Genomic DNA, 132,240 nt, shown 5'->3' with positions numbered 1-132,240 from the left:
CACATCCCCACCCCCCAGGACCTCCCCCACAGGAAGCCTTCTATCGTAGCCAGCAAGCTGGCAGGCTGAGACCCTAACCCTACCCCTACCCCTTACCCTACCTCTACCCCTCCCCTACCCTACCTCTACCCCTACCCCAACTCTTACCCTAACCCTAACCCCACAGGAAGCCTTCTATCGTAGCCAGCAAGCTGGCCGGCTGAGACCCTAACCCTACCCCTACCCCTTACCCCTACCCCTTACCCTAACCCTACCCCTACCCCTAAACCCTATCCCTACCCTTACCCTAACCCTACCCCTAAACCCTATCCCTACTCTTACCCTAACCCTACCCCAACTCTTACCCTAACCCTACCCCTACCCCAACCCTCCCCCACAGCCCCCCATCGTGGCCAGCAAGCTGGCCGGCTGAGAGGCGACCGCGTATTTCCTGGTGAACCTGAGCGCAACGGTGGGGGCCGATGGGCAAGGAGGGTCGCGAGCTTATGAGAAACAACTAAAATAAGACCTTAAAACCTGGCGAAAACAGTTGCGTGCATTAGCACAAGATGACGATAAAGGAAATCATTAAATGGAAAACATTCAATCAACTTCTGAAAAGCCTACTAGTTCTTAAAACCTGGCGAAAACAGTTGTGTGCATTAGCGCAAGATTAGATGAGGATAATGGAAAACATTAAATTAACTTCTGAAAAGGCTTCTAAGCCTACACTAGCCTACTAGTAGCCTAAAACGAGTGGAACCGCGATCTTGCCACACGTGAATAATTGTGGTTGTAAACAATAACAGACAATATAAATCCTTAGTCTAGTAGTGGGAAGAAGAGGTTATCATCATGGCCCCAAATAACTTTTAAATATCTTGCAATTGGCGACGAGTATCTTAAGAAATCGGCAAGAGTGCCTCTCATTCTCCATACATAAAGGCTAAGCTATACAGTATAACCTCTCCATCATAGGCAATAGTCAGTGGTGTGTGTTCCCCACACTCCCAAGCCCCCACCGTTGCGCTCAGGTTCACCGGGAAAACTGCGGTCGCTGCTGAGAGGGACCGCGCAGAGACCACCGAGACCACGCCTCCAACACCGCTTTAGTCCCGCCCCGCCAGACCGGCCACTCCCACACTCTGTCTGTCTGTCTGTCTGTCTGTCTGTCTGTCTGTCATACAGTCTGGAGCAATGTTTCTCAAGGTTTCCCCTCAATCTGACAGATCTAATGGTATGTACAATCTACAAATGGAACCAAATGGACTTGATGGCTCCTTTGAGAAGCCCTGGTCTGGAGAAGGAACTTCTTCCTCCACGTGTCCCTTTTGGTTTGAAGCTTCCTCCGTGCGTCCCTTTGGTTTGAAGCTTCCTCCGTGCGTCCCTTTGGTTTGAAGCTTCCTCCGTGCGTCCCTTTGGTTTTCTACAGTCGCTCACATTTCCCCTGATAGCATATATTATATTTACTGTATATATTGCTGCTTATCACAAATTATATTTTAAAGTGATATTTTCGCGAACGGAAATGCCAGCTTCCATTAGCTTGGATTCCGGGAGGTGTCTGTATTAATAGCTTCTGTTAGGGTTAGGGTTAGGGAGGTGTCTGTATTATTAGCTTCTGGAGATTGTGGAATAGTTGTCTGGCTATGCCAGACTAATACCGGTTCGATACCGCTTTGATACCGCTTTGATACCGGTTCACAGCAAGCCGGCCGGTCCGTATGGTGGCACAAGCAAAAAGGATGTTAGGGTTTTGGGCTGTAACAGTTATTATAGGGGTAATAGGTTATGTAACGTTATTATATAATACATATATATATATATATATATATATATATATATATATATATATATATATATATATATATATATATATGTTATTATAGGGGTAAAAGGTTATGTAACGTTATTATATATATATATATATATATATGTTATTATAGGGGTAATAGGTTATGTAACGTTATTATATATATATATATATATATATATATATATATATATATATATATATATATATGTATATATATATATATGTATATATATATATATATATATATATATGTGTTATTATAGGGGTAAAAGGTTATGTAGGGTTAGGGTTAGTAATAGGTTATGTAACGTCACCTTGTGTTTACATAACAAAACAATCCATTAACGGGGGACGTTTCTGAGTCCTCTACCAAAACAAAGAGTGAAAACTCTTTGGGGTTTAAAATGTATTTATTTGTTTGATGTAAACACCGGGCAAAGTTACATAGTATGCCTTTAATCGAACCAATCGATTATAAACAATCAAATGATTTTTCTTTTAATTTAGTAAAATAATCAACCCCCGTTTTGGGCATGCCGGTATATATGTACATATATGGGCATGATGTTATTATGCGAAGATTGTAAAAAACTCGTTCACACGTTTTCACCAATGATTTGCATGACTGTCAAAATATGCCTTAAAATAGTTCATATTTATTTTTTCTTGATTACTCTATTATTAATCAAAAAGTAATCGATTACAAATAATGGCTTAAAGGAAACAAATAATGGATATCTTGTTGCAACCCTAAGAAGTTCTCTTGGGTTTACAACTCTTTTGTTGCTGTTAAATTCATTTGTTCGTTCGTTCGTTCGTTCGTTCGTTCGTTCGTTCGTTCGTTCGTTCATTAATTCCAGCTGAATCTGTTGGATTCTGTTGCTTTATTTCACTCTCTGTTTTATTGTTTGTCAACAAAAAGAAAAGAACAAATAATGAATCAAAGCTGAATGCTGTAAAATAGTTATGTAAATGTATACATATAGTTATGTATGTATACATTTACGTATACAACTATACATACATACATTTACATGTAAAATATTTATGGCAGAAATAGTTTAGTTTTTACTGATAGTGAATCTTTGCGGCATTCAGACGTTCTCCCTGCGTTTTCATTGGCTGAATGCAAGACCGGAGAAAACATGGACACGACATTACTTACTGTCACTCAAAGTTACTCTGGCCAATCACAGCGCGTCTTTTCCGGGACTTGCCTGAACGCCGCTATCATTCACTGCTGGGTCACCTGACCTCGTGGAGGTCTCTCATTGGATGCCTTGGAACAGTGATGTCATTGTGTGATACTTTAGGCCAGCATTTTCAATGTGTTTACGTTTGGTCCAAAACAAAGATCTACAAGCCCTCAACGTGTCACTCAGGGGTTAAAGTTCTCAGTCCTGGGAACTGATTTGAGTCTTGAGGTCTGTGAGATCAGTGCAGATCTATAGATCCATATGTTTTATAGATCAGTGCAGATCTATAGATCCATATGTTTTATATTATATATTAGGATTCCATGGGGGATGTTTGTGAGATCAGTGCAGATCCACAGAAAGATGGCCGCGGTGTGAATGATAAAGTCATCAAAACGCTTCAAGTTGATCTCCAAACTAAAAAGCCGTTCTAATCTCATTTGAATTGAATTATAATAATATACTAATATAGTCCAGACTAGCATAGAATACAACAGAACGTCTATAAAATGAATTGTCCAGACTAGCATAGAATACAACAGAACGTCTATAAAATGAATTGTCCAGACTAGCATAGAATACAACAGAACGTCTATAAAATTAAGCACACACACACACACACACACACACACGCGCACGCACGCACATGCGCACGCACGCACGCACGCACACACACACACACACATTCGGTGAAGACAGTTCAGACCTTCAGGGAAACACCCCAGATATTAACCCCTGTGCACTGTGTGAGCTTGTAGATCTGCTATATTAGATCTGTTTAAATGGCTTGTCAGATCTGAAGCATTGCTTTGTAGTTCAGGAACCACAGGGTTTCAATAGACTTTTATTGGCGTTGGGTTTGTACATCTGTCCATGCTTTAAAGAATGTTTTGTTCTGTCAATGGTTTAACCCGTTTTATACTTTAACTACTGAAAAATAGCAGATATACAAGCTCACAGGTGCCATGCTGCGAGCTTTTAGATTTGCTATGTTTGAAAAGTTTTGAAAATGTGTGCAAATCTTTGAATATATGTATTTTTAGACCAAACTTTGCTTCTGGGGGTCCCTGCCTCCTGGAAGTCAATATTTTGAGATGGGTGTCCCTGCCTCCTGGGGGTCCGTGGGCAAATACATGTCATGTTGGAGGTCCGTGACATCACTGACATAGACACAGCTTAAAAAAAAAAACATTAGAATACATTTATAGAATCGGGTCAAAATATTGAAAGACTTGCACAGATTTTCAAGATTTTTCAAAAATAGTAGATCTACAATCCCGCAGCGCGCTGTGAGCTTGTAGATCTGCTATTTTTAATAGTTAAAGCATAACATAATGTGTAATAATGCGTTCCCGGTATAAATGGTTTCAAGAATGTTTTTTTTCTTTTCTGTCCATGGTTTAATGAATGGCCTTAAACAGTAAACGCACCACTGTTTGTCTTGAGCAATATTTGCTTTAAAAACTCAGTGAGAATCTGTTCTGAAAGAGGGTTAGTTAGGGCTCAAGTTCACCCCCAAAACCTCCTGTTTTTCTGTTCTGAAAGAGATTCAAATTCACCCCCAAAACCACCTGTTTTTCTGATCTGAAAAAGACTCTTAATTCACCCCCAAAACCAACTGTTTTTCTGTTCTGAAAAAGACTCAAGTTCACCCCCAAAACCACCTGTTTTTCTGTTCTGAAAAAGACTCTTAATTCACCCCCAAAACCAACTGTTTTTCTGTTCTGAAAGAGACTCTTAATTCACCCCCAAAACCACCTGTTTTTCTGATCTGAAAAAGACTCTTAATTCACCCCCAAAACCACCTGTTTTTCTGATCTGAAAAAGACTCTTAATTCACCCCCAAAACCAACTGTTTTTCTGTTCTGAAAAAGACTCTTAATTCACCCCCAAAACCAACTGTTTTTCTGTTCTGAAAAAGACTCTTAATTCACCCCCAAAACCAACTGTTTTTCTGTTCTGAAAGAGACTCAAATTCACCCCCAAAACCACCTGTTTTTCTGTTCTGAAAGAGACTCAAATTCACCCCCAAAACCAACTGTTTTTCTGTTCTGAAAAATACTCAAATTCACCCCCAAAACCACCTGTTTTTCTGTTCTGAAAGAGACTCAAATTCACCCCCAAAACCAACTGTTTTTCTGTTCTGAAAGAGACTCTAATTCACCCCCAAAACCACCTGTTTTTCTGTTCTGAAAGAGACTCTAATTCACCCCCAAAACCACCTGTTTTTCTGTTCTAAAAGAGACTCAAATTCACCCCCAAAACCACCTGTTTTTCTGATCTGAAAGAGACTCAAATTCACCCCCAAAATCACCTGTTTTTCTGATCTGAAAGAGACTCAAATTCACCCCCAAAATCACCTGTTTTTCTGTTCTGAAAGAGACTCAAATTCACCCCCAAAACCACCTGTTTTTCTGATCTGAAAGAGACTCAAATTCACCCCCAAAATCACCTGTTTTTCTGATCTGAAAGAGACTCAAATTCACCCCCAAAATCACCTGTTTTTCTGTTCTGAAAGAGACTCAAATTCACCCCCAAAACCAACTGTTTTTCTGTTCTGAAAGACTCAAATTCACCCCCAAAACCAACTGTTTTTCTGTTCTGAAAGAGACTCAAATTCACCCCCAAAATCACCTGTTTTTCTGATCTGAAAGAGACTCAAATTCACCCCCAAAACCTCCTGTTTTTTTCCTCCTATGGATTAAAACAGAATAATAGACCATATGAAAATGAAACGTCTCGATTGTTGTGGGCAAAAAGATTGCAATTAAGGATAATTTGTGCCTTTTTGTTTTGGTCAAAGTTGATCCCCTGCCAAAGCGCCAGCCCAGCAGTCTGCTGTCACCCAGGAGGATGCGTGCACGCGCCCACGTGCACGCGCCCACGTGCACGACACCTGTGAAGGAAGTAAGACATTGTCTCTTTCCAATATGACCGCTGTGTATTTTTAACAGTGAATAGACATGATATTAAATGTCTTTTTAACAGTGAAATCAAGTCTTTTTGGTGGTGAACTTGAACGAGCCCTGGATAAAATAATGTCTGCTGTCTTGTTTTGATGGTCTGGATGTGCATGGATTATTCTTACTCAACGCAGCGTCGCAGCCACATGCAGGGTTAGGGTTAGCCTAACCCTAACCCTAAGCCACATTGTGCCATTTGTTTTGTAAATAAAATAGTTTTGCATAATGTGTGCTCCTGTCAATCAATGTGTCCATTTATTTGTCATAAGACCATATATGGTAGAATTATGTCCAAGACTCTTACTGTTCAGGATTCAAAAGTAGCAGATCCAAGTTAGGGCTTGTAGATCTGCTGCTGTAGTGTGGAGCTGGTAGTATAAAGTTAGGGCTTGTAGATCTGCTGCTGTAGTGTGGAGCTGGTAGTATAAAGTTAGGTCTTGTAGATCTGCTGCTGTAGTGTGGAGCTGGTAGTATAAAGTTAGGTCTTGTAGATCTGCTGCTGTAGTTTGGAGCTGGTAGTATAAAGTTAGGGCTTGTAGATCTGCTGCTGTAGTGTGGAGCTGGTAGTATAAAGTTAGGTCTTGTAGATCTGCTGCTGTAGTGTGAAGCTGGTAGTATAAAGTTAAGGCTTGTAGATCTGCTGCTGTAGTGTGGAGCTGGTAGTATAACGTTAGGTCTTGTAGATCTGCTGCTGTAGTTTGGAGCTGGTAGTATAAAGTTAGGGCTTGTAGATCTGCTGCTGTAGTGTGGAGCTGGTAGTATAAAGTATTGTTAAAAGCAGCTTATAAAAAGCAAACATGGCAACACTAGCAGAGGGAGAGTTGAAGACACTGCAGTAACAAAATGTAGGGGATTCAACACTAGAGGGAGCCAAACCCTCATGACCCAAATGACAGCCCTGTGTCTCTGACTCACTGCTTCTTCAAGGACCACTGCTTTGGTTTGGTTTGGTGTCAATAGACCGTTTGTCAGCCTTCTGATTGGTCCCTGAGACTCCCTGACTGGCCAACCAGAAAAAACATTCACTTTTTGCTATCGGGGGTGGAGTTTGTGCAGTGGAGAATGTTGCTTCAGCCTTTCAAAAACTGTCCGCACTGCGCGACACGGCAATCGCCCGGTACGGCCGCGGTAGGTGATAGCGATCACGCTCATCATAATGAATAAGCTTCAACAAACTAGTTCACATGGACCTTATCAATGGTCTAACTAGTTACGATTGGGTACATATATTTTAAATGGGCAGAATTACGATTATGTGAGGAGAACAGATTATAGTTCTCCTCTTCCTACCCAAGATGCAATGCGCTTTCTATTTCTATACTATTCTCTCTCTGATCCAGAGGATTAAACTAATTAAAACATATATTTTCGGGGGGAAACTACTGTTTTGCTATGTAATTACTGTACCCTTTTCTTCCCTTTTTATTAATATCACGTAGATGTGTTTTTTTTGGTACTTTATATAGCTGTAATGAGGCTATGAACAAAAAAAAATCCCATCCACTTCCACTATAAAAGAATCTGCAATAGTGATTCTGTCCCACTGGGATTAAACAAATTAAAACATATATTTTCGGGGAAATCCCCTGTTTTGCAATGTAACTACTGTACCTTTGTCTTCCCTTTTTATTAATATCACCTAGATGTTTTTCCTTTGGTACTTTATATAGCTGTAATGAGGCTATGAAAACATAAAAAAATCCCATTCACTGCCACTATAAAAACAATCTGCCCAGGGAAAATGTCCCATCATAGTAACAGGGCAGAATGGGGCGGGATTTGCAAACTAGTCTATTAAGGCCACGGACCCCTATGGACCCCCACCCCACCATACCCTATGGACCCCCACCCCACCATACCCTATGGACCCCCACCCCACCATACCCTATGGACCCCCACCCCACCATACCTATGGACCCCCACCCCACCATACCGCACAAAATCCTCACTGTTGATTTAACTCTGAGAGAACAGGTCCGAGTTACAGAGCTGTAAGGGTCCATTTGGTTCCATTTGTACACTCTCAGAGTTACAGAGCTGTAAGGGTCCATTTGGTTCCATTTGTACACTCTCAGAGTTACAGAGCTGTAAGGGTCCATTTGGTTCCATTTGTACACTCTCAGAGTTACAGAGCTGTAAGGGTCCATTTGGTTCCATTTGTACACTCTCAGAGTTACAGAGCTGTAAGGGTCCATTTGGTTCCATTTGTACACTCTCAGAGTTACAGAGCTGTGAGGGTCCATTTGGTTCCATTTGTACACTCTCAGAGTTACAGAGCTGTGAGGGTCCATTTGGTTCCATTTGTACACTCTCAGAGTTACAGAGCTGTGAGGGTCCATTTGGTTCCATTTGTACACTCTCAGAGTTACAGAGCTGTAAGGGTCCATTTGGTTCCATTTGTACACTCTCAGAGTCACAGAGCTGTAAGGGTCCATTTGGTTCCATTTGTACACTCTCAGAGTCACAGAGCTGTAAGGGTCCATTTGGTTCCATTTGTACACTCTCAGAGTCACAGAGCTGTAAGGGTCCATTTGGTTCCATTTGTACACTCTCAGAGTCACAGAGCTGTAAGGGTCCATTTGGTTCCATTTGTACACTCTCAGAGTCACAGAGCTGTGAGGGTCCATTTGGTTCCATTTGTACACTCTCAGAGTTACAGAGCTGTGAGGGTCCGTTTGGGAGAACTACCCTACGCTCTGGTGCCTTACAATGAATTAAAAAGGAAATAAACCCACCCTATGCACACTCTCATGTGCCTTACAATAAACCATAAGGACAATAAAAGTACCTTTATGCACATGCTTAGGTGTCTTACAATAAAATAAAGGGGCAAAAAAATACCTTAAACACACTCTTAGATTACTTAAAATAAAACAAAAATGGTAATGCAATTGACCAGTCGCTATGCCCCTCCTAAAGCCGTCCTTGCCCAATGCCACGTTAGCGACAGGTTACTAAGGCGGGTGCCTTGGCAAGCTGCCATGGCGGCGTGCAGAGGAGGAGAAGCCAGCTGTCAAAATCCCATGTTAAACCTGCCACAAACGCACGTCCAGGAAGAAAACAATAGCCTATACTAAAGTCAGATTAACACACAGTACACAAGTGTTACCAGTTATATTTTCTCATGAAGTGCTCCTAAATTATTCCCGTGGGTTTGTGTAGGTCAGTTTAATCCGTTCTGTTTTTGTTTCAGTGTTTGTGACACGGAAGCGAGTGGGTGGGACGTTCGCGAACGAATCGAGTCTTTTGAACGGCTCTTTGAAACGAACGGTATGATTCGGTTCACAGTAGGGAGCCGTTCCTTTCTAATGAACAGTGGTGGGAAAAGTACTACATTTCTTTACTTAGGTAAAAATATCAATACTGCAATCAAGTTTGGAATGTTATTAGTGTACTTGAGTAAAAGTAAAATAGTATTGGTATCAAAATGTACTTAAAGTAGCAAAATCAGAACGTACTCATTATGCAGAATGTCCTGTTTCACAGGTTTTCCAATGAGTAAAATGTAGAAAAATCATTTGCAAATATCTACAAGCTCACAATGCATCGCAACGTGACACATTGTGAGCTTGTAGATCACCTATTTTCAAATGCCAGAAATGTATCCAATGGCCAAAATGTATAGGCCTATTTGGGTGGAAGTGATTTGCAATCATAATCAAAATCTACAAAGTAACCAGTAACTAAAATGAGCCAGTCTTTTGAACGGCTCTTTGAAAGGAACGGATCTCAGAGATCCGGCTCACTTCAAAGAACCATAAATCCCATCTCTATCTAGCAGCCAGACTCGCGGTACACCGATGTGCGCCGCCATGGCAGCTTGCCAAGTCAGCTGCGTTAGTAACCTGTTGCTAACTTGGCATTGGACAAGGACGGCTTTAGGAGGGGCATAGCGACTGGTCAATTATACCTGAGACAAACTCTTAGGTGCCTTACAATAAATTAAACAGGCAATACATGTAACGTATACACACTCTTAGGTGCCTTAAAATGAAATAGGCCTAAAGGGTACTAAAAGTACCTTATACAAACACTTAGGTGTCTTACACTACCCTAACAGGGTAATACAAGTACCCTATGCCCCACAGGAGGGAGTGACAGACAGAAGGTTCTGTGCTTTAGTTACTTTTATTAAGTGTTTTAGTAACAGTAATTGTAAACTCCTAGGTGTCTTACGCTAAGCCAGCAGGGTAATAAAAGTACCTTATACAAACACTTAGGTGTCTTACGCTAAGCCAGCAGGGTAATAAAAGTACCCTATGCTGTAAGAGGGAGTGACAGGCAGAAAGTTCTGTGCTCTAGTTACTTTTATTTATTAAGTGTCTTTAGTAACAGTAAACTCTCAGGTGTCTTACACTTACACTACCCTAACAGGGTAATAAAAGTACCCTATGCTGTAAGAGGGAGTGACAGACAGACAGACAGACAGACAGACAGACAGACAGACAGACAGACATGCAGTTCTGTTTAGTTACTTTTATTTATTAAGTGTCTTTAGTAACGGTAAACTCTCAGGTGTCTTACACTACCCTAACAGGGTAATAAAAGTACCCTATGCTGTAAGAGGGAGTGACAGTTCACATCAGAAGGATCGTAAAGTTCACAACTTTCTGCGTTCTGACAGGCAGCGACACAAACATGAAACATGCTGCTCTGGAGAGTTTGATTTAAATTCTTAAAACATCAACATGGCAGCCTCGGAGCTCTATGTGAAGGTAGGAGCATTCATTCATTTATAGATCGGTTTATTCATTCATTCATTCATTCATTTAGAGATCTGTTTATTCATTCATTCATTCATTCATTCATTTATAGATCTGTTTCATTCATTCATTCATTCTGCTGATTGACAACAGTTTATCAACTGTCATTGAAGAGTTGCTACAGTGTATCTGTGGAGAAGTGTCCGTTTGACACTTTGATCTAAAGTATATCAGAATACATAAACAAGACAGAGGAGAAACTATGACTTCTGGTTCGCTTTGTGTTTCACAAACCTGTAAAAACATTTAAAGTCTTGTTAAAGCCACTGATCAGAACGTTTTATAAGAGTTATTTTATAGTGAATCATTAAAGAGCACAACAAGTCTTCTTTAAGAGTTTTAGTCTTCATGTTGGAGAATAAAGTCCTGAATGAATAACAGCAGCATAATTTATAGCTGACAGATTAAATGTACATGTGGAGGATTGAAGTGTTGAATAGTGGTGAATAAACAGGCAGCTGAACAGGAAGAATATCTTTGCAACATTTAGTTTATGTTGTTCTTCTTTGAATTGAATTGGCTTGAGTTTAAGTCTTATATAACTTATATATTACTGTTTATATTATATAAGATAAGACATAAAGCTGTCTTATAGATAAAACTGCATATATTATATTATATTATATTATATAAGATAAGATAAGGCTGTCCTTTGGTTTGAGTACAAAGTGTTTTATTTCACTCTATGACGTCATGATGGGTTTGTAGATCAGATTAAAACTGGATCGATTTGATGCACAGCTGGAGATAATCACTTTAATGATGGGTGTGTACACACACACACACACACACACACACACACACACACACACACACACACACACAGTATTATTAAAATGGTCTTCAAAGTAATTAGATTGTAATTAAGAAAACACACACATATATATATATATATATATATATATATATATATATATATATATATATATATATATATATATATATACCAGTAAGACTCCCTAATCGGGAGATAAGCGACCGTAGGTGGCTTATCTCCACAAATAGGGCAAAAATGTGTTTTTCCAAAATCTTCCTGATCCATGTTGATGACATGAGTGTAGACATGCTGTGTAGTGATATTTGTGATTTTAGGGCCAAAACTGTAGGAGCAGTGTCCAAAAATGTGTTTTAAAAATCGGCCTGAAGGTGGCGCTAGAATAGGGCCATGTGAGAAATGAGGGGTGGGGTCTCCGCGTTGCCTTGGCGGACGAATAGGAACCGGGCCCGGCTCTCCCGGACGCTCCTAGCCCGAGTTACGGCATTTTATGTGCGCTGCAGTGGCAGGGGGTCCTCCACTGGGGGCGCCACCACTTTTGCATCCGTTCTGGAGCACCAGGAGTCGGTGGTCCCCGGGAATTCCCCGTTGGGCTGGTCATTTGGTCATTTTTGCACATTTGGTCATTTTTTACATCTGGGGGTCCCCCAGGGACCTGGGGCTCCGGGGGTCCTTGGAGTTTGTAGTTTGGCAGGCAAGGAGTGTGTGTGTAAAATCTGGCATGGATCGGGTCAACGGGTGCAGAGATATAAGCAGGGAAAAAGTGTGACGTGTGAGCACATTTGGTCATTTTTTACATCTGGGGGTCCCCCAGGGACCTGGGGGTCCCTGGGGCTCCGGGGGTCCTTGGAGGTTGTAGTTTGGCAGTCAAGGAGTGTGTGTGCAAAATCTGGCATGGATATATATATATATATATATATATATATATAATCTATAGTCATCATGCAGATGGACAGACAGACAGTACCAGTAAGACTCCCTAATCGGGAGATAAGCGACCGTAGGTCACTTATCTCCACAAATAGAGCAAAAATGTGTTTTTCCAAAATCTTCCTGAGCATGTTGATGACATGAGTGTAGACATACTGTGTAGTGATTTTCGTGATTTTAGGGCAAAATCTGAATCGGCCTCATGGTGGCGCTAGAGGGCCATGTGAGAAATGAGGGGTGGGGTCTCCGCGCCGCCAAGGCGGACGAATAGGTACCGGCCCCGGCTCTCCCGGTCGCTCCTAGCCCGAGTTACGGCATTTTATGTGAGCTGCAGTGGCAGGGGGTCCTCCACTGGGGGCGCCACCACTTTTGCATCCGTTCTGGAGCACCAGGAGTGGGTGGTCCCCGGGAATGCCCCGTGAGCAGCCCCGTTGGGGTGGTCATTTGGTAATTTTTGCACATGTGCTCATTTTTTACACTTGGGGGTCCCCGAGGGAGCTGGGGGTCCCTGGAGCTCCGGGGGTCCTTGGAGGTTGTAGTTTGGCAGGTAAGGAGTGTGTGTGCAAAATCTGGCATGGATCGGGGCAACGGTTGCGGAGATATGAGCAGGGCAAAAGTGTGACGTGTGACGTGTGTGACGGACGGACGGGCGGACGGACGGACAGACGGACACCTCGAGCAGCTTTCTGTAGTAAGTGCGACCTACGGTCGCAATCAGTGATGTCATCATGCAGATGGACAGACAGACAGTATCAGTGATGTCATCATGCAGATGGACAGACAGTATCAGTGATGTCATCATGCAGATGGACAGACAGTATCAGTGATGTCATCATGCAGATGGACAGACAGACAGTATCAGTGATGTCATCATGCAGATGGACAGACAGACAGACAGTATCCTTCCAAGCTGTACCTCATTGTAAAGGTCAAAGGTCAACGATAGTCATTTAAAACAGTGGTTCTCAATATGTGGGTTGGGACCCCCAGGGGGTCTTCAGATGATTAACTTAATGTGAAACATTGTTTTCTCTCTCAACAGTAAACAAACCAACATAAAGTTTAAGTGTATAGAGGGTATCTGCACATTTATAAAGTGACAATTTAAGGACTTTTTAATACCTCTAAAATGGCAAATTAAACATTGGTCAAATTGTCAGAATTTGGCAGAAATTGTGAAAATAGCAGATCTACAAAACGCAGCTTGTTCTGCTTTATTGATATGATTTTCATTATCATCATATATTATATATTATATTATATCATATATTATCATCATATATTTATTGATATGATTATCATTATCATCATATTGGTGATTTATTTTCCCAGAATGCCCGGGTGTGGCTTCCCCACCACCAGGATGTCTGGCAGCCTGCAGAGCTGAGCGGGAACTATGCTGTAGGAGATACCTGTATGAGTGTCCTTCTGGAGGATGGGACGGTAAGAACACACTACACTGTAGGAGCACAAGCGTAATTTGGACGGGTTTTTGGGTTTTATAAACCCAAGGGCCCCCCCTAGTGTCAAAATAAAATTTGTTTTCAATAGACGCCCAATGCGCTCCATATTATATAGTCCTACATATAATAAATTCATAGGCTATTGTCATTTCCGATATATTAGGAGTCTCTACTCTCCTAATCTGTGGGCCCCCTCATAAAAGTACAAAAGCTTTTATTTTCGCATTATCGTGAGGAAGCGCCAATCATAAACATCCGGTAATGTGCTATTCAAACTTGTCAGCCAACTTGTCAACAAGTGAAAGCTGGGGAAGGGAAACAAACGCTCATGTTCGCGGGAGAAAACGTGGAAGTCAAGATACTGGGTGCACGTCCAAAGGATATAAAATAACAAATGGAAAGACCACAAAATCGTATATTTTGTTGGTGTGGATGTTTGCTTTGCTTTTTGGAGGAGACTCTGGACCTAAAGCAAAGGTAGGTCTATCTGAATTTATCTTGCTGTAATCAGTGTAATCCACTGATGTGCAGCCAATGGGCCATTAAGCTGTCTGTCTTTTTGTGTAACAACGTGACCGCGTGCCTGCGTGTGTTTGTTTTGATTGTGTTGGTGGTGGTGTTCCAGTGTTCGCGTGTGTTTGCGCTTGCACTTCATTTCGGTGCTTCGGTTGTCGCGTGTATGTTTGATTCGTGGTGTCGGTGCCTGGGTGCGTGGCACAGTGGCACTGCACATGAAAGAGAGGGAGACAAGGAGTGTGTGTGTGTGTGTGTGTGTGTGTGTGTGTGTGTGTGTGTGTGTGTGTGTGTGTGTGTGTGTGTGTGTGTGTGTGTGTGTGTGTGTGTGTGTGTGTGTGTGTGTGTGTGTGTGTGTGTGTGTGTGTGTGAGTGTGTGTGAGAGAGAGAGAGAGAGAGAGAGAGAGAGAGAGAGAGAGAGAGAGAGGAGTCACTTTAAAGCAGTGATATGGAAAGGGAGAGAGATGGAGAGATTATTTTATTTTGTATCATACTGTATGTAATGCTTTGGCAATATAAGAATGCTTGTCATGCCAATCACTCATGGTTGATTCTTCTGCTTCACCTTTTTGGCTTGTTGGCTCCTTCTATTGTCTAAAATTAAATAATATAGACGAATGCACAGAACTCTGCCATGTAGTTGTTCATTAGGCTATTCACAGCAGTTATTGTTAGCCTATGATTTCCACTCTGAATTAATCATTGTAGTGTATGGCTGTCAATCTGTGCTAGACAAGACCCGACAATTGTGGGTCTTAGCCGTCGGACTGACCCGCTCACATTGGTCCCTGGGCCCCTGAGCCCAGGGCCCCTTTGATCTGAAAACCCATGGGGAATAAGGTCTAATTTCGCCACTGTGTAGGAGATACCTGTATGAGTGTCCTTCTGGAGGATGGGACGGTAAGAACACACTACACTGTAGGAGATAACTGTATGAGTGTCCTTCTGGAGGATGGGACGGTAAGAACACACTACACTGTAGGAGATAACTGTATGAGTGTCCTTCTGGAGGATGGGACGGTAAGAACACACTACACTGTAGGAGATAACTGTATGAGTGTCCTTCTGGAGGATGGGACGGTAAGAACACACTACACTGTAGGAGATAACTGTATGAGTGTCCTGTTGGAGGATGGGACGGTAAGAACACACTACACTGTAGGAGATACCTGTATGAGTGTCCTGTTGGAGGATGGGACGGTAAGAACACACTACACTGTAGGAGATAACTGTATGAGTGTCCTGTTGGAGGATGGGACGGTAAGAACACACTACACTGTAGGAGATAACTGTATGAGTGTCCTTCTGGAGGATGGGACGGTAAGAACACACACACACACACACACACACACACACACTACGCTGTAGGAGATACCTGTATGAGTGTCCTGCTGGAGGATGGGACGGTAAGAACACACTACACTGTAGGAGATAACTGTATGAGTGTCCTGTTGGAGGATGGGACGGTAAGAACACACACACACACACACACACACACACTACGCTGTAGGAGATACCTGTATGAGTGTCCTGTTGGAGGATGGGACGGTAAGAACACACTACACTGTAGGAGATAACTGTATGAGTGTCCTGTTGGAGGATGGGACGGTAAGAACACACTACGCTGTAGGAGATAACTGTATGAGTGTCCTGTTGGAGGATGGGACGGTAAGAACACACACACACACACTATAGGAGATACCCATAGACATAGAAAGGTAGACGCCTCCTTGGACTCTGATGCATGTGCATCGAGGGACTAAGGGAATCACGTGTGCATTGCTTCCACGTGCGTCACACATAGGGAAGTTGTTAGGCCAATCAGATGTAGGTGGGGGCGGGTCTTTACGTACGCAGCCTGTAAGAACAGCTGAGCCGCGCAACATCGGAACTGGCTCTGTTGAATTGAATTGTAGTCCTTGGATAAGTCCCGGAAAAGTCGCGCTGTGATTGGCCAGTAGTCATTTTGACTGACAGCGTTCCCTTAGTTTTTCCAGGATGTCCGGACTACAACTGTTGCACGTCGCTCCAATGAACTGCAGAGGCGAACGAGGCATCTAGCTCTTTATATCTGTGGAGATACCTCTATGAGTCTTGTGGTGGAATTCAGATCAATCAATAATTATGAGAAAATGAGGAGACGAGGAGACAAGACAATTATATTAGGTGGTGTGTGGTCAAGTTTATATAACATGATATCATGGACAGAAGTACAATTAACACTCTGGGCAGTGGTAAAAGAGTTCTGCCTAGAAGAATGGTCAGACACTAGAGTTATACTGTGTGGCTTCAAGGCCTCTGGAACGATCTGTACCATAACAAGATAGGCTTTACCAAAACAATAGCCTCGACTCCTAACTATCAAGTATTAGTATCATCATACAGACCTAGATATTAATATAATCAATGAATACATGATCTACTCTATAACGTCATACATAATCAATCATGATAAACTCTAATCTACTGCAGTGTCCTGCTGGGGTATGGGACGGTATGTACACACACATGGACTAATAGGGGCCTTTTCCATTGGCAAAGAACCGGTTCCGGTTCTTTCTCCTGCCTATGGGATGAACCAGAGGTGTGCTTTTCCACCGAGAACCGGAGTTGGTTCTGAACCGTAAAAGTTGGTTCGGAACGGGAACCACAAAATCCTTGGTTCCTCTGGTTCAATCTGGTTCAATCTGGTTCAATCTGGTGGAAACACAAGCCGGTTCGCAAGAACGAACCAAGGTTCCAAGAAAGTTGAACCGGCACTGGTTCTGGAACCGGTTCTTTGGTTCTGGAACCGGTTCTTTCACTGGTTCTGGAACCGGTTCTTTGGTACTGGAACCGGTTCTTTCACTGGTTCTGGAACCGGTTCTTTGGTACTGGAAGCGGTTCTTTGGTTCTGGAACCGGTTCTTTCACTGGTTCTGGAACCGGTTCTTTGGTACTGGAAGCGGTTCTTTGGTTCTGGAACCGCTTCTTTCACTGGTTCTGGAAGCGGTTCTTTGGTTCTGGAACCGCTTCTTTCACTGGTTCTGGAAGCGGTTCTTTGGTTCTGGAACCGGTTCTTTCACTGGTTCTGGAACTGGTTCTTTGGTTCTTTTACTGGTTCTGGAACCGGTTCTTTCACTGGTTCTGGAATCGGTTCTTTGCCGGTGGAAAAGGCCCCATAGTGAATGCCCAGTCATATGGTCTGTCAGGTGCAAACCTCAGTCCAAAAACTGTAACTTTTCAGGATTCCAAAGCAACAGATCTACAAGGCGTTTCAGGCTTGTAGATCTGTTAGTTTTGATGCTGTGGTGTAGAATGTGGAGATGATCCATGAAGGTCACAGGATAAAGTGTTCTTTCAACAGAGGAATGTGTGTCTGATGTGTGTATGTGTGTATGTGTGTCTGATGTGTATGTGTGTATGTGCGTATGTGTGTATGTGTGTATGTGTGTCTGATGTGTATGTGTGTATGTGTGTATGTGTGTCTGATGTGTATGTGTGTATGTGTGTATGTGTGTCTGATGTGTATGTGTGTATGTGCGTATGTGTGTATGTGTGTCTGATGTGTATGTGTGTATGTGTGTATGTGTGTCTGATGTGTATGTGCGTATGTGTGTATGTGTGTCTGATGTGTATGTGTGTATGTGTGTATGTGTGTCTGATGTGTGTATGTGTGTCTGATGTGTATGTGTGTATGTGTGTATGTGTGTCTGATGTGTATGTGTGTATGTGTGTATGTGTGTCTGATGTGTATGTGTGTCTGATGTGTATGTGTGTATGTGTGTATGTGTGTCTGATGTGTATGTGTGTATGTGTGTATGTGTGTATGTGTGTATGTGTGTCTGATGTGTATGTGTGTCTGATGTGTATGTGTGTATGTGTGTCTGATGTGTATGTGTGTATGTGTGTATGTGTGTATGTGTGTCTGATGTGTGTGTGTGTGTGTGTGTGTGTGTGTGTATGTGTGTATGTGTGTATGTGTGTATGTGTGTATGTTTGTATGTGTGTATGTGTGTATGTGTGTATGTGTGTCTGATGTGTATGTGTGTATGTGTGTATGTGTGTATGTGTGTATGTGTGTCTGATGTGTGTCTGATGTGTATGTGTGTATGTGTGTATGTGTGTATGTGTGTATGTGTGTATGTATGTGTGTATGTATGTGTGTATGTGTGTATGTGTGTATGTGTGTCTGATGTGTATGTGTGTATGTGTGTATGTGTGTCTGATGTGTATGTGTGTATGTGTGTCTGATGTGTATGTGTGTATGTGTGTATGTGTGTCTGATGTGTATGTGTGTATGTGTGTATGTGTGTATGTGTGTATGTGTGTCTGATGTGTATGTGTGTATGTGTGTCTGATGTGTATGTGTGTATGTGTGTATGTGTGTGTGTATGTGTGTATGTGTGTCTGATGTGTATGTGTGTATGTGTGTGTGTGTGTGTGTGTGTGTGTGTGTGTGTGTGTGTGTGTGTGTGTGTGTGTATGTGTGTATGTGTGTATGTGTGTATGTTTGTATGTGTGTATGTGTGTATGTGTGTATGTGTGTCTGATGTGTATGTGTGTATGTGTGTATGTGTGTCTGATGTGTGTCTGATGTGTATGTGTGTATGTGTGTATGTGTGTATGTGTGTGTGTATGTGTGTATGTGTGTATGTATGTGTGTATGTATGTGTGTATGTGTGTATGTGTGTATGTGTGTATGTATGTGTGTATGTGTGTATGTATGTGTGTATGTGTGTATGTGTGTATGTGTGTCTGATGTGTGTATGTGTCTGATGTGTGTCTGATGTGTGTCTGATGTGTGACTGATGTGTGACTGATGCTGTTTAGGGTTAGGGTTAGGGTTTAACTTTAACTCTGATGCTGTTTAGGGTTTAACTTTAACTCTGCAACCAAACCGTGTCTTCGGAACGACTGAGCTTCTTTCACTGCCTCTTGAACACTCGCATATAAAAACACAAAAAGAAAGGAAACTTGACTCCAGTCCATTTTATCTCCCATTTGAATCATTTTTACCGTTGATTCGTCACCTTTACAAGGAGGTACAGTTTGTAAGCATCGGGCATTCGAGGCATGAGCTACACAGCCAAACGTGTGGGTAGCGCCGACCAAAATGTTGCCAAAATGGCTTGCAATTCTGTTCTGTTGGCATTTACTGTCGTTTTGGGCTTCCCTGACACTGAGCTTAACATTAACAAAGTGTAAAAATGGCCAATATGTGTCGTTTTTTTATTGTTCTTATTACTCTGGGAGAGTGCAATCATTCATTGCACCAAGCAACAAAGGTGAACACCAACAGAACACTATTGCAGGCCTGCCAGGCCATTTTGACCATTTTTGGAGGGGCAGTAACCGTTTGGCTGTGTTGCTCATTCCACGAATGCCTGATTCTTACAATCTGTACCTCGTTGTAAAGGTGACAAATCAATGATAAAAATGATATAAAACACAATGCCAATTGGTATTATTAAAGGAGATTTAATTATATAATATATTATAGTGGACCCAAGTGTGATATTAGATCTATAGAACATGTGCCCAGGGGTGTGATAGCAGATCTATAGAACATGTGCCCGGGGGTGTGATAGCAGATCTATAGAACATGTGTGGGGGTGTGATAGTAGATCTATAGAACATGTGTGGGGGTGTGATAGTAGATCTATAGAACATGTGTGGGGGTGTGATAGTAGATCTATAGAACATGTGTGGGTGTGTGATAGCAGATCTATAGAACATGTGTGGGGGTGTGATAGTAGATCTATAGAACATGTGTGGGGGTGTGATAGTAGATCTATAGAACATGTGTGGGGGTGTGATAGTAGATCTATAGAACATGTGTGGGGGTGTGATAGTAGATCTATAGAACATGTGTGGGGGTGTGATAGCAGATCTATAGAACATGTGTGGGGGTGTGATAGTAGATCTATAGAACATGTGTGGGGGTGTGATAGTAGATCTATAGAACATGTGTGGGGGTGTGATAGTAGATCTATAGAACATGTGTGGGGGTGTGATAGTAGATCTATAGAACATGTGTGGGGGTGTGATAGTAGATCTATAGAACATGTGTGGGGGTGTGATAGTAGATCTATAGAACATGTGTGGGTGTGTGATAGTAGATCTATAGAACATGTGCCCGGGTGTGTGATAGTAGATCTATAGAACATGTGTGGGGGTGTGATAGTAGATCTATAGAACATGTGTGGGGGTGTGATAGTAGATCTATAGAACATGTGTGGGTGTGTGATAGCAGATCTATAGAACATGTGTGGGGGTGTGATAGTAGATCTATAGAACATGTGTGGGGGTGTGATAGTAGATCTATAGAACATGTGTGGGGGTGTGATAGTAGATCTATAGAACATGTGTGGGTGTGTGATAGCAGATCTATAGAACATGTGTGGGGGTGTGATAGTAGATCTATAGAACATGTGTGGGGGTGTGATAGTAGATCTATAGAACATGTGTGGGTGTGTGATAGTAGATCTATAGAACATGTGTGGGTGTGTGATAGTAGATCTATAGAACATGTGTGGGGGTGTGATAGTAGATCTATAGAACATGTGTGGGGTGTGATAGTAGATCTATAGAACATGTGTGGGGGTGTGATAGTAGATCTATAGAACATGTGTGGGGGTGTGATAGTAGATCTATAGAACATGTGCCCGGGTGTGTGATAGCAGATCTATAGAACATGTGCTCGGGGGTGTGATAGTAGATCTATAGAACATGTGTGGGGTGTGATAGTAGATCTATAGAACATGTGTGGGGTGTGATAACAGATCTATAGAACATGTGTGGGGGTGTGATAACAGATCTATAGAACATGTGTGGGGGTGTGATAACAGATCTATAGAACATGTGTGGGGGTGTGATAACAGATCTATAGAACATGTGTGGGGTGTGATAGTAGATCTATAGAACATGTGCCCGGGTGTGTGATAGTAGATCTATAGAACATGTGCCCGGGTGTGTGATAGTAGATCTATAGAACATGTGCCCGGGGGTGTGATAGTAGATCTATAGAACATGTGCCCGTTGGGCAGAACAGTCACCATCCATGTCCAGTTGTATCTGTCTTTCTGGATGGCTCTCTTTTATGCCCATGATGTTCCGTGTCCAAATGTGGGCACTGTAGTGATGTCAGTTGGACGTGCTGTAAATACTTCCCGCGGGCTTGCACACAGTGCACAGAGCTGGGATGGGGCAGATCTTTTCAGACCGAGAGACGTGAGCACTGCTGTGACTCGCTGCACACGCATCCCGACCCAGAGCCGGTGGCGACGCACCACCGATGAGAAAGTGCGCCCGGCGGGGGCACAGAGCAAACGGGCCCCCCGAGGGGCGTCCCCAAGCCGAGGAGGCTGGCCCGCCACCGGGTTGAGTCCTCCGGGCAGACTGCATCCTGCAGCGTCGCAGATGCGAGCTGCTGTGAGCTTGTAGATCGGCCACTTTTGGCACGCGCAACAGGGTGTGATGACGAAAGGGTCACTTTGTGTGTAACAACCCGTTTGTTTTGTGGGTTAATGGACCAGAACGTCATCATTTATTCGCATTTATTGTCTGACCTGTTTCCATTCACAAATGCGCATTTAGTTTATTCGATAAAGCCTCAAAATCCACCTCCTCCAAACGGATAATTTTTTTGCGGATAATGAAAGTTTATTCGCATTTTGAAGTGTTTCCATAAAAAAGATTTGCGAATAAGCCTTAAATGCGCATTAAGAGGCTTTATGGAAACGCCACTATAGACACACAGCTCTGCAGTAGTGTTAGTTCTGCAGAGAGGCTGAGCTGGCAGACAGCAATAGATAGATCTAACCCTAACCCTAGATCTAACATACAGTGTTGCTCTACAGTAGTGTGATGGTTAGTGTTATAGACACACAGTAGTGTAGTGCAGTAGTGTTAGTTCTGCAGAGAGGCTGAGCTGGCAGACAGCAGATGTATGATAGATCTAACATACAGTGTTGCTCTGCAGTAGTGTGATGGTTAGTGTTATAGACACACAGTAGTGTAGTACAGTAGTGTTAGTTCTGCAGAGAGGCTGAGCTGGCAGACAGCAGGTTGGAACATGTTATGGAAATGAGGCCACAGTGTGAACAGGATAACAGCCACAGGCAGTTTAAAGGAGCAGTTCACCCTATCCATTACTCACCCTATGGAGACTTGAGTTCAATATTTTTTTTGTTGTTGTTTTTGTCACATTCCTAAGCCAATGATTGTATTAGTTTAAATGTACCCCAATCATTTCAGGATGGGTCTCCTCCCGAAATGATGGGCCTCCAAAGAGGCTTAGGAATGTGACAAAACCAAAACAAATGATTGAACTCAAGTCTCCATGGGGAGGGTCTGTTCATTTCCACCATCTGTTCCCTCACCACCAAGTAAGAGTGCGTCCATCTCACTGCTGTGCTGTCAAGACCCAGAGCGGAACTAATGTGTTTTTATTTATTTCTCATCCAGAAGGTGCAGGTCAAGCTGGACTCTAAGAACCCCAGCCTGCCTCCTCTGAGGAACCCCAACATCCTGGTAGGAGAGAACGACCTCACAGCTCTGAGCTATCTGCACGAACCTGCTGTCCTCCACAACCTGAGTGTGAGGTTTCTGCACTCCAAGATGATCTACACTTACTGTGGTACGTCTGATACTAACCCTATGGTCCTTATACTAACCCTACATTAACCCTATGGTCCTTACATTAACCCTATGGTCCTTACACTAACCCTACACTAACCCTATGGTCCTTACACTAACCCTACACTAACCCTATGGTCCTTATACTAACCCTACACTAACCCTATGGTCCTTACATTAACCCTATGGTCCTTACACTAACCCTACACTAACCCTATGGTCCTTACACTAACCCTATGGTCCTTACACTAACCCTACACTAACCCTATGGTCCTTACACTAACCCTATGGTCCTTACACTAACCCTATGGTCCTTACACTAACCCTATGGTCCTTACACTAACCCTATGGTCCTTACACTAACCCTATGGTCCTTATACTAACCCTACACTAACCCTATGGTCCTTATACTAACCCTATGGTCCTTACACTAACCCTACACTAACCCTATGGTCCTTACATTAACCCTACACTAACCCTATGGTCCTTACATTAACCCTATGGTCCTTACACTAACCCTATGGTCCTTACACTAACCCTACACTAACCCTATGGTCCTTACATTAACCCTATGGTCCTTACACTAACCCTACACTAACCCTATGGTCCTTACATTAACCCTATGGTCCTTACACTAACCCTACACTAACCCTATGGTCCTTACACTAACCCTACACTAACCCTATGGTCCTTACATTAACCCTATGGTCCTTACACTAACCCTACCCTAACCTTATGGTCCTAACACTACTGTGTGCTGTACACAGTAGATCTACAAGCCTACTGTGTGCTGTTACACAGCGACTGCTGCTCTGTGCTAAAGAACATATGATCTGATCTACAGTCAACCTGCTGCTTTAAAACATCCACAGCCTGACCAAGCTGCTCCTCTGCTACACAGAGTAATAATAATAATATTAATATATAATATTAATAATGTTATTATTAGTAGTAGTACTACTACACATATGCATGGGTTGCATTTGTAGTCCTAAACGGCCATATTGAGGACCAACACAGGTTTTCTTTGTCTGATTGGCACAGAACTAATGTTCTACACCAATCAGAACACAGAACTAATGTTCTACACCAATCAGAACACCTGTGTTGGTCCTCAACATGGCTGCTGTAGGACTACAAACCCATGAATAGAGGCTCATATGATTGGCTACTCAGAGGCTCATATGATTGGCTACTCAGAGGCTCATATGATTGGCTACTCAGAGGCTCATATGATTGGCTACTCAGAGGCTACTCTTCGTCATAGCCAATGAGAGCTGCTCCAGCCTCTCATTGATTTCATCCAATCTCCCGTGCGAGTCAGTAACTGACACGTGAGACCGACCAATTACCTTGCTTCAGCTGTACGGCCCCGCCCCAGAGTCTTCTAATCAGAGAGTCCTGCCACTGCGGGGTCAGAAACAGCGCTGGTCACGTGGTTCATTGTCACTTTACACCTCATAGACTTCAATGCATTTTGTAAACTTCTAGATCTGCTGTTTTTGCTGTTTTTAAAATTGTTTGAAAGAAAAGTATGGAGGGTCTAAGGGGTGCCCTCTGCCCTAGCGGTCCAGGCACATATACCACATAGGCTCTGATGCCCGGCAGTGTGTCACAGGTTCGAGTCCCGACGACCTTTGCTGCGTCTCTCTCCCCGTATCCTGTCAGTCTACTGTCCTATCAATAAAGAGCTGAAGACCTGTCAGTCTACTGTCCTATCAATAAAGACCTGTCAGTCTACTGTCCTATCAATAAAGACCTGTCAGTCTACTGTCCTATCAATGAAGAGCTGTCAGTCTACTGACCTATCAATAAAGACCTGTCAGTCTACTGTCCTATCAATAAAGACCTGTCAGTCTACTGACCTATCAATAAAGACCTGTCAGTCTACTGTCCTATCAATAAAGACCTGTCAGTCTACTGTCCTATCAATGAAGACCTGTCAGTCTACTGTCCTATCAATGAAGAGCTGTCAGTCTACTGACCTATCAATAAAGACCTGTCAGTCTACTGTCCTATCAATAAAGACCTGTCAGTCTACTGTCCTATCAATAAAGACCTGTCAGTCTACTGTCCTATCAATGAAGGCAGTGGTTCTCATCCTTTCAGATTCATTGAACCCCCCACCCTGACGAGCACTACTTGAACTGGGGACCCCCCACCCTACCCTGACGAGTACTACTTGAACTGGGGACCCCCCACCCTGACGAGTACTACTTGAACTGGGGACCCCCCACCCTACCCTGACGAGTACTACTTGAACTGGGGACCCCCCACCCTGACGAGTACTACTTGAACTGGGGACCCCCCACCCTGACGAGTACTACTTGAACTGGGGACCCCCCCACCCTGACGAGTACTACTTGAACTGGGGACCCCCCACCCTGACGGGGACCCCCCACCCTGACGAGTACTACTTGAACTGGGGACCCCCCACCCTGACGAGCACTACTTGAACTGGGGACCCCCCCACCCTGACGAGTACTACTTGAACTGGGGACCCCCCACCCTGACGAGTACTACTTGAACTGGGGACCCCCCACCCTGACGAGCACTACTTGAACTGGGGACCCCCCACCCTGACCAGTACTACTTGAACTGGGGACCCCCCACCCTGACGAGTACTACTTCAACTGGGGACCCCCCACCCTGACCAGTACTACTTGAACCGGGGACCCCCCACCCTGACGAGTACTACTTGAACTGGGGACCCCCCACCCTGACGGGGACCCCCCAGCCTGACGAGCACTACTTGAACTGGGGACCCCCCACCCTGAACTGGGGACCCCCCACCCTGACGAGCACTACTTGCAGTTGGAAGAGTTGAGGCATTACATCAGCAACAGTAGTTAACAGTTAGACAGTTGTCTCTACCGTTACGCTTACAGTTACACTTCTCTATGATACAGTACTGAGTACAGTATCATTTACAGTAGTAGGGTAGTTCTATCATACAGTATCAGTTACAGTTAGACTTTGATCATGTGACATAATGATGTGTCCCTACTGGAAACAATATGTTTTGATGACAGGTTAAAATAGATCTAAAGTAGTTATGATTTATGATTAATAATTGTTATTGTTTCAATAATAACACACACACACACACACACACACACACACACACTGAAAGTACTGAAATTAGCTGATCTACAAGATCACAATGTGATGCGTAGATCTGCTTTTTTCTGTACTTTTTGTGTGACACTGTTGTGTAATACTAGACACGCACGCACGCACGCACGCACGCACGCACGCACGCACACACACACACACACACACACACACACACACACACACACACACACACACACACACACACACAGACACAGACAGACAGATATGAGGTTAATGATAATCTTTATGGTTGAACAGCTCCTCTCTTAAAGGCACAGCGACTGCAGTCAACCTTTCATTTAAAGAGATATTTCACTTTAAATCATCCTCCTTTCATTTAAAGAGATATTTCACTTTAAATCATCCTCCTTTCATTTAAAGAGATATTTCACTTTAAATCATCCTCCTTTCATTTAAAGAGATATTTCACTTTAAATCATCCTCCTTTCATTTAAAGAGATATTTCACTTTTAACGACTCAGGCTTTTGTGTTCACTTGAAGATTCACTGTTTATTGCAAGTCACTATGAAAAGCTCCACCGGCTGTCTGTCTGTCTGTCTGTCCGTCTGTCCGTCACGTCACACTTTTGGCCCTACTCATATCTCCACCACCGTTGCCCCGATCCATGCCAAACTTTGCACACACACTTCTTGGCTGCCAAACCACAACCTCCACCACAACCTCCACTCATTTCTCACATAGCCCTCTTCTAGCGCCACCATGAGGCTGATTCTTGCAAAACACATTTTTGGACACAGCTCCTACAAATTCTGGCCTAAAATCACGCAAAACAGTACACAGTATCTCTACAGTCATGTCAAAGCGGTACACAGTATCTCTACAGTCATGTCATCAACATGGATCTGTCCTAACCCATTTCTCATATTCCCTCCTGATTGGCTACGATTGCCTTCTAAAGTTTGTGTATGCGACCTGGCGGTGGCTTATCTCCCGATTAGGGAGTCTTACTGGTCTATGTTTTATTTCTATCAGGCATAGTGCTGGTTGCCATCAACCTCTATGAGTCCCAGCCCATCTGTGATGTGGACCTCATGTTCATATATATATATATATATATATATATATATAAACATATATATATATATATATATATATATATATATATATATATATATATATATATATATATATATATATATATGTGTTTATATATATATATATATATATATATATATATATGTGTTTATATATATATATATATATATATATATATATATATATATATATATGTTTATATATATTTTATTCAGGCATAGTGCTGGTTGCCATCAACCCCTATGAGTCCCTGCCCATCTATGATGTGGACCTCATGTTTATATAAATTATTATTTATTATATGTTTACTTTATATATATTATATGTTTTCAGGCATAGTGCTGGTTGCCATCAACCCCTATGAGTCTCTGCCCATCTATGATGTGGACCTCATGTTTATTATACAGTATATATGTATTATATGTTTACTTTATATATATTATATGTTTTCAGGCATAGTGCTGGTTGCCATCAACCCCTATGAGTCTCTGCCCATCTATGATGTGGACCTCATGTTTATTATACAGTATATATGTGTTTATATATGTTTATATATGTTTCAGGCATAGTGCTGGTTGCCATCAACCCCTATGAGTCTCTGCCCATCTATGATGTGGACCTTATGTTTATGTATTATATAGATTATATGTTTAATATATGTTTAATATATGTTTATATATATATATTATATGTTTTCAGGCATAGTGCTGGTTGCCATCAACCCCTATGAGTCTCTGCCCATCTATGATGTGGACCTCATGTTTATTATACAGTATATATGTATTATATGTTTACTTTATATATATTATATGTTTTCAGGCATAGTGCTGGTTGCCATCAACCCCTATGAGTCTCTGCCCATCTATGATGTGGACCTCATGTTTATTATACAGTATATATGTGTTTATATATGTTTATATATGTTTCAGGCATAGTGCTGGTTGCCATCAACCCCTATGAGTCTCTGCCCATCTATGATGTGGACCTTATGTTTATGTATTATATAGATTATATGTTTAATATATGTTTAATATATGTTTATATATATATATTATATGTTTTCAGGCATAGTGCTGGTTGCCATCAACCCCTATGAGTCTCTGCCCATCTATGATGTGGACCTCATGTTTATTATACAGTATATATGTGTTTATATATGTTTATATATATATATTATATGTTTCAGGCATAGTGCTAGTTGCCATCAACCCCTATGAGTCTCTGCCCATCTATGATGTGGACCTGATCTCAGCCTACAGCGGTCAGAACATGAGTGACATGGACCCTCACATCTTCGCTGTGACCGAGGAGGCCTACCGACGCATGGCCAGGTAGGCTACAGACTACAGACACATGTAGGCCTACTGACACTACAGACACATGTAGGCCTACTGACACTACAGACACATGGCCAGGTAGGCTACAGACTACTGACACATGTAGGAATACTGACACATGGCTAGGTAGGCTACAGACACTACTGACACTACAGACACATGTAGGTCTACTGACACATGTAGGCCTACTGACACATGGAACCAGTTTGTCTTTATTTCCTGTTTCCTGTGTAGTGATGACAGGAACCAGTATGTCTTTATTTCCTGGAAGTAGCCACTGCTGCACTGAACTGAAGTCCCATTGGAAACATAACAGAAGCACACTCGCACAGACAGAGTCATTATAATGAACTGTAGTCCCATTGGAAACATAACAGAAACACACTCGCACAGACAGAGTCATTATAATGAACTGTAGTCCCATTGGAAACATAACAGAAACACACTCGCACAGACAGAGTCATTATAATGAACTGTAGTCCCATTGGAAACATAACAGAAACACACTAGCACAGACAGAGTCATTATAATGAACTGTAGTCCCATTGGAAACATAACAGAAGCACACTCGCACAGACAGTCATTATAATGAACTGTAGTCCCATTGGAAACATAACAGAAGCACACTCGCACAGACAGTCATTATAATGAACTGTAGTCCCATTGGAAACAACAGAAACACACTAGCACAGACAAAGTCATTATAATGAACTGTAGTCCCATTGGAAACATAACAGAAGCACACTCGCACAGACAGTCATTATAATGAACTGTAGTCCCATTGGAAACATAACAGAAACACACTAGCACAGACAAAGTCATTATAATGAACTATAGTCCCATTGGAAACATAACAGAAGCACACTCGCACAGACAGTCATTATAATGAACTGTAGTCCCATTGGAAACATAACAGAAGCACACTCGCACAGACAGAGTCATTATAATGAACTGTAGTCCCATTGGAAACATAACAGAAACACACTCGCACAGACAGAGTCATTATCAGTGGTGAAAGTGAGCCGGAACGGCCGGAACCCCCGTTCCGTTAAAACATTTGGGGCCGGAACGGCGTTCCGTTAAAGGGAGAAGCCAGCTGTCAAAAATCCCATGTTAAAAATAACCTGCCACAAACGCACGTCCAGGAAGAAAACAATAGCCTATACTAAAGTCAGATTAACATACAGTAGGCCTAGGCTACACAAGTGTTACTAGTTAGACTATATTTTCTGATAAAGTGCTTCTAAATTATTCCCGTGGGTTTGTGTAGGTCAGTGTAATCAATTCGGTTTGTTTCAGTGTTTGACACGGAGCGGGTAGAGGTGGGACGTTCGTGAACGAATCGAGTCGTTTGAACGGCTCTTTGAAATGAACGATATAGGATTCGGTTCACAGTAGGGAGCCGTTCCTTCGAATGAGCCAGTCTTTTGAACGGCTCTTTGAAGGGAACGGATCCTAGAGATCCGGCTCACTTCAAAGAGCCATAAATCCCATCTCTAGGAGAGACTCGTCGTGTCTGTGGCACTGTGCCTGCCATCAGTGCCATGGTGCCTGCATGCGATGCAGCCTTAAGCTGCAGAATAGACCAAAATGATTCTATTCTGCATCTTTGGAAATACCCCAGTAAAGTAGGCTAGGCTACTTAAAACCTGTACTTAAATACAGTACTTTAGTAAATGTAGACTACTTAGTTACTTTAGATAACTGGTTATAATAATATTAATAATAATATATTATATTATCTGGAATGTATATAGAGCTTTCAAACATGCTTTACATGTGTGTGGGGGCCTGGGGAGACAACAAATAAGAGAGCAGGATATGGTGACAGGATAGAATAATGTTGCTCTATCAGCATTTCTTTCTTTGTGGATGCTGCTAGTACTGTATGTGTTTATGTGGATATACTAAACAACATGTTGTTGTACAGTGACCATTAACATCGTATCTTATCTTAGGTGATTCTGCTAGCCCTACTGCTTACCCTTCTGTATGGAACAATGAAGAGTCTTATTATAGATAGGCCTATTTCCTTTAGGATTTCAATCATGTTTCATGTTACAGTTAGTGTAATGCCGTTGCCTTTCAGGTGTAGGACCTGTAGTGTTTTTATTGTGTGTATAACTATGCCAAAATGCAGTTTTCTATGCATTTCAGGGGTTTTGGGGGGTTAGAGCCTCCCAATTTTTTCCGGCCGCGCGGCCAATTTTGGGACAGTTCCGGCAAGAATTTCAAACCACTTTCACCACTGGTCATTATAATGAACTGTAGTCCCATTGGAAACATAACAGAAACACACTCGCACAGACAGAGTCATTATAATGAACTGTAGTCCCATTGGAAACATAACAGAAACACACTCGCACAGACAGTCATTATAATGAACTGTAGTCCCATTGGAAACATAACAGAAACACACTCGCACAGACAGAGTCATTATAATGAACTGTAGTCCCATTGGAAACATAACAGAAGCAAAGTAGCACAGACGGAGTCATTCGAGCAGCATATTCTTGTTATGAGTGTATAGTTTAAGAAAACATTTGAAAACATCATGAAAGTAACACCAACAACACCAGAGAAAGATGAAATAACGCCCCGAAAAATATTGAAAGGAGACATAACGCTTCCAGTAGGACATGTTATTGCTACTCATCGTTTCTATTTCCGTGCCCCAGACTGTATGCCGGGAGAATTTGCAAATCGTGTTAGGCAACAGTCTGGCCACGTGAGACTAAGAGGAACCAGTATGTCTTTATTTCCTGTGTAGTGATGAGAGGAACCAGTCCATCATAGTGTTTCCTGTTTCCTGTGTAGTGATGACAGGAACCAGTCCATCATAGTGTTTCCTGTTTCCTGTGTAGTGATGACAGGAACCAGTATGTCTTTATTTCCTGTTTCCTGTGTAGTGATAACAGGAACCAGTCCATCATAGTGAGTGGAGAGTCTGGCGCAGGGAAAACGGTGTCTGCTAAATACGCCATGCGCTACTTCGCTACGGTCAGCGGAACCTCCAGCGAGTCCAGCATCGAGCAGAGAGTTCTGGCTTCTAATCCTATCATGGAGGTACGTATCCTACCTATCTACCTAACCTATCTACCTACCTAACCTATCTACCTACCTACCTACCTACCTACAGAGCAGAGAGTTCTGGCTTCTAATCCTATCATGGAGGTACGCATCTACCTATCTACCTAACCTATCTACCTACCTACCTACCTACCTATCTACCTATCTACCTACCTATCTACCTACCTATCTACCTACCTACCTATCTACCTAACCTATCTACCTAACCTATCTACCTACCTATCTATCTACCTACCTACCTACCTACCTACCTACCTACCTACCTACCTACCTACCTACCTATCTACCTACCTATCTACCTACCTATCTACCTATCTACCTAACCTATCTACCTACCTAACCTATCTACCTACCTACCTATCTACCTACCTACCTACCTACCTACCTACCTATCTACATATCTACCTACCTATCTACCTACCTACCTACCTATCTACCTATCTACCTACCTACCTACCTACCTACCTACCTACCTATCTACCTACCTATCTACATATCTACCTACCTATCTACCTACCTACCTACCTACCTATCTACCTACCTACCTAACCTACCTACCTACCTACCTACCTACCTATCTACATATCTACCTACCTACCTACCTACCTATCTACCTACCTACTTATCTATCTACCTACCTATCTACTTACCTACCTACCTACCTAACCTATCTACCTACCTACAAACCTCCAAACCAGCCGATCACAACAAGCTCACAGCGAGTTGTGAACTTTTCCTTTGTGAGACACGATAGCCAGTAGAGGAAAAAAGTACTCAAATGTTTTACTTACAGTAAGTATACTGCAATATAGAAATACTCTGTTAAGTAAAAGAATTCAAAATGTACTTGAGTAAAAGTACAAAAGTGAAAATGTACTTAAAGAAGTAAAAGTACAAAATGTTTGAAAATAGAGCTTGTAGATCTGCTATTTTCAAATAGCCAAGGTATAAAACATGTTTTATAATACAATCATTGATATAGGGTTAGGGTTAGGGTAGATCTGCTATTTTCAAATAGCCAAGGTATAAAACAGGGCTAAAGTGGTTTATATGTGTTTTATAATGCAAAGTAAATAAATAGTAACTCAAGTTTTCAAATAAATGTAGTGGAGCTAAAAGCACAATATTTGGATCTGAGATGTAGTGAAGTAGAAGTAAAAGTATTGGAAATTGGAAGTAAAAGTACAAATACGTCCTCAAAATAAAGGAGTAGTTCACCACTTTTCAACCTGTCTTCATATAATAGGTCCTCCTCACTAATGTTCGTGATAAAATATCACAATTCTTTTTCTACTCAGTCCAAGTCTCCTAGGAGAGCTGTGGGAAGTTCAGAATCCATCGTCTTTTGACATCATGATTTAAAAAAAAAAAAAAAAATCAATATTTTTGAATAATATATTTAAATTTTTATTATCGCGAGAACAATGGCTTCCACTTTAAAATTGCAACTTTTCAGGAATAGAAAGCCTGCAGTTTCTATAAGCTGGATTGGCAATCGATGATGTCACAAGACAATGGGTTTCTGACCTGCCCACAGCCCTCCTCTGAGAAAAAAAAGAAAAAAAGTTATTTTTGAGTGAGGACCAATTATAGGTTGAAAAGTGGTGGAGTGCCCCTTTAAGTAAATGTACTTAGTTACTTTACACCACCGACGATGGCAAATATAAATCAGTCAAATATGAATGAGTTTTTTTTACCCAGAATCCTCCTCTCTCCGCAGGCCATCGGGAACGCCAAGACCACTCGTAACGACAACAGCAGTCGCTTCGGGAAATACATCCAGATCGGCTTTGACAAGAAACACCACATCATAGGAGCCAATATGAAGACCTATCTGCTGGAGAAGTCTAGGGTGGTGTTCCAGGTGAGTGTGGAGTGTCGTCCAGGGTGTTTTATGGAAGGGAGAAGAGTCTGGGACGCGTGGAGCGTCGTCCAGGGTGTTTTAGGGAAGGGAGAAGAGTCTGGGACGCGTGGAGCGTCGTCCAGGGTGTTTTAGGGAAGCGTGGAGTGTCGTCCAGGGTGCTTTAGGGAAGGGAGAAGAGTCTGGGACGCGTGGAGCGTCGTCCAGGGTGTTTTAGGGAAGGGAGAAGAGCGTGGAGCGTTGTCCGGGGTGTTTTAGGGAAGGGAGAAGAGTCTGGCTTTGCATAAAAGACTGGTTCTCACATGTATGTTTTTGGCCTCAGACCCCCATCTGAAATGATTCTGTGCCAGGGACCCCCATCTGAAATGATTCTGTGCCAGGGACCCCCAGAAGAATTTAAAAGCATTCAAAATGTTCCAAAACATTTTTGTTTGAGCTCGGCATGAAAGTGACACACTGTGAGCTTGTAGATCTGCTGTGTTTGAATAGCTGCGGTATTGTGATGCTGCGGTATTGTGATGCTGCAAATGCGGCAGCCAGAGTTTTAACTAAAGCTAAGATAAGAGAACATATTACTCCAGTCTTAGCGTCGCTACACTGGCTCCCGGTTGTTTTTAGGATTGATTTTAAAATTATTTTACTTGTTTATAAAGCTCTAAATGGTCTGGCACCTTCGTACCTCTATGACTGCCTGCATAGATACGTTCCAAACCGCCCACTCAGGTCTTCTAGTGCTGACCTACTCGATGTGCCTAAAATGAAATATAAAAAATATGGTGAAGCAGCTTTCTGCTTCTACGGACCGACAGTTTGGAATAAACTCCCACTACACCTAAGACAGGCAGCCTCTGTGGATAGCTTTAAAGCACAGCTCAAGACCTATTTCTTTACTCTTGCTTTTAGCTGAATTATTTTTTTATCTCTTTGATGCTATTGACGTCCACACTGTTCTGAAATTGTTCTTCAATGTTTTATGTTTTTATTGTTCTGCTTTATTGTATTCATGTGTATTTTATTTTTTCTGTTAAGTAACTGTGCTTCATTTTCTGCTCTGTAAAGCACTTTGAGCTGCATTTCATGTCATGAAAGGTGCTATACAAATAAAGCTTTATTATTATTATTAAGAAACACGGGCATAAATAATACAATGAGACCAAAAAGCCATTCATTCCCCAAGAGGCTGAGCTAGCAGTTGGTTAGCACTGCTAGCGGTTGGTTAGCACTGCTAGCGGTTGGTTAGCACTGCTAGCGGTTGGTTAGCACTGCTAGCGGTTGGTTAGCTACAGCGGAACGGAGCGCTGCTTTTCCAAGTATTTGAAGTTGAAAGGATCAATCTGCACCGTTAGACTATGGAGAGGACTCTTCTCCTTCACACAGTCTCTCAATGAGAAGGCTGTGTGTGTGTGTGTGTGTGTGTGTGTGTGTGTGTGTGTGTGTGTGTGTGTGTGTGTGTGTGTGTGTGCGCGTGCGCGCGTACGTGTTGGAATTCTGGAATAGGAACACATGTGGCTAGTATAGGCCTATTTCAGCAAATAAAAGGGAATCTTGAACCAGTCTTTACAAAATCTAGAGGCATCTCACGTCTGAAATATTTGTAAAACATTTCAAAGTCTTTTTTTAAATCGTTATGTTATCTCTCCTATGGCACCAACATCAATACAGCATGGAATATTATAATATTATATACAGAATAATATTATTATAAATATTATATTATGTGATCTCTCCTATGGCACCAACATCAATACAGCATGGAATATTATAATATTATATACAGAATAATAATATTATAAATATTATATTATGTTATCTCTCCTATGGCACCAACATCAATACAGCATGGAATTGTGGACAAAATCTTTTCCAAAGATAAGAAAATATTGTATGTTTTGAGAGGCTAAATGGTGGTTCTGTGGCTCAAATGCAGAACACATAATGAACACATAAAGGACCTTGATAATCGGGGGATATCTTAAAAAGTCCTGGAATAAATTCCTTACCAAAACATTTCTTCACCAATGTGTTTGTAAAGGTGTCTAGTAACACATCTCACAAAGACTGAAATTCAGTTTCCCTAGGAAAATCTTTGACAGCTAGGGTAATTCTGGGTCTCATTCACTCACTATACACTATACTATAGGGGAAAAAAATCACTCCCAAAAAATATGCTTTAAGTGGGATGTGAGGGGTCTAACTAGGTGTTTTTAATTATTCTGAATCCATTACAAGCATTTGTTTTGCACAAAAAAACATTCATTGGGTTAAAAACAGCCCATAAAATGATGGTTTAGTGATGAGTCATCACTTTTCACAGTGGTATGGGGGTCCATTTCTAGCCCAAGGAATGTTTTTGGTGCAAAACAAATGCTTGCAATGGATTCAGAATAATTAAAAACACCTAGTTAGACACCTCACATCCCACTTAAAGTTATACTATGTAACTTTTTTTATAAAACATATCTTAAAATTGTTCTAACTATTAAATCGCTAAAGTTTTAGAACCCCCACTCCGTTCATTTCAGCCCCAAAAGCCTTTTCTTTATATGTTTTCTACTTAGCCTTGACAGGGGCGGGATTTCCCGGCAAAATGACGTCATCTGCATCATCCGTATACGTTGTGTATACGTTGGCCAATCACATTGCAGATCATACACACATGATACACTATCGGCCAATCACAGCGCAGATCATACACTGCCGGGCTCTCTGGTGGGTTTAGGAAACACGCCTTCAGGAAGTACACTGCAGTGTTTACACTGGTCTAGGAGTCTAGCATGTAACTCCCCAACCGCTGCTCGTAGAGGGACACGGGAGACCTCATTGAAAGCGTCTCGGCGAGGCGAGGCGGACGCGGTGGTCTGACGGCCCGGTCCGCGGCGAAAAACGGCCGAAAAAAGCAGACGCGACCGCGGTTTGCTATAGGCCTACTGCTACAGACCACTAGTTGAGCAACTTACACAGTATAGCTTTAAAGCATATTTTTTGGGAGTGATTTTTTCCCCCTGTAGTATAGTGTATAGTGAGTGAATGAGACCCAGAATTACCCTAGCTGTCAAAGATTTTCCTAGGGAAACTGAATTTCAGTCTTTGTGAGATGTGTTACTAGACACCTTTACAAACACATTGGTGAAGATTTTATTTGGTAAGGAATTTATTCCAGGATTTGTCACTATTTCTAAAGATATCCCCCGATTATGATGTGACAAGGTTTTAAAAGCTCTGTTTTAAAGGCGGTCAGAAGGAATCCTGGTGGGAAGAGAATGTTTGTCTGACGAGGCTTGTAGAAGTCATATGACCTCTAGAAGCATGTCCATCCATGGGTCATGTGACCATCATGAGATCTGTGAAATGTTCCACACATTCTGAAGCCTGACTGTAATTATTATCTATTGATCTATTCGATGATATCTGAGTCTTCCTCAGAGACTCTGAGGAAGACTAAACGTGGAAACGTCAGTCACCCTGTCGCTCTACAATAAATGAACGTGCAGACCAGTTGAGTGCTCCATCATTGTTTATTTGGGTAGTCATTTTTTAAGTGCCCAGGTTGTCTTTTTGATATAGTCTGTCCTTGTTGAGCACCAACGAATCCTTCTACCAAGCTGCTGGCTGAAACATGCAGACATCTCCCACTTGTCTTATTTGGGATGTTCCTTTTAGGCAGGGTGTTTAACTGTACTTGTACTGTACTACATTCCAGTTGTATTTACTCTATAGATAGATAGATAGATACCTTTATTATCCCAAGGGGGAAATTCAGTAAACTATGTGTACTGTTCAATCAATCGCAATACCATACGAGTATTCCATAGTCAATCAGGGGCAGAATAAGTGAACCTCCTATAGACCTTATTCACACCGCGGCCATCTTGGATCACATGACTTCCTGGGATAGCAGCCTGCATTACAAACCATTGTGAACAATGGAGCGATGGTCCCAAAATATGAGTTCTATTCAACCAATATCTTTTTACCAAATTGACAAATGGGCAGATGACAACATCAACATCCCCAAAATGATTAAATAGAAGGGTACATCCACAATATTCATGGTAGTTAGGTTACACTGTTACTCTTTACAAAGACTTGCTACAGTATCAGTGCAGACTATCACTCCATTGTTCACAATGGTTTGTAATGCAGGCTGCTATCCCAGGAAGTCATGTGATCCAAGATGGCTGCGGTGTGAATATGGTCTATAGATCAGCAGGGCAACCCTCTGCCCTTTTGGTAGTGATTATCTTGGTAGTAATGTTTTCATGTTTTGGTAGTGATTACCTTGGTAGTAATGTTTTCATTTGGTAGTGATTACCTTGGTAGTAATGTTTTCATTTGGTAGTGATTACCTTGGTAGTAATGTTTTCATTTGGTAGTGATTACCTTGGTAGTAATGTTTTCATTTGGTAGTGATTACCTTGGTAGTAATGTTTTCATTTGGTAGTGATTATCTTGGTAGTAATGTTTTCATTTGGTAGTGATTATCTTGGTAGTAATGTTTTCATTTGGTAGTGATTACCTCAGTAGTAATGTTTTCATTTGGTAGTGATTACCTCAGTAGTAATGTTTTCATTTGGTAGTGATTACCAGTTGGCAGTAATGTTTTCATTTGGTAGTGATTACAGTCCGACGGGAAACACAGTCCGGATGGTAGGAACCGAACATTGGTTCCTACCACCTTCACGTTAACTATAAATTCATTTATACACTTTCCCGTGCTTCCCAGACGAAGTATGAGTACTCATTCGAAAGGGCGCGAGCACGCGCTTCTAACGGTGCCATCCATTGGGCTGATCGAGCCCTTGATAGATATTGCAGGCTCAGAACGTGTTATTGCATGTTAGCAAAAAAGGGCTGGCCACAATGTAAACAGATAGGCCCCAGTCCAAAAAAATAAAAACGTGCTTCTTGTATCCTAAATGACGATCAGATAGTAGGAGAGACTCCATTACACTCTAAAACACACACATTCGTAATGACAGTATATAATATCATAATGATCTAGGTCATCTTACACATGTTCTATTGAAGCCCAAATCTAATGATAGGATATATATATATATATATATATAAAAATATATATTTTTTCCTTTCTAAGAGGGGTAGTGTGGCTTTTGATAGAAGCATAGATTTATATATATATGTAATTTAAGTACAAAATATGATTTTGGCCCCCATAAAAAGGTGAAATTAAACAAAATGGCTGGCACCAGTTTTGTAGATTTTTATTAAAGGGTGGCATTCAGTGAGTTAAAGTGTTTCCTGTGTTGTCATTGTGTTTCCTGTCAGGCCAGCAGAGAGCGTAATTAAAGTGTTTCCTGTGATGTCATTGTGTTTCCTGTCAGGCCAACAGAGAGTGTAATTAAAGTGTTTCCTGTGATGTCATTGTGTTTCCTGTCAGGCCAACAGAGAGTGTAATTAAAGTGTTTCCTGTGATGTCATTGTGTTTCCTGTCAGGCCAACAGAGAGTGTAATTAAAGTGTTTCCTGTGATGTCATTGTGTTTCCTGTCAGGCCAACAGAGAGTGTAATTAAAGTGTTTCCTGTGTTGTCATTGTGTTTCCTGTCAGGCCAACAGAGAGTGTAATTAAAGTGTTTCCTGTGTTGTCATTGTGTTTCCTGTCAGGCCAACAGAGAGTGTAATTAAAGTGTTTCCTGTGATGTCATTGTGTTTCCTGTCAGGCCAACAGAGAGTGTAATTAAAGTGTTTCCTGTGATGTCATTGTGTTTCCTGTCAGGCCAACAGAGAGTGTAATTAAAGTGTTTCCTGTGTTGTCATTGTGTTTCCTGTCAGGCCAACAGAGAGCGTAATTAAAGTGTTTCCTGTGATGTCATTGTGTTTCCTGTCAGGCCAACAGAGAGTGTAATTAAAGTGTTTCCTGTGATGTCATTGTGTTTCCTGTCAGGCCAACAGAGAGTGTAATTAAAGTGTTTCCTGTGTTGTCATTGTGTTTCCTGTCAGGCCAACAGAGAGTGTAATTAAAGTGTTTCCTGTGTTGTCATTGTGTTTCCTGTCAGGCCAACAGAGAGCGTAATTAAAGTGTTTCCTGTGATGTCATTGTGTTTCCTGTCAGGCCAACAGAGAGTGTAATTAAAGTGTTTCCTGTGATGTCATTGTGTTTCCTGTCAGGCCAACAGAGAGTGTAATTAAAGTGTTTCCTGTGATGTCATTGTGTTTCCTGTCAGGCCAACAGAGAGCGTAATTACCACATCTTCTACCAGCTGTGCTCCTCCAATCATCTGCCAGAGTTCAAGGCCTTCAAACTGAGTGAGTCATGTGACCTTATGTGACCTTAGTGACCCCTGACCCTGACCCTACGTGACCCCTAACTCTGACCCCTGACCCTAACCCAGAGTTCAACACCTTCAGAGTGAGTGAGTCACGTGACCTTATGTGACCCTAACCCTAACCCTACAGTGACATCACCTAACCTACTAACCAATCACTGTGCTGTGTTCCATTGGGCGATGACGTCATCAGGAAGTGTGGAATCCTCATAGACTCCATTTCAGCTTTTTAACGCTCAGTCGCCGAGAAACCTTTTTTTTTTTCACGGCGACACTGGGCCACGTAAACAATCTGGTCTTCATCCACACTGAGCCATGTAAACAATCTGGTCTGCATCCACACTGGGCCAGTGGGCCACGTAAACAATCTGGTCTGCATCCACACTGGGCCACGTAAACAATCTGGTCTGCATCCACACTGGGCCATGTAAACAATCTGGTCTGCATCCACACTGGGCCATGTAAACAATCTGGTCTGCATCCACACTGGGCCATGTAAACAGTCTGCTCTGCATCCAGCTTTAAATGAACTTCCACAACATGGACACTAGTGAATGGAAGCCACGCTAGGTTTGGATGATTACTAAACTAAAGGCACTAAAAGTGTTAGTCTACTTACAGGCTAACCCTAAACTAAAGGTCTACTTAGTAATACAGTAGAGAAAATATATAATCTAATATCTATCTAATATCTATATATCTGCAACAGAGCAGAAAGCTGCAACACTCCATATTAGATAAACGGATCAAAATAACATGAGACGGGGAAGCATGATTTTTTACCTCACTGGACAGGAGCGCCACCTGTTGGTCTTCGTCAACGTTGCCAGCGTTGTGAATAGGAGATTCTTGAGTGCTTAGTAAAACAGACCTGAGTTGATCTGTACTTGGTGTGATGTTTTTCAGTCTACAGTACACCAAGTCTCTTCATCAAACATAGCAGATCTACAAGATACAAACACATCACTTTGTGAACTTGAAGATCTGCTATTTTGGTTGTTCTAGTGGTTAAACATCAAGTATATTCTTCTTCTAGTGGTTCTAGTGGTTCTAGGTGTTCTAGTGGTTCTAGTGGTTCTAGTGGTTCCAGTGGCGGAACAAGTGAACACCGGGCCTGTATGCGAGCTACAATGACCGGGCCTCGCCGCCACCCAAAACAGTTACAGATAGACACATAGCCTATACACAATAGTAGTAGCCTTCAGCACCCTGCACCCACCATAGCAGAAAGCAACTAGGAAACCACATCAATCAAAACAACATCAACAGCACCAATGAGCAACACTCACAGTATTAAAATAAAATATCAATAGCTAGATTGGTGAACTGCTTAGGACACATTGGCACAGGGACAGCAGCCCATGAGCTCTATACGTCTATAGCCTTCAAAGTATGCTTATATAGGCCTACTCACCACTATTTGAAGGAGACTCCATGCTCTGCTCTGCAAAATCATCCACTTGTATTTTTGTATGCCCTGCAGTTTCTTTGCCTCGTTCACTTTCTATTGACAGCATGGCCAGTCAGTCCAGTAAAGTCTCCTCTGTCCCAATGTGGTTTATATGCATTTCCGCTCATGATTAAGCCATGCGTAAACAACGCATTGCTGAAGGCTAACTGTCTTGTGTTGACAAGTGATTGATGATGTAAGTGTGCAGACAATGAAAGTTTTAAATGGGCCCGCCGCCCGCCTGCCCCACCTAGAGGCGGAGGACGCAAAGTGCGTCCAAATCCTATAATAAACTAAAGATCCATATGATCTGATCATCTGACGGCCGGGCCCAGTGGTTCGCGGGCCTATATGCGGCCGCTTACCCAGCTTAACCGGACGCTCCGCCCCTGAGTGGTTCTAGGTGTTCTAGTGGTTCTAGGTGTTCTAGTGGTTAAACATCAAGTATATTCTTCTTCTAGGTGTTCTAGGTGTTCTAGTGGTTCTAGGTGTTCTAGTGGTTCTAGTGGTTCTAGGTGTTCTAGTGGTTCTAGTGGTTCTAGGTGTTCTAGTGGTTCTAGGTGTTCTAGTGGTTCTAGGTGTTCTAGTGGTTCTAGTGGTTCTAGGTGTTCTAGTGGTTCTAGTGGTTCTAGGTGTTCTAGTGGTTCTAGTGGTTCTAGGTGTTCTAGTGGTTCTAGTGGTTCTAGGTGTTCTAGGTGTTCTAGTGGTTCTAGGTGTTCTAGTGGTTCTAGTGGTTCTAGGTGTTCTAGTGGTTCTAGTGGTTCTAGGTGTTCTAGTGGTTCTAGGTGTTCTAGTGGTTAAACATCAAGTATAAAAGTAATTCTCAGTCAGATATTCTCTCAGGTTTCCTCCTGACATGAACTGTATCTTTGTATCTAAACTGTAAAGATGTTCATATTTGACATGAATGTAATGTTGATCCTGATGGTGATATGAGTTCACTTTGATGTACATAGATCGTATATAGATCTCCAAGACCACAACGTGTCCCTCCACGCTACTTTGCAGGGCAGAGAGAAAAAGAGAGAGAGAGATCTGTCGCTCAGATTCTATGGTCAGACTCAGATCAGCGGCTGTCGGCACCAACAGACCCCGTTTCTTGCGTCCGTTAACAGCGGCGTGGACTCTACGGTTGTTTTCTACGTGTCCACTAGGTGGTGCTGCAGACTTCGTGTACACCAACCAGGGTCAGAGTTGTGTCATCGATGGAGTGGATGACGCCAAACAGATGCTGGAAACCAGGAGCGCTTTATCACTGTTAGGTACAGTATGTACTCTATCACTGTTAGGTACAACCAGGACCGCTCTATCACTGTTAGGTACAGTATGTATAGTATGTACAGTATTTACAGTATGTAGAAGTTCTTTATCACTGTTAGTTATGTAAACTACCCAAAAAAGTTCAGGAACCAATTTGTGTTGTTTGATATCATGTTTATCGTACATTAGTCACGTTTACAACGAGGTACAGTTTTTAAGCATCAGACATTCGTGGAATGAGCAGCACAGCCAAACGTGTGGGTGGCGCCTATTATAACTAGAAATACTGTTCCTACGAAACAGTGTGGGCTCGCATGTAACACCATGTATGGGCATAAAGATCTACCCTTTGGCTGCACCTCATTGGCTAAGAGCCCTGCCTTTGTACTGTCGGTACAAAGGCAGTGTCTTACGTCATTTTGAGGAGAACTTGACTGATAGATAAATAATGAAGATAACATATGTAACACCATGTATGGGCATAAATGTCCTACCCTTTGGCTGTACCTTACTGTTGAGGAGAACTTGAATGATAGATAAATAATGAAGATAACATACGTAACACCATGTATGGGCAAAAAGATATACCTTAACCCTAACCCGTTGTACTGTGGAGGAGAACTTGACTGATAGATAAATAATGAAGATAACATACGTAACACCATGTATGGGCATAAAGATATACCCTAACCCTAACCCGTTGTACTGTGGAGGAGAACTTGACTGATAGATAAATAATGAAGATAACATACGTGTGCTCACTTTCAGCGAGCCCACAATTATAAATTTACACTCAATGTCAGGGAAGCCTCACTGTTCCACTACCTACTGCACTGTTCCAGACCCTACATAATGATATGTTATGTTTAAATGTCAGGGAAGCCTCACGTTTGGCTGTGCTGCTCATTCCACAAATGTCCGATGCTTACAAGCTGTACCTCGTTGTAAAAGTGACTATTCAATTATAAAGAATTATATAAAACACACGACCATTTGGTGTTAATAAAGGGGAGATATAATGGAACCAAAGTTAAGTATTCTTTACCACTGTTGGGTATGTAGAAGATGAGATGATATGAGATGAGATTATTGTTTAAACAGGAATCAGTGAAGTGGACCAGATGGCTCTGTTCCAGACCCTACATAATGATATGTTATTGTTTAAACCGGAATCAGTGAAGTGGAGCAGATGGCTCTGTTCCAGACCCTACATAATGATATGTTATTTAAACAGGAATCAGTGAAGAGGACCAGATGGCACTGTTCCAGACCCTACATAATGATATGTTATTTAAACAGGAATCAGTGAAGAGGACCAGATGGCACTGTTCCAGACCCTACATAATGATATGTTATTTAAACAGGAATCAGTGAGGTGCAGCAGATGGCACTGTTCCAGACCCTACATAATGATATGTTATTTAAACAGGAATCAGTGAAGAGGACCAGATGGCACTGTTCCAGACCCTACATAATGATATGTTATTTAAACAGGAATCAGTGAAGAGGACCAGATGGCACTGTTCCAGACCCTACATAATGATATGTTATTTAAACAGGAATCATTGAAGAGGACCAGATGGCACTGTTCCAGACCCTACATAATGATATGTTATTTAAACAGGAATCAGTGAGGTGCAGCAGATGGCACTGTTCCAGACCCTACATAATGATATGTTATTTAAACAGGAATCAGTGAAGAGGACCAGATGGCACTGTTCCAGACCCTACATAATGATATGTTATTGTTTAAACAGGAATCAGTGAGGTGCAGCAGATGGCTCTGTTCCAGACCCTACATAATGATATGTTATTTAAACAGGAATCAGTGAAGAGGACCAGATGGCACTGTTCCAGACCCTACATAATGATATGTTATTTAAACAGGAATCAGTGAAGAGGACCAGATGGCTCTGTTCCAGACCCTGGCAGCCGTTCTCCATCTGAGCAACGTGGAGGTTGTGGAGCAGTCAGCTGATAAGAGCAGCATCTGTGTAAGGACATGTTCCAGTTCCTCTATTAGTATACCTCTATACACTATTATAATACCTCTATTATACACCATACTATACTCTATACACTATTATAATACCTCTATTATACACCATACTATACTCTATACACTATTATAATACCTCTATTATACACCATACTATACTATATACACTATTATAATACCTCTATTATACACTATACTATACTCTATACACTATTATAATACCTCTATTATACACCATACTATACTGTATACACTATTATAATACCTCTATTATACACCATACTATACTCTATAGACTATTATAATACCTCTATTATACACCATACTATACTCTATACACTATTATAATACCTCTATTATACACCATACTATACTCTATACACTATTATAATACCTCTATTATACACCATACTATACTCTATACACTATTATAATACCTCTATTATACACCATACTATACTCTATACACTATTATAATACCTCTATTATACACCATACTATACTCTATACACTATTATAATACCTCTATTATACACCATACTATACTCTATACACTATTATAATACCTCTATTATACACCATACTATACTCTATACACTATTATAATACCTCTATTATACACCATACTATACTCCATACACTATTATAATACCTCTATTATACACAATACTATACTCTATACACTATTATAATACCTCTATTATACACCATACTATACTCTATACACTATTATAATACCTCTATTATACACCTTACTATACTCTATACACTATTATAATACCTCTATTATACACCATACCATACTATACTCTATACACTATTATAATACCTCTATTATACACCATACTATACTCTATACACTATTATAATACCTCTATTATACACTATACTATACTCTATACACTATTCTATACTCTATACACTATTATACCTCTATTATATACTATACTATACTATACTATACTATACAGTACCTCTATTATACACCATACTATACTCTATACACTATTATAATATAATACCTTTATTATACACTATATTATACTATACTATACTATACTATACTATACTATACTATACTGTATATATACTATACTATACTATACTATACTATACTATACTATACTATACTATACTGTATATATACTATACTATACTATACTATACTATACTATACTATACTGTATATATACTATACTGTATATATACTATACTATACTATACTATACTATACTATACTATACTGTATATATACTATACTATACTATACTATACTATACTATACTATACTGTATATATACTGTATATATACTATACCATACTATACTATACTATACTATACTATACTATACTGTATATATGCTATACTATACTATACTATACTATACTATACTATACTATACCATACTACTATAATATACTGTCTCCTCCAATCAGAGTAATGATGGTTGTGTCTCATCCAATCAGAGTAATGATGGTTGTGTCTCATCCAATCAGAGTAATGATGGTTGTGTCTCGTCCAATCAGAGTAATGATGGTTGTGTCTCGTCCAATCAGAGTAATGATGGTTGTGTCTCCCCCAGCCAGAGGACGCGCACCTTGGGGTGTTCTGTGACCTGATGGGGGTCCCCCCTGGGGACATGTCCCACTGGTTGTGTCACCGCAAGCTCAGCACGTCCACAGAGACCTACGTGAAGACGGTGTCCCGCGGCGACGCGCTGAACGGCCGCAACGCCCTGGCCAAGACGCTGTACGCCAGGGTGTTCAGCTACGTGGTGGAACACGTCAACAAGGCCCTGATGGCCAGCAGGTGGCAGCACTCCTTCATTGGCATCCTGGACATCTATGGGTGAGTTAAACATCCTGGACATCTATGGGTGAGTTAGAGGATGGACATCTATGGGTGAGTTAGACATTCTGGACATCTATGGTGAGTTAGAGGATGGACATCTATGGGTGAGTTAGACATTCTGGACATCTATGGGTGAGTTAGAGGATGGACATCTATGGGTGAGTTAGAGGATGGACATCTATGGGTGAGTTAAAGGATGGACATCTATGGGTGAGTTAGACATTCTGGACATCTATGGGTGAGTTAGAGGATGGACATCTATGGATGAGTTAGAGGATGGACATCTATGGGTGAGTTAGACATCCTGGACATCTATGGGTGAGTTAGACATCCTGGACATCTATGGGTGAGTTAAAGGATGGACATCTATGGGTGAGTTAGAGGATGGACATCTATGGGTGAGTTAGACATCCTGGACATCTATGGATGAGTTAGAGGATGGACATCTATGGGTGAGTTAGAGGATGGACATCTATGGGTGAGTTAGAGGATGGACATCTATGGGTGAGTTAGACATTCTGGACATCTATGGGTGAGTTAGAGGATGGACATCTATGGGTGAGTTAGACATCCTGGACATCTATGGGTGAGTTAAAGGATGGACATCTATGGGTGAGTTAGACATTCTGGACATCTATGGGTGAGTTAGAGGATGGACATCTATGGATGAGTTAGAGGATGGACATCTATGGGTGAGTTAGACATCCTGGACATCTATGGGTGAGTTAGACATCCTGGACATCTATGGGTGAGTTAAAGGATGGACATCTATGGGTGAGTTAGAGGATGGACATCTATGGGTGAGTTAGACATCCTGGACATCTATGGATGAGTTAGAGGATGGACATCTATGGGTGAGTTAGAGGATGGACATCTATGGGTGAGTTAGAGGATGGACATCTATGGGTGAGTTAGACATTCTGGACATCTATGGGTGAGTTAGAGGATGGACATCTATGGGTGAGTTAGACATCCTGGACATCTATGGGTGAGTTAAAGGATGGACATCTATGGGTGAGTTAGAGGATGGACATCTATGGGTGAGTTAGAGGATGGACATCTATGGGTGAGTTAAAGGATGGACATCTATGGGTGAGTTAGACATTCTGGACATCTATGGGTGAGTTAGAGGATGGACATCTATGGATGAGTTAGAGGATGGACATCTATGGGTGAGTTAGACATCCTGGACATCTATGGGTGAGTTAGACATCCTGGACATCTATGGGTGAGTTAAAGGATGGACATCTATGGGTGAGTTAGAGGATGGACATCTATGGGTGAGTTAGACATCCTGGACATCTATGGATGAGTTAGAGGATGGACATCTATGGGTGAGTTAGAGGATGGACATCTATGGGTGAGTTAGAGGATGGACATCTATGGGTGAGTTAGACATTCTGGACATCTATGGGTGAGTTAGAGGATGGACATCTATGGGTGAGTTAGACATCCTGGACATCTATGGGTGAGTTAAAGGATGGACATCTATGGGTGAGTTAGAGGATGGACATCTATGGGTGAGTTAGAGGATGGACATCTATGGGTGAGTTAAAGGATGGACATCTATGGGTGAGTTAAAGGATGGACATCTATGGGTGAGTTAGAGGATGGACATCTATGGGTGAGTTAGAGGATGGACATCTATGGGTGAGTTAGAGGATGGAAATCTATGGGTGAGTTAGAGGATGGACATCTATGGGTGAGTTAGAGGATGGACATCTATGGGTGAGTTAGAGGATGGACATCTATGGGTGAGTTAAAGGATGGACATCTATGGGTGAGTTAGAGGATGGACATCTATGGGTGAGTTAGAGGATGGACATCTATGGGTGAGTTAGAGGATGGACATCTATGGGTGAGTTAGAGGATGGACATCTATGGGTGAGTTAAAGGATGGACATCTATGGGTGAGTTAGAGGATGGACATCTATGGGTGAGTTAGAGGATGGACATCTATGGGTGAGTTAGAGGATGGAAATCTATGGGTGAGTTAGACATTCTGGACATCTATGGGTGAGTTAGAGGATGGACATCTATGGGTGAGTTAAAGGATGGACATCTATGGGTGAGTTAAAGGATGGACATCTATGGGTGAGTTAGAGGATGGACATCTATGGGTGAGTTAGAGGATGGACATCTATGGGTGAGTTAAAGGATGGACATCTATGGGTGAGTTAGAGGATGGACATCTATGGCTGAGTTAGAGGATGGACATCTATGGGTGAGTTAGAGGATGGACATCTATGGGTGAGTTAGAGGATGGGCATCTATGGGTGAGTTAGAGGATGGACATCTATGGGTGAGTTAGACATCCTGGACATCTATGGGTGAGTTAGAGGATGGACATCTATGGGTGAGTTAGAGGATGGACATCCATGGGTGAGTTAGAGGATGGACATCTATGGGTGAGTTAGAGGATGGACATCTATGGGTGAGTTAGACATCCTGGACATCTATGGGTGAGTTAGACATCCTGGACATCTATGGATGAGTTAGAGGATGGACATCTATGGGTGAGTTAATGGCATCTGGACATCTATGGTCAGTTACAGCAGTGGTTCTCCACCTGTGGGTTGAAACAGCTGATGACCTCCACTGTCATTTCTGTTTTTTCCTCCGGGTTTGAAACGTTCGACGTCAACAGTTTTGAACAGTTGTGCATCATGTTATATGTGTGTTAATATCTTAGTTAACATGGTTAGTAGGTTAACAGTGTGTTAATGTATAGTATTAATAGGTTAGTTAACAGGTTAGTAGGTTAACAGTGTGTTAATGTATAGTATTAATAGGTTAGTTAACAGGTTAGTAGGTTAACAATGTGTTAATAGGTTAGTTAACAGGTTAGTTAACATGGTTAGTAGGTTAACAGTGTGTTAATGTATAGTATTAATAGGTTAGTTAACATGGTTAGTAGGTTAACAGTGTGTTAATGTATAGTATTAATAGGTTAGTTAACAGGTTAGTAGGATAACAATGTGTTAATAGGTTAGTTAACAGGTTAGTATGTTAACAATGTGTTAATAGGTTAGTTAACAGGTTAGTAGGTTAACAATGTGTTAATAGGTTAGTTAACAGGTTAGTAGGTTAACAGTGTGTTAATGTATAGTATTAATAGGTTAGTTAACAGGTTAGTAGGTTAACAATGTGTTAATAGGTTAGTTAACAGGTTAGTAGGATAACAATGTGTTAATAGGTTAGTTAACAGGTTAGTAGGTTAACAATGTGTTAATAGGTTAGTTAACAGGTTAGTAGGTTAACAGTGTGTTAATGTATAGTATTAATAGGTTAGTTAACAGGTTAGTAGGTTAACAGTGTGTTAATAGGTTAGTTAACAGGTTAGTAGGTTAACAGTGTGTTAATGTATAGTATTAATAGGTTAGTTAACAGGTTAGTAGGATAACAATGTGTTAATAGGTTAGTTAACAGGTTAGTTAACAGGTTGGTAGGTTAACAGTGTGTTAATGTATAGTATTAATAGGTAGGTTAGTTAACAGGTTCTGTTAATAGGTTAGTTAACAGGTTAGTTAACAGGTTGGTAGGTTAACAGTGTGTTAATGTATAGTATTAACAGGTTAGTTAACAGGTTGGTAGGTTAACAGTGTGTTAATGTATAGTATTAATAGGTTAGTTAACAGGTTAGTAGGTTAACAGTGTGTTAACTCATTCGTAGTTTACGGCCGTAAAGCCCGTTAATTTCTCTATGTCTTTCACTGCCGGCTTCTCCTACCGGTTAACGTGGGCGCTCGTCCAGTTCCCATCGTGCGTGATCGGACACTGCTATGCATCGTGTGTTCGCGTATTCCATCAGCTTCTCAAATCCGTTGAAACTTTTTCAATTGATCAATAAGTTCTCCATCTGTAAGCCGCGGAGTTCAGACAGAAAGCTTACGGGCCAAAATAGAGGACGGACTTCCGCTTCCGGTTCAGGGACTCCAATGTTAAGTTGTCCGCTCAATAATAAGTCCGTGTAGAAACCGATCACGGAGCATTAGTTCCGGCCTATTTTAGTTCGGCTTCGATAAAAAAAATGTTTTTAATTAATTTTTATTACATTTACGGGTTCTACGGGCATGGCAGAGAAGGGGTACAAAGGGGTATTTTGAGGGCAGAGTTTGAGTTAATGTATAGTATTAATAGGTTAGTTAACAGGTTAGTAGGTTAACAATGTGTTAATGTATAGTATTAATAGGTTAGTTAACAGGTTAGTAGGTTAACAATGTGTTAATGTATAGTATTAATATGTTAGTTAACAGGTTAGTAGGTTAACAATGTGTTAATGTATAGTATTAATATGTTAGTTAACAGGTTAGTAGGTTAACAATGTGTTAATAGGTTAGTTAACAGGTTAGTAGGTTAACAGTGTATACAATGTGTTAATGTGTTTCCTCTCAGGTTTGAAACGTTCGACGTCAACAGTTTTGAACAGTTCTGCATCAACTACGCCAACGAGAAGCTGCAGCAGCAGTTCAACCTGGTAGGGGTTTTCTGAATTTGCTGTTATATTTAATCACATGGTAGGAGCATTCTGATTGGCTCTTATATTTAACCACATGGTAGGAGCATTCTGATTGGCTCTTATATTTAATCACATGGTAGGATCATTCTAATTGGCTCTTATATTTAATCACATGGTAGGAGCATTCTGATTGGCTGCTGTATTAAACTGTTAGATCAGGGTGATGCCACAAGTCCGGGGTGCTGCAGAATACTTTGATAATATCTTTATTAAATCTTTTTGCCAAAAATAGCAGATCTACAAGCACACGCAATGCAACACGTTAAGAGCTATCTGATATATTTGGCAAATGCTCCCCCCAGAATGAGGAAAGTTATTTTCAATCTGTCTAATAATGGAAACAGATATTCTGACACGTTTCCTTGTGTCATAAACTGTATCTCAGGGGAAAAGATTGACATATTTATGTAGAGTAACGTGATATCAATGTAATATGATAATAATCTAATCTAATATGAAATAAACTGTAGAGTATGTGATATCAATGTAATATGATAATAATATAATCTAATATGAAATAAACTGTATCTCATATGTATGTAGAGCAATGTGATATCAATGTAAGGTGCTTAATGTGGATGAAAATGTTTTTTACAGGCTGACCTGAGACCAACGTGTCCAGTTCAGTAGATTAAGAACAGTCTCTACATAACAAACAGTTCAGTAGATTCAGAACAGTGTCTCTCATAGTAAACAGTTCAATAGATTCAGAACAGTCTCTACATAGTAAACAGTTCAGTAGATTCAGAACAGTGTCTCTCATAGTAAACAGTTCAGTAGATTCAGAACAGTGTCTCTCATAGTAAACAGTTCAGTAGATTCAGAACAGTGTCTCTCATAGTAAACAGCTCAATAGATTCAGAACAGTGTCTCTCATAGTAAACAGCTCAATAGATTCAGAACAGTGTCTCTCATAGTAAACAGTTCAGTAGATTCAGAACAGTGTCTCTCATAGTAAACAGTTCAATAGATTCAGAACAGTCTCTACATAACAAACAGTTCAGTAGATTCAGAACAGTCTCTACATAACACACAGTTCAGTAGATTCAGAACAGTGTCTCTCATAACAAACAGTTCAGTAGATTCAGAACAGTCTCTACATAACAAACAGTTCAGTAGATTCAGAACAGTGTCTCTCATAACAAACAGTTCAATAGATTCAGAACAGTCTCTACATAACAAACAGTTCAGTAGATTCAGAACAGTGTCTCTCATAACAAACAGTTCAGTTGATTCAGAACAGTCTCTACATAACAAACAGTTCAGTAGATTCAGAACAGTGTCTCTCATAACAAACAGTTCAATAGATTCAGAACAGTGTCCCTGCAGATCAAACAGACGTGTTTAAGGACAGAAAGCGTTCACAGCCATGATCTGACAGAGGAACTCAGAATAAATAAGAACAAAGTCAAATAGCTTGTGGACTTAATGGTGGATTTCTGGTTTACCCGGTCGGGTAGCAGTTTAAAGTGATATTTAGCCGCTCTGCTGTTTAAAGGGATATTTCACTGTTTACCCCGTCTGGTATAGCAGTGTAAAGTGATATTTCACTTCATTTAAAGGAATATTTCACTTCATTAAAAGGGATATTTCACTTCATTTAAAGGGGTATTTCACTTACACTTTTATATATTTTTATTGTTGATTCGTCACCTTTAAAACGAGGTACAGCTTGTAAGGATCTGGCATTTGTGGAATGAGCAACACAGCCAAACATGTGGTAGTGCCCCTCGAAAGATTTTCAAAATAGCCTGGCAGGCCTGCAATACTGTTCTTTTGGTGTTCACCTTTGTTGCTTTGTTCATTGAATGATTGCACTCTTTGATGTTAAGCTCAGTGTCAGGGAAGCCCAAAACGACAGTAAATGCCAGCAGAACAGTATTGCAGGCCATTTTGGCAACATTTTGGTCGGCTTTACCCACACGTTTGGCTGTGTAGCTCCTGCCTCGAAATGGGCTGTACCTCCTTGTAAAGGTGACAAATCATGCGATGCCTTCCAGGTGTTTAAGGTTTGTTTGATTCATTATTTTGATATTAATGTCATTGAAAACAACCGTCCTTTGTTCTTTTCACTGAAATTGTCCTTATAATGCATGAGGAGACGTGTTTTTCTATTATTTTCTATTTGTTCTTTTGTATTTAGAAAACACTGGATGGGGAAAGAGGACAAAAAGCATCCTTGGTTTTATCAAAAGACCAAGTGCGACCCCAAGTGGTCAACGTCTGTTACTACTGGCCCAGTGTGAACTATATAAAATAAGTGTTTACATGAGTTGAATACTCTTTCAGATTACATTTTTTTTATTTTATTTTCTAATTTAGGCTAGATCAGATCTCAGGTGGTGGGCAGTCGCCTAGGCCAATGTACTGAAAGTACATTTTTGTCAGGAGATATTATTGGTTGTTCTGATATTTTATTATGTGGCCCAATTTGAAAAAGGTTTGTACACTTCTGGTCTATGTGGTGTGTGTATCTGAGAACACAGACATTTATAGAGTCTATGTGTACTTCACTAATAATAATACTAATGTGGTGTAAAGCATGTGTTTAAACTAGAACAAGAAGAAGACATGTCAGAGGACATAAACTGGACATTAATGGAGTGGAGTGGTGTGGTGTGGTGTGGTGTGGTGTGGTGTGGTGTGGTGTGGGGTGTAGCATGTGTTTAAACTAGAACAAGAGGAGTACATGTCAGAGGACATCAACTGGACGTTGATTGACTTCTACGACAACCAGCTGTGCATCGGTCTGATAGAAGACCGGATGGGAATCCTGGATTTACTGGATGAGGAGTGTAAGGTAAGGAACAACCTTCTTTATTTCAACTAAAACCTTCTCTATTCACTAAAACCCTCTATACTTAAACCTTCTTTATATTCACTAAAACCCTCTATACTTAAACCTTCTTTATATTCACTAAAACCCTCTATACTTAAACCTTCTTTATATTCACTAACACCCTCTATACTTAAACCTTCTTTATATTCACTAAAACCCTCTATACTTAAAGTAAACTGTCTTTATCCCCTGAAACCCTCTAATAGCTGGGAGGGCATTCGGCCAAAATCATCGTGCACTTGGTGATACATATTTGATTTTTGGTATGGTGTTGGGTATTTACAAAACCCTTCACCAAATATAGAGTAAAAATGTGGGGCAGAGGTTCTGAAAGGCATCCAGGGAGTGGACGGACGGACACACGGACAGACAGACAGACAGGGCTGAAGCCTTTCGGCCTGGCGGAGACAACCTTAAAGGCAGTGACTTCTCTTCTTGTTTCAGATGCCTAAAGGCAGTGACTTCTCTTCTTGTTTCAGATGCCTAAAGGCAGTGACTTCTCCTCTTGTTTCAGATGCCTAAAGGAAGTGACTTCTCCTCTTGTTTCAGATGCCTAAAGGCAGTGACGTCTCCTGGGCTCAGAAACTCTACAACACACTGTTGAAGCAAAACGTTCACTTTGACAAACCCAAGATGTCCAACACCGCCTTCATCATCCAACACTTTGCTGACAAGGTACCAGATTACATTAATCTGACATGGTAGATTACATATTCTACTGATATAATATGTTATTTCTACTCTAGTGAGAGATTACATTGTTTCTACTGGCTGTAAGAATGAACCCAGAATGTCCAACTCATCGCTGACAATACGTCTGATAAATAATTACTTTTTTGATGATATCTGATTTTTCGATATCAGGCGATACCGATAAATGCAACCAACCCTAATGTCAGGTAACCTCCTGTCTAATTCTCAACCTGTTCAGCGCGTTAGGGATATTTTAACTCATTTCCCACTGACAGTTTTTATAATTCAGAAATGCTGATTTTCACGGATATTTTTACCTTATTTTGAAGGACCCACAGAAGTAATAGGCGTGACCACGATGAGTAACAGGATGTTTGTATCATCCAACGATCATGTTTTCTTTGTTCTTTAGAAATGCTTTGTTAAGAAAGAAAAAACGTCTTTGGAGGATTTGGATGATCTGGGAGTAGAATCCTAGATAATCTTTCTGAATTCTATAGCTTTTGTCTGAATGGAAAACCATCTCCTGAAGGATCATGGGAAAGTGAGTCCCTGCACTACTGAAGGGTTTATGAGATCTGATATCTGATATTAAACACTACTGCAGGATGTATCAGATCTGATATCTGATATTAAACACTACTGCAGGATGTATCAGATCTGATATCTGATATTAAACACTACTGCAGGATGTATCAGATCTGATATCTGATATTAAACACTACTGCAGGGTGTATCAGATCTGATATCTGATATTAAACACTACTGCAGGATGTATCAGATCTGATATCTGATATTAAACATTACTGCAGGATGTATCAGATCTGATATCTGATATTAAACATTACTGCAGGGTGTATCAGATCTGATATCTGATATTAAACACTACTGCAGGATGTATCAGATCTGATATCTGATATTAAACATTACTGCAGGATGTATCAGATCTGATATCTGATATTAAACATTACTGCAGGGTGTATCAGATCTGATATCTGATATTAAACACTACTGCAGGATGTATCAGATCTGATATCTGATATTAAACACTACTGCAGGATGTATCAGATCTGATATCTGATATTAAACACTACTGCATGGTGTATGAGATGTGATATCTGATATTAACCCTCTAAGGCCCACTGTTGTAATATTACAACGTTTGTATTTTATCCAAATAAAGGTTTAAATCATTTTATTTTAGCTCCCCCTACCACCTAAACATCACCATTGGATTCTATTGTTTAGTATTACAATGCCATTGGCCACAATATTTGCATATAAATACCCCCCACAGGGGCTGACATTCACACCCGCCACACCCGCTATTCCAGAGTTTTGACGAACAACATCTCACTTTTTCATGGAAGCTATTCCTCAGAAAAACATAAGTAAAATGCCTGTACTATTTTTTTTTGGTGATCATTAGAATGTCTAGAACATGTACATATGTTATTATTGTGAAAAATATCCCCCATAAATTAGAGCATGATTTATGATTTTTGATTTATGGCTATAAAATCTTTCAAAAACATTTTTTTTAAAAACATTACATTTTCCTCTTATTGGGACTCCTACAACACCATCTGATTTTTTTCAATTTTTTATTTCAAGTATTTCTATATTTGGGCCTTAGAGGGTTAAACACTACTGCATGGTGTATGAGATCTGATACCTGATATTAAACATTACTGCAGGATGTATCAGATCTGATATCTGATATTAAACATTACTGCAGGGTGTATCAGATCTGATATCTGATATTAAACATTACTGCAGGATGTATCAGATCTGATATCTGATATTAAACACTACTGCATGGTGTATGAGATGTGATATCTGATATTAAACACTACTGCAGGATGTATCAGATCTGATATCTGATATTAAACACTACTGCAGGGTTTATCAGATCTGATATCTGATATTAAACACTACTGCAGGGTGTATCAGATCTGATATCTGATATTAAACACTACTGCAGGGTGTATCAGATCTGATATCTGATATTAAACACTACTGCAGGATGTATCAGATCTGATATCTGATATTAAACATTACTGCAGGATGTATCAGATCTGATATCTGATATTAAACATTACTGCAGGATGTATCAGATCTGATATCTGATATTAAACACTACTGCAGGATGTATCAGATCTGATATCTGATATTAAACACTACTGCAGGGTGTATCAGATCTGATATCTGATATTAAACACTACTGCAGGGTGTATCAGATCTGATATCTGATATTAAACACTACTGCAGGATGTATCGGATCTGATATCTGATATTAAACACTACTGCAGGGTGTATCGGATCTGATATCTGATATTAAACACTACTGCATGGTGTATGAGATGTGATATCTGATATTAAACACTACTGCAGGGTGTATCAGATCTGATATCTGATATTAAACACTACTGCAGGATGTATCAGATCTGATATCTGATATTAAACACTACTGCAGGATGTATCAGATCTGATATCTGATATTAAACACTACTGCAGGATGTATCAGATCTGATATCTGATATTAAACACTACTGCAGGGTGTATGAGATCTGATATCTGATATTAAACAATGAACAGACCGATTGGACTTGTTACATTGTTGATGATGTGTTGCCAGGTGGAGTACCAGTGTGATAATATGTTATTGATACGTTAATGAGGTGGAGTATCAGTGTGATAATAATATGTTAATAATATCTTTAATATTATGTTAATGAGGTACAGTACCAGTGTGATAATATGTTAATATTATGTTAATGAGGTGGAGTATCAGTGTGATTATAATATGTTAATAATATGTTAATATTATGTTAATGAGGTGCAGTACCAGTGTGATAATATGTTAATATTATGTTAATGAGGTGCAGTACCAGTGTGATAATATGTTAATATTATGTTAATGAGGTGCAGTACCAGTGTGATAATATGTTAATATTATGTTAATGAGGTGCAGTACCAGTGTGATAATATGTTAATATTATGTTAATGAGGAGCAGTACCAGTGTGATAATATGTTAATATTATGTCAATGAGTTGCAGTACCAGTGAGATAATATGTTAATGATATGTTAATATTATGTTAATGAGGTACAGTACCAGTGTGATAATATGTTTTTAATGAGGTACAGTACCAGTGTGAAAATATGTTAATGATATGTTAATATTATGTTAATGAGGTGGAGTATCAGTGTGATAATATGTTAATGATATGTTAATGAGGTGGAGTATCAGTGTGATAATATGTTAATAATATGTTAATATTATGTTAATGAGGTGCAGTACCAGTGTGATAATATGTTAATGATATGTTAATGAGGTGGAGTATCAGTGTGATAATATGTTAATAATATGTTAATACTAGAAAAGAAAATTTCTAAGATATTTTAAGTGTGCCTGCAGCTCGCTAAGTCTGTGCAACCTTGTGTAGCGGTTGGTGTTAGCATTAGCGTTACATTTTTTAACATTAGCATTTTTTGCATAAGCTTTAACATTATGGTTCTTCATATGACACCACCCACATGTCTGTACGACAAACAGATCACGAGATAAAGGGTCACTTCCTGTTTGGTGAGGGGCACTTCCTGTTTGGCGAAATAGGAGGTTAATGACTCTTAATCAAGTCATTTGATGACACCCACGCGTCTGTACGACAAACAATTCATGAGATATAGGGTGACTTCCTGTTTGGTGACGGGCACTTCCTGTTTGGCAAAATAGGCCCCAATTAAGGTTAAGGACTCTTAATCAAGTCATTTCACACCACCCGCGCATCTGCACGACAAACGGTTCACGAGATAAAGGGTCACTTCCTGTTTGGTAAGGGGCACTTCCTGTTTGGCAAAATAGGCCCTAATTAAGGTTAAGGACTCTTATTCTTGTCATTTGACGCAACCCGCGCATCTGTACGACAAATGGTTCACGAGATCAAGGGTCACTTCCTGTTTGGTGAGGGGCACTTCCTGTTTGGCGAAATAGGCCCCAATTAAGGTTAAGGACTCTTAATCAAGTCATTTGATGCCATCTACGCGTCTGTACGACAAACGGTTCACGAGGTAAAGGGTCACTTCCTGTTTGGTGAGGGGCACTTCCTGTTTGGCGAAATAGGCCCCAATTAAGGTCATGGACGATTAATGAATTAAAGCTGCAAGCAGCGATGACCGGGGCCTCGCAGCTCTACGCACGTCACAAGGCCAGCAGCCAATCAGAAACCAAACAGGAAGTCAGCCATTTCGACTAATTAGTGGCGTTTTGGCATATTTTTGGCCGTTATCACGGGTCGCACTTTAACGACAACGTTTTTTGAGAAAAAAAAATTTTTGAGAGAAAAAAAACAATTTTGAGAAAAAAAAATTTTGAGAAAAAAAAATTTCTGAGAAAAAAAAATTGAGAAAAAAAAAATTTTTGAGAAAAAAGAATTTTTTTGAGAAAAAAAATTTTTTTGAGAAAAAAAGTTTTTTGAGAAAAAAAAAATTGAGACATTTTTTTTTTGGAGAAAAAACATTTTTTTTTTTTCAAAACATTTTTTTTTCTCAAATTTTTTTTTTTCTCAAAAAACTTTTTTTCTCTCAAATTTTTTTTTCTCAAAAAACTTTTTTTTCTCAAAAAACTGTCGTTAAAGTGCGACCCGTGATAACGGCCAAAAATGTGCCAAAACGCCACTAATTAGTCGAAATGGCTGACTTCCGGTCGTCCATGACCTTAATTGGGGCCTATTTCGCCAAACATGAAGTGCCCCTCACCAAACAGGAAGTGACCCTTTACCTCGTGAACCGTTTGTCGTACAGACGCGTAGATGGCATCAAATGACTTGATTAAGAGTCCTTAACCTTAATTGGGGCCTATTTCGCCAAACAGGAAGTGCCCCTCACCAAACAGGAAGTGACCCTTGATCTCGTGAACCATTTGTCGTACAGATGCGCGGGTTGCGTCAAATGACAAGAATAAGAGTCCTTAACCTTAATTAGGGCCTATTTCGCCAAACAGGAAGTGCCCCTTACCAAACAGGAAGTGACCCTTTATCTCGTGAACCGTTTGTCGTGCAGACGCGCGGGTGGTGTGAAATGACTTGATTAAGAGTCCTTAACCTTAATTGGGGCCTATTTTGCCAAACAGGAAGTGCCCCTCACCAAACAGGAAGTCACCCTATATCTCATGAATTGTTTGTCGTACAGACGCGTGGGTGTCATCAAATGACTTGATTAAGAGTCATTAACCTCCTATTTCGCCAAACAGGAAGTGCCCCTCACCAAACAGGAAGTGACCCTTTATCTCGTGATCTGTTTGTCGTACAGACATGTGGGTGGTGTCATATGAAGAACCATAATGTTAAAGCTTATGCAAAAAATGCTAATGTTAAAAAATGTAACGCTAATGCTAACACCAACCGCTACACAAGGTTGCACAGACTTAGCGAGCTGCAGGCACACTTAAAATTTCTTAGAAATTTTCTTTTCTAGTTATGTTAATGAGGTACAGTACCAGTGTGATAATATGTTAATTATATGTTAATATTATGTTAATGAGGTGCAGTACCAGTGTGATAATATGTTAATTGCGACCGTCAGGGAGCAGTTTACTATGAAAACCTCCACCGGCCGTCCGTCCGTCGGTCGGTCGGTCGGTCGGTCGGTCGGTCGGTCGGTCGGTCACACGTCACACGTCACACCTTTGCCCTGCTCATATCTCCGCATCAGTATATAGGGCTTGTTTGTTTATTGTATGACATCACGCCACATCATCAGCTGTGGACTCTGTGATGTCATCGTATCGCATCAGTATATAGGGCTTGTTTGTTTATTGTATGACATCACGCCACATCATCAGCTGTGGACTCTGTGATGTCATCGTATCTCCATATATGGCCATCTCCGTATATGGAGATATAAGTCGTCCATGCCCAAGTATGGGCTGGTGAGGTCAGACTTTGTATGATGCGTAGGTTATCTCCATATATGGAGATTCAACATTCCAGGCAATGCTCTCTTCCCTGGTGAGAATTGCCCCTTTATATAGGGCTTGTTTGTGTATTGTATGACATCACGCCACATCATCAGCTGTGGACTCTGTGATGTCATCGTATCTCCATATATGGCCATCTCCGTATATGGAGATATAAGTCGTCCATGCCCAAGTATGGGCTGGTGAGGTCAGACTTTGTGTGATGCGTAGGTTATCTCCATATATGGAGATTCAACATTCCAGGTGTAACTATGGCTACCCGTATGACGTGAGAGGTGGAGGTTGTGATATTTGTGGAGATAAGCGACCAACGGTCGCTTATCTCCCGATTAGGGAGTCTTACTGGTATTATGTTAATGAGGTACAGTACCAGTGTGATAATATGTTAATGATATGTTAATATTATGTTAATGAGGTGGAGTATCAGTGTGATAATATGTTAATGATATGTTAATATTATGTTAATGAGGTGGAGTATCAGTGTGATAATATGTTAATATTATGTTAATATTATGTTAATGAGGTGGAGTATCAGTGTGATAATATGTTAATAGTATGTTAATGAGGTACAGTACCAGTGAGATAATATGTTAATGATATGTTAATATTATGTTAATGAGGTGGAGTATCAGTGTGATAATATGTTAATGATATGTTAATATTATGTTAATGAGGTGCAGTACCAGTGTGATAATATGTTAATATTATGTTAATGAGGTACAGTATCAGTGTGATAATATGTTAATGATATGTTAATATTATGTTAATGAGGTGGAGTATCAGTGTGATAATAATATGTTAATGATATGTTAATATTATGTTAATGAGGTGGAGTATCAGTGTGATAATATGTTAATATTATGTTAATGAGGTACAGTACCAGTGTGATAATATGTTAATAATATGTTAATGAGGTACAGTATCAGTGTGATAATATGTTAATGATATGTTAATATTATGTTAATGAGGTGGAGTATCAGTGTGATAATATGTTAATATTATTTTAATGAGGTGGAGTATCAGTGTGATGGATTCCTAGAGAAGAATAAAGACACAGTGAACGAAGAGCACATCAACCTGTTGAAGACCAGTAAGGTAAATATTATTAAGTAAAGTAAAAGTATTCATTCAATCTGCTGGTTTTAGTGAGTGCATGGCTTTGGCTCTCTAGTGCCACCATGTGGCCAGTTTCCATTTGGGTGTAATAATATGAAACACACAAAGGGCTGTATTATATTATGATTGTCTTCAGTACCAGCTCTTCGTAACATCTCCGACTCCGACCACCAAACCTTTCGTCTGAGAGTTCTGACTTTCCAACGTGCAACTTTCCGATCTCTAATTCAGGGTAATGCTTTTCAGCAGATGCGAGTGACGTCATTTTGTAGTTGAACCGGACCTTTACGACGAAAAGTTTGGTGGTCGGAGACAGTATGGACATGCATAAAAGCTGGTACTTAAGATAATCAAAATAGAGCCGGAAGGCTGCCTATTTTGCACTTTCATAAACACTGAAATCATTCTGTAGTCAAGCTTCAGTGATGGTGTTGTGTTGCAGTGGGACTTCTTATTGGTTCTTCTGGATGATGAATCCAAGGCTCCTCCACCCTTATCTTCATCTCCATCATCATCAAAGACAGCCCGCTCTGGTCCAGCTCAGAGAGCTCATAAGAAGAGTGTTGGACTGCAGGTCAGTTCCCTGTTTACACACTGGTTGCATTCATTAAAGGGGAAGACCATCCATTTTCAATGTCTGTAACTAACTATTAACTATTAATATGCCTTAGAGGAGTGTGGAAATTAAACGAAAAAAAAGTTCCCCACCTTCTCTGTTGCTTAGAACTGGAGGATTGATTTTGGGGTTTGTATTGCAAATCGAAATTGGTGGTCTTCCCCTTAAGTCAGTAGCTTCTGCCGGGGTTTTTCAGTGTTTTTACCAGATTTTAGGGGTTAGCAACACTAGCTGCAGAAAGTTTAAACTAACAGACTCTTATAAAGCCATTAACCCTAACCCCAGTTCGAGAAGTAGTCGAATCAGTTTGTTTTGGGAGGTTTGGAGCGTAGTCTTTACTGGCTTTTTGATGTTGGAGTACCAGGAGGTGCAAGCATAGTCAGAGACTGAATGAGGGCCCCAGCAAGAGTCCTGAGGGCACTCTTGTTGACAAAGGGAATCTCCTTCTTTGATTTACTTTTTTGATCACCATTGTTGCCATGCTGTCCCCTGACAGGTATTTGTCAAGAATAAAGGGTTAAGGTTAACCCTTAAACAGTATTTATTAATGAATGTAATGTATTTCAGTTCAAACAGTCACTCCACCTTCTGATGGAGATCCTGAACAGCACCACCCCTCACTACATCCGCTGCATCAAACCCAACGACGACAAGGCTGCCTTCATGTGAGTCTGTTAACCCAACACATTAACCCAACACATTAACCCAACATCTAACCCAACATCTAACCCAACACATCAACCCAACATCTAACCCAACACATTAACCCAACATCTAAAAGTGGAGATGGTGGTGGACTTCAGGAGGGACCCAGCCCTGCCCCCTCCCATCATGCTGGAAGGCATCCAGGTGAACTCTGTGGAGTCCTTTAAGTTCCTGGGGATGATCATCTCCAGGGATCTGAAGTGGGAACTGAACATCAATACCCTCCTGAGAAAGGCCCAGCAGAGGATGTACTTCCTTCGGCAGCTGCGGAATTACAGACTGTCGAGGTCCATGATGACCCAGTTCTACACGGCCATCATCGAGTCCATCCTCACCCACTCTATCATCACTTGGTTCCCCGCTGCATGCGCAAAAGACCTGGTCAAGCTGAAGCGGGTGATACGCTCTGCGGAGAGGGTGATTGGCCGTCCCCTGCCCTCCCTCAAGTCCCTGCACGACTCCAGGGCGCTGAGGAGGGCAAGAAAAATCATGGCGGACCCCTCCCACCCTGGCCACGGCCTCCTCACCCTGCTTCCCTCTGGGAGAAGGATGCGGCATCTGGGGGCCAAGACAGAGCGCCACAAAAACAGCTTTTTCCCCTCAGCCGCCAGGCTGCTCACTGACGCTGGTTTCCCTTCTTCCCTTGCCCCCTATGGATACCAGAACTATGACTTTTGCACTACTGGACTGAACACTACTGCACTTTACTATAATATATTTATTTTATTTATTTTCTTGCACGGTGTTGTTTGTGTTGTTGGTTTCGTTTCATGTTATATGTGAAAAAAGGAATGTTTGAATGCACACGAAACAAATGTGTGTTGCCGAAACAAATTCCTATGTGTTCTACACAATGGTAAATAAAGGAATCTGAATCTGAATTGACTGATTGATTCATTGATTCATTGATTCATTGATTCATTGATTGATAGATAAATAATGGGACATGTTATATTTAGGTTTTCCAGTGTATGGTTAGTAATTAGGGTGACCGTCACTCTAAATCTAACGTGTTGTGGTGATGTTCCAGATTGAACCCAGAGTGGTGCATTGATAACATATATAACATGGTATCGTTCCAGATTGAATCCAGAGTGGTGCATTGATAACATATAACATGGTATCGTTCCAGATTGAATCCAGAGTGGTGCATTGATAACATATATAACATGGTATCGTTCCAGATTGAACCCAGAGCGGTGCATTGATAACATATATAACATGGTATCGTTCCAGATTGAACCCAGAGTGGTGCATTGATAACATATATAACATGGTATCGTTCCAGATTGAACCCAGAGCGGTGCATTGATAACATATATAACATGGTATCGTTCCAGATTGAACCCAGAGCGGTGCATTGATAACATATATAACATGGTATCGTTCCAGATTGAACCCAGAGCGGTGCATTGATAACATATATAATATGGTATCGTTCCAGATTGAACCCAGAGCGGTGCATTGATAACATATATAACATGGTATCGTTCCAGATTGAACCCAGAGTGGTGCATTGATAACATATATAACATGGTATCGTTCCAGATTGAACCCAGAGCGGTGCATTGATAACATATATAACATGGTATCGTTCCAGATTGAACCCAGAGCGGTGCATTGATAACATATATAACATGGTATCGTTCCAGATTGAATCCAGAGCGGTGCATTGATAACATATATAACATGGTATCGTTCCAGATTGAACCCAGAGTGGTGCATTGATAACATATATAACATGGTATCATTCCAGATTGAACCCAGAGCGGTGCATTGATAACATATATAACATGGTATCGTTCCAAATTGAATCCAGAGCGGTGCATTGATAACATATATAACATGGTATCGTTCCAAATTGAATCCAGAGCGGTGCATTGATAACATATATAACATGGTATCATTCCAGATTGAATCCAGAGCGGTGCATTGATAACATATATAACATGGTATCGTTCCAGATTGAACCCAGAGTGGTGCATTGTTAACATATAACATGGTATCGTTCCAGATTGAATCCAGAGCGGTGCATTGATAACATATATAACATGATATCGTTCCAGATTGAACCCAGAGTGGTGCATTGTTAACATATAACATGGTATCGTTCCAGATTGAATCCAGAGTGGTGCATTGATAACATATATAACATGGTATCGTTCCAGATTGAACCCAGAGTGGTGCATTGATAACATATATAACATGATATCGTTCCAGATTGAACCCAGAGTGGTGCATTGTTAACATATAACATGGTATCGTTCCAGATTGAATCCAGAGTGGTGCATTGATAACATATATAACATGGTATTGTTCCAGATTGAATCCAGAGTGGTGCATTGTTAACATATAACATGGTATCGTTCCAGATTGAATCCAGAGTGGTGCATTGATAACATATATAACATGATATCGTTCCAGATTGAACCCAGAGTGGTGCATTGATAACATATATAACATGGTATCGTTCCAGATTGAACCCAGAGTGGTGCATTGATAACATATATAACATGGTATCGTTCCAGATTGAACCCAGAGCGGTGCATTGATAACATATATAACATGGTATCGTTCCAAATTGAATCCAGAGTGGTGCATTGATAACATATATAACATGGTATCGTTCCAGATTGTAGCATTTGTGGTATCGTTCCAGATTGAATCCAGTCAGAGTGGTGCAGCAGCTCAGAGCCTGTGGCATCCTGGAGACCATCCGCATCTCTGCTGCTGGATTCCCTTCCAGGTAACACCTTAAATATAAAACTACATTAAATATACCTTAAAACTACATTTAAACCACCTTTAAACCACCTTAGAACCATCTTAGAACGATCTTAGAACCACAATATAGGTATTGAGTTATTATAAAAGCATGTGGTTTCAGATGGACCTATCAGAAACTATTATAAGATCATGTGGTTTCAGGTGGACCTATCAGGAGTTCTTATAAGATCATGTGGTTTAAGATGGACCTATCAGAAGCTCTTATAAGATCATGTGGTTTCAGATGGACCTATCAGAAGCTCTAATAAGATCATGTGGTTTCAGATGGACCTATCAGAAGCTCTTATAAGATCATGTGGTTTCAGATGGACCTATCAGAAGCTCTAATAAGATCATGTGGTTTCAGATGGACCTATCAGAAGCTCTTATAAGATCATGTGGTTTCAGGTGGACCTATCAGGAGTTCTTATAAGATCATGTGGTTTCAGATGGACCTATCAGAAACTATTATAAAACCATGTGGTTTCAGGTGGACCTATCAGGAGCTCTAATAAGATCATGTGGTTTCAGGTGGACCTATCAGGAGTTAGTTCTTATAAAAGCATGTGGTTTAAGATGGACCTATCAGGAGCTCTAATAAGATCATGTGGTTTCAGGTGGACCTATCAGGAGTTAGTTATTATAAAAGCATGTGGTTTCAGGTGGACCTATCAGAAGTTCTTATAAGATTAAATGTCCTCCAGGAATGTCTGCTGGCTATTGAAGCCTGGCTGGGAAACAGCCTCCTTCAGCTAAACCCCAATAAGACCGAGGTGCTGATTGTAGCGGCTGAGAACAACGCCGCCAAAATAGCTACACACCTGGGGGCCCTCAAGGGAAACGTACGCCCCCATTTAAGAAATCTGGGCGTGGTGTTTGACCAAGCCATGCACTTGGACAATCATGTCAAATCACTCACACGAACCTGTTTCTTTCACCTCAGAAATATTGCAAAACTCCGGACCATCATATCCCACTCTGAACTTGAAATGGCCGTACATGCCTTCATCTCATCCAGGCTAGATTACTGTAACTCCATTTTTACCTGTCTCAACAAAACATCCGTTGACAAATTGCAGCTGGTTCATAACGCTGCTGCCAGGTTACTCACTAGATCAAAAAAGTCATGTCACATCACCCCCATTCTAGCCTCTCTGCACTGGCTCCCGGTACACTACAGGATCCACTTCAAAGTCCTCACATTTACCTACAGAGCAATTCATGGCCCAGCCCCTGCGTACATCTCAGAAATTATCCGTCCCACCCCCACCACCCGTTCACTCAGATCCGCAGATAAACACCTGCTTGATGTCCCTCGGACGTACCTTGTAACCAAGGGCGACCGAGCCCTTGAGGCCATAGCCCCTAAACTCTGGAACGCCCTCCACCTGGAACTAAAAACGGCCCCCTCAGAGGACTCCTTTAAGAGGCATCTGAAAACACACATGTTCAGACAGGCCTTTGGTCACTTATAGGCGTCCCTGTTTTCACTGTTCTTTTGTTTTCTATGTTACTGTAGGTGTTTTTAATTTATTGGTGTCTTCTCTGCAACTGTAGAGCTTATTGTTTTTATCTTTGTATCTCTGCAACTGTAGAGCTTACTTACTTTTTATTTTTATTGAATATTGTGTACTCGTGCTGTGAAGATGTGCTATATAAATAAAGTTCATTCATTCATTCATTCATGTGGTTTCAGATGGACCTATCAGGAGTTCTTATAAGATCATGTGGTTTCAGGTGGACCTATGAGAAGCTCTTATAAGATCCTGTGGTTTCAGGTGGACCTATGAGAAGCTCTTATAAGATCCTGTGGTTTCAGGTGGACCTATCAGAAGCTCTAATAAGATCATGTGGTTTCAGATGGACCTATCAGGAGTTCTTATAAGATCATGTGGTTTCAGGTGGACCTACCAGGAGTTCTTATAAGATCATGTGGTTTCAGGTGGACCTACCAGGAGTTCTTATAAGATCATGTGGTTTCAGGTGGACCTACCAGGAGTTCTTATAAGATCATGTGGTTTCAGGTGGACCTATCAGGAGTTCTTCAGCCGCTACAGGGTGTTGGTGAAGTGGAAGGAAGTTCTGCCAGACAGGAAGCAGACCTGCAGGAACCTCCTGACCACCTGCCTGAAGGTTGGATTACAGATTACTATTAGATTACTATTATATTACAGATTACTATTAGATTACTATTAGATTACTGTTAGATTACTGTTAGATTACTATTAGATTACTATTAGATTACTGCAGGAAGCTCCTGATGACCTGCCTGAAGGTTGGATTACAGATTACTATTAGATTACAGATTACAGATTACTATTAGATTACTTTTAGATTACTGTTAGATTACTGGAGATTAGATTACAGATTACTATTAGATTACTATTAGATTACTGAAGATTAGATTACAGATTACCAGATCTTCTAGAGGAAAACTGTCCAAAACTGTTACTCAGGATTCAAATTCAAAAACCGCAAAAGTAGCAGATCTACAAGCTCACATGTAAACTGTTCACAATCTCTTTATGGTTCCCAAATACTAATCTCTTTGCTGTTCCTAAATGCTAATCTCTTTATGGTTCCTAAATGCTAATCTCTTTATGGTTCCTAAATGCTAATCTCTTTATGGTTCCTAAATGCTAATCTCTTTGTTGTTCCTAAATGCTAATCTCTTTGTTGTTCCTAAATGCTTATCTCTTTGTTGTTCCTAAATGCTAATCTCTTTGTTGTTCCTAAATGCTAATCTCTTTGTTGTTCCTAAATGCTAATCTCTTTATGGTTCCTAAATGCTAATCTCTTTGTTGATCCTAAATGCTAATCTCTTTATGGTTCCTAAATGCTAATCTCTTTGTTGTTCCTAAATGCTAATCTCTTTGCTGTTCCTAAATGCTAATCTCTTTGCTACAGTTTACACTTTACAGTTTATGCATTTAGCAGACGCTTTTAATCCAAAGCGATTTACAATGAGCAAATAAACATCACAATAATAAACAAGATTAAGTGTCAGTACATCAACAGCAATATAACAAATGTGAATGAATATATATCTAGAAAAGAAAACTATATAATCCGTAAAAAAAGGTTTCTAAAAAAACCTAAAAACAAATGCTAACTAGCTTCATGTATGGTCATTGATTTTTCCAGTAGTGCAAAGGGTTTAGGTGGAGTCTGAAAAGGTGAGTCTTCAGTCCTCGGCGAAGGCTAGCGAGTGAGTCCGTTGTTCTAAGTGCGACAGGGAGTTTATTCCACAACTTGGGGGCCAGGAGGGCAAACTGTCTCGGACGAGTGGATTTTTGCCCTGGGGTTTTTAGCGAGGGTTCTGTCAACATCCCTGTGTTGGTTGATCTAAGTGCACGGGTGGGGGTGTAGGGGTTGATCAGGTTTTGGAGGTATGGAGGAGCCATACCTTTGGCTGCTTTGAAGGTCAGCATCAGAGTTTTGTATTCCGTGCGGGCCGCAACCGGAAGCCAGTGGAGGCTGCGGAGAAGGGGAGAGACATGTGAGAACTTAGGCTGGTTGAAGACCAGTCGTGCCACGGCATTTTGGATCAGTTGGAGAGGTTTAAGTGCACATGCCGGGAGACCAGTGAGGAGAGAGTTACAATAGTCAAGTTTTGATATTGAGCTGGGCTGCCTCCGGGGTGAGGAAAGGTCTGATTTTACGGATGTTATAGAGTGTGAACCTACAGGACCGTGTGACTGATGCAATGTGTGCCTTGTATGATAGCTGGCTGTCCAGGACCACCCCAAGGTTTCTAGCGGTAGGAACCGAAGTCACCAATGCGTTATCTATGGAAATAGTGAGATCTTGCCTGGGGCAAGACTTAGCTGGGAAGAAGAGTAGCTCCGTCTTGTCCGGGTTCAGCTTGAGGTGGTGGGCTGACATCCACTGTGAGATGTCGGCCAGACATGCAGCAATGCGTTCTTCCACCTGGGTGGCAGAAGGAGGGAAGGACAAAAACAGTTGAGTGTCATCAGCATAGCAGTGATAGGATAGGTTGTGAGCAGAGATGATCCTAAATGCTAATCTCTTTGTTGATCCTAAATGCTAATCTCTTTGTTGTTTCTTTTCCCATGCAGGATGAGGAGAAGTACCAGTTTGGTAAGAGTAAGATCTTCTTCCGGGCCGGTCAGGTGGCCTATCTGGAGAAGCTGCGTTCGGACGCGCTGCGCACCGCCTGCGTCCGCATCCAGAAGACCATTCGCTGCTGGCTGCAGCGCAGGAAGTTCCTGAGGATGAAGAGAGCAGCGATCACGGCTCAGAGATATGTGAGAGGTCACCAAGCTAGATGGTAGGCTATATAACACTGTCCAAAGATATAACTTATCTATCTATCTATCTATCTATCTATCTATCTATCTATCTATCTATCTATCTAACTACCTACCTACCTACCTACCTACCTACCTACCTACCTATCTATCTCTAACCTGATAGAGATAACCTGAGCATGAGGACAGTAGCGGTTACTGCTCAGAGATATATGAGAGGTCACCAAGCCAGATGGTAGGTTATACTACCAGGGCTCCAGGGTGCGACCTATTAGGTCGCATATGCGACCTAATTTCATAACGTGCGAATTAAAATTTAAACAGGTCGCACCTGTGCGAGTTGGTTGGAGGATGAGTGAAAAAGAAAAAAGAAAAAAGAATGGAGGATCGTGTCTCTCTCTCTCTCTCTCTCTCTCTCTCTCTGCTGTGCAGAAGAGCCTTGTTGCTCCTCCTCTCTCTCACACACAAACAAACACACACACACACACACGCGCAAACACACACTTAAACTAGAGCGGAGACTCATCGTGGAGAGACAGATTCACTCTCCTTCTCTCTCACTCACCATGGATAGATCTCAATTCTCAAATACTAACCTTTCTTTGTATAACCATGCTTTTGCTGTTGTCACCTCGAACTGGATAATTATAATCCATGGAGCTGTCTCTGGGTTGTTTGCTATTAGATTAGCTATTGATTAGCAATCGCTCGTGTATGTCTTCAACCTCAGGTTACAGACATTAAACTACTGTTACGTGCGAAACAGCTGTGGCTCGTTAAGTTCCAAAATGCGCATTTCTCACTTCATAGACAATTAGCTGAAATGCACGCCACCTGCAAACTTTTCTGTCTTTGATGTATAGCGTGTGTATCGTGATGTTAGTGTGTGTGCGTGTGCGTGCGTGTCCAAGTGAATGCTTTCTATATCAAGTAGCCAGCTACTTCCCAGTATCTCCTCTTGAAACTGACTTCTACTTCACTCCAAAGGGACAGTTTTATTTTTCCATCCTGAATGGCACTAGGCCTAATATTATTATTTCATTTAGTCTACAGTACGTTGTGCATTAATGCAATTGAAAGTCAAGGTTCTAGGTATTACAGTATTGCCTTTGTTAAGGCCCATTCCCACTGGGCCAGATAACAGATACATAAATAAAAAATAAAAAAATCTCTTTCTCCAGATATTTTTCCATTCAAAGTGGATGGTATCTGTGCCAGATATATTTTTTTTTATCTGTATCTACCATCCACTTTGAATGTGGCAGATATTTTGTTTGGCCCAGTGGGAATGGGCCTTTAGGCTAGATATTTGTTATTTTTTCTTGAATTAATTAGTTAGCTTCAATTAACTTGAATCAAAAATACATAGGCTATTACAGCATTTTGTACTTATCATGAGACATTGTTATCGAGGTATTCAACATTATATTGAATATTGAGGCTTTCCTAAAATCACACAGCCTTAGTGTTTTGTCAACTACGGCTGCTCATGCAGAGAAACCTAAAGTTCAGATTAAAATATTTAGCAAATACCAAGTTTGGGTCATTGTTAATCTTTAGCCTACATCAAGGCAAACTATGGTATGGAAATGAACACAACTATCATCAGCATGATAAGGCTATCACGCTATACGAAGAAAAAGATGGTGCTACCTAATTTCTGGTGGTGCTACCTAATGAAAAGGTAGGTGGCACCAGTGCTACCTATGAAAAAGTTAGTCTGGAGCCCTGTATACTACCATACTACATACTAGACTACCATCTAGGGTTTAGAGCATTGGAACAGGACAGACTCCATCTCCCAGGGGTCTATAGAGCACTGTAACAGGATAAACTCCATTGCAACTCCTGCGTGCTACCGGTTGATACCGACAATAAGCTACTCCTGAGCTACTTTGCTGTTCACTATCCAGAGATATGGATGGATGGATGGTTTTATGTTTTTAAACATAAGTGTACAATGTAATGTTTTAATGTGTATCAATCCAATGCAAAGGGGGCGACATGATGCATAAGGCAACATGTTTTCCCTTGCTCATTCTACACTAGAGTGGTGAATTACTAAGGTAGCATGTTTTCCCTGACTCATCCTTTACAGTGAAGTGTTTTATCTTGAATTACTAAGGCAACATGTTTTCCCTGACTCATCCTTTACAGTGAAGTGTTTTATCTTGTCTTTCTGCAGCTTGGCTCGGTTCATGCGGCGTACCAAGGCCTCCGTACTCATCCAGCAGATGGTTCGTATGTGGTTGGCACGGAAACGCTACCGCAGACAGCGCTCTGCCGCCGTTAGCATCCAATGCTGCTACCGCCGCTACCGAGCTAAACAACTGTACTATAAGGTTATTATTATTATTATCATCATTACTATTACTATTACTATTACTACTATTACTATTACTATTACTATTACTATTACCGTTAGCATCCAATGCTGCTACCGCCGCTACCGAGCTAAACAACTGTACTATAAGGTTATTATTATTATTATCATCATTACTATTACTATTACTATTACTATTACTATTACTACTATTATTATTACTATTACTGTTAGCATCCAGTGCTGCTACCGCCGCTACAGAGCTAAACAACTGTACTATAAGGTTGTTATTGTTGTTGTTGTTGCTATTATGGTTATTGTTATGTTATTGTTATGGCACATTGTGAGTTTGTAGGCAGTAATCGTCTATGGCAGGGGTCTTCAACAGGGGGTCCGCGACCCCTAGGGGGTCCGCGGAGGTACTGCAGGGGGTCCGCGAAATTATTGTAAAAAAAAAAAAAAAAAAAAAAGATTTCAAAAACATGTTTTTTTTTTTTTTTTTTTTCATTTTTCACATTTATGTTAAAAAATAAATCATGATTCTATCCATTTTGAATAGCTTGAACACATGATTACTATGCAATTGACAGATTGTTGATATTATTGACATTGGTTCTCAGTTAATAAGTATGTTTAGAAATGGTAGTGGTACGGCCCACCCTGCTCGCTGTAACTTGTACATGTTTAAAATAAAAAAATATGTCGTAGCCCCGACCCCCCCACCCTACGAGGTGGTAGGGGGTCCCTGCTCCATCTCCCCATCAGTTTGGGGGTCCCCGGCCTGAAAACGTTGAAGACCCCTGGTCTATGGGTTATTTCATATATCATCTATAGATTAATTTAAATAACATTAATGATTAATTAACAACTGGTCTAAGATGTATTAATGAATATAACAGGAATCATTATTTAACAGCTGGTGTATGATCTATAGATTAATGAATTTAACAATCATTAATTAACAGCTGGTCTATGATCTATATATTAATGAATCATTAATTAACAGCTGGTCTATGATCTATAGATTAATGAATCATTAATTAACAGCTGGTGTATGATTTATAGATTAATGAACTTAACATGAATCATTAATTAACAGCTGGTGTATGATCTATAAATTAATGAACATAACATGAATCATTAATTAACAGCTGGTCTATGATCTATAGATTAATGAATCATTAATTAACAGCTGGTGTATGATTAATGAATATAACATTAATCATTAATTAACAGCTGGTGTATGATCTTTAGATTAATGAATATAACATTAATCATTAATTAACAGCTGATGTATGATCTATATATTAATGAATCATTAATTAACAGCTGGTGTATGATCTATAGATTAATGAATCATTGATTGACAGCTGGTGTATGATCTATATATTAATGAATCATTAATTAACAGCTGGTCTATGATCTATAGATTAATGAATCATTGATTGACAGCTGGTGTATGATCTATATATTAATGAATCATTAATTAACAGCTGGTCTATGATTTATAGATTAATGAATCATTAATTAACAGCTGGTGTATGAGCAGAAGGCAGTGATCATCCAGCGATGCGTTGGATCATAATGAATCATTCATTAACAGCTGGTGTATGAATATGTATATGTATGTATATATATATATACCTATAGATGGTGTATGAGCAGAAGGCAGTGATCATCCAGCGATGTGTTCGAGGCTGGCTCGCCCGCCGCCACTACGGTCGCTACGTGGGCTGTAGATTAATGAATCATTAATTAACAGCTGGTCTATGATCTATATATTAATGAATCATTAATTAACAGCTGGTGTATGATCTATAGATTAATGAATCATTGATTGACAGCTGGTGTATGAGCAGAAGGCAGTGATCATCCAGCGATGCGTTGGATCATAATGAATCATTCATTAACAGCTGGTGTATGAATATGTATATGTATGTATATATATATATATATATCTATAGATGGTGTATGAGCAGAAGGCAGTGATCATCCAGCGATGCGTTCATTTAACAGCTGGTGTATGATCTATATATATACCTATAGATGGTGTATGAGCAGAAGGCAGTGATCATCCAGCGATGCGTTCGAGGCTGGCTCGCCCGCCGCCACTACGGTCGCTACGTGGGCTCTGTAGTTCTGCTTCAGGCCTGCGTGAGGCGCTGGCGAGCCCAGCGGGAGCTGAAGAGGCTGAAGGCGGAGGCGCGCTCCGTGGAACACTTCAAGAAACTCAACGTTGGAATGGAGAACAAGATCATGCAGCTGCAGCGCAAGATAGACAAGCAGGTACAACTTTAACTTCTTTATCTATGATTTATTAAACCAGATAGACAAGCAGGTACAACTTTAACTTCTATATCTATGATTTATTAAACCAGATAGACAAGCAGGTACAACTTTAACTTCTATATCTATGTATTTATTAAACCAGATAGACAAGCAGGTACAACTTTAACTTCTTTATCTATGTATTTATTAAACCAGATAGACAAGCAGGTACAACTTTAACTTCTTTATCTATGTATTTATTAAACCAGATAGACAAGCAGGTACAACTTTAACTTCTCTATCTATGATTTATTAAACCAGATAGACAAGCAGGTACAACTTTAACTTCTCTATCTATGATTTATTAAACCAGATAGACAAGCAGGTACAACTTTAACTTCTATATCTATGATTTATTAAACCAGATAGACAAGCAGGTACAACTTTAACTTCTTTATCTGTGATTTATTAAACCAGATAGACAAGCAGGTACAACTTTAACTTCTATATCTATGTATTTATTAAACCAGATAGACAAGCAGGTACAACTTTAACTTCTATATCTATGTATTTATTAACCCATTTAGGCCTAGAATTAGAAGGATTCAAAAGACACTTATAGAATCGGGTCAAAATTCTAATTTTCACGATTTTTCAAAAATGGCAGATCTACAAGCTCGCAGCGCGGCACTCGGTGCCGCGCTATTCTCTAGCATAAAGAGAAGGTCCACCTCACAGAGAGACTGGTCATAGCAGAGAGAGACCAGGGATATTAAACTCTCTCTCTCTTCTCTAGCATAAGGAGAACCTTCACCCAGAGAGACTGGTCATAGCAGAAAGACACCAGGATAAATAACTCTCTCTCTCTCTCTCTCTGTATTCTAGCATAAGGAGAACCTTCACCTCACAGAGAGACTGGTCATCGCAGAAAGACACCAGGGATATTAAACTCTCTCTCTCTCTCTCTCTCTCTCTCTCTCTCTCTCTCTCTCTCTTTCTCTCTCTCTCTCTCTCTCTCTCTCTCTCTCTCTCTCTCTCTCTCTCTCTCTCTCTCTCTCTCTGTATTCTAGCATAAGGAGAACCTTCACCTCACAGAGAGACTGGTCATCGCAGAAAGACACCAGGGATATTAAACTCTCTCTCTCTCTCTCTCTCTCTCTCTCTCTCTCTCTTCTCTAGCATAAGGAGAACATCCACCTCAGTGAAAGGCTGGTCATAGCAGAAAGACACCAGGGCGTGCAGAGAGATTCTCTCCTCAGAGAGATGGAGAAGCTCCGTGCCTCAGAGAGGGAGGCCCGGGCCAGGATGGAGGACAGGCTGCCCCCGCTGCAGCGCGAGGTATGGAGATGGTAGCTCCTCCCATCTTCTGTTGGCATGGAGATGGTAGCTCCTCCCATCTTCTGTTGGCATGGAGATGGTAGCTCCTCCCATCTGCTGTTGGCATGGAGATGGTAGCTCCTCCCATCTTCTGTTGGTATGGAGATGGTAGCTCCTCCCATCTTATGTTAGCTCCTCCCATCTTCTGTTGGCATGGAGATGGTAGCTCCTCCCATCTTCTGTTGGTATGGAGATGGTAGCTCCTCCCATCTTCTGTTGGTATGGAGATGGTAGCTCCTCCCATCTTCTGTTGGCATGAAGGCAGGAGGAAGAGTCTGCTTTACGAGGCTTTGCAGATGTAGATGGTATGTATGTAGGTATGAATACATAACATCTGCATCTGTATGTATGTATGTATGACTTATAATACTACCTCATGTAGATGGTATGTATGTAGGTATGTATGTATGTAGGTATGTAGATGATCAATTAGTAATACTTATAATACTACCTCAATGTATCAAATAGTAATACTTATAATTCTACCTCAGTGTTTTCCTATGGGTAGCAGATTGGTCATGCTGGACCAATCATCCAGCTAGCACCACTCCCCCATTGAACTCAATGGACTTACTCTATAATGGTGACGTCACAGAAAATGCTGCTTCCTGATTGGCTTACTGAGTTGATGACATCACTCTGTGTTTCCCCATTGGATGACATCATCGATTGCTGCTTCCTGATTGGCTATGGGGTTACCCAGAATTTTTGTGGAACTATAATGTGTTGCCCTCTGGGCAACCACACTAAAAAGATACATCTCTCCATGTATGGTCGTAACACAGGTGTCTCTCCATATATGGTCATACAGGTGGAGTTCCTAAGTGTCTCTCCATATATGGTCATACAGGTGTCTCTCCATATATGGTCATAAGACAGGTGTCTCTCCATATATGGCCATAAGACAGGTGTCTCTCCATATATGGTCATAACGGTGTCTCTCCATATATGGTCATAACGGTATCTCTCTATATATGGTCATAACGGTGTCTCTCCATATATGGTCATAACGGTATCTCTCCATATATGGTCATAAGACGGGTATCTCTCCATATATGGTCATAAGACAGGTATCTCTCCATATATGGTCATAAGACAGGTGTCTCTCCATATATGGTCATGAGACAGGTGTCTCTCCATATATGGTCATGAGACAGGTATCTCTCCATATATGGTCATAAGACAGGCGTCTCTCCATATATGGTCATAAGACAGGTGTCTCTCCATATATGGTCATAAGACAGGTATCTCTCCATATATGGTCATAAGACAGGTATCTCTCCATATATGGTCATGTCTCTCCATATATGGTCATAAGACAGGTGTCTCTCCATATATGGTCATAACGGTGTCTCTCCATATATGGTCATACAGGTGGAGTTCCTCCGTCATGAGCTGGCCGAGGCCCAGAGAGAGAAACAGGAAGTGGAGGCGGTGGCCGTCGCTTACTCTGAGCACGCTCAACAGGTAACATAAAGTAACTAAGTACATTTACTCAAGTACTGTACTAACTATTTACTTTACTGTAACATAAAGTAACTAAGTACATTTACTCAAGTACTTTACTTACTCTGAACACGCTCAACAGGTACCGTAAAGTAACTAAGTACATTTACTCAAGTACTGTACTAACTATTTACTTTACTGTAACATAAAGTAACTAAGTACATTTACTCAAGTACTTTACTTACTCTGAACACGCTCAACAGGTACCGTAAAGTAACTAAGTACATTTACTCAAGTACTGTACTAACTATTTACTTTACTGTAACATAAAGTAACTAAGTACATTTACTCAAGTACTTTACTAAGTGCAATTTACTTTACTGTAACATAAAGTAACTAAGTACATTTACTTAAGTACTTAAGTATTAGTACAGATGTGCATTGGCAAGACAGTAGATCTTCAGGGCATTTGCAGAATATTGAGCTTGTAGATCAGATATTTTCACTATATTTAATTAACATTGAGCTTGTAGATCAGTCGTCCTGACCGAGACACAAGCTTGTTCTTCATCAGGAAACAAACAGCGAAAATTGGAAAATTGGAACCATCGATCGATTTCAAAGAGGAAAGAAGAGCTTAAAAGCAACTTGCTAGGGTTAGGTGGTGTTGATGATGACAGGTTTATATCCCATCTGCAAACTCAAAACTAGTCGCGTCCGCCTCGTTGTCTGACTGTTGCTGCTGCGACGCGTTACAGACATGACATGATTATGTCAATCCTACCTTACTGCAAAAACACATTTCTTATAGAAAACATTTGTATCATATTATTCTTCTTCTTCTTCCTCGTTGTATTGTTGTTTTTACCAGGGTGTAAATGTGACCTTGTTGACCTCCAGGGTGTAAATGTGACCTTGTTGACCTGTAGGGTGTAAATGTGACCTTGTTGACCTCCAGGGTGTAAATGTGACCTTGTTGACCTCCAGGGTGTAAATGTGACCTTGTTGACCTCCAGGGTGTAAATGTGACCTTGTTGACCTCCAGGGTGTAAATGTGACCTTGTTGACCTCCAGGGTGTAAATGTGACCGTGTTGACCTCCAGGGTGTAAATGTGACCTTGTTGACCTGTAGGGTGTAAATGTGACCTTGTTGACCTCCAGGGTGTAAATGTGACCTTGTTGACCTCCAGCGTGTAAATGTGACCTTGTTGACCTCCAGGGTGTAAATGTGACCTTGTTGACCTTCAGGTGGTGGATCAGCTGAATGAGGAGATCAGTGAGTTGAAGACTCAGAAGAAAGATCTGATCTCCAAGCTGCAGGAGCACAAGACCAAGATAACAGGTCTGTGAGATCTGATTTAAATGATACTAATAACAGGTCTGTGAGATCTGATTTAAATGATACTAATAACAGGTCTGTGAGATCTTCTTTAAATGATACTAATAACAGCTAACAATATGTCTGTAAGGAAATAATCTACTTTAAATTATACTAATAAAAGTAACAATCTGTCTGTGAGGAGAGATCTTCTTTTGAAGCAATATTACTGAAGAGGGTGTGGCTTACTGAAGAGGGTGTGGCTTACTGAAGAGGGTGTGGCTTAACGTGATTATTGTACCGCCTGCGTTGACACGGCGAGTGCAGAACTTAACACTTAACTTCACACTCCAGTTTAATATTATGTATCTCCATATATGGGTTTGCCGTGACGTGAAAGGCCCGAGATCGATCGAACGGTTTAATAATGTCATAAAAAACAGCCAGTCCTGACACTCCACTGCCTCTAGATGTCGCTGGACTAACGACGAAAACAGCATTAGAGCAGCGCCTTCAGCTTTTAAAGCTGACATATATCGCAATAATATCGTATCACAAAGATTCGTAATATATTACCAGTAAGACTCCCTAATCGGGAGATAAGCGACCGTTGGTCGCTTATCTCCACAAATAGGCCAAAAGTTTGTTTTACCAATTATCAAGACATACGGGCAGTTGACAGTTTGCCATGGTTACTCATTGAAGTTGAATCTCCATATATGGAGACATAAGTTGCTCATACCATAGCAACCATGTTTTTTACAGGGCCTGGGATTGATGACATCAGAAATCTCCATATATGGGCATGAAAGGGATTTTGTTTCTGGAAATATGTCTGTGGGGTGCCACATTTGGAATAAAACACTTACATCACACATCTGGATATCCATACAGCCCATCTAGTTTGCCTGTGTCCATTTATGCCCATATATCTGATGACATTGGGACACTGATCTCCATATATGGGCATAAAACTTATGTTAATTAGTAAAGCCTGGGGATCTCCATATATGGGCATGAGGGGTACCCTAAAAGGGCATCATCTGGGAATAGCAAATATAGTTATCCTAGAAAGTGAAAATCTTACATCAAAGGCCATAACTACCTACCTACCACCATACTGCATTCCTCATTAAACTACCTACCAGTAAGATGCCTATAGGGAGAAAAGCAAAGGGCGAGGTTGCACCATTTCTTGGTCTTCTGGCCAGTGATGTATATCGGACCATTTAACCATATATGGAGACATCTGGTACCCAAAGATATTCACAGATATGGGCTTAATATTGATGACATAAGGGATCTCCATATATGGGCGTAAAAGGGATTTGGTTCCCCTGGCATCACAGGGATCTCCATATATGGGCATAAAATGGATTTGGTTACCCTGGCAACACGGGGATCTCCATATCTCCATATATGGGCATAAAAGGGATTTGGTTCCCCTGGCATCACAGGGATCTCCATATATGGGCATAAAAGGGATTTGGTTCCCCTGACATTACAGTGATGTCAGTGGCTGGTTCTACAGAGGGATCTCCATTTATGGGCATAAAAGGGAATGTATGTATGATGATGTCAGATATCATAGACGTCATAGGACTTTCACATAACGAATAACTGAGTAAGCATGTAAACCCGTAAAATCTATATTTGGGCATGGCTGATTTATGACCTCATCATGATGACACGAGCAAACACAGCTGAATTGTATAAATGATCAGTGCAGAAACCAACAGAAGTATTTGACCAAGACTCTTCGATTTAAACATCAACAAAGGTGTGACGTTTGTTGATGGTCACAAAGGTGTGACGGACGGACGGACGGACGGCCGGTGGAGGTTTTCATAGTAAACTGCTCCCTGACGGTCGCAATGATGCTATTGCATCGTGACCCAAATATTGTGATACGTATTGCATTGCGAGATTCTTGCCAATATCCACCCCTACCTGACACTGTGGTTCGATGGGTTTGTTGCTCTGATGTCACTGTGATGTCAGAGGAACCAACACTTCCCCTGCCTAACCCAGCTGGAGTTGGGTCAACGCAGCCAGAAGCTAAATGGAGCATCTATTCCCCACTGAATCCTGTTCTATGCTAACATAAAAATGGCTGTTTCTCTGAATAAGGTGCAAAAAATTATGCTGAAAAGACAGAAAAACATTTTTCACGGCTTGTGGTTGTTTTCAGACATGGAGGTATGTTAATGGAGGGGAGGATGTGGTTGTTTTCAGACTATGCAGCACAGTAAACATTAATGGAGGGAGGATGAGGTTGTTTTCAGACTGGGTGCAGCACAGTAAACATTAATGGAGGGAGGATGAGGTTGTTTTCAGACTGTGTGCAGCACAGTAAACATTAATGGAGGGAGGATGTGGTTGTTTTCAGACTGTATGCAGCACAGTAAACATTAATGGAGGGAGGATGTGGTTGTTTTCAGACTGTATGCAGCACAGTAAACATTAATGGAGGGGAGGATGAGGTTGTTTTCAGACTGTGTGCAGCACAGTAAACATTAATGGAGGGAGGATGTGGATGTTTTCAGACTGTATGCAGCACAGTAAACATTAATGGAGGGAGGATGAGGTTGTTTTCAGACTGGGTGCAGCACAGTAAACATTAATGGAGGGAGGATGTGGTTGTTTTCAGACTGTGTGCAGCACAGTAAACATTAATGGAGGGAGGATGTGGTTGTTTTCAGACTGTGTGCAGCACAGTAAACATTAATGGAGGGAGGATGTGGTTGTTTTCAGACTGTATGCAGCACAGTAAACATTAATGGAGGGAGGATGTGGTTGTTTTCAGACTGTGTGCAGCACAGTAAACATTAATGAAGGGAGGATGAGGTTGTTTTCAGACTGTGTGCAGCACAGTAAACATTAATGGAGGGAGGATGTGGTTGTTTTCAGACTGTGTGCAGCACAGTAAACATTAATGGAGGGAGGATGTGGTTGTTTTCAGACTGTATGCAGCACAGTAAACATTAATGGAGGGAGGATGTGGTTGTTTTCAGTATGCAGCACAGTAAACATTAATGGAGGGAGGATGTGGTTGTTTTCAGACTGTGTGCAGCACAGTAAACATTAATGGAGGGAGGATGTGGTTGTTTTCAGACTGTGTGCAGCACAGTAAACATTAATGGAGGGAGGATGTGGTTGTTTTCAGACTGTGTGCAGCACAGTAAACATTAATGGAGGGAGGATGTGGTTGTTTTCAGACTGTATGCAGCACAGTAAACATTAATGGAGGGGAGGATGTGGTTGTTTTCAGACTGTATGCAGCACAGTAAACATTAATGAAGGGAGGATGTGGTTGTTTTCAGACTGTATGCAGCACAGTAAACATTAATGGAGGGGAGGATGTGGTTGTTTTCAGACTGTGTGCAGCACAGTAAACATTAATGGAGGGGAGGATGTGGTTGTTTTCAGACTGTGTGCAGCACAGTAAACATTAATGGAGGGGAGGATGTGGTTGTTTTCAGACTGTATGCAGCACAGTAAACATTAATGGAGGGGAGGATGTGGTTGTTTTCAGACTGTATGCAGCACAGTAAACATTAATGGAGGGGAGGATGTGGTTGTTTTCAGACTGTATGCAGCACAGTAAACATTAATGGAGGGGAGGATGTGGTTGTTTTCAGACTGTATGCAGCACAGTAAACATTAATGGAGGGAGGATGTGGTTGTTTTCAGACTGTATGCAGCACAGTAAACATTAATGGAGGGGAGGATGTGGTTGTTTTCAGACTGTATGCAGCACAGTAAACATTAATGGAGGGGAGGATGTGGTTGTTTTCAGACTGTATGCAGCACAGTAAACATTAATGGAGGGGAGGATGTGGTTGTTTTCAGACTGTATGCAGCACAGTAAACATTAATGGAGGGGAGGATGTGGTTGTTTTCAGACTGTGTGCAGCACAGTAAACATTAATGGAGGGAGGATGTGGTTGTTTTCAGACTGTATGCAGCACAGTAAACATTAATGGAGGGAGGATGTGGATGTTTTCAGACTGTGTGCAGCACAGTAAACATTAATGAAGGGAGGATGTGGTTGTTTTCAGACTGTGTGCAGCACAGTAAACATTAATGGAGGGAGGATGTGGTTGTTTTCAGTATGCAGCACAGTAAACATTAATGAAGGGAGGATGTGGTTGTTTTCAGACTGTGTGCAGCACAGTAAACATTAATGGAGGGAGGATGTGGTTGTTTTCAGACTGTATGCAGCACAGTAAACATTAATGGAGGGAGGATGTGGTTGTTTTCAGACTGTATGCAGCACAGTAAACATTAATGGAGGGGAGGATGTGGTTGTTTTCAGACTGTGTGCAGCACAGTAAACATTAATGGAGGGGAGGATGTGGTTGTTTTCAGACTGTATGCAGCACAGTAAACATTAATGGAGGGGAGGATGTGGTTGTTTTCAGACTGTATGCAGCACAGTAAACATTAATGGAGGGGAGGATGTGGTTGTTTTCAGACTGTATGCAGCACAGTAAACATTAATGGAGGGGAGGATGTGGTTGTTTTCAGACTGTATGCAGCACAGTAAACATTAATGGAGGGAGGATGTGGTTGTTTTCAGACTGTGTGCAGCGCAGTAAACATTAATGGAGGGGAGGATGTGGTTGTTTTCAGACTGTATGCAGCACAGTAAACATTAATGGAGGGAGGATGTGGTTGTTTTCAGTATGCAGCACAGTAAACATTAATGGAGGGAGGATGTGGTTGTTTTCAGACTGTATGCAGCACAGTAAACATTAATGGAGGGGAGGATGTGGTTGTTTTCAGACTGTATGCAGCACAGTAAACATTAATGGAGGGGAGGATGTGGTTGTTTTCAGACTGTATGCAGCACAGTAAACATTAATGGAGGGAGGATGAGGTTGTTTTCAGTATGCAGCACAGTAAACATTAATGAAGGGAGGATGTGGTTGTTTTCAGTATGCAGCACAGTAAACATTAATGAAGGGAGGATGTGGTTGTTTTCAGACTGTGTGCAGCACAGTAAACATTAATGGAGGGAGGATGTGGTTGTTTTCAGACTGTGTGCAGCACAGTAAACATTAATGGAGGGAGGATGTGGTTGTTTTCAGACTGTGTGCAGCACAGTAAACATTAATGAAGGGAGGATGTGGTTGTTTTCAGACTGTGTGCAGCACAGTAAACATTAATGGAGGGAGGATGTGGTTGTTTTCAGACTGTGTGCAGCACAGTAAACATTAATGGAGGGAGGATGTGGTTGTTTTCAGACTGTGTGCAGCACAGTAAACATTAATGGAGGGAGGATGAGGTTGTTTTCAGACTGTATGCAGCACAGTAAACATTAATGAAGGGAGGATGTGGTTGTTTTCAGTATGCAGCACAGTAAACATTAATGAAGGGAGGATGTGGATGTTTTCAGACTGTGTGCAGCACAGTAAACATTAATGAAGGGAGGATGTGGTTGTTTTCAGACTGTGTGCAGCACAGTAAACATTAATGAAGGGAGGATGTGGTTGTTTTCAGACTGTGTGCAGCACAGTAAACATTAATGGAGGGAGGATGTGGTTGTTTTCAGTATGCAGCACAGTAAACATTAATGGAGGGAGGATGTGGTTGTTTTCAGACTGTGCAGCACAGTAAACATTAATGAAGGGAGGATGTGGATGTTTTCAGACTGTGTGCAGCACAGTAAACATTAATGGAGGGAGGATGTGGTTGTTTTCAGACTGTGTGCAGCACAGTAAACATTAATGGAGGGAGGATGTGGTTGTTTTCAGACTATGCAGCACAGTAAACATTAATGAAGGGAGGATGTGGTTGTTTTCAGACTGTGTGCAGCACAGTAAACATTAATGGAGGGAGGATGTGGTTGTTTTCAGACTGTGTGCAGCACAGTAAACATTAATGAAGGGAGGATGAGGTTGTTTTCAGACTGTGTGCAGCACAGTAAACATTAATGGAGGGAGGATGTGGTTGTTTTCAGTATGCAGCACAGTAAACATTAATGAAGGGAGGATGTGGATGTTTTCAGACTGTGTGCAGCACAGTAAACATTAATGAAGGGAGGATGTGGTTGTTTTCAGACTGTGTGCAGCACAGTAAACATTAATGAAGGGAGGATGAGGTTGTTTTCAGACTGTGTGCAGCACAGTAAACATTAATGGAGGGAGGATGTGGTTGTTTTCAGTATGCAGCACAGTAAACATTAATGAAGGGAGGATGTGGATGTTTTCAGACTGTATGCAGCACAGTAAACATTAATGAAGGGAGGATGAGGTTGTTTTCAGACTGTGTGCAGCACAGTAAACATTAATGGAGGGAGGATGTGGTTGTTTTCAGTATGCAGCACAGTAAACATTAATGGAGGGAGGATGTGGTTGTTTTCAGACTGTGTGCAGCACAGTAAACATTAATGGAGGGAGGATGTGGTTGTTTTCAGACTGTATGCAGCACAGTAAACATTAATGAAGGGAGGATGTGGTTGTTTTCAGACTGTATGCAGCACAGTAAACATTAATGGAGGGAGGATGTGGTTGTTTTCAGTATGCAGCACAGTAAACATTAATGGAGGGAGGATGTGGTTGTTTTCAGACTGTGTGCAGCACAGTAAACATTAATGAAGGGAGGATGTGGATGTTTTCAGACTGTGTGCAGCACAGTAAACATTAATGGAGGGAGGATGTGGTTGTTTTCAGACTGTGTGCAGCACAGTAAACATTAATGGAGGGAGGATGTGGTTGTTTTCAGACTATCAGCACAGTAAACATTAATGAAGGGAGGATGTGGTTGTTTTCAGACTGTGTGCAGCACAGTAAACATTAATGGAGGGAGGATGTGGTTGTTTTCAGTATGCAGCACAGTAAACATTAATGAAGGGAGGATGTGGATGTTTTCAGACTGTGTGCAGCACAGTAAACATTAATGGAGGGAGGATGTGGATGTTTTCAGACTGTGTGCAGCACAGTAAACATTAATGGAGGGAGGATGTGGTTGTTTTCAGTATGCAGCACAGTAAACATTAATGGAGGGAGGATGTGGTTGTTTTCAGTATGCAGCACAGTAAACATTAATGGAGGGAGGATGTGGTTGTTTTCAGTATGCAGCACAGTAAACATTAATGGAGGGAGGATGTGGTTGTTTTCAGACTGTGTGCAGCACAGTAAACATTAATGGAGGGAGGATGTGGTTGTTTTCAGACTATGCAGCACAGTAAACATTAATGGAGGGAGGATGTGGTTGTTTTCAGACTGTGTGCAGCACAGTAAACATTAATGAAGGGAGGATGTGGTTGTTTTCAGACTGTGTGCAGCACAGTAAACATTAATGGAGGGAGGATGAGGTTGTTTTCAGACTGTGTGCAGCACAGTAAACATTAATGAAGGGAGGATGTGGATGTTTTCAGACTGTGTGCAGCACAGTAAACATTAATGAAGGGAGGATGTGGTTGTTTTCAGACTGTGTGCAGCACAGTAAACATTAATGAAGGGAGGATGTGGTTGTTTTCAGACTGTGTGCAGCACAGTAAACATTAATGGAGGGAGGATGTGGTTGTTTTCAGTATGCAGCACAGTAAACATTAATGGAGGGAGGATGTGGTTGTTTTCAGACTGTGTGCAGCACAGTAAACATTAATGGAGGGAGGATGTGGTTGTTTTCAGACTATATGCAGCACAGTAAACATTAATGAAGGGAGGATGTGGATGTTTTCAGACTGTGTGCAGCACAGTAAACATTAATGGAGGGATAGGCGGGTGCAGATATGGTTTGACCCAAAAAAAATTGCAACAAAAGGTTTCTCAATGGTTTATTGTAGTATCAGGTGTACTTAACAACATATCAAAAGTCTACCAAAATCTGACCACTAGAAATGCATATTTTCAAGATGGCCGCCGCCAGTTCCTTAAAAGACCATTATTCCTTTATTATTCATCATAGACAAATATTTGTGGTGTCAAACCTCATATTTTGATGATCTAGGAATCCAATTAGCATATATAAATTATAGTCAAGTGATTACAAGTACAATTATGTTAAAACAGTTGGTTATAATAAGGTTATAAGCATGTGTATGTAAAATTTGAAGATTTCCTAATGTAATTGGACATTTCTCCTTTTTCCATGTGCCATAATGTCCAGTATTGATGATTTCAGTTATAATTAACATTTTGTTAAAGCTTTCAGGAGATTTCTTTTGATACCAATAAGGAATAAATTAGTTATTACTGTGAGGTACTGTGAAATTAATAAAAACAGGGCGGCCATGTTATAGTCATTAAATATACACATTTGGGAACAAATTCCTTACCAAGAAATGTCTTCACCATTGTGTTTGATAAGGTGTCTAGTATCACATGAAAAAATATATAATGAAGTGTTGCAACCTTATACAGGAAAAAATCGAAAGAATTGTAATTCTCACCTCAGTACGTAGCTTGTGATCAGTCAATCTAGAATTTCTTCATGATTATGAATTCATTAAAAGCTTTAGTTTTGCACAAAACTTAGAGAGTCACAAAACTGTTTCCTCTGGAGGGTCCCCCCAGGGGGGAGTGGATGTGTGTAGCAGGGATAGAATGCACATTGGGCGGAAAAGGGAGCATAAGGGGTGAATGATGTGACGATCAGTGAGGGGGGCAGTGTGGGAGTGTAGAGGGGATGTGGTGGCTCTCAGGTGGGTACAGGTAGGTTCTGATAGGTGTAGGTTAAGAGGGGGTCTGGAAGCCTGGGATATCCTGTGATGTCCCCTTACCCCCTTTACATATCTGAAATGCTCCATACTTGAGGACTAAGCTGGGCCATCATGGGCTTGGAGAGGGAGTGTTTACTGGGTCTTGGCAGGAGTAGTTGAGGAGTGTGGCACGGATAGGGTTCAGATTGGCTTGTCACAAATGTTTTTTTCTGGAGCATTTTAGCAGTAAGAGTGCAGATGGGACAGCTCATGACACGAGTCTTCCCATCTAACCAACTTCAAGGCCAACGCAAATCTGTGTCCTTGCTGCTATCTGACAGACAAGCATTGCTTTCTGCATACACCTCAGCTTTTTGAGCGGTGGTCACACCGTCTCCATAGCGTGGCCGTGTGTGTATCCGTGTGTGTGTGTGTGTGTGTGTGTGTGTGTGTGTGTGTGTGTGTGTGTGTGTGTGTGTGTGTATATGTCTGTCTGTCTGTCTGTCTGTCTGTCTGTATGTAGCCTGTGGTGTATGTAGCCTGGCTGCTATACCTTTTCTGACCACACATGTTAAGGGAGGGGCGCTGTTGTTCAGGCCAGCTAGGCACACTCACACTCACATTCACACACACAAATACACACACACACACACGCACGCACACACACACACACACACACACACACACACACACACACACACACACACACACACACACACACACACACACACTCCACCGCTCAGTTCACACAAGTGTGATTTTTAACTGGAGAGGGTAACAGCCAAGTACCCTCTGAGTCACATTGATAGGTCACTATGGGCTCCTGTTAATATTAATGGTCTTAGAAAAATACCAAACAACCAGACACTGACTCTCCTGTGAGCCAGTAATAGGGAAACACCCGTCAGCCTGACACACAGCCATGCTCCACATGGTGGTTTTACAACCACCAACACTGGGAACCGGCCTTCCTCATTATCTGACTATATACCCACCCAGTCACCCACAAGGGCCTATCATAACCCGAAGGGCCACTTGGAACCAGTGGGACTATCAGTAAGCCAGATGACACAGATGTCGGCCAAATGCATGATCTTAATTCCAATACCTTACTTGCCTCCTCCTCACTCCATCCTCCAGCATGATCTGGTTTGTGTCAAATGCTAAATTGTTTTTGGAGGAGCTGTGAGCCTCCTCCACATAACAACCCAGCTGTCTGACACATAACTAATTGTAGTATCACCAAATTTACTCTAAGCATGGAGCGTTTCTTAAAGCGAACCCAATTGTGAGGATGGAAGTTTGCGTATTGGCTATTGCACCACTAAGGCCTAAGAACCACCACCACCACCAGGAAATGACACAACCCATTCTCTCTTACCGCCTATGGGCACTCGTCCTGGGCTTCCAAGTGCCCCACTACATAGCCCAATGGGACATATCTGAGACAGTTGTTGTTGTTTTTTCCCCCTCTGACATGGGGGAAGGAGAGAACTCATGTAACTTTGCACTTCAGTGCTCCAAGTGCCCATGGAGCTATCAAGATACCCTTACGCCCACACTCACCTGAAGGTCCACTAAACTCTTAGACGAGAGCATGCAGTCTAAAAGTGGTCTAATAGTGGTATAGATTTGAACGTTTTTTTTAGTCGTCTAAACTTAGACTAGACGACTAATAGACGTCTAATAGTTGTCTTAATATAGACGGTCTACATTTAGACGACTATTAGACGTCTATTAGTCGTCTAGTCTAAGTTTAGACGACTAAAAAACTTTCAAATCTATACCACTATTAGACCACTTTTAGACTGCATGCTCAGTGGGCTAGGCCTTATTCGCCACATCTGCCTACATGCACCCAGTAGACAATTACAGTAGGCTCAGACAGCTCTGCACTAACCTCCATACTCACCAAAACCCCTCTTTGCACACTAATACTGTTCCTAGAATATACACCTTCCTAATATATCAGAAAGTTGTTTTGAAAATCTATTTAATGTTGTTCACGTTTTGCCCTATACAAGATGACACTGTGCTTGTCTGCAAAAAAAAGAAAAAATCTAGTATGTACAGTAGGGGTGGAACTATGACATTTCAGTCTTGTTCAAGTGAAATACAAATGTAAAGAAATAACTATGTGGTATTTAATACATATTAAGTTAGGTTACTTGAAACGGTTGGCCCTTTCAGTGGGTTTTAATAGAGTCAAAGACACAATATTGGATTTCAGAATTATGTAATTGTATTTCTGCAATTTGGACAAGTCCAATGGATTCCTAGGCCACATAAACATAGGGTTTGACTCAAAAAATACTTGTCTAGGGTAAATAATGAAGGAGTTAGAGTATTTTAATGAATGTTTGTCCATCCTGGACGCCATCTTGAAAATGACACCTTTCCAGTGGTCAGACTTTGGTAGACTTTTAGTATGTTATTAAGGACACCTAATACTACACAAAACAGTTGAAAAACCTTTTGTTGCAATTTTTTTGGGGTTAGGTGCTTTTTTTTCATAACTGCACCCGCCTAGGAGGATGTGGTTGTTTTCAGACTGTGTGCAGCACAGTAAACATTAATGGAGGGAGGATGTGGTTGTTTTCAGACTATGCAGCACAGTAAACATTAATGGAGGGAGGATGTGGTTGTTTTCAGTATGCAGCACAGTAAACATTAATGAAGGGAGGATGTGGTTGTTTTCAGACTGTGTGCAGCACAGTAAACATTAATGGAGGGAGGATGTGGTTGTTTTCAGTATGCAGCACAGTAAACATTAATGAAGGGAGGATGTGGATGTTTTCAGACTGTGTGCAGCACAGTAAACATTAATGGAGGGAGGATGTGGTTGTTTTCAGACTGTATGCAGCACAGTAAACATTAATGGAGGGAGGATGTGGTTGTTTTCAGTATGCAGCACAGTAAACATTAATGGAGGGAGGATGTGGTTGTTTTCAGACTGTGTGCAGCACAGTAAACATTAATGAAGGGAGGATGTGGATGTTTTCAGACTGTGTGCAGCACAGTAAACATTAATGGAGGGAGGATGTGGTTGTTTTCAGTATGCAGCACAGTAAACATTAATGGAGGGAGGATGTGGTTGTTTTCAGTATGCAGCACAGTAAACATTAATGGAGGGAGGATGTGGTTGTTTTCAGTATGCAGCACAGTAAACATTAATGGAGGGAGGATGTGGTTGTTTTCAGACTGTATGCAGCACAGTAAACATTAATGGAGGGAGGATGTGGTTGTTTTCAGACTGTGTGCAGCACAGTAAACATTAATGAAGGGAGGATGTGGTTGTTTTCAGACTGTGTGCAGCACAGTAAACATTAATGGAGGGAGGATGTGGTTGTTTTCAGTATGCAGCACAGTAAACATTAATGGAGGGAGGATGTGGTTGTTTTCAGACTGTATGCAGCACAGTAAACATTAATGAAGGGAGGATGTGGTTGTTTTCAGACTGTGTGCAGCACAGTAAACATTAATGAAGGGAGGATGTGGTTGTTTTCAGACTGTATGCAGCACAGTAAACATTAATGGAGGGAGGATGTGGTTGTTTTCAGTATGCAGCACAGTAAACATTAATGGAGGGAGGATGTGGTTGTTTTCAGACTGTGTGCAGCACAGTAAACATTAATGGAGGGAGGATGTGGTTGTTTTCAGACTATGCAGCACAGTAAACATTAATGAAGGGAGGATGTGGTTGTTTTCAGACTGTGTGCAGCACAGTAAACATTAATGGAGGGAGGATGTGGTTGTTTTCAGTATGCAGCACAGTAAACATTAATGAAGGGAGGATGTGGTTGTTTTCAGACTGTGTGCAGCACAGTAAACATTAATGAAGGGAGGATGTGGTTGTTTTCAGACTGTATGCAGCACAGTAAACATTAATGGAGGGAGGATGTGGTTGTTTTCAGTATGCAGCACAGTAAACATTAATGGAGGGAGGATGTGGTTGTTTTCAGACTGTGTGCAGCACAGTAAACATTAATGGAGGGAGGATGTGGTTGTTTTCAGACTATGCAGCACAGTAAACATTAATGAAGGGAGGATGTGGTTGTTTTCAGACTGTGTGCAGCACAGTAAACATTAATGGAGGGAGGATGAGGTTGTTTTCAGACTGTATGCAGCACAGTAAACATTAATGAAGGGAGGATGTGGATGTTTTCAGACTGTGTGCAGCACAGTAAACATTAATGGAGGGAGGATGTGGTTGTTTTCAGACTGTGTGCAGCACAGTAAACATTAATGAAGGGAGGATGTGGTTGTTTTCAGACTGTGTGCAGCACAGTAAACATTAATGAAGGGAGGATGTGGTTGTTTTCAGACTATGCAGCACAGTAAACATTAATGAAGGGAGGATGAGGTTGTTTTCAGACTGTATGCAGCACAGTAAACATTAATGAAGGGAGGATGTGGTTGTTTTCAGACTTGGAGACCAGTAAACATAACATTAACTCATTGCATGCCAGGCCCGATAGTCCCGAGATTATTTCAATGTCTTTCCCTGCCAGGCCCGATAGTCCCGAGAATTTCCGCCATTTTGAAAAAAAAAAAATCAAAAAAAATTTTTTTTCAAAAAATTTTTGGGACCCCAAAAAATTTAGTAGGCATGATAGAAATCGCGAAATTGCATGTTTAACCCCCATAGCAACTCCATCTATCAAACATGGCAGCCATCTTTGTTTACATTTTAGGAAAACATAATGGCTTCTATCTCATGAATGCCTGAACGGATTTCCATTCGGATTTTTTTGTTTGAAAGCTGTGAGCAATGTGGACACACGTGGTGCATTATCTAGGCATGGGTGTGCATGATCCGTACACTATGAATTACATGGAAGTCTATGGAGACTGGAGGCATGGTAGAGTACGAAGGTATTGTTAAATGGTGGGGAATGTGTTAATGGAGGGAGGATGTGGTTGTTTTCAGACTGTATGCAGCACAGTAAACATTAATGGAGGGAGGATGTGGTTGTTTTCAGACTTGGAGACCAGTAAACATTAATGGAGGGAGGATGAGGTTGTTTTCAGACTGTGTGCAGCACAGTAAACATTAATGGAGGGAGGATGTGGTTGTTTTCAGACTTGGAGACCAGTAAACATTAATGGAGGGAGGATGAGGTTGTTTTCAGACTGTGTGCAGCACAGTAAACATTAATGGAGGGGAGGATGTGGTTGTTTTCAGACTGTATGCAGCACAGTAAACATTAATGGAGGGAGGATGTGGTTGCTTTCAGACTGTATGCAGCACAGTAAACATTAATGGAGGGAGGATGTGGATGTTTTCAGACTGTGTGCAGCACAGTAAACATTAATGGAGGGAGGATGTGGGTGTTTTCAGACTTGGAGACCAGTGTGCAGCACAGTAAACACGTAGAGAAGGATCTAACAGAGACTCAGAGCCGCTACCAGAGACTGCTGAGAGAACATCAAGAACTGCAGGAGGAGGTGAACATCAGCAAGGTGAGACAAAACAGACCCAACAGCCAAGTCTTATTCCTTCTGGGTTCCATGTGGCCCTCATTTATCAACGTGGTGCAGATCAAAAACACATGGTGCAATAACACTGATGTCAGTTACATGGCAAACACATGAACACAAGGAACTTCGGCCACCGTGCTAGTCCAATGCTGTATATGTTAATGATATGTTAATGATATGTAAACTATATGTTAATGATATGTTATTGAGAAGAATGCATGCTAACAGAGTTTAATGTTAATGATATGTTACTGACATGTTAATGATATGTAAATGATATGCTAATGAGCAGAATGCAGAGAGAAGAGACTCGTCCTCCAGTGACATCACTCTCAGCTCCGGCTTCGCTGAAGGAGAAGACTCCTCCCACTCCTCCAGACAGGTGACTGTACAACCATATGGTTTCTCTGCTTCTATTGTGACCACAGACTGTACAACCATATGGTTTCTCTGCTTCTATTGTGACCACAGACTGTACAACCATATGGTTTCTCTGCTTCTATTGTGACCACAGACTGTACAACCATATGGTGTCTCTGCTTCTATTGTGACCACAGACTGTACAACCATATGGTGTCTCTGCTTCTATTGTGACCACAGACTGTACAACCATATGGTGTCTCTGCTTCTATTGTGACCACAGACTGTACAACCATATGGTGTCTCTGCTTCTATTGTGACCACAGACTGTACAACCATATGGTTTCTCTGCTTCTATTGTGACCACAGACTGTACAACCATATGGTCTCTCTCTCTCTGTCTTTTTCTCTCTGTCTTTCTCTCTCTCTCTGTGTGTCTCTCTCTCTCTCTGTGTCTCTCTCTCTCTCTCTCTCTCTCTCTCTCTCTCTCTCTCTCTCTCTCTCCCTCTGTCTCTCTCTCTCTCTCTCTCTCCCCCCCCCCCCCCCCCCCCCCCGGCAGATGGTCTCATGGCAGGTCATGTGGTGTGGCTGTTAGGAAACATTGTATCAGTTTGTATCAGTCTGTTGTAGAGTCATGGGTTAGAGGAGGACGGAGGTTCAGTTAGAGTGTTATTTTTTTGTATTTTCCCTTCCTGAAGAAGTTAAGTCAGATCTGTCTTCATAACGGTTATATTGTTGCTACAGATGTTATAGTGTTATAGTTATAGTGTATTTTCTTCAGGAAGACGTGTAAGTTAAGTCAGATCTGTCTTCATAACGGTTATGTTGTTGCTACAGATATCAAACCTTCACACGTCCTGTCAGTGGCCAGACAGTAGATCTCCAGTGGATTGGCAGAACATTGAGCTTGTAGATCAGCAATTTTTTGCTATTTCTATGACCTTCTCAGAGTTCTCTGAGTGAATCTAACTATGAAGGAGGAGAATGGAAACCTGTCATCTGTATGTTGTTATTATATTATTGTATTGTTATTGTATTTAGGAAGGAGATGTGTCAGTTGTATTGTTATTGTAGGATTGTAATAAAGTTATATTGTATTGTTATTGTAGGAAGGAGACGTGTCCGTTCTGCTAAGGTTCCAGAAGAGAGTAATAAAGTTATATTGTATTGTATTGTTCTTGTAGGAAGGAGATGTATCGGTTCTAGGCTTGTCACGATTTACGAAAAAATCGATTTAAATCGATTTTATTGGGGGACGGTGAAAATCGTTTTTTTTTTCAAACGAATCGCGATTCGACCACCAGAGGTCGCCCTCGACTTAATCTCCATTCTGTCTTCAACGTCTCTGCGTGTTCAACGTCTAACGTCAGGCAGACGCAGGCAGCGGCAGCTACAGTAGGAAGGCTCACCCACTCACAGCTGCCAGCTACAGAGCAGAGCTCCGCGATTTCGATTCACAAAGAGAGCAGTTAGTTGAGTGCTGTGTCATTACTTTGCTGCTACAGAGCATAGCACTAATCAGTGCTAAGGGCTAACAACAACAATGCTACGTACAGATGCATACCTCTGCCACTGGTTACAATGTGAAAACAAGAATTGACACATTCAATATATAAGCCGGTGGAATGGTAAACAAGAATTGACACATTCAATATATAAGCTGGTGGAATGGTGTGTTAGAAAGTCAGGGACTTTGAACAGTCTATCCACAATGAGACACTAGGTCTTGACTTTGATGAATTATTGATTTTGAAAAGAGGGTAAGAGTTGTTATTATGCCTTAGTTTGTGCTTGGCTTACAGTACAGTTGGCTTGCTATGTACCACAACAAAAATGCATTCTTTGATACAGTATTGAAAAAAGTGTAAGAGTGTTGTTTAAAAAAAGAACAGGATTTGACATTTAAGAATTGATAAGTTTACGCTATTCTGTCATTTGCTATTTGCTACTGTATAGAGGATAAGAGAACATCTAAAACATACAGGATTCCTTGTAAGAGAAGACAAGTGAACTGAAATTTAATTGTTGTTTTTTGTCATTTGATAGTTCTACTGTATTGAAAAGAGCATAAGAGAACAGTATTGTTAAAAGAAAAGAAAATATTGGAATTGTAAGAATTGTGGATTTTTCAGGGGTAATTTTTCTGGAAAATAAATTTGTGTTGAAAAAATCGTGACATCGTGAATCGTGAACCTTGAATCGTGATTCGAATCATATCGTGAGTTGAGTGAATCGTGACAGGCCTATATCGGTTCTGTTGAGGTTCCAGAAGAGAGTAATACATTTATAAAGTAATAAAGAGAGTAATACATTTATAAAGTAATAAAGAGAGTAATACATTTATAAAGTAATATAGAGAGTAATACATTTATAAAGTAATATAGAGAGTAATACAGTTATATTGTATTGGTATTGTAAGAGTTATATTGTATTGTATTGTATTGTTATTGTAGGAAGGAGACATTTCGGTTCTGTTGAGGTTCCAGAAGAGAGTAAAAAAGTTATATTGTATTGTATTGTTCTTGTAGGAAGGAGACGTGTCGGTTCTGTTGAGGTTCCAGAAGAGAGTAAAAAAGTTATATTGTATTGTATTGTTCTTGTAGGAAGGAGATGTATCGGTTCTGTTGAGGTTCCAGAAGAGAGTAATACATTTATAAAGTAATAAAGAGTGTAATACATTTATAAAGTAATAAAGTGAGTAATACATTTATAAAGTAATAAAGAGAGTAATACATTTATAAAGTAATATAGAGAGTAATACATTTATAAAGTAATATAGAGAGTAATACATTTATAAAGTAATAAAGAGAGTAATACATTTATAAAGTAATAAAGAGAGTAATACATTTATAAAGTAATAAAGAGAGTAATACATTTATAAAGTAATAAAGAGAGTAATACATTTATAAAGTAATAAAGAGAGTAATACATTTATAAAGTAATATAGAGAGTAATACATTTATAAAGTAATAAAGAGAGTAATACATTTATAAAGTAATAAAGAGAGTAATACATTTATAAAGTAATATAGAGAGTAATACATTTATAAAGTAATAAAGAGAGTAATACATTTATAAAGTAATATAGAGAGTAATACATTTATAAAGTAATAAAGTGAGTAATACATTTATAAAGTAATAAAGAGAGTAATACATTTATAAAGTAATAAAGAGAGTAATACATTTATAAAGTAATAAAGAGAGTAATACATTTATAAAGTAATAAAGAGAGTAATACATTTATAAAGTAATAAAGAGAGTAATACATTTATAAAGTAATAAAGAGAGTAATACATTTATAAAGTAATAAAGAGAGTAATAAAGTTATATTGTATTGTAACCCATAGGAAGGAGATGTATCGGTTCTGCTGAGGTTCCAGAAGAGAGCAATACAGTTATATTGTATTGGTATTGTAATAGTTATATTGTATTGTATTGTTATTGTAGGAAGGAGACATATCGGTTCTGCTGAGGTTCCAGAAGAGAGTAATAAAGTTACATTGTATTGTTATTATAATAGCTGTATTGTAACCCATAGGAAGGAGATGTATCGGTTCTGCTAAGGTTCCAGAAGAGAGTAATACAGTTATATTGTTATAGTTATATTGTATTGTATTGTATTGAATTGTATTGTTATTGTAGGAAGATGTATCGGTTCTGCTGAGGTTCCAGAAGAGGGTGAAAGAAGTGGAGCAGGAGAAACAGGCTCTGCAGCTTCAACTGGACCGAAGAGAAGCTTCCCAACAACACAACGACAAGGTGTGTGTGTGTGTGTGTGTGTGTGTGTGTGTGTGTGTGTGTGTGTGTGTGTGTGTGTGTGTGTGTTTGTGTGTGTGTGTGTGTGCGTGCATGTACTTCAGTACTTCAGTGCAGTACTTCTCTCCTTCTCTGGCCTCCTGAAAGGGGAGTTTTCAGGGCAGTTTTGAAGGATGCCAGCGAGCTACAGTACATGTTTTAAGGGAGGTAGTCAAGGAATTCCACATGTTTTTTTGTTTGTGTTTTTAACAGGAGGAGGAGTTTGATCTTAATAAAACATGATGTTTGTTTTAACAGGAGGAGTTTGATCTTTATAAAACATGATGTTTGTTTTAACAGGAGGAGGATCAGTCATCCATCAGGACAGAGCTGGACCTGGAGGTTCTGAAGGTATCCTCTATTCTATGGTCTCATTTCACCCTCATATAACCCTAACCCTAATAGTATCCTCTATTCTATGGTCTCATTTCACCCTCATATAACCCTAACCCTAATAGTATCCTCTATTCTATGGTCTCATTTCACCCCCATATAACCCTAACCCTAACCCTAATAGTATCCTCTATTCTATGCTCTCATATTCATCCTCATATAACCCTAACCCTAATAGTATTGTCCATTCTATGCTCTCATTTCACCCCAGAAATATAAATAATAGTATCGTCCATTCTATGCTCTCATACAGCCTTAAAGGGATATTTCACCCCGTGTTACGATGGATTCCTCACCCCGTGGAGAATTTATGGATATGTTTTGGTCACATTCCTGAGTGATGATGAAAGTATTGGACTGGGAATGGGAATGGGATTATTATCCAGAATGGGAATATAAGTGGTTAAACACAAAGTATAAAAGTTATTTTCAGTCTTTCCTGATACTGTATCTCAACTGTACCTAACCCTAACCCTGATACTGTATCTCAACTGTACCTAACCCTAACCCCAGTCGCCCAGAGGCAGCACAGCAGTTTATATTTAGGATTAACCCCTTGAGATGAGGAACTCCTTTTCAAGGAGTTCCTCAATTTATAAAGTTTAAGGTTAAAGGTTACAGAGAAGTAAGAAAAAGATAAATACTGTTGTGTTCAGTCAAAAGAGCAAGGCACAATAAAAGAAGAATATAAACATAAAGGGCTGTATTTTGATTGTCTTAAGTAGCAGCTCTTATGCCTTAACTTAAAGGACCTACACCATGAAATTTCACTTTTTCTATTTTAAAACCTTTTTTTGGGGTCCCACTGGCACCTTATATCCTCACAAAGTCCTATTTCTGACCATTGTGTCTTTCTCTGTTTTTGGGAAGGCAGAGTTGAAAAGCTTTCCACGGGTTCTCAGAACAGTGCTGTTCTTCTTAGAGTTGACGCATGTGACGTCACACGCGTTCACAGGCTATAATCAGAGCTGCAACATTATCCTATTTTTAATTGGCCCAATATATTTGTTGTCAACGTTGGAGAGGAGAGGAGGGGAGGGTGGAGGGGGAGGGTGGAAAAACCCCACTAGATGCGCCCCTGAGCAAACAAAGGCCGTTTTGGTATTGCAGCTTGAGAGCCTAATTATAGCACAGCTAGTAGAAACAAAAGGAATGGTCAGAGTGTGTGTTTGAGGGTTAAGACCTGTCTAAGACTCAATTTTGAGCATATATTTATACAAAAAATATAGTTTTAAAAGCATGCTAGGAGAGTTCAGACTTTCCAACGTGCAGCTTTCCAAACTCTAGTTCAGGGTAAAGCTTTTCAGAAGATGTGAGTGACGTCATTTTGTAGTTGAACCGGACCTTTCCGACAAAAGTTTGGTGGTCGGAGACAGGATGGACAGGCCTTTAAGTTAAGGCATAAGAGCTGCTACTTAAGACAATCAAAATAGAGTCCAAAGTGTCCAAAAAGCAGTCACAATAAAAGAAGAAGAATTTAGGTGTCAAAATACATTCAACGCTCAAGTGTCACGTCACACACAAATAGCAATTCTTAAAGCACTATTGTTCCAGTTGAGTCAGGTAACCGTTAGTCTCGCGTAGCCAGACAACTATTCCACAATCTCCGAATGCTATAGGATGCTATAGCATGCTATATGCTAGAGTCTGGAACGGCAGCTCCCGAACGGCGAGTATTGGAAGTAGTCACTGCTGCACTGAACTGTAGTCCCATTGGAAACATAACAGAAACACACTAGCACAGACAGAGTCATTATAATGAACTGTAGTCCCATTGGAAACATAACAGAAGCACACTTGCACAGACAGAGTCATTCGGGCGGCATACCATATTCTTGTTATGGATGTATAGTTTAAGACAATATTTGAAAACATCATGGAAGTAATACCAACAACACCCGAGAAAGACAAAATAATGCCCCAAAAAATATTGAAAGGAGACATAACGCTTCCAGTACGACTTGTTATTGCTACTGCACCAAGGGAGCGGTTGCGTCAAATCCGCTCTATCTCGCACTCATGGTTTCTATTTCCGTGCCCCAGACTGTATGACGGGAGCATTTGCAAAACGCGCTAGGCAACAGTCTGGCAATGCGAGACTAGGTAACCGTTGTCCTAGGTTGTCCTAGTTGGCCTTGGCAAGCGACCGTTATGAGTCTCTATGAGTTATGAGATGCCGTTGGCCACTTAGGATTTGTAGGATGTGTGCACCATGTCGCCCTCTGGTGGCTCCCACCAGGATGGTCTTCTTACCATCCTAACCCTAACCCAGGGGTCAGACCCAAAATGTTGAAAGAGCCATATTGGACCAAAAAAAACAAAACAAATCTGTCTGGAGCCCCAAAAAATTATAAAAGCCTTATAAAAGCCTTATATATCGTCGTTGTCAGGTGGAAACCGTGTATGTCCAAAACTTCGTTTTGTATTTATCATTTTAAAAAATGAACTAAACTTGTGAAAACAGCCGATCTACAAGCACACAACGCCTCGCAGTTGTGTGCTTGTAGATCTGCTGTTTTCACTACTTTTGTGCGTCAGTCTTGTATGATGAAACAGGGCTTTACTTTGTGAAAAAACAAAAAAAAAACATACAAATTTGAACTTGGAGATAACAAGGTTTTCTGTCCGACAGTGACGATAAAAAAATCGTTAAAACAAAAAAAAAAATTTTTCCCCCCCATCTTTTTCCCATTTTCATACATTTTTGAAAAAGCTCCAGGGAGCCACTAGGGTGGCGCTAAAGAGCCGCATGCGGCTCGCTGACCCCCGGTCTAACCTAACCCTAACCCTGTGGTGTTCAGAGACAGGATCTGGAGTCGGACAACAGACGTCTGAAAGCAGAGCTGAAGGAGCTGAGAGAGTCTCTGGCGGCCCCTGCTGGCGAGGAGGACTCCTACAACGTTCTGCTGGAGCAGCTCAACTCCTCCAGCGAGGAGCTGGAGATGAGGAGGGAGGAGGTGCTGCTGCTGCGATCTCACATGGTCCACAATGAGGCGCTAAAACACAAGGTGAGAGAACTGTGGTTTTCTAGGGTCACTGTAGCTGGGTTAGGGTTAGGGTTAGGGTTAGGGTTAGACCCTCTACGACTGTAGAGCTGTGGTTCTAGGGTTAGGGTTAGGAGCTGGAGATGAGGAGGGAGGAGGTGCTGCTGCTGCGCTCTCACATGGTCCACAAGGAGGCGCTAAAACACAAGGTGAGAGTTAGGGTTAGGGTTAGAGCTGTGGTTCTCTAGGGTTAGACCCTCTACAGTGTGTGCCGTTCACCGTAGAGCTGTGGTTCTCAAACTACAGTACAACTATTGTTCCAGTTGCTGAATCCATTGCAAACATTCCATGGGCCACAAAATGGTGAAAAGTGATGATTCATCACGAAACCATCGTTTTGTGGGTCCGTAATTTAGCCCAAGGAATGTTTTTCATGCAAAACAAATGCTTGCAATGGATTCAGTATCATGAAAAAAACATAGTTTGACCCCATATGCTACTTGGAGCAAATTTATTTTTTGTATTTTTTTTTCCTGTATAGTAAATTAATGGGACACAAACACAAATCCGTTTTTTAATGAGGTTTCCTCTGGGAGTTGAATTTCAACCTTTTAGTACATATTATTACACACCTTTAGAAACACATTGGTGAAGAAGTTTCTTGGTAACGATTTACTTCGCAGATTGGTCAAATATCTTATAAAATCCCCTTACTATCAATATTAAGCCCATATCTGGGAATGCCCATATATGGACATATTGTGTCATCATACTGGTGTAATGATGTTTTCAGGACCTGGTGTTGGGAGAAGGATTGAGGTTGGATCATCATGACATCATAACGTCTTTACAAGACTTTGACAGGTGAGCCATCTTGGTATCTATGTTTACAAGACTTTGACAGGTCGGCCATCTTGGTATCTATGTTTACAAGACTTTGACAGGTCGGCCATCTTGGTATCTATGTTTACAAGACTTTGACAGGTCGGCCATCTTGGTATCTATGTTTACAAGACTTTGACAGGTCGGCCATCTTGGTATCTATGTTTACAAGTCAGGAGACACAAAGAGTCTCCGATCTAAAGTTGTGGTTGTTTGATTCCTCAGATCTACAGATGTTCATACATTGAATGAAGATGGAGAATTATGGCTGGCTTATGAAGGCCTGAAGGAGACCAACAGGTGAGCACTGTTTACTGTTAATTAACTGTTAACTAACTGTTAATGAACTTATGAAGTCCTCAACGAGACCAACAAGTGACTGACACTCTCTGATTATTATTATTAATTATAACCACTGTCCTCTACAACTGATCAACTACTGTTAATTAGTTAACAGTAACTACTCAACACTAGTTAAGTGTAATTAAGTGTAATTAACAGTAATTAACTGTGATTCCAGGCTCTTGGAGCAGCAGCTTCAGTAATTAACAGTGATTAAGTGTAATTAAGTGTAATTAACAGTAATTAACTGTAATTCCAGGCTCTTGGAGCAGCAGCTTCAGTAATTAACAGTAATTAAGTGTAATTAACAGTAATTAAGTGAGATGAGGAGGATGAAGGGTTAGGGTTAGGGTTATATATATAATTAACAGTAATTAACAGTAATTAACTGTAATTAAAGGCTGTTGGAGCAGCAGCTGCAGGATCAAAGTGCTGAGATGAGGAGGATGAAGGGTTAGGGTTAGGGTTATATATATAATTAACAGAAATTAACAGTAATTAACAGTAACTAGCCTACAGCCCCCTGCGGGGGCCTGGCCCCTTTGTGTGTGTGCCTGTTAGTCCCCCTTGGTGTGAAGCAGACAGACTGTGATGTTGCTCTCTCTGGAAGTGCCCCCGGACTGGGAGTGTGCTGCTTGGTGACGCCCATTTGTGATGTAAATCGCATCACAGGACAGCTGCCTACAGGCCAAAATTTGGGAAAATATTTTAAACATTTGGGGATTATGAGAAGTAGAGACACATCTGAAGGTGATAAAGTTGATGTTGGGCAAGGTACATGCGTTATTGATTTTTGTATTATGTTTTTTAGACAATTGAACAACTGCTGAACGTGGAGTTACAGATGGACAAACGGACAAACATACCCACTATTTTTTGGGGCGATTCTAATTAAGGTTGTGGGATTAACTGTAATTAAAGGGTGTTGGAGCAACAGCTGCAGGATCAAAGCGCTGAGATGAGGAGGATGAAGGAAGACAACGAGCGTCAGCAGCAGCTATTGGCTCAGAGCCTGATGATGTCACAGGATGCCAGGGTGGACGCCGGCCTGCGCCACGAGATCACCTGTCTGGCCAATGAGAACCTGGTGGGTGGGGCCTAATTATCTGTCTGGCCAATGAGAACCTGGTGGGTGGGGCCTAATTATCTGTCTGTCTAATCAGAACCTAGTGGGTGGGGCCTAATTATCTGTCTGTCTAATCAGAACCTAGTGGGTGGGGCCTAATTATCTGTCTGGCCAATGAGAACCTGGTGGGTGGGGCCTAATTATCTGTCTGGCCAATGAGAACCTGGTGGGTGGGGCCTAATTATCTGTCTGTCTAATGAGAACCTGGTGGGTGGAGCCTAATGTTAAACCCTTTATCTGTCTGGCCAATCAGAACCTTGTGGGTGGAGCCTAATGTTAAACCCTTTATCTGTCAGAACCTTGTGGGTGGCCATAACACTGATTTGTAAATTAAACAACACCTGTGGCCTCCACCAGGTGGTGCTCTTGGCTCTACAGTGCTTTAGGGTTAGGGTTAGGTAGGTAGGTAGGTAGGTAGGTAGGGGTTAGGGTTAGGTAGGTTATTAGATAGGTAGGGTTAGGTACTTTATTGGTACTTTCTGCCGTTCCCGAGAGGCAAGCTTATTCTCATGCGCTCAGGCAATGCCTATGGGCAACGTCTCTACTCGATATACCAAGAGTAGCTGTATGGAATGGAAGAGTTGCTAAATGCAAGGCACAAATACTTAGTTTCCATACAATCGATTATTTGTATTGCAAAAAGATTTGATACCGATTATTTGCATTGTAAAGCGATACAATACGATTTACAAAGCCAAACTATATTTGCTTTTGCAAATCAATATAGTAGATCATTAAGTGTGCCTGCCATGCAATGCAATGGCAAAACACTTATTGTAATCCGCCATACTTAAGTCAGTAAGTCATGTTCTGGCAAATTTCGGCGCGTAATAACTGCCGCACGATTTACACCACCCCCGCAATATATACATCAAAACGTGCGGCTCGGCCGGGAATGGGGTGCTATTACTTTTCTTTCCGATCCGCGTTACCATTGCGACGTAATTCGCAAAAAACGACGCCAAAAAACCCCATTCACTTAGAATGGGGGAAATTTCGGCACGTAATAACTGCCGCACGATTTACGCCACCCCCGCAATATACACATCAAAACGTGCGGCTCGGCCGGGAATGGTGTGCTATTACTTTTCTTTCCGATCCGCGATACGATTGCGATGTAATTCGCAAAAAACGACGCCCAAAAACCCCATTGACTTAGAATGGGGGACTCCGAAAAAAAACCAGAAACTTTGGCGCCACATAACTCTGCCATACTTTTGCCTAGCAACGTGATTTAAACTTTAAAATGCACACACAACTTTGGTCTTTTTCCGGCCAATAGGGATGAGCTGTAATTGATTAAGCCCCGCCCCCTCTGTAACAGGAAGTGCCTCTATAACTCATGAACCGTTTGTCGTACAGACTCGCGGCTGGTGTCATAATTTTTTTTTTTCTCAAATTTTTTTTTCTCATAAATTTTTTTTTCTCATAAATTTTTTTTTCTCAAAATTTTTTTTTCTCAAATTTTTTTTTTCTCAAATTTTTTTTTCTCAAATTTTTTTTTCTCAAATTTTTTTTTCTCAAAATTTTTTTTTTCTCAAAAATTTTTTTTTCTCAAATTTTTTTTTCTCAAAAATTTTTTTTTCTCAAATTTTTTTTTTCTCAAATTTTTTTTTCTCAATTTTTTTTTTCTCAAAATTTTTTTTTCTCAATTTTTTTTTTCTCAAATTTTTTTTCTCAAATTTTTTTTTTCCTCAAAAAAATGTTTTTTTTCTCAAAAAACTTTTTTTTCTCAAAAAACTTTTTTTTTCTCAATTTTTTTTTCTCAATTTTTTTTTCTCAAAAATTTTTTTTTCTCAATTTTTTTTTCTCAAATTTTTTTTTCTCAAATTTTTTTTCTCAAATTTTTTTTTCCTCAAAAAATCAAAAAACTTTTTTTTTCCTCACAAAACTGTCGTTAAAGTGCGACCCGTGATAACGGCCAAAAATGCGCCAAAACGCCACTAATTAGTCGAAATGGCTGACTTCCTGTTTGGTTTCTGATTGGCTGCTGGCCTTGTGACATGGGTAGAGCTGCGAGGGCCCGGTCATCGCTGCTTGCAGCTTTAATTCATTAATCGTCCATGACCTTGATTGGGGCCTATTTCGCCAAACAGGAAGTGCCCCTCACCAAACAGGAAGTGACCCTTGATCTCGTGAACCGTTTGTCATACAGACACGCGGGTTGCGTCAAATGACAAGATTAAGAGTCCTTAAACTTAATTGGGGCCTATTTCGCCAAACAGGAAGTGCCCCTCACCAAACAGGAAGTGACCCGTTTTCTCGTGAACCGTTTGTCGTACAGACATGTGGGTGGTGTCATATGAAGAACAATAATGTTAACGTTTATGCAAAAAAATGCTAATGTTAATAACGCTAATGCTAACACCAACCGCTACACAAGGTTGCACAGACTTAGCGAGCTGCAGGCACACTTAAAATTTCTTAGAAATTTTCTTTTCTAGTTGCTATTTAAAATCATTTTTTTCCCCGATTCAGTTACTCTATCGTTACACCACTATTTTGGCGGTCAGAACGGCTCTTCCTTGGCTATGATGCGGTAAAGGTTGCACTCTCTCCAGACAGAGCCATCAACCACACTTATGAGTAGGGTTAGGGTTAGGGTTAGGTTAACCCTAAGGCCATCTGGTATGAAGTGCCACCCTGTCATCTGGTATGAGGTGTCATCTGGTATGAGGTGCTACTCTGTCATCGGCACGTTCCCCAGGTTGGTAATTATTAGCATCCCCCATCCATTGGGGGTGGTTCTGGAAGCGTTTATGTTTCTTGGTTCTGGAAGCGTTTATGTTTCTTGGTTCTGGAAGTGTTTATGTTTCTTGTATCTCTCAGTTTTGCATGTTGGATTGTCCAGGTCGTCTCCATTCCAGAGATCTCCTTCCTGAGGGGGGAACCGTGCAGCACAAAGGGAATATTCCATGCTTTAAGCACCGCCTCTGGCGGTCATTTGTGATTCATAGAACCATAGTTAGGGGCGGCCATAGCTGAATGGTTAGGGAGCCTGCCTGGGGAACCAGTTCCCCTGGTTGTCCCTGGTTCGATTCCCGGCCAGGATAGCAATGTCGATGTGTGTCCCTGAGCAAGACTCTTAACCCCTAATTAAGTGTGCCTGCCATGCAACGCAATGGCAAAACACTTATTGTAATCCGCCATACTTAAGTAATTAAGTTCCTTGCAAATTTCGGCACGTAATAACTGCCGCACGATTTACACCACCGCAATATATACATCAAAATGTGCGGCTCGGCCGGGAATGGTGTGCTATTACTTTTCTTTCCGATCCGCAATACGATTGCGATGTAATTCGCAAAAAACGACGCCCAAAAACTCCATTGACTTTGAATGGGGGACTCCGAAAAAAACCCAGAAACTTTGGCGCCACATAACTCTGCCATACTTTTGCCTAGCAACGTCATTTAAAATGTAAAATGCTCACACAACTTTGGTCTTTTTCCGACCAATAGGGATGAGCTGTAATTGATTAAGCCCCGCCCCCTCTATAACAGGAAGTGCCCTTCACCAAACAGGAAGTGCCTCTATAACTCATGAACCGTTTGTCGTACAGACTCGCGGCTGGTGTCATACATTTTTTTTTCTCAAATTTTTTTTTTCTCAAAATGTTTTTTTCTCAAAAAAATCTTTTTTCTCAAAATTTTTTTTTCTCAATTTTTTTTTTCTCAAAATCTTTTTTTCTCAAAATTTTTTTTTCTCACATTTTTTTTTCTCAATTTTTTTTTCTCAAAAAACATTTTTTCTCAAATTTTTTTTTTCTCAAAAATCTTTTTTCTCAAAATTTATTTTTTCTCAAAACATTTTTTTTCTCAATTTTTTTTTCTCAAAAAACATTTTTTCTCAAATTTTTTTTTTCTCAAAATTTCTTTTTTCTCAAAACGTTTTTTTTCTCAAATTTTTTTTTCTCAATTTTTTTTTTCTCAAAATCTTTTTTTCTCAAATTTTTTTTCTCAAAAATTTTTTTTTCTCAAATTTTTTTTTCTCAAAAAAATTTTTTTCTCAAATTTTTTTTTCCTCAAAATTTTTCCTCAAAACTTTTTTTTTTCTCAAAACATTTTTTTTTTCTCAAAAAACTTTTTTTTTCTCACAAAACAATTTTTTCTCAAAAAACTGTTGCTAATGTGCGACCCGTGATAACGGCCAAAAATGCGCCAAAACGCCACTAATTAGTCGAAATGGCTGACTTCCTGTTTGGTTTCTGATTGGCTGCTGGCCTTGTGACGTGGGTAGAGCTGCGAGGGCCCGGTCATCGCTGCTTGCAGCTTTAATTCATTAATCGTCCATGACCTTAATTGGGGCCTATTTCGCCAAACAGGAAGTGCCCCTCACCAAACAGGAAGTGACCCTTGATCTCGTGAACCGTTTGTCATACAGACACGCGGGTTGCGTCAAATGACAAGATTAAGAGTCCTTAAACTTAATTGGGGCCTATTTCGCCAAACAGGAAGTGCCCCTCACCAAACAGGAAGTGACCCGTTTTCTCGTGAACCGTTTGTCGTACAGACATGTGGGTGGTGTCATATGAAGAACAATAATGTTAAAGTTTATGCAAAAAATGCTAATGTTAATAACGCTAATGCTAACACCAACCGCTACACAAGGTTGCACAGACTTAGCGAGCTGCAGGCACACTTAAAATTTCTTAGAAATTTTCTTTTCTAGTTGCTCACTGCAGCTGGGTTGGGCTGTAAAATACTGAATTTCCCCCGCGGGAGGAGTAGGTAACTATTATTATTAACTATTAGTTACATTTGTAACTTTGGTTGTTTTATGCATTTGGTTCATTCTTTGGTTCCCTAACCCTTACCCTTTCCTTACCCTAACCCTTACCTTACCCTAACCCTAACCCTAACCCTTTGGTTCATGTTGTTTGTGTTTCAGGTTCTCATGGAGCAGCGAGAGAAGCAGGACAAAAACCTACGCAAGCTTTCCAAACAGCTGAAGATTTACCGTAGGAGAGTAGATGAGCTGGAAGGTAAACACTAAACCTAAACCTAAACCTAATACTAAACCTAAACCTAAACCTAAACCTAAACCATAGGAGAGTAGATGAGCTGGAAGGTAAACACTAAACCTAAACCTAATACTAAACCTAAACCTAACCGTAAACCGTAGGAGAGTAGATGAGTTGGAAGGTAAACACTAAACCTAAACCTAATACTAAACCTAAACCGTAGATGAGCTAGAAGGTAAACCCTAAACTAAACCTAAACCTAACCCTAAACGAATATTTGATGATTAGTTATTTATTTATACAAATAGGAGGCTACAATGCACTGCTCATTAAACAGTTAGATTAATATGAATATTTATTAGACCTCAGTTATGATAGAACATGTATGTATATGACCATATATGGTATGTATATGACCATATATGGTTATGATGGAACATTTATATGACCATGTATGGTATGTATATGACCATGTATGGTATGTATATGACCATATATGGTCATGATGGAACATGTATGTATATGACCATATATGGTTATGATGGAACATGTATGTATATGACCATATATGGTTATGATGGAACATTTATGATGGAACATGTATGTATATGACCATATATGGTTATGATGGAACATGTATGTATATGACCATATATGGTCATGATGGAACATGTATGTATATGACCATATATGGTTATGATGGAACATGTATGTATATGACCATATATGGTTATGATGGAACATGTATGTATATGACCATGTATGGTTATGATGGAACATGTATGTATATGACCATATATGGTTATGATGGAACATGTATGTATATGACCATATATGGTCATGATGGAACATGTATGTATATGACCATATATGGTTATAATGGAACATGTATGTATATGACCATATATGGTCATGATGGAACATGTATGTATATGACCATATATGGTTATGATGGAACATGTATGTATATGACCATATATGGTTATGATGGAACATGTATGTATATGACCATGTATGGTTATGATGGAACATGTATGTATATGACCATATATGGTTATGATGGAACATGTATGTATATGACCATATATGGTCATGATGGAACATGTATGTATATGACCATATATGGTTATAATGGAACATGTATGTATATGACCATATATGGTTATGATGGAACATGTATGTATATGACCATATATGGTTATGATGGAACATGCATGTATATGACCATATATGGTTATGATGGAACATGTATGTATATGACATATATGGTTATGATAGAGCATGTATGTATATGACCATATATGGTTATGATGGAACATGTATGTATATGACCATGTATGGTATGTATGACCATGTATGGTATGTATATGACCATGTGGTTATGATGGAACATGTATGTATATGACCATGTATGGTATGTATATGACCATGTATGGTATGTATATGGTTATGATGGAACATGTATATGACCATGTGTGGTATGTATATGACCATATATGGTTATGATGGAACATGTATGAATATGACCATATATGGTTATGATGGAACATGTATGTATATGACCATATATGGTTATGATGGAACATGTATATGACCATGTGTGGTATGTATATGACCATATATGGTTATGATGGAACATGTATGTATATGACCATGTGTGGTATGTATATGACCATATATGGTCATGATGGAACATGTAGCGAGGTCCGGTTTGGTGGTCTCAGCCCATAGAGGGTTAGGGTCTAGAGGTCATCCTAGAGGTCACCCTAGAGGTCACCCTAGAGGTCATTCAGTGTTTCTAACCTTGTGTTTCAGCGCGACCTCTGACCTCCTCAGAGGTCAGTGGGGTCAACATCACCCGCAAGGAGAAAGACGTCAAAGGAATGTTGGAGTTCAGAGCAGGAGACGAGAAACGCCTGGTGAAACACCTGGTCATCGGTATGTACTGGTACTAACCCTAACCCTAACCCTAACCCTACCTTACCCTACCATACCCTACCATACCCTACCCTACCATACCCTACCCTACCATACCCTACCATACCCTACCCTACCATACCATACCCTAACCCTACCTTACCCTACCATACCCTACCCTACCATACCATACCCTACCATACCATACCATACCATACCATACCATACCCTACCATACCCTACCATACCATACCATACCATACCATACCCTACCATACCCTACCCTACCCTACCATACCCTACCCTACCATACCCTACCATACCATACCATACCCTACCATACCATACCCTACCCTACCATACCATACCATACCCTACCATACCATACCCTACCCTACCCTACCATGCCTTACCATACCATACCATACCATACCATACCATACCATACCCTACCCTACCCTACCCTACCCTACCATACCCTAACCCTACCTTACCCTACCTTACCATACCATACCATACCCTAACCCTACCTTACCCTACCTTACCCTACCATACCCTACCCTACCCTACCCTACCCTACCATACCCTACCATACCATACCATACCATACCATACCATACCCTACCATACCCTTACTCTACCATACCATACCATACCATACCTTACCATACCATACCATACCATACCATACCCTACCGTACCCTTACTCTACCATACCATACCCTACCATACCCTTACCCTACCATACCCTTACCCTACCATACCCTTACTCTACCATACCCTACCCTACCATACCATACCATACCATACCATACCATACCCTAACCCTAACCCTAACCCCTAACCCTACCATACCATACCCTACCCTACCCTACCCTACCCTACCATACCATACCCTAACCCCAACCCTAACCCTGGTCATTGGTATGTACTGCCCTATTGACCTATTGACCTTACTGACCCTAACCCTTGATTAACCCTAAACTGTACTGACTGACCACCTCCATACCTAACCCTAACCCTACTGACCACCTGGTCATTGGTACGTACTGATGCTCCATACCTCCTACCATACCCTTACTCTACCCTACCTTACCCTACCATACCATACCCTAACCCCAACCCTAACCCTGGTCATTGGTATGTACTGACCTATTGACCTTACTGACCCTAACCCTACTGACCACCTGGTGAAACATCTGGTCAGTGGTACGCTGGAAAATCATAAAATCACAGTCCTAAAATGTTGATTTCAAAGTATATTAAAGGACAACTTTGTTTTTTTTACAACAAGGGTTCATATTTTAGATTGTAATTAGAGAAAAGAAAAAGTGAGTGTTAAAATGTTTTCATTTCCTTCCTTCTATTGTTTTATCGCGTTTACCGTGCTAAAATGTGGGGCATGCATACGCATGGGGGCATGCGTACAAGTGGCTAAATATGTCTTTTTAGACACAATAAGTCAGCAGTTTTTTATTGCTATTTACAGTAACACTTCTAGCCCCCATAAGTCACATCCAACCATGAAAGGTTGCGTTGTATCTTAGGAATGGGCTTATTCTGTGTAAAATGACATATTTAGCCACTTGTACGCATGTCCCCAGGACCCCAACCACTGAAATAAGAATCCCTAAAACACTTATTACAATCTAAAATATGAACCCTTGTTGTAAAAAACTAAAGTTGTCCTTTAATATAAACGTGTGTGTGTGTGTGTGTGTGTGTGTGTGTGTGTGTGTGTGTTTGTGTGTGTGTGTGTGTGTGCGTGTGTGTGTGTCAGACCTGAGACCTCGTGGCGTAGCGGTCGCTGTGACCCCCGGCCTCCCGGCGTACGTTCTGTTCATGTGTCTTCGTTTCGTTGACCATACGGACGACCCTCAGAGGGTCAGCGCTCTGCTCAACGCTACGGTCAGCGGGGTCAAACACGTCATCAAGGTACGACCGCTTTACACGACCATGTATGGTATGTATATGACCATATATGGTATCAAGGTACGACCGATTTACGCACTCTGAACATGACTTAACACTTTGAGTGCCAATCCCATTAGCATATTTAATGTTATATTATAAAACGTTACGGCAAACTACAGTCAGGACCACTACAAAATAAAAGTACTCAAAGTGTTAACATGTACATTACATGACTTTACACATGCTCTGAACATGACTTAACATGTACATGATATGACATTAGACATTATATGAGTTGAAAACAAATGCAGAGAGACAGTGTAGTGTCTCACTGAAATAGGCTCATAGAATGCAGAGAGACAGCGTAGCGTCTCAGTAAACTATAGGATCATAGAAGGCAGAGAGACAGCGTAGCGTCTCAGTAAACTATAGGATCATAGAACGCAGAGAGACAGCGTAGCGTCTCAGTAAACTATAGGATCATAGAACGCAGCATAGCGTATCAGTAAACTATAGGATCATGGAACGCAGAGAGACAGCGTAGCGTCTCAGTAAACTATAGGATCATAGAACGCAGAGAGACAGCGTAGCGTCTCAGTAAACTATAGGATCATAGAACGCAGAGAGACAGCGTAGCGTCTCAGTAAACTATAGGATCATAGAACACAGCATAGCGTCTCAGTAAACTATAGGATCATAGAATGCAGAGAGACAGCGTAGCGTCTCAGTTAACTATATGATCATAGAACGCAGAGAGACAGCGTAGCGTCTCAGTAAACTATAGGATCATAGAATGCAGAGAGACAGCGTAGCGTCTCAGTAAACTATAGGATCATAGAATGCAGAGAGACAGCGTAGCGTCTCAGTAAACTATAGGATCATAGAACGCAGAGAGACAGCATAGCGTCTCAGTAAACTATAGGATCATAGAACGCAGAGAGACAGCGTAGTGTCTCAGTAAACTATAGGATCATAGAATGCAGAGAGATAGCGTCTCAGTAAACTATAGGATCATAGAACGCAGAGAGACAGCGTAGCGTCTCAGTAAACTATAGGATCATAGAATGCAGAAAGACAGCGTAGCGTCTCAGTAAACTATAGGATCGTAGAACGCAGAGAGACAGCGTAGCGTCTCAGTAAACTATAGGATCATAGAATTTAGAGAGACAACGTAGCGTCTCAGTAAACTATAGGATCATAGAATGCAGAGAGACAGTGTAGCGTCTCAGTAAACTATAGGATCATAGAACGCAGAGAGACAGCGTAGCGTCTCAGTAAACTATAGGATCATAGAATGCAGAGAGACAGCGTAGCGTCTCAGTAAACTATAGGATCATAGAATGCAGAGAGACAGCGTCTCAGTAAACTATAGGATCATAGAATGCAGAGAGACAGCGTAGCGTCTCAGTAAACTATACGATCATAGAATGCAGAGAGACAGCGTCTCAGTAAACTATAGGATCGTAGAACGCAGAGAGACAGCGTAGCGTCTCAGTAAACTATAGGATCATAGAACGCAGAGAGACAGCGTAGCGTGTCAGTAAACTATAGGATCATAGCACGCAGAGAGACAGCGTAGCGTCTCAGTAAACTATAGGATCATAGAATGCAGAGAGACAGCGTAGCGTCTCAGTAAACTATAGGATCATAGAACGCAGAGAGACAGCTTAGCGTCTCAGTAAACTATAGGATCATAGAATGCAGAGATATATACAGGATATACAGGATAACCTTATGTGGTGATGATGACTGAATAAAGGTTGATGTTTACGTTTTGTAGAGAAAAAGTGATGACTTTGAGACCATGTCGTTCTGGCTGGCCAACACCTGCAGGTTCCTTCACTGTATCAAACAGTACAGCGGGAAAGAGGTAAGAACTTTATCCTCAGTCTTTAATCATGGTGAAAATAATGAATTTAACCCTAATCATAACTTAATCCTCTGTCTTTAAGTATGGTGAGAATAATGAATTTAACCCTAATCATAACTTAATCCTCTGTCTTTGATTGATTGATTGATTGAAGACTCTATTAGAAGTTTGCACAGGAAAAGGTACAGTTTCATGACGGTACAGTTCACTAGTACAAGGTCTACGAAAAGGAGATCCATGAAAAGACTAAGCTTATTTCCACAGGAAACCATTAAAGTATCTCATATAACATTGAATGACAGACGAATAGAACACAGTACTATGCAGTAGATATGTAAATAAAATAAAATGAGAGAACACAAAAAATAAAACAGTAAGTGTAAACAAACAGTAAGTATATACAAAGAAAGGGGAGGGTAGGGTTGGGCTAGGTTAGTTTATTTTACCAGTTGCGAACGGCTGCTGCCTGTAAGTGTTTTTTCAGGGCAATTTTAAAGGATGCTAGTGATCCACACTCCTTTATGGCCTTCGGTAAGGCTTTCCACATTTTGGTGGTATAGCAGAAAAAAGAGTTTGACCCTTTGTTGGTTTTGACTCTGGTCAAAACCAACAATCATGGTGAGAATAATGAATGTAGTGATATGATAGTACCTTAAACCCTCCTCCACCCATCATGTGTTTAACATAGTAAACCTCCTCCACCCATCATGTTTTTAACATAGTAAACCTCCTCCACCCATCATGTGTTTAACATAGTAAACCTCCTCCACCCATCATGTGTTTAACATAGTAAACCTCCTCCACCCATCATGTGTTTAACATAATAAACCTCCACCCATCATGTGTTTAACATAATAAACCTCCTCCACCCATAATGTGTTTAACATAGTAAACCTCCTCCACCCATCATGTGTTTAACATAGTAAACCTCCTCCACCCATCATGTGTTTAACATAGTAAACCTCCACCCATCATGTGTTTAATATAGTAAACCTCCTCCACCCATCATGTGTTTAACATAGTAAACCTCCTCCACCCATCATGTGTTTAACATAATAAACCTCCTCCACCCATCATGTGTTTAACATAATAAACCTCCACCCATCATGTGTTTAACATAATAAACCTCCTCCACCCATCATGTGTTTAACATAATAAACCTCCACCCATCATGTGTTTAACATAGTAAACCTCCTCCACCCATCATGTGTTTAAAATAGTAATCCTCCTCCACCCATCATGTGTTTAACATAATAAACCTCCTCCACCCATCATGTGTTTAACATAATAAACCTCCACCCATCATGTGTTTAACATAATAAACCTCCTCCACCCATCATGTGTTTAACATAGTAAACCTCCTCCACCCATCATGTGTTTAACATAATAAACCTCCTCCACCCATCATGTGTTTAACATAGTAAACCTCCACCACCCATCATGTGTTTAACATAGTAAACCCCCTCCACCCATCATGTGTTTAACATAATAAACCTCCACCCATCATGTGTTTAACATAGTAAACCTACTCCACCCATCATGTGTTTAACATAGTAAACCTCCTCCACCCATCATGTGTTTAACATAGTAAACCTCCTCCACCCATCATGTGTTTAACATAGTAAACCTCCACCACCCATCATGTGTTTAACATAATAAACCTCCTCCACCCATCATGTGTTTAACATAGTAAACCTCCTCCACCCATCATGTGTTTAACATAATAAACCTCCTCCACCCATCATGTGTTTAACATAGTAAACCTCCTCCACCCATCATGTGTTTAACATAATAAACCTCCTCCACCCATCATGTGTTTAACATAGTAAACCTCCACCACCCATCATGTGTTTAACATAGTAAACCTCCTCCACCCATCATGTGTTTAACATAATAAACCTCCACCCATCATGTGTTTAACATAGTAAACCTCCTCCACCCATCATGTGTTTAACATAGTAAACCTCCTCCACCCATCATGTGTTTAACATAGTAAACCTCCTCCACCCATCATGTGTTTAACATAGTAAACCTCCACCACCCATCATGTGTTTAACATAATAAACCTCCTCCACCCATCATGTGTTTAACATAGTAAACCTCCTCCACCCATCATGTGTTTAACATAGTAAACCTCCTCCACCCATCATGTGTTTAACATAATAAACCTCCACCCATCATGTGTTTAACATGATAATAAACCTCCTCCACCCATCATGTGTTTAACATAATAAACCTCCTCCACCCTCTCATGTATTTAACATAGTAAACCTCCTCCACCCATCATGTGTTTAACATAGTAAACCTCCTCCACCCATCATGTGTTTAACATAATAAACCTCCTCCACCCATCATGTGTTTAACATAGTAAACCTCCTCCACCCATCATGTGTTTAACATAGTAAACCTCCTCCACCCATCATGTGTTTAACATAGTAAACCTCCACCCATCATGTGTTTAACATAGTAAACCTCCATCCATCATGTGTTTAACATAGTAAACCTCCTCCACCCATCATGTGTTTAACATAGTAAACCTCCACCCATCATGTGCTTAACATAGTAAACCTCCTCCACCCATCATGTGTTTAACATAGTAAACCTCCTCCACCCATCATGTGTTTAACATAATAAACCTCCTCCACTCATCATGTGTTTAACATGATAAACCTCCTCCACCCATCATGTGTTTAACATAATAAACCTCCTCCACCCATCATGTAATAATATAATGGGAAGAAGCTCAACTCCACAACCCACATACATTGAGTGTGGAGGTACCTTTATTACTAAACCCAAAGAAATTGCTAACCACCTGAATGAGTATTTTATAAATAAAGTAAAAAGATTAAGAAAAGAACTATCACGTGGGCCAGAAAACATCTCATCCATTTTTAACATTAAAGGATATATGAAGGAAAAATCATGTCAATTTGAATTCAGTGAATTAGAAGTGGAAACAGTAAATCAATTAATAAAATTAAAGTTGTACCATGTAACTTTTTTTATAAAACAAATCTTAAAATTGTCCTAACTGTTAAATCGCTAAAGTTTTAGAACACCCACTCCGTTATTTTCAGCTTCTGAAGCCTTCTCTTTATATGTTTTCTATGATCCTGGCCGTGGACCGGATTTCGCGCAAAATTGACGTAATCTGCATCATCTGTATACGTTGTGTATACGTTGCCCAATCACATCGCCGATCATGCACACATGGTACACTACCGGCCAATCACAGCGCATCTTGAAGTGGGGTCGCCATATTTGTAGTCGCCCGTGTGTCTCTTTACTCAAAAGGTAATCTCGCCTACCAGGCAGGGTGAAGTAGTCCGTTTCTCCGGAATGCCTGAACGCACAGGAACCAGGGACCCCTCCAAAGATAGCTCTCGGCGTTGTGGAGGCAGACGCGGGGGTGTGAAGGTACGAAAAACGGGCGAAAGACGCGAACGCGACCGCGGTTTGCTATAGGGCTACTGACCACTAGTTGAGAATCTTACACAGTATAGCTTTAACATGTAAAAAACAACCAGGGATAGACAACATAGATGATAAACTGGTTGAAATGGCTGCAGAGCATATTGCACATCCAGTCTGTCACATAATAAATACCAGCATAAAAATGTCAATCTTTCCACAAGCTTGGAAAGAAGCAAAAGTAATTCCACTGCCTAAAGACAGGAAAACGTCTTTTAGTGGCCCTAATAGCCGTCCCATAAGTCTGCTACCAGCACTAAGTAAGATCTTTGAGAAAGCAATATTCAATCAAATACAAGAATACCTTGCTGTAAATAATATAATTACTGACTTCCAACATGCGTATAGAAAGGGATATTCTACATGTACAGCTCTAGAGCAAATGACAGATGACTGGTATAAATATCTGGATGACAAAAAGATTTGTGGGGCAGTTCTATTAGATTTTACAGCTGCATTTGACTTAATTGACCACAAGCTCCTTTTTGGAAAGCTGGAGACTTATGGATTTAAACAATCTGCTATTGCTTGGATGGAAAGCTATCTGACACATAGAGCGCAGAGTGTCTTCTTTAATGGGAGTTTCTCAGATAGCAGGTCTATGGAATGTGGAATTCCTCAAGGGAGCTGCCTGGGGCCACTGTATTCCATATTTACAAATGATTTACCTCTTGTTCTAAAAAATGCCAAATCAACGATGTACGCAGACGATACTACTGTATATGCATCAGCAACAACATCTGCAGATTTAAATATTATTTTGAATAGTGAGCTAGAGAAAATTGGAAAATGGATCCTGGAAAATAAATTGATACTTAAAGGACCTACACCATGAATTTTCACTTTTTCTATTTTAAAACCTTTTTTTGGGGTCCCACTGGCACCTTCTATCCTCACAAAGTCCTATTTCTGACCGTTGTGTCTTTCTCTGGTTTTGGGCAGACAGAGATGAAAAGCTTTCCACGGGTTCTCAGAACAGTGCTGTTCTGAGAGTTGACGAGAGTGACGTCACTCTCGTTCCCCCCCCCCCCCCCCCCCCCCCCGCCCTTCAGGTAAAAACCAGAGCTACTCTTCTAAACCCAGCCCCCTCATTTGTTTCTAATTTGCTTAGCCTCCACTTCCATCTGCAGCTGGCTTACTGTTCTGGGGCTGCTCACTCAGTGCTCTCACTCACTTTTATTCTATGAACATTTTTGCTATCAACATGTCCAAGGAGAAGTCTTAACGTTCCTGGATTGCACTATAAATGTGACGTTATAGACTGCGAGGACCCAAGCTTCGTCCCTTCTAACAAGGAAACAAAAGACCTATTTTTAATGATCCGAGGCCTTCTGAAGCCTGGGCCTAAATTTTCCGCGGTGGCCGGGTGGGAGCTCGCGGTGGCCGGGTGGGAGCTCGCCGCGGAGCTCGCCGCGGTGGCCGGGTGGGAGCGAGCCGCGGTGGCCGAATCCACCGCGATTTCTTAACCAAGTAGCTGCTTGTCGCGGCCGGGGACCGCCGCAGCTCCGACCCGGTGGACAGAGCGCGGCCCCCGGTCGCGACAAGCAGCTCCGACCCGCTGGACAGCGGCGGTCCCGGCCGCGACAAGCAGCTCCGACCCGGTGGACAGAGCGGCGGTCCCTGGCCACGACAAGCAGCTCAAGCAGACTGTCCCGGTCCTCCCTTCACTCTCCCCCGGCTATAGAGAGCTTAATCACTGTCCCCCGGCTAGAAAGAGCTCCACACCCCGCCTCTCCTCTCTCTATCCACGGCTACACGCCGCCTCTTCTATCGCTGTCCCCGGCTATAGAGAGCTGGCCACCCCGCCTCTCCCTTCACTCTCTCCGGCTAGAAAGAGCTCCACACCCCGCCTCTCCTCTCTCTATCCACGGCTACACGCCGCCTCTTCTATCGCTGTCCCCGGCTATAGAGAGCTGGCCACCCCGCCTCTCCCTTCACTCTCTCCGGCTAGAAAGAGCTCCACACCCCGCCTCTCCTCTCTCTATCCACGGCTACACGGGGCCGCTGCTGCCCGCTGCGCTGCAGATGAAAACGCTCCAAGCCTCCAACCAGGAGGAAGAGGATTTGACAGTAGGCTTATATCATACAACATAGGCCTACAGTAGGCTATAATCAGAGCTGGAACATTATCCTATTTTTGTATTGGCCCAATATTACATTATTTGTTGTCGACAACGTTGGAGAGGAGGGGAGGGGGAGGGTGGAAAAACCCCACTAGATGCGCCACTGAGCAAACAAAGGCCGTTTTGGTATTGCAGCTGCAGGGCCTAATAATAGCACAGCTATAAGAAACAAGAGGAATGGTCAGGGTGTGTGTTGGGGGTTAAGACCTGTCTAAGACTCAATTTTGAGCATACAAAAAATATAGTTTTAAAAGCATGGTGTAGGCCCTTTAATACATCCAAAACAAAAAGCATAGTATTTGGTTCAAATTATGCTTTAAGGACAGAGCCAGAGCTCAGACTATTTATAAATGAAATACCCATTCAACAAGTAAAGAAACTAAGCTCCTGGCATCACCCTTGATGACAAATTGTCATGGTCTAAGCACATAGATGGTGTTGTAAAGAAAATGGGCAGGTCATTGGCAGTGGTAAGGCGATGCAGAACATATTTGACACCGGATCTAATGAAGATGGTACTAAACACACTTGTTCTTTCACAACTTGATTACTGCCAAATTATATGGTCAAATGCCGCAAAGAAAGATTTAAGCAAACTCCAATTAGTGCAGAACAAGGCAGCACGTCTTGCTCTCCAGTGTCCATTCAGAACTAACATCATCACCATGCATTTTGATTTACAATGGCTAAAAGTTGAAGACAAAATTACTGCTGCAATAATATTCTCAACATGGAAGGTCTTACAATCCAAATCACCATTATTTAGGTACAATCCGCTAAAAAACAATTGGAGTCTTAAGGGGATTCCAGACGGTACGCGGTCACCGCCTGCTAGTAATTCATTTTCAATGAGAGGCGGGCGGCTATTTCGTCCGCGCAGCGAAGTTTAGAGGCGGCGAGGCGAGCGGGGCGCAGTCCCGTGAAAATCCCCGCGAGCGTGCTCGTTTGTGCATGCGTACGCGGGCGGTGAGAGATGGATTGTGTTCATCTTTGTGAAATACCGCGCAGCGTTTACTCAAAGAGCGAGTGTGTTTGTGTATCACCGCGGCGCGGTCCTCGCAGATCCAAGCGGGAGCCCCGGCGGCAACCGCTGTCCTTCTGTAGAGCGCCTTATACATATGCCACTAGACAGGCAACACAAGGCCGGTTTTCACTTCCCAAACCAGACACAAACTATTTGAAGCGTACGGTAGAATACAGAGAAATGGAAACTTGGAATACTTTGCCACTGCCAATGACCAAACTGACACAGAAATCACTGTTCAAAAAGACAATAAAGAAACACCTGGGAAAATATCTGTTTTAGAATGTATTGGAGGAACGTTTAATGCTTTTTAATTCGTTTTATATATGTTTATACATTTATTTTGTATGATTGACTTAATGTATGTATGTAATTCAAAATGTATGTTTTTAAATGTATGTACTGCTTTTATATGAGGACCCCAGGAAGACTAGCTGTGCTCTAGGGCACAGCTAATGGGGATCCTAACAAATAAACAAACAAATAAATGTGTTTAACATAGTAAACCTCCTCCACCAATCATGTGTTTATCATAGTAAACCTCCTCCACCCATCATGTGTTTAACATAATAAACCTCCACCCATCATGTGTTTAACATAATAAACCTCTCCACCCATCATGTGTTTAACATAGTAAACCTCCTCCACCCATCATGTGTTTAACATAGTAAGACTCCTCCACCCATCATGTGTTTAACATAGTAAACCTCCTCCACCCATCATGTGTTTAACATAGTAAACCTCCTCCACCCATCATGTGTTTAACATAGTAAACCTCCTCCACCCATCATGTGTTTATCATGATAATAAACCTCCTCCACCCATCATGTGTTTAACATAATAAACCTCCTCCACCCATCATGTGTTTAACATGATAATAAACCTCCTCCACCCATCATGTGTTTAACATAGTAAACCTCCTCCACCCATCATGTGTTTAACATAATAAACCTCCTCCACCCATCATGTGTTTAACATAATAAACCTCCTCCACCCATCATGTGTTTAACATAATAAACCTCCTCCACCCATCATGTGTTTAACATAATAAACCTCCTCCACCCATCATGTGTTTAACATAGTAAACCTCCTCCACCCATCATGTGTTTAACATGATAATAAACCTCCTCCACCCATCATGTGTTTAACATAGTAAACCTCCACCACCCATCATGTGTTTAACATGATAATAAACCTCCTCCACCCATCATGTGTTTAACATAGTAAACCTCCTCCACCCATCATGTGTTTAACATAGTAAACCTCCTCCACCCATCATGTGTTTAACATAGTAAACCTCCTCCACCCATCATGTGTTTAACATAGTAAACCTCCTCCACCCATCATGTGTTTAACATATGATAATAAACCTCCTCCACCCATCATGTGTTTAACATGATAATAAACCACCTCCACCCATCATGTGTTTAACATAGTAAACCTCCTCCACCCATCATGTGTTTAACATAGTAAACCTCCTCCACCCATCATGTGTTTAACATAATAAACCTCCTCGACCCATCATGTGTTTAACATGATAATAAACCTCCTCCACCCATCATGTGTTTAACATAGTAAACCTCCTCCACCCATCATGTGTTTGACATAGTAAACCTCCTCCACCCATCATGTGTTTAACATATACTGATAAATAGATAGATAGATAGATAGATAGATAGATAGATAGATAGATAGATAGATAGATACTGTATATGATAGTAATCCCTCCTCGTCCCTCTGGCGCCCCCAGGTGTTCAGCAGGGAGAACACGCCCCGGCAGAACGAACACTGCCTGCTGAACTTTGAGCTTTCAGAATACGAGCAGGTGTTTTCAGACCTGGCAACCCGCCTCTACCAGCAGCTGTGCACCTGCATGGAGCAAGATCTGCAAGTCCTCATAGGTGAGTAGATCTACAAGTCCTCATAGGTGAGTAGATCTGCAAGTCCTCATAGGTGAGTAGATCTGCAAGTCCTTATGTCCCATCCTGTGAACTTAGATCCTCAGGAAAAGGACTACTGATGGTCCCAGTTTGCAAGTATAAAACTAGAGGTGAGCAGGCCTTTCCTTTTAGAGTATAAAACTAGAGGTGAACAGGCCTTTCCTTTTAGAGTATAAAACTAGAGGTGAACAGGCCTTTCCTTTTAGAGTATAAAACTAGAGGTGAACGGGCCTTTGCTTTTAGAGTATAAAACTAGAGGTGAACAGGCCTTTGCTTTTAGAGTATAAAACTAGAGGTGAACGGGCCTTTGCTTTTAGAGTATAAAACTAGAGGTGAACAGGCCTTTGCTTTTAGAGTATAAAACTAGAGGCGAACGGGCCTTTGCTTTTAGAGTATAAAACTAGAGGTGAACGGGCCTTTGCTTTTAGAGTATAAAACTAGAGGCGAACGGGCCTTTACTTTTAGAGTATAAAACTAGAGGTGAACGGGCCTTTGCTTTTAGAGTATAAAACTAGAGGCGAACGGGCCTTTCCTTTTAGAGTATAAAACTAGAGGTGAACGGGCCTTTACTTTTAGAGTATAAAACTAGAGGCGAACGGGCCTTTGCTTTTAGAGTATAAAACTAGAGGCGAACGGGCCTTTACTTTTAGAGTATAAAACTAGAGGCGAACGGGCCTTTACTTTTAGAGTATAAAACTAGAGGCGAACGGGCCTTTACTTTTAGAGTATAAAACTAGAGGCGAACGGGCCTTTACTTTTAGAGTATAAAACTAGAGGCGAACGGGCCTTTGCTTTTAGAGTATAAAACTAGAGGCGAACGGGCCTTTGCTTTTAGAGTATAAAACTAGAGGCGAACGGGCCTTTGCTTTTAGAGTATAAAACTAGAGGCGAACGGGCCTTTGCTTTTAGAGTATAAAACTAGAGGCGAACGGGCCTTTGCTTTTAGAGTATAAAACTAGAGGCGAACGGGCCTTTGCTTTTAGAGTATAAAACTAGAGGCGAACGGGCCTTTGCTTTTAGAGTATAAAACTAGAGGTGAACGGGCCTTTGCTTTTAGAGTATAAAACTAGAGGTGAACAGGCCTTTGCTTTTAGAGTATAAAACTAGAGGTGAACAGGCCTTTGCTTTTAGAGTATAAAACTAGAGGCGAACGGGCCTTTACTTTTAGAGTATAAAACTAGAGGTGAACAGGCCTTTGCTTTTAGAGTATAAAACTAGAGGCGAACGGGCCTTTCCTTTTAGAGTATAAAACTAGAGGTGAACGGGCCTTTACTTTTAGAGTATAAAACTAGAGGTGAACAGGCCTTTGCTTTTAGAGTATAAAACTAGAGGCGAACGGGCCTTTACTTTTAGAGTATAAAACTAGGGGCGAACGGGCCTTTCCTTTTAGAGTATAAAACTAGAGGTGAACGGGTCTTTGCTTTTAGAGTATAAAACTAGAGGTGAACGGGCCTTTGCTTTTAGAGTATAAAACTAGAGGTGAACAGGCCTTTGCTTTTAGAGTATAAAACTAGAGGTGAACAGGCCTTTACTTTTAGAGTATAAAACTAGAGGCGAACGGGCCTTTGCTTTTAGAGTATAAAACTAGAGGTGAACAGGCCTTTGCTTTTAGAGTATAAAACTAGAGGTGAACAGGCCTTTGCTTTTAGAGTATAAAACTAGAGGTGAACGGGCCTTTGCTTTTAGAGTATAAAACTAGAGGCGAACGGGCCTTTACTTTTAGAGTATAAAACTAGAGGTGAACAGGCCTTTGCTTTTAGAGTATAAAACTAGAGGCGAACGGGCCTTTCCTTTTAGAGTATAAAACTAGAGGTGAACGGGCCTTTACTTTTAGAGTATAAAACTAGAGGTGAACAGGCCTTTGCTTTTAGAGTATAAAACTAGAGGCGAACGGGCCTTTACTTTTAGAGTATAAAACTAGAGGCGAACGGGTCTTTGCTTTTAGAGTATAAAACTAGAGGTGAACGGGCCTTTGCTTTTAGAGTATAAAACTAGAGGTGAACAGGCCTTTGCTTTTAGAGTATAAAACTAGAGGCGAACGGGCCTTTACTTTTAGAGTATTTGCTTTTAGAGTATAAAACTAGAGGTGAACGGGCCTTTGCTTTTAGAGTATAAAACTAGAGGTGAACAGGCCTTTGCTTTTAGAGTATAAAACTAGAGGTGAACAGGCCTTTGCTTTTAGAGTATAAAACTAGAGGTGAACGGGCCTTTACTTTTAGAGTATAAAACTAGAGGTGAACGGGCCTTTACTTTTAGAGTATAAAACTAGAGGCGAACGGGCCTTTGCTTTTAGAGTATAAAACTAGAGGTGAACAGGCCTTTGCTTTTAGAGTATAAAACTAGAGGTGAACGGGCCTTTACTTTTAGAGTATAAAACTAGAGGTGAACGGGCCTTTGCTTTTAGAGTATAAAACTAGAGGTGAACAGGCCTTTACTTTTAGAGTATAAAACTAGAGGTGAACGGGCCTTTGCTTTTAGAGTATAAAAATAGAGGCGAACAGGCCTTTGCTTTTAGAGTATAAAACTAGAGGTGAACGGGCCTTTACTTTTAGAGTATAAAACTAGAGGTGAACAGGCCTTTACTTTTAGAGTATAAAACTAGAGGCGAACGGGCCTTTGCTTTTAGAGTATAAAACTAGAGGTGAACGGGCCTTTGCTTTTAGAGTATAAAACTAGAGGTGAACAGGCCTTTGCTTTTAGAGTATAAAACTAGAGGTGAACGGGCCTTTGCTTTTAGAGTATAAAACTAGAGGCGAACGGGCCTTTACTTTTAGAGTATAAAACTAGAGGTGAACAGGCCTTTGCTTTTAGAGTATAAAACTAGAGGTGAACAGGCCTTTGCTTTTAGAGTATAAAACTAGAGGTGAACGGGCCTTTGCTTTTAGAGTATAAAACTAGAGGCGAACGGGCCTTTACTTTTAGAGTATAAAACTAGAGGTGAACAGGCCTTTGCTTTTAGAGTATAAAACTAGAGGCGAACGGGCCTTTCCTTTTAGAGTATAAAACTAGAGGTGAACGGGCCTTTACTTTTAGAGTATAAAACTAGAGGTGAACAGGCCTTTGCTTTTAGAGTATAAAACTAGAGGCGAACGGGCCTTTACTTTTAGAGTATAAAACTAGAGGCGAACGGGTCTTTGCTTTTAGAGTATAAAACTAGAGGTGAACGGGCCTTTGCTTTTAGAGTATAAAACTAGAGGTGAACAGGCCTTTGCTTTTAGAGTATAAAACTAGAGGCGAACGGGCCTTTACTTTTAGAGTATTTGCTTTTAGAGTATAAAACTAGAGGTGAACGGGCCTTTGCTTTTAGAGTATAAAACTAGAGGTGAACAGGCCTTTGCTTTTAGAGTATAAAACTAGAGGTGAACAGGCCTTTGCTTTTAGAGTATAAAACTAGAGGTGAACGGGCCTTTACTTTTAGAGTATAAAACTAGAGGTGAACGGGCCTTTACTTTTAGAGTATAAAACTAGAGGCGAACGGGCCTTTGCTTTTAGAGTATAAAACTAGAGGTGAACAGGCCTTTGCTTTTAGAGTATAAAACTAGAGGTGAACGGGCCTTTACTTTTAGAGTATAAAACTAGAGGTGAACGGGCCTTTGCTTTTAGAGTATAAAACTAGAGGTGAACAGGCCTTTACTTTTAGAGTATAAAACTAGAGGTGAACGGGCCTTTGCTTTTAGAGTATAAAAATAGAGGCGAACATGCCTTTGCTTTTAGACTATAAAACTAGAGGTGAACGGGCCTTTACTTTTAGAGTATAAAACTAGAGGCGAACGGGCCTTTACTTTTAGAGTATAAAAATAGAGGCGAACATGCCTTTGCTTTTAGAGTATAAAACTAGAGGTGAACGGGCCTTTACTTTTAGAGTATAAAACTAGAGGTGAACGGGCCTTTGCTTTTAGAGTATAAAAATAGAGGCGAACATGCCTTTGCTTTTAGAGTATAAAACTAGAGGTGAACGGGCCTTTACTTTTAGAGTATAAAACTAGAGGTGAACGGGCCTTTGCTTTTAGAGTATAAAACTAGAGGTGAACAGGCCTTTACTTTTAGAGTATAAAAATAGAGGCGAACAGGCCTTTGCTTTTAGAGTATAAAACTAGAGGCGAACGGGCCTTTACTTTTAGAGTATTTGCTTTTAGAGTATAAAACTAGAGGTGAACGGGCCTTTGCTTTTAGAGTATAAAACTAGAGGTGAACAGGCCTTTGCTTTTAGAGTATAAAACTAGAGGCGAACGGGCCTTTACTTTTAGAGTATAAAACTAGAGGCGAACGGGCCTTTACTTTTAGAGTATAAAACTAGAGGCGAACGGGCCTTTACTTTTAGAGTATAAAACTAGAGGCGAACGGGCCTTTCCTTTTAGAGTATAAAACTATAGGTGAACGGGTCTTTGCTTTTAGAGTATAAAACTAGAGGTGAACGGGCCTTTGCTTTTAGAGTATAAAACTAGAGGTGAACAGGCCTTTGCTTTTAGAGTATAAAACTAGAGGCGAACGGGCCTTTACTTTTAGAGTATTTGCTTTTAGAGTATAAAACTAGAGGTGAACGGGCCTTTGCTTTTAGAGTATAAAACTAGAGGTGAACAGGCCTTTGCTTTTAGAGTATAAAACTAGAGGCGAACGGGCCTTTACTTTTAGAGTATAAAACTAGAGGTGAACGGGCCTTTGCTTTTAGAGTATAAAACTAGAGGTGAACAGGCCTTTGCTTTTAGAGTATAAAACTAGAGGTGAACGGGCCTTTGCTTTTAGAGTATAAAAATAGAGGCGAACGGGCCTTTGCTTTTAGAGCCCCAAAGCTCTGGAACGATCTGCCCCAAGAGATAAGGCTTGCTGACTCTTTGGACCGTTTTAAATCTCTCCTGAAAACTCACCTCTACAGAACTGCCTTAAACCCTAGGCTCCCTTGAATGTCCTTATTTTAATGTATGCTATTATTGTGTTTTTCATCTATTCATTTTGAATCTATGATGTGTTGTACTGCCTGCTTTGCTGATTCTTGTTTGTTTTGCTGATTCTTCTGTCAAGTACTTTGTGACTTAAAAATCGCTATACAAATAAAGTTTATCATTATTATATTATTATAACTCTACATAAGATCTACAAGTCCTCATAGGTGAGTAGATCTGCAAGTCCTCCTCCTCGCGGTCGTCTGTGAGGAACAGGAGCTGCTCTGCTACGAAAACCTTCAGCATAAATAAATGTCTTTCCTTTCCTGTAAGGGTCCATTTGGTTCCATTTGTACACTCTCAGAGTTACAGAGCTGTAAGGGTCCATTTGGTTCCATTTGTACACTCTCAGAGTTACAGAGCCGTAAGGGTCCATTTGGTTCCATTTGTACACTCTCAGAGTTACAGAGCCGTAAGGGTCCATTTGGTTCCATTTGTACACTCTCAGAGTTAGAGAGCTGTAAGGGTCCATTTGGTGGGTCCATTTGGTTCCATTTGTACACTCTCAGAGTTACAGAGCTGTAAGGGTCCATTTGGTTCCATTTGTACACTCTCAGAGTTACAGAGCTGTAAGGGTCCATTTGGTTCCATGTGTACACTCTCAGAGTTACAGAGCTGTAAGGGTCCATTTGGTTCCATGTGTACACTCTCAGAGTTACAGAGCCGTAAGGGTCCATTTGGTTCCATTTGTACACTCTCAGAGTTACAGAGCTGTAAGGGTCCATTTGGTTCCATTTGTACACTCTCAGAGTTAGAGAGCTGTAAGGGTCCATTTGGTGGGTCCATTTGGTTCCATGTGTACACTCTCAGAGTTACAGAGCTGTAAGGGTCCATTTGGTTCCATGTGTACACTCTCAGAGTTACAGAGCTGTAAGGGTCCATTTGGTTCCATGTGTACACTCTCAGAGTTACAGAGCTGTAAAGGTTTATCAGGGTCCAAGGTGAAGAGCTGTCACCTAAAAATGAGGAAACAAGTGGAGGCCATCTTAGTCACGGTGAAGTCCATCACCGTGATGACGTTGTTTTTATTGTTCTCTCCTTCTCTCCCCCGTCTGTCCTCTGTGCCTATGAAACCAGGGGGCACACTGATTGGTCCAAATCGACCAATCAGTGAACGGGGTGATAGTAAAAACAGAGGAGATTTGTCGGGGTTCGTGGTGATAGCCCTTCACCGTGGCGAATGATGCAATGTTGTAGTTTTCTGACTTTAAAAGACTACACTGTGATGGCTTATCACCCCGGACTGTACTATGATAGGGCCTTAAGGGTCCATTTGGTTCCATTTGTGTGATGGAGGGGAACGGGTTGGAATAACGTGTTGCCTCCACGCACTTACGTCCAACCGGGGAAAAGAAGCAACTTGGACTCCTCATGCATAGAAGGAAGCATGAGGTCAGTCCGTTGCTCTCCCCAGGTTGGCCCAGGATTACACTAGATAATGTTTGTAACATGTATGTATGTAACATGTATGTACCATGTATGTAACATGAATGAATGAATGAATGAACTTTATTTATATAGCACATCTTCACAGCACGAATGCACAGAGTGCTTTACAGATATACAATACTCAATAAAAGTAAGCTCTACAGTTGCAGAGATACAAAATAAAATAAAAATAAGAATAAGCTCTACAGTTGCAGAGAAGACATCAATAAATTAAAACACCCACAGTAACACGGAATACAAAAGAACAGTAAAAAACAAGGATGCCTATAAGTGACCAAAGGCCTGTCTGAACATGTGTGTTTTCAGATGCCTCTTAAAGGAGGCTTCTGAGGGGGCCATTTTTAGGTCCAGGGGGAGGGCGTTCCAGAGCTTTGGGGCTATGGCCTCAAAGGCTCGGTCGCCCTTGGTTACTAGCTTTGTCCAAGGGACATCAAGGAGGTGTTTATCAGCGGATCTGAGTGAGCGAGTGGTAGGGGTGGGACGGATAATTTCTGAGATGTACGTAGGGGCTGGGCCATGAATTGCTCTGTAGGTAAACGTGAGGACTTTGAAGTGGATCCTGTAGTGTACCGGGAGCCAGTGCAGAGAGGCTAGAATGGGGGTGATGCATAGAGTTATAATAAGAATAGAGAGGGCAACTGATATCCCCGCCCGTCCACTTGCATTGAGTTGCTCACCCAGCGCATGAAGCGTACTTCCGCGTTTGAAAAGCCTCTGAAAAGTGACGTAGTGGGTCTACTATTTGGCTTCTGAGCCAATCGCGACGGTCGGGGAGCGAGAAACGGGGAGGCGGGGGTAGCGGGGGGCTATCTGCCTCAACTGAACTAACTGTATGAATAGTAGACCCAACTGCAGTACCTCAAACGGCCACCATGTACTTTTTGCTTCAAAGCGCCCCCAGGGTTCTGGGGGCTTGGGGTGATGTGACATGACTTTTTGGATCTAGTGAGTAACCTGGCAGCAGCGTTGTGAACCAGCTGCAATTTGTCAACGGATGTTTTGTTGAGACAGGTAAAAATGGAGTTACAGTAATCTAGCCTGGATGAGATGAAAGCATGTACAGCCATTTCAAGTTCAGAGTGGGATATGATGGTCCGGAGTTTTGCAATATTTCTGAGGTGAAAGAAACAGGTGCGTGTGAGTGATTTGACATGATTGTCCAAGTGCATGGATTGGTCAAAGACCACGCCCAGATTTCTCAAATAAGGCCGTACGTTACCCTTGAGGGCCCCCAGGTGTGCAGCTATTCTGGCAGTGTTATTCTCAGCTGCAACAATCAGCACCTCGGTCTTATTGGGGTTCAACTGAAGGAGGCTGTTTCCCAGCCAGGCTTCAATAGCTAGCAGACATTCCTGGAGGACATTTAGTTGTTCCAGTTTATCCGGCTTGAAGGAGCAGTATAATTGTATATCATCTGCATAGCAGTGATAGCGAATGCCGGGAAACTTATTGATGAGGAGGCCTAGGGGGAGCATATAAATGGCAAATAGGAGGGGCCCAAGTACAGACCCCTGAGGTACACCACAGAGGAGGGGTTCCTGGACTGATTTAAAGGGGCCCATAGCCACTGAGAATTTTCTTTCCCGTAGATACGAGGCAAACCAGTCAAGGGCACTCCCAGTGATGCCCACCCACTCCCTGAGCCTATCTAGAAGGATGCCATGACTGACCGTGTCAAAAGCTGCGCTCAAATCCAGCAAGACCAGAACGGAGCACTTCCCAGTGTCAGCGGACATCATGAGGTCGCTTGAAACTCTGAGGAGGGCGGATTCAGTGGAATGATGTTTGCGAAAACCGGATTGAAATTTGTCTGAGATGTTGTGGTGTGTCATATGGGAGGTAAGCTGGTTGGCTACAACCTTCTCCAACACCTTCGAGACAAAAGGCAGCTTTCAAATGGGTCTGTAATTATTGTGGATGGAGGGGTCAAGGTTGGGCTTTTTGAGGAGAGGCTGTACAACTGCTTGCTTGAAATGTAATGGAACAGAACCAGAGACTAAGGATGTGTTAATGATGTTGACAAGACTGGGGCCAACAGAACTAAAGACCTCCTTCAGCATGGAAGTGGGCAGGAGATCAAGGGGGCTAGAGGAGGAGTTCATGGAGGACACTATAGTGGTGATATCATCTAAAGAGAAAAACTGCTCATGGATGCTGGAGTGGTGTGATGAAGAGGGAGGGGAGAAGGGGAGGGGAGGGAGTGATGTTTATCAGAATACTATTAACCTTAGTGACAAAGAACTGCAGGAATTTATTACAGTCCTCGTTTGACAGCACAGGCACAGAGGGGGGAGGAGGGCTCACAAGAGTATCTATGGTTTTAAATAGCACTCTTGGGTTATGCCTGCTAGAGGAGAGAATGTTGCTAAAATAAGTAGCCCTAGCACGCTCTACTGCAGCATTAAAATCAACCCTCAAATCTTTGAGATAGAGGCGATGAACCTCCAGCTGTGTAGCTTTCCATCTCCTCTCTGTTCTGCGGCACTTGCGTCTAAGCTCGCAGATGTCATTGTCAAGCCAGGGGGAAAGGTTCACAGGACAGACACTTCGGGTGACTAAGGGTGCTACGTCATCTAAGATTGACGCACAGCGCACGTTGAAGCAGTCTACCAAACAGTTGACGTCATCACCGGGGGACACCACAACACTGTTGTTATCAAACCTAGCAATGAAATTAGCGACAACTGTGCTGTTTATGATACGAGAGCTTTTAACACGCCTCTCTGGCACAAAATCATTATCGAAAGACACATTGAACAAAATGCATTTGTGGTCAGACACCGATAGCTCCTCCATGCAAACGTTACTGACTTTTAACCCGATCGTGAACACAAGGTCCAGCGTGTTTCCCTTTACGTGGGTCGGACCAGAGATATGCTGGGTAAAATGGAATGAATCCATAACATTTAAAAAGTCAGTGGCAAAACAGTCTGTGCTCTTATTTACATGGATATTAAAGTCCCCGATCAAAAGGATCCTTTCCAGGCGGATAATGGACGCTAGAAAGTCACCAAATTCAGCGAGGAACGAGCTGTTTTTCCCAGGCGGTCGATAAACCAAAACACAATAGAAGGGATTAGAGCGCCCGATTTTGTTCATGAGTACCTCGAAGGACGAATAAGCTCCAGAACTCATCGTCCGTGATGTGAAACAGTTCCTATGGACTACCACCAGCCCACCCCCACGACCCGAAGACCTCGGGGCAGGAGTACTGGTGTAGGTGCAGTTTTGCGGGCAGAGTTCGTTGAGGGAGGCAAAAACACCTACTTTTTGCCAAGTCTCAGAGATCAGCATGTAATCCAAGTCCTTGGAAACGAAGAAATCATTCAAAAAGAATGTTTTGTTGCCTACATGTATGTAACATGTATGTAACATATTCTCTCCTACAGTCTCAGGTATGTTGGAGCATGATGCGGTGTAACATATACTGTATGTAACATGTTCTCTCCTACAGTCTCAGTTATCCCTGAGTTAGTCCAGCGCCTGGTATGTTGCTACAGTATGTAACATGTATGTAACATGTATGTAACATATTCTCTCCTACAGTCTCAGGTATGTGATGCGGTGTAACATATACTGTATGTAACATATTCTCTCCTACAGTCTCAGGTATGTTGGAGCATGATGCGGTGTAACATATACTGTATGTAACATATTCTCTCCTACAGTCTCAGGTATGTTGGAGCATGACGCTGTGCAGGGCCTGATGGGATCCAAGCCTCACCTCCACTCTGCTGCTCTGAGGAAGAGGAGCTCTGGGTCCACCCAGGGTTCTTCTGGGTCCACCCAGGGTTCTTCTGGGTCCACCCAGGGTTCTGATGGTTCTGCGTCCACCCAGGGACCGCTGGACCTGACCATGGAGAGCTTGCTGGCTCAGCTCAGCGTCTTCCTGACCACCATGCAGACCCACGGTCTACAGCAAGACCTTCTGCACCAGATGGTCCAACACATGTTCTACCTGATAGCATCCGTTAGCCTCAACCACCTTCTGCTGAGGAAGGACATGTGCTGCTGGAACACTGGCCTGCAGATCAAGTACTAATATTATTATAAAT

At 41.1% G+C, this 132,240-nt stretch overlaps 2 protein-coding genes across 3 annotated transcripts in view; both read left to right on the top strand.

Moving 5' to 3' along the window:
- LOC308294811 (cAMP-regulated phosphoprotein 19-like) overlaps positions 1–1,753 on the top strand; it is a 13,949-nt gene extending 12,196 nt beyond the window's left edge. For both annotated transcript variants that reach the window (XM_080737678.1, XM_080737679.1), the window contains exon 3: positions 1–1,753. This exon is cut by the window's left edge and continues 135 nt beyond it. In XM_080737678.1, the coding sequence (XP_080593804.1) occupies positions 1–69 (69 nt within the window). In that variant the 3' untranslated portion in view covers positions 70–1,753.
- An 8,889-nt stretch (positions 1,754–10,642) lies between these two features.
- Positions 10,643–78,591, top strand: LOC308293618 (unconventional myosin-Va-like; the record flags this gene model as incomplete). The annotated part of the gene is made up of 24 exons (XM_080736213.1): positions 10,643–10,669; positions 13,755–13,865; positions 22,846–23,017; positions 28,377–28,521; positions 31,437–31,593; positions 33,338–33,481; positions 39,661–39,742; positions 42,367–42,474; positions 44,360–44,466; positions 46,055–46,320; positions 50,719–50,800; positions 53,502–53,642; positions 54,231–54,356; positions 61,365–61,448; positions 61,912–62,043; positions 62,653–62,750; positions 65,450–65,536; positions 67,581–67,689; positions 69,636–69,847; positions 72,013–72,169; positions 74,197–74,436; positions 75,598–75,756; positions 77,170–77,262; positions 78,490–78,591. 24 exons carry the CDS (start codon positions 10,643–10,645, stop codon positions 78,589–78,591), a joined length of 3,141 nt encoding a protein of 1,046 aa, XP_080592339.1.
- Positions 78,592–132,240: the final 53,649 nt, after the last annotated feature.

This window comes from Nannobrachium achirus (genome assembly GCF_963921795.1).
Source record: "Nannobrachium achirus genome assembly, chromosome: 11".
Taxonomy (NCBI): domain Eukaryota; kingdom Metazoa; phylum Chordata; class Actinopteri; order Myctophiformes; family Myctophidae; genus Nannobrachium; species Nannobrachium achirus.
This window is presented reverse-complemented; position numbering and strand designations above follow the sequence as displayed.